The 144179-nt window shown below is 43.6% G+C and overlaps 2 protein-coding genes across 2 annotated transcripts; both read left to right on the top strand.

Annotated features, from left to right (window-relative positions):
* The first annotated feature begins 19885 nt into the window (after nucleotides 1–19885).
* Nucleotides 19886–22191, top strand: LOC147604015 (pentatricopeptide repeat-containing protein CRR2, chloroplastic-like). Its single transcript, XM_086795451.1, has 2 exons — nucleotides 19886–21868; nucleotides 21953–22191. Exons 1-2 carry the CDS (start codon nucleotides 20002–20004, stop codon nucleotides 21955–21957), a joined length of 1872 nt encoding a protein of 623 aa, XP_086651577.1. The 5' UTR covers nucleotides 19886–20001; the 3' UTR covers nucleotides 21958–22191.
* Nucleotides 22192–60435: 38244 nt separating this feature from the next.
* LOC147604014 (putative aldehyde oxidase 2) lies at nucleotides 60436–134778 on the top strand. The gene is made up of 10 exons (XM_086795217.1): nucleotides 60436–60711; nucleotides 60867–62768; nucleotides 62910–63169; nucleotides 63390–63599; nucleotides 63711–63929; nucleotides 64042–65010; nucleotides 96134–96229; nucleotides 96314–96412; nucleotides 133670–133859; nucleotides 134317–134778. Exons 1-10 carry the CDS (start codon nucleotides 60573–60575, stop codon nucleotides 134514–134516), a joined length of 4284 nt encoding a protein of 1427 aa, XP_086651343.1. The 5' UTR covers nucleotides 60436–60572; the 3' UTR covers nucleotides 134517–134778.
* The last annotated feature ends 9401 nt before the right edge of the window (nucleotides 134779–144179 follow it).

The following is a 144179-nucleotide window of genomic DNA, read 5'->3' as shown; positions in this document are numbered from 1 at the left end:
TTATAGTGATCTACTGAAAGTCTTGATTGTCTATGATCACTTGAATTTCTTTCCATTCATATTATCATAACTTATTCAACTCATCTACTTTCAACCAGAATTCAAAAATCATCATCCTTCAATTAGAATCAAAATCAATTCGTCCATTTTCAACCAGAATTCTAAAATCATATCAACCAGCATTCAAAATCATCATCTAGGATAACATTTTTGCTCATAACTTCAAGGTCTTAGATTTACTCGTATATATTGTCAGTAAAGAGCTGCAGTTATACCTAAAGAGCTGCAATTATACCTATGGTATATACGGATTTTCACGGCCCTTGGTGTTATCAGGCAAATGCCATCATATCTATGCCTCAAGCAAGTCAGGGATTCCACACAAACGAGGTACTTCCATCTAAAAAACCCAATTCCCAATCTATGAATTTTCATTCTAAATATCAACTCGTATGAATTTCAACACACAATTACAATCTTTTCAATTTCTTACTTCTTGGTTTATCAACTTCAACCAACCTAGCTCTGACACCAGCTGTGAGATCTCTACCTTCTCTTGCGCATCAAACTCTGGAGTGTTAGCAGCGGAAGTAGCAACCTCATGCGCAGGGCAGAACTTCCCACTCAGGGCCTCACCCGCCAATGTCCGAACAAGAGACTAATCCCTCAGTTCTTCCAAAACCGAACCCGAAAAAAATTTTCGTTGCCTAGAAGGCATAGGCGATTCCTCCCGAAAAATCTTCTAAACGTAGTCAAGAGTCTTAACTATCCTTTGTATTCCAATCAAACCCACGGGTCACATGGCCGGCGGATCAAAGGAGGAACTTGCACTTGGTTCATAGAGACCAACGCTTTTTTCCCAAAGAGGCACAGCCGTTGATTCTTTTCTATAGAACAAGGATTATCCTGTGACTTACTTCAACTATCACAACTTGAACAGAATTAAATTTTATTATAGGAATCCATCGATCCAGCCATCTAATCGCATGGCTTAGCCCCAACCGCCCAACCACTGTATTGATAGGAACCATTATAAAAATTTAAGGGAAAAGAGTTCCCAGGCCCCCTAGCCAGGCACTCATGCAAATTTTAAATAGACACACCACTTACGCACCCGATATGAAATTACCTTTTCTTAGATTCAACTATTCCCAAAATAGCATTGCAATAAAACCACAGTGTTTCCATCATAATCCTCAGTATTCCATTTCCAGGGTCCAATTTCCAACTTTTTCACTTTCCAACCATAAAATCCAAAAAGAAGGGGAGATCCCGCCACCACAGCCATCATCTCAGCGCGAGGAAGTTGACCCTCCGCCAAACCCTTTGAATTGATGTGATCCTCTGGACCATACGGAGTTCGAGTAGGCCATCGCCATCCTACTTGGTCAACAAAATAAAGGTAAAGAAACAGCTCTGATACCATGTTAAGAAGGAGATCTTAGGCATAGAATAGAGACGGATGGCCCCCACTACTAGGCTCCCCTTCCTCAAATCCCATGCGATCCACAATGGTTTGTGGAGGGATAGAGGGGACCAAAGGCTAATTTCCCCTTTATTCTATGCTCAAGGACCCTTAGCTTAGGAATATGGGATAAACCATTTCCACGTGGTAGCTATAGAGGACAACTCTTCCAAAAAACGAAGTGTCGATGGGGGATAGAGAAGAGACCAAGAAGAGGATGAGCAACAAGTGGCAGAAGGATACCAGACGTGTTTTCCTAGTTTAATGTGCATGATCACCTTCTTTGAAAGGTTTACTTTTGTGTCGATGTTACATGTCTGACTTTGGTTTTCTTTCGTAGAAGCAGTAGGTGGACAAAGACCAAGTGTGTTGGCTTGGTTCCCTGTACATGATTAGTTTGTGTTCATAGCAAGGGTTACTACATATTTGGTTCCTCCTATGCAAGCCTCATTTACTATAGTTCAACCTCTATTTAGACTAGGTTTACTGTGTAGGTACTAGTATGGAACGTGGTTTACTGTGTCATGGTTTACTACATTGAGCTTGTTTGTATCACGTAGTTTGGGTGCCACTTATATCGAGGTTCAAATGGAATATGGTAAGCTAGCTCGTTTTTGTGCATGTTTTGAAACAAGAAAGGATGCAACAACATTTGAGGCTAGAGCATGGCTATCCCTTTACCTATTGTATCCCCCTATGCAAGCTTGATTGCCCGTGCAAAGAAGATGCATTGGATTTCAATCCTAAGGATTCCTCATGGTGCTCCAAGGAATGGTTCCACGATGTGGAGCAGAAATTTAGCATCAATCGCAAGAAGTTTGAAAAGGCTTATTTTTTATGGGGCATCATGCCTATCGTGGAGCAACATGAGTCCTTGGATTTGTTTATAGGCAAGTATGTAAATAACGTAATGCTAAAATACATGTATGATAAGGCATTGTAAATAAAGAGAGTGGGCTATGACAAGCATGTGGGAATGGATTGCATCATATGTTTTATGTGGCATTATAGGATATGGAAAACACGTGCACACTCATTTTCTTGGTGGCGTGTTTTACTATTGCAGAAAAGAAAGTAAGGCTCACCTAAAGTGGAGGAGCATCTGCCAATAAAGCAACATTAAGGCACTAATAAGAAACATGTGGACGTGGAGAAGCGTTTGCCATTCAAGCTACAATGTAGCATAAAGAAGAAACATGTGGAAGTGGAGGAGCATCCACCAACAAATAAACAATGTGAACTCAAAGGATAGCATGTCACATGCACACTTATCCTAGCAATTTGCTTAAATATGTCATAGAGATAGAGAAAGCAAGCGTACACATCTTGCACAAGGGGAGTAACAATGTGATTGAAGATGACAAGGCTCCAAAATGCACACCGCAAGTGAGATGGTGCGCAATGAAGGGAAGGTAGCTAGTGTGCAGGTCTAGGTTTACTCTATATGAATGTCTAGGTTCTCTGCAATACCTAGGTTTGATATGTTTTAGGGTTGAAGAAGGTGGTGTTGTGTTGCTCAAGTCTAGTGATCAATTAAGCCTACGGGCGGAGGTTCAAGTTGACATGGAGGTCTTGCGTTTGATTTTAAAAGGAATGGCATCGACAAAAACAATGAACTTGTTTGCATTGTGAGTTTTCTCCATATTGCATCAATAGTTTGTGTACATGTGTATGTGTGTTGACAGTTGAGTGTGTTGTAGATGGATGATCAACACTCTAAAAGAAGAGGCCCTTTCAAGGGTATATTTTGTTGACACGTTATGGTACAACATTGTGAGCTTGGTGATGGTGAAAAAGGATCTAGATAGGCCTCTAGGGAACTTACTTCGAGGCATGGATCCCACTACCCTCGTGTTCATTTTCTTACTATGGTTGTGTGGGAGTAAGTACTATCACTTACTACTCCTTAAGAATATAGAATTGTAGTAGACATTTAATAACTTTGCTTGTTTCTGTGTAGTGGCCACTATTTGCTCTATTCACAAATGGATTCATGGAAGTGCCTAGGCTGCCAGAGAGGCTATGCTTGTTATTGTTTGACTCTATGGCCATGAAGAGCTTTAAAGAGTACTTGCAAACATTCAATGGTAAGTTAAGACTTCAATTTTACATCAATCGGTTAAGGTGACCTTTTTATTTCCTAACTTCTAATTATAATGCAATGCGATAAAATACCTGGCGAACAACATGACACATGCGATGCTATGTGATCAACTCCCTGATCCACAAACACAATTCGATGTGATGGTGGTGCATACACTGATACAATCTAACGGCACAGACTACAGATTCTATGTGATGGCATTCATGAAACACTTGGTTGAGGGGCCCGCAACCAAAAAGAAATGGGTAAGTGAGAGTAAAGTTAAACCTTCATTAACTTCTTGCTTCATACAGCACTTATGTTATGGAACTTGGTAAGTCTAGCTATGAAGTGTTTTCTTATATGTAGTTGTCAAACACCTAGTTTATGCAACAGGACGTGTGCACATTGAGAGAACAACTATATGAATTGTTGCAAGGTGTTCTGCGACAGTAATGACCTTGTCCTTAGAAGTGTTTTGTTAGTCCACTTACCTTGTTTGTTTTGGTGCCTTGGATAGCCTTATGTATTCTATTTAGAAATAATGACCAAGTTTTAGAATAGTGCCTTTCTGAATTTGTACCGACGAGGAAAGGCCTCCTATATGGTCAACTTTTTTGTACATGAAATTTTTTGAATGCGCTAAACCAGTACCGGTTCCCTTTCATAAATTTGTGCCTTATGTGTATGGTTTAATTTGCTGATGGCCGGGTTTACAAGTTGAGGTCCATCTATCTAGTGTAAAGTTAATTTGGTGGATGGGTTTATAGCTACGATTAACATCCAAAAGATATATGAAGGTTTTCTTTAATAAGAAGCTTGATTTGTTATGCCTGAAGGTTTCTTGATGCTTTAATATTTAATCAATGTAGGTTTAGAAGCTTTGTATTATAAGTTTTAAAACAAATTGCTCAAAAGTAAAAGCATGCATGGAATCCTCTTTCTCAAATAAAAGAAAAAGGACATGGAAGTAAACTTGCTCAAAAGTAAAAACATGCATTTAATCCTCTTTCTCAAAGAAAAAAGATAAAGGACATGGAAGTAAGAGTAGTTAACAATGGTTTTTTTGAACAAGTGAAGTGTGGTATGAGAGCTTCGTACCTCTTTCATTTTTGCTTTCCTTTCCATCATTGGTACCTTTTAAAATAAGTAACGTATAGCTATGTTATCTATTTTTTATGCCCCATTCTCTATTCACTTGTAATAGATAATTTTCTTTGTAAATGGAATCTTAGTTTATTATGATAGATAATGTTCTTTATAAATGGAATCTTAGTTTATTGTCTCAACCTCATCACTAAAATCCCAATATTGTGTGAAACAATTATCTAAATGCTACATATACACGTCAAAATGAATGAATTTATAGATATTATTTATAAAGCATTACCCAAAGACAAGCTAAATAACATGTGGGAATGATATCTATATTAAAGGTTTCAACCATATTGAAGATTTTATGAGTGTAGTGGTGTTTTTGCATGTAGTCTTAAGAGTGTTTTCTCTACAATGTGTTTTTAGTAGATGATGGTTTTTTCCACTACAAGATATGGAGTTCTTTTTAGTGTGATGCATTATAAAAAATAAGAAGCAAAGTTTTTTTTTAAATCTACAAGTGTAGAGGTTCATTTATGATGTGTGACAGCTTGTGTATAAGCAAAAGATAACTTTCTTTGTTGCCTGATGTAATTTGGTGCAAATAGGTGGTTGGGTTTACTATACAATAATGCATGGTGTACTTTGGCGGCCATGTAAAGAGTGGTTGAAAGCAAATGAAAATTGACTAGCTTGTGACATAATGTACTATATAATGGGCTCATTGGGTGTCCGGGTTAACTCTACAGTCACGTAATGTCAGTGTGCTCTTGGTCTACTATGTAGCCTTGTATGAGCAAAAATATATTTGATGTGTAGAGAGCCATGTAATGACGAGGCATAAAATAATGTAGCATGACAATGTGTCTACTACGGGCCAACAATGTGTATAAATACAACAAAATATAATGTTTGATGCCTTGGATTGTCTAGTATAGGCCATCATAATGTGTACAAAATAACAAACCAATGTTACGTGCACTAAAGTAGGGTCTAGAACAAAAGATTGGGGCATAACCAAGAAAAGTGCATGAAAAAAAAAAGCTCTAAACCTTTGCTATGTAAACTAGGACATTGTATACAAAACCAAGTTCCTATTAAAGTAAACCAGGTCAGAGAACAATGAATTGAGGTAGGCCCAAGTATCGAGCATATGAACAATGTTGATTGACAGATTGAGAAATATTTGGTACATGTACAAGGGGTGGTTAGTAGATACAATATTGGTACATGTACAAGGGGTGGTTAACAGATACGATATTATCATGAAACCTATACAAGGTAAGTAAACCAGGTCAAAGAATAGTGAATTGAGGTAGGCCCAAGTATTGAGCAGATGAATAGTGTTGATTGATAGATTGAGAAATATTTGGTACAAGTACAAGGGGTGGTTAGTAGATACACTATTGGTACATGTACAAGGGGTGGTTAACATATACAATATTGTCATGAAACCTATACAAGGTAAGTAAACCAAGTCAAGTTGAATCTCAAAATATGCGAGGTTGGTATGTCTATAAGAGGTGGTTAGAATAACAATATTCATCAATCCTCTGTGTAGTTATAAAGCAAGTCATCAATCCTACGTACATCACTCCCTATGCCAAGAAATCTATCCACAATATAGTAAACAAAGGCACCAGTAGAGTGACCATTGCAACAAAGTAGACCATTGCAAAAAAAACCTGAGCATTGTACATGGCATGGCTATGAAATAAACACGAGTTATTATTCAAAAATTATGGTCATTAGAGCATACAATTGCTTGGAACTTTTGGCACTCAATATAAGAAAGGCAAATCAAAATCGCTGTGAACTAGTATATAAGCATGATCATGTGCTTTGAAGCATACACTTTTTCAAGAACACAACCACCTCTCCAAAGCTCAAAGTAAAGCATCTCTCTTCCTTGTGTCGAGCCTCATAGATACAAGTAGTAATTGTTGCCACTCCCACGCTAGGCTGATCACACAATCTAACAAACCTCCCAAGAAGATTATTCCTATCTTCGGGGACATGCCTTTGTGAGAGAGTAAGCAGGGTGTGGCAAGAGGTTGTCTCCAAGGGGCCTAATATAAGTGTCCTTCTACAACAATGACTGCAGTAAATGCAAGGCCTTTTTTTTATCTAGCACAATTTCTCTCACATTAATGCTTGCATCGCAAAACACTAGTTAGCCTTCTAAGCCTAGTGGGTTGGTTTGATACTCCCTCTACATCCAATATTGCTTTGTTGGGTGGTCCCATACCCAAGCCTTGTCTGCATCACCTTAGCTTAAATCTACACAATGCCTCCCTCCATTGGCATGTCAATCTCCTTCGGTCCAAAGACACATGTTATAGTGTCCCTTGAAGCTTGCAAATAACTTTTTGCTAGGTGCTAAATGTGGGAGACTCCTACTCAATCTTTTGAAGGATCCTTAATCTATGTAGATATATCCATGTGGATGTCTCCATCCAGAACATTATCACAACTCCGCCATCCTAAAACTCAATATCCATGGTAGTGGCATTCTTTGACAATGGTAGGGTAGATGCCATTTCATGTGTATTGTCCACAATAGGTACAACGACATATAAATGGGAGAAACGGTCTTTGATAATAAGTCATAGCCCATATAGGTGTTTGCATTCACTTGTCCAATTACGAAAATCACAATAATTTGATTGCATGGACACATGGTACCATGCTCGTACCATGTAGATGGGTCACTTGCACTTTGCATTTTAAATTTTGTCCAACGGACAGTATAGTTGCCATGTAGCTTTGCTCTCACGAGAAAGCTCCCACAATCGGAGTTCATTTATCGGTGCCTCTCGACCGACAAGGGTGTAGTAGCTGACACAAAGGGGGAAGAGTAGATGAAGCTCTTACCCTCGTACCACTTCCTGTGCTTCTCTTACTTGCCACTCAGCCCCCTTAGCATGAACCAGGGTCTGATACCATGAAAAGATGTAGGGGAGGAGAGATCTTGAGCTCTTGCAAGCACACACACACTCACACAAACCCTAGAAGAGAACACACAAGGTGAGAGGCTGAAAATTCTTCTTCTTCTTCACACAACAAAAGAGGTCTACAAAGAAGATAAAGTGAATAACACACATAATAGAGTATATACAAGCGGTCCATAATATGAACATACTAAGTGGAGTGGGTAGGTGTGGACTAGTCAGTGTAGTCTAGCTGTAGAATCTCTGGCGAAGATATGTCAGTGCCAGCTACCAAACCCGCCAGTGATGTAAATGTCGAACGATCATGCAGACGCCTCACGAGTGTCAGCTCATGTTGAGCTTGACATCTCAACATGAATAAGTGCCAGATGTATAAAAGAAAATTTCTCATAATGGAAACACACAATTCCCCTTTGTGCTATGAGAGCTCTTGTTTTATCTTGGTTCCTCTTCTATGCATGTGTGTGGGAGAGTGAGAAGAAAATTGCCTTGCATTGTGGTGTGAGCGACTCCATGGTGACAGCGTGGAGGTCGAGATTAGAGGAGTGGAGCTTCCAAAAGCAAGCTTGGAGAGCCTCAAGCAACATGAGCTCTAAGCATTGGTAAGTACCTAATGATAGTTGTTGTCTATTGCTTCTTCCAACTATGGATGTGTGGAATTACCTCTTGGAGGATGTGGTAGCCCATAACATTTTTGGCATCGCTACCGAGGAAACAACCATTGTTTCTTCCATCCTCTTAGAGCTCCAATTCCCATTATGCAAGACTCACTATTGCCAAAGTTGCATTCTAAAGGTGCATTGTGAAAAACCATGTACATAAGATTTGTGTGGAAGAGAAGAAACTAGAGTAGTTGAGGAAAATTGTGTGTTTGGAAGCGTGGGTGAGTACTTGGTATTGCCTAGAGGAAAGATATGCTGGGAATTCCTTTCAATTTTACTATTTTCGTCACCAACCGTGAGCTAGTAGCGGTGACACACTTTATTCTATTTTTTCCAAAAAATCACAAAAATTATAAAAACAAGGAACCATTGGTTGTGTTGGTGACTTGCATTGCATTCCAATTGCTAGGGATAACCTTTTTGGATATTTTGGGTAGGGAAATCACACTCGAATTCAATCAAAACATCATTTTGTTGATTCGACGGCTAAACAAGTGAAAGTGCAGAAATGCAATTCACGGCATGAAACACAACTCACGACGTGAAACACTATCCGCCACCATCAGTGTCAAAAAATTCGAGATTACCTTACTAAAATTAGGGCGCCTTATCCTGACACATCTGACATAAAGAAATGGAAAATCTTATCTCATGAAAGAGCAGAGAAATAGTTCATGGCGTGAACTATATTCTAGTTCATAATGTGAAACATAGACTGCTACTTAACAACGTGAACTATAGTCTGCTAGTTCACAGAGACTTGCTAGTTCACGGATGAAGGATTGTCATACCAGAGTTAAGAGAGGACGAGAATTGCACGATAGGAGTCTCCAGGACTCGAGTTAATGCAATTCTAAACTAAAATTTCGAAGTGTGAAACAAAAAAAGTTTACAGCGTGAAACAGAGTTCATTGTTGTTGACATGAAACATAGACTACTAATTCTAGTTCATGACGTGAACTATAGTCTATTATTTCATAAAAATCTGCTAACGCTGACGAGAAGAGTCAGTTCAATAGAAAACCAAGCATAATGGTTGGAGAAGTGATTTAGCCTGTTGAATCATACTCTCATGCACTTGAGGTCAAGGAGACAACCTTGCCCCTGATGACAATGCATCAAATCACCCAAATTCTTCCTACCAAAGAAATGTTAGTTTAGAGCACTCAATTGAGTGTTGCAGCTTGGAGAAATCTGACCATACTCTCATGCACTTGAGGTCAAGGAGACAACCTTGCCCCCGATGACAATGCATCAAATCACCCAAATTCTTCCTACCAAAGAAATGTTAGTTTAGAGCACTCAATTGAGTGTTGCAGCTTGGAGAAATCTGACCACCATAAAAACTAGTAGTGAAGAATCCATGGAAGAAGGGATAAGATTCACTGGCTTTGGAGAAGAAAAACTAGCTTCTCCTGTGAAGTCCAACGGAATCTTTGATATGGCCAAGGGATTTTTTGGTCTCCAACATGGCAGAGAAGATGAAGCGCAATTTGTGGGTATGGAGCCATCAAAACAAGTGAAGGGCACGGTTTAAGACCGGATTTACCAACCCAAACTTCTGGCCCCAAGAATGCTAACACAGTGAGGATTGGTGGAATGTTAGAAGGGACAAGGAAAATGTTGCCCAGACAGGCCAAATCTTCTTTCCCACATCGGAGGAAGTGGGCATTGACATGAAACTAGCTAAAGCTAAGCACCAATTGGGCTTAAAAAGGCAAGGAGGGACAAGGAAAATGTTGCCTAGACGGGCCAAATCTTCTTTCCCACATCGGAGGAAGTGGGCATTGACATGAAACTAGCTAAAGCTAAGCACCAATTGGCGACTACTAGGCTTAAAAAGGCAAGAGCTCGATACGCAAAGAATGATGAAAGAACAGAGGAAAATTGATAATTTGAATCTGTTTCAAACCTATGGCAAGGAACCAGAAACATCTAGAAATGCCACTGATAACATGTGGGTGGGAATGATAGAAGGAGGAATACGAGCCTTAGAACCCATAAACAAGGAACCCAAGGCTGAGGAAGTCCTTGAAACACAAGAAGAAGTGGAAAATCTACCTAGGGCATTTGCAGGAGGAAGAGAGGATTGGCTCTACATGAGGGAGGATATACATGAAATGATCAATGATCCCACATTCTTGCAGAGCATGGAACTTCTAATTCAACAAAGGCAGGTTGAGGCCGCTAATGTGATGAGCCAAGTGATGAGGATGTGCTCGAACCCAGCCATAGACCCAAATTGAAGAGAAGCGCCTATGCAAGAAGAGGATGAGGTCTATGTAGGGGGGATAGCTCCTTGAGGGCCAATGGTGGATCCCAATGCAGATCTAAATGCGGTCACAAGGGCGGATCTATTGAATATGTCTGCAAAAATGGGCAAAGGCATGATTAGGGAACTAGGCAGCACTGCCCTTGAATCCAAACCATCTCAGATGAAGCCACACATCATTTCGAAGCTTGTTCAAAAGTTCTCAAGAGATAGGGAACCCGATCCAACACATGGAGATTTTTAAGTCAACCTACGAAACATATGGTTCAGTAAGTGATGTAACCATGATACATGCTTTTTCTCTAACCCTAGAAGGGAAGGCCTGCCAATGGTATCGAACCCTAAAGCCTGAGGATAAAGTTAATTTCACTCGGCTTAAGAATGTATTCATACCAAGCTTTGCTCAAAGTGGTGATGATAGATCGAGTCCTGTGGCACAGCTCCACAACATCAAGCACAACATCAAGCAAAAAAAAAATGAGACCATGTGAGATTATGTTTCTTGGCTCAAACACTTGAACTCAGGATGCAAATTGTGAGGGAAAGGCTAACTCATGATGATCAATTATTGCCCTGCTTCCGGAGAGGAGTCCGAGATCGTAAAATGCATGATTATCTAGTGTTAGCCGACCGACTATTCTAGATATGTGCTGTAAGTTGGCGATTGAATATGAGGATAACATTCTTGAGTTGCCACAGCTGGAAGATGCCAAGGCAACTTTGGTGGTAGCATCATCTCACGAGTCTCTAGTCACCAAGACGCGAGATCCAAGAACAAGAAAGTTAGCAACATGACAGTTGAGGAACTTAGTATTGTGATTTTGGAAAAGTTGAAAGTCAAGGATGGGAGGGAAGCATCAGGAAATGCCCATCTCTACCCCCCGGAGAGAATTGATTTGGTGCTCAATTTGTAGAGAAAATCATACAAGCACCGAACGCCCTCACCTAAGGCCAAGGCAGTATTGTGCTCATTGTCAGAGACTAGGGAACCATGGCACTACCATGTGTAGATATCTGAGGATCCAGCCTTTAGCACAATTTCTAACAGCCAGAGTGCCTCTAGCCTTACCAGCACCACTAATGCAACCCAATGTGGCTATAGGGCAGCCGAATACATCCTACTTACCAAGAGGAATGTTCAAAATGTAGGACATGTTGCCATTACCACCGCATGTTTTACCACCACAACCACCATAGGCCAAGGTCAACCAATCGTTGATTGAGGAACCCTTGGAAGAGGGAGAAGTCATGCGTGAAGTAGAAGTTAATAACAACTACTACGAGGAGCCAACGAAGATCACACCGGAGTACTATGTATTACAAGACAACATGCCAGTACCAGTGTTTTAAACCATGATACAGTGGAAGGGAAAAGACATAAACTCGACTATAAGAAGGAGACCCATACAGTTTTTTCATTGTAACGGACCATCGTGTAGTGGAGTGTCCTCTAAAAAATGTGACTAATCCTGGTCAAACTTAGCCAATAGTAGTGTAGACCAACCTCATGCCAACTCTTTCATGTGTTAAGTGTGGTGTTGATCATTTGATCAAGGACTGCTGCCCACATCATGCCAATAGCTCTACTTCTACTTCTACTTCTAACCATGCCACCATCAAGACTATAAGTGTGCAACCTGACAATATCATGCCACTGAATGTCCTGACACGTGTACAAGCGAAACGAGTGGACAAAGGGAAGAACCCTGGAGGTAGCACAACCTCTAAGACTGGGAGAATGCAAAGAGTGAAAAAGGTGGGCAGGGGTGATTCCATTGTCATAATTTAGGATGGATCCTATGAAGATACCATTGACATCGGATCCACCCAATCAAAGGAATGAGATGACCAAGTGCCAAAACCGGATGAACATGCAAAAGAGAGACCATCAACCCCCAAGGGTGTTGGAGAATATCCAAATGCTAAAGAGGAAATAAGGAAGCTTGACGAAGCTAAGGCCCTTGTTGAGGAGTGTCAACACAACCACAAAGCCAAATTGAGGGCTAACAAGGCTAGGGATACAATGTACCCACGAAATGAGTTGTTAGAAGAAAGGAAGTTAGATGTGCCTACTCCAATTCCAGAGGGGTCCGAAGAAGGAACTCATAGTGACTTGATGGTGGCAAGAATGTTTGAGGAGGCAGATCAAGGATTGTCGATCCATTCATTCCCTCTAGGATTGAATATGAGATAAACGCGTGGAAGGAGCCCTCACTTGCTAAAGAACCTAGAGACATAGGCAGTCTCTCAACAATATTATCTACAAACATCAAAATGCCACTAGGACCATTGCTACACAACACGCCGACATTGTGGGCAGATGTCAAGGACTAGGTAGAAGGAAGAATGAACCCAATGATCGCTAGAGAGGAGAATCAGTCACCTCTGGCAGAGAAAAACCTAGTGTCTGAGGAAGGGGGAACACCCAAATTCATCAAAATACATGTAGGTATTATGAGAGTGATGATACAAATGCTACAATTCCAATCCATCACACTGGGTACCAAGCACTTGCTATCCTGGATGGAGGGGCGGGTGTGAGCATTATCACCAATCGATGCTTGGATAACTAGGGGAAACCTGAGTTAGAAAGAGTAGACCTAATCATCAAGATGGCAGATGGACCATCCTCTAAACCAAAGGGACTATTGAAAAACGTTAGGCTTACGGTCTTTTTGTTCCGTTACCACCGTATATTTGTTGTAATGGACTTTTTGCACCAACCAGATTCATATGACACTATCTTGGGTAGACCCTTCATGAGGGAAGCCAAGGTGGTGCATGATTATACGTTATACCAAGTTTATATTCAAAAGGATTCACAAATTCTAAAATTTGATCTCCATACATGGAAGCCACATCCCATGGAATGGTAGTCATTTCGGAATGATTCAATCACCCCACTACATCCTTACAAGTCTGCCCCAACAACCAGTTAATGAACACTCATGGGAGAGGAAGAGAAGGAGATGTATGCATCACTTCCACCCCCAGACTTTAGTGATAACTGGATGCATGTACTTGCCACCATAGATGTGTTAACTGGATGCATCACTTCCACCCCCAGACTTTAGTAGTGATAACTGGATGCATGTACTTGCCACCATAGATGTGTTAACTGTATGCATCACTTCCACCCCCAGACTTTAGTGATAACTGGATGCATGTACTTGCCACCATAGATGTGTTACTGCCCAGAGGAACAAAGTATGTTGAATTGGGAATGATTCCCACAACCTCAGTGCATATGGATGTGATACCCAAAGAAGGGGAAACAAAGGATGAAGCCTCAAGCACAAAAGTGCATGGACCATATGATCGCAATAGCATCCAATGCCTCAAGATATGGTGAAAACAAAAGAGGTATATCGCTCGACATAATGCCCTATTGTTGCAAAGTAAACCCACGAATGCCCAGTGGCTAAGATATCTTGAGGTCACTAAGGTGCACGATGAGTTTTCTAAGAATTGGGGTGAGGAGTTGAGTAAGATAACCTTGGAAGGAAAATAGGAGGAGAAAACTATGATTTAAGAGCCTGATACACCTAAACTCATGAAGGTAGGACAAAGGAAGGCTCTGCCTGAAGCCAAGCGAGAGGCAAGAAAGGCAATGGCTCGAATAGAGGATGATGATGAATGAAAGGTCCAATTAACAGCCAAAAGAGTAAAGGAAAATAGCCAATCCACATCTTATGATGGGCCAGTAGAAGTTAAGGAGGTAGATATTGCAGAGCCAGGGAAGGATCCCAAACCTATCTACATTGCTAACTTAACGGTGGCTGAAGAAGAAGAACTCATTGCTCTTCTAAAAGAGTTAAAGGATTGTTTTGCTTAGAAATATATGGAAATGAAGAGTGCACCACCCGAGGTGGCTCAACACACTATCCCGATCATGGAAGGATCGAGACCATCCAAGCAACAAACCATACCAGATGAATCCTAAATATGTAGCTATAGTAAAGGAGGAAATTGATAAGCTCATTGGCTACAGATTTCATCTATGATATTGAGCACACAAATTGGCTTTTTCCAATTGTGATCGTGCCAAAGAAGATTTCATCTATGAGATTGAGCACACAAATTGGCTTTTTCCAATTGTGATCGTGCCAAAGAAGAATGAAAAGCTAAGAGTCTGTGTTGATCTCAAAAAGGTCAATTAGCTACCAACAAGGAGGGAAACAAAGGATGAATCCTCAAGCACAAAAGTGCCTGGACCACATGATCGCAATAGCACCCAATGCCTCAAGAAATGGCAAAAACAAAAGAGGTATATCGCTCGACGTAATGCCCTGTTGCAAAGTAAACCCGTGAATGCCCTATTGCAAAGTAAAAAAAAGAGGTATATCGCTCGACGTAATGCCCTATTGCAAAGTAAACCCACGAATGCCCAGTGGCTAAGATATCTTGAGGTCACTAAGGTGCACGATGAATTTTCTAAGAACTGGGGTAAGGAGTTGAGTAAGATAACCTTGGAAGGAAAATAGGAGGATAAAACTATGATTTAAGAGCCTAATATGCCTAAACTCACGAAGGCATGACAAAGGAAGGCTCTGCCTAAAACCGAGTGAGAGGCAAGAAAGGCAATGGCTTGAACAAAGAATGATGAGAACAACAAACCAGTTTCAGTGCCAAACCATTTCAGAACCTACACCATTGATGAATGAAAGGTCCAATTAATGGCCAAAAGAGTAAAGGAAAATGGCCAATTCACATCTTATGATGGGCCAGCAGAAGTTAAGGAGGTAGATATTGCAAAGCCACGGAGGATCCCAAACCTGTCTACATTGCTAAATGACTTAACAGTGTGGCTGAAGAAGAAGAACTCATTGCTCTTCTAAAAGAGTTCAAGGATTGTTTTGCTTAGAAATATATGGAAATGAAGGGTGTACCACCCGAGGTGGCTCAATACACTATCCCGATCATGGAAGGATCAAGACCATCCGGGCAAAAATCGTACCAAATGAATCCTAAATATGTAGCTATAATAAAGGAGGAAATTGATAAGCTCATCACTGCGGATTTCATGTATGAGATTGAGCACATAGATTGGCTTTTGCCAATTATGATTGTGCTAAAGAAGAATGGAAAGCTAACAACCTGTGTTGATCTCAAAAAGGTCAATCAGCTACTACCAAGAAGGACCACTACCCTTTACCATATACAGAGCATGTATTAGAGCGGGTAGCAGGGGAGGAAGCCTATAGCCTCTTAGCTTATCAAGCGTCCATTGCACCTAAAGACCAACATAAGACAACATTCAACACAATGTGGGGGACCTATGCACCTAAAGACCAACATAAGACAAGATTCAACACAATGTGGGGGACCTATGCTTATAAGGTTATGCCTTTTGGCCTCACTAATGCTGCAGCAACTTTCCAACGATTGATATACACGGCCTACTTTCCAACGATTGATATACACGGCCTACTTGAAAAAGTGGCTCGAGGTATTCATTAGTGATCTGTGTGCACACTCACGATGGATTGAACACCTGGCTTGCTTAAGGAAGGTGTTTGAGAGATATCCTTAAACCCTTTAAAGTGCCAATTTTGGATCAAACACGGCGTAATCTTAGGTCAAATTATATCTAAGAATGGCATTTCCACTGATGAGAGAAAAGTGAAGTTGATCTTGGAATTACCCCTACCAACAAACTACAAGGGTGTGCAATGGTTTATGGGACACGTTGTGTATTATCAGTGATTCATCATATTTTATGCTGAAATTGTCATGCCATTATATAGACCACTCATCGTCTTTGAGTGGACTGAAGAATGCCAAGAAGCATATGATAAGTTGAAGAAAGCACTGGCTAGTGCACTAATTTTACGACCACCTAGTTGGGGCCTCATATTCTATCATATGCCAAGAAGCATATGATAAGTTGAAGAAAGCACTGGCTAGTGCACTAATTTTGCGACCACCTAGTTGGGGCCTCATATTCTATATACACATTGATGCATCGAATTTTGCTATAGGATGCGTATTGGCACAACCTGGGGAATTCAAGTTGGATTACCTAGTTTGCTTTGCCAGTCGACAACTCAATGATGCAAAAATAAACTACACCACAACCGAGTGTGAAGGGTTGGCCATGGTTTATGCTATTAGAAAATATAGACATTACTTGTTAGAGCCAACAAGTTTGTATTCTTTGTTAATCACCAGGCCTTATTATATCTAGTGAATAAGCCATGTACCATGGGGAGAATCACACGATGGTTGCTTCTACTCTTAGAATTCAACTTTACAATCACAGTAAGAAAAGGAACACATGTTTTGGTAGACCATATGTCTAGAATCACAAACGGAGAACCTGCAACTGGCATTGATGATGATGTCCTCCCAGATGCATGTCTAATCAAAATTGATATGGTGCCTGATTGGAGCGAGGAAATATCAGAGTACCTAGCTCATGGTTTTCCACAAGATTGGCCCTTGAACAAAGATAAGATGAGTCAGCTTATTAAGCTGGCCCACACCATATCAATTAATTTTTTGCGGGAGAACTATATAAGCTATGTAAAGATGATATCCTCAGGAGATGTGTGCGGCGAGAAGATGAATTCTTCACGATATTAGAAGAAGCACACTCAGGAATAGCCAGAGAATATTTCATTGGAGAAGTTACCGCTTACAAAGTTCTCCAAGTAGGGCTATGGTGGCCTACATTATTCGAGGATGCCATAGAATTTGTGAAAAAATACGAGGAATGTCAATGATTTTCTATTCCACAATAGAAAATACGAGGAATGTCAACGATTTTCTATTCCACAATAGAAGGACAGAATGCCACTCACCCCTATAATTGTGAGACAACCCTTTGAGAAATGGGGTATTGGTTTTGTTGGACCCATTAGTCTAGTAGTGCATCCGTCTCAAGCTTGTTATGTGATCGTGGCCACGGATTATTTCACCAAGTAGGTAGAGGCGAGAGCCTCTAAAAAAGTTGATGCTCGTGCTACAGCAAGTTCTTGTATGAACAGATCATTTCCAAATTTGGCTGTCCTCTAGAATTAGTCAGTGAGATCGGGGTTCATATTTCATCAATGAGGTGATTAAACATTAATCACCCCTCAAGGGTCAGACCAAATTGAAACCATCGATGGGGTAGAAACGGAGGGATACATCAACGGAAGTAAACTCAAAAAATATTATGGACCCCTGACCCAGGAAATGCTTGAACAAGAGCATATTCTAAAACACAAGAAAGAGCTAGTCAAGGAAAAAATCAGACAAACGCAAGAGGAAGCCAAGGCAAAACAGAGACTCCAAGGGAGAACGTTACATGTAAACATGGCTTCAGTCACCTTGCTTGAAGAGGATGACCTGGATATTGAGCCAGCACACCTCAGTGTAAATGTCACTAAAGTGTAGTCACACAAAGAGAATTTCATTGATACGAGATTAAGTCATAAATTGATCTCCTATAAAACATGGGTAGCTCTAAACAAACCCCACCTAGAAGCCACTAGTGCACAAGTTCGCAGGTGCATTTATCAATTACGCAAACAATGGGATTTTTTAATGTTAACATCTCCATCAAAGATAATCCCTTGGTTGGAAAGTATTTTTTATGCATGTAAGAACCATGGAAGAGGAGATGATTCTTGGACAATCTTGGATTTGTGCTAATAATTGTCACATCCAATGGGAAAAACAGGCAGTGCAACTCAACGATGGCAATGACACCATCACCATCCCATTATGGAGTCCCTTGAATAAGGAAAAGGAGGCAATTATATATGACAAGGAGCATCCCATGCCAAGCAAAACAAAAGAATCAATAGATCAAGCGTCCACCTCAACCCAACATCGCCATTCAGAAGGACCACAAAAAAGGCAGTGAATGTATCCAGTCAGACAACAATGGGTTCCTAAATCTCAGCTTCAAGCCCAAGGATACTATGATAGTGACAAAACATCATGGGTATCACAACAACAACACAAAGCCAAATGCAAAAACCAAAGGAATCAAACTAGGGAGAGGAAGCGGCAACCCAAGCACACCCAAACACCAATTGGCATTCAAAAGAGGTGGGTAAGAAAAGACTTTACTAACTACACATGGCTACTATCAAGGAAATGCAAAAGTATGGGTACCAAAAACCAACACAAGATCCAATGTAGCATTTACCTCCATGGTTTACAGAGGAGACTACACAAGCAGAATCAAGGCCAGATAAGTCAAGTGTCAAGGCAGCACCAAAATGGTTCTGGAAGAAGAAAACCGATTAACCAAGTACACAAAGGAGTTTGACACCTCCAACGTCACCCACCAAAGATGTTAAACTGAGTCGCATTGTGGACCAGGGTAATGCAAATGTGCACCCACATGTGCATGAAACAAAACAGGTTCACTAGGATTTAGTAAATGTACTCCTCCATTGGATGGAAGGAAAAATCAAAAGTTTTCACTCAAAACTACAACGGCTCTACACATACCCACCAGCTCCCAAGTACAAACTTGGTTCCCGTGGCAATAAAAGGAAGGAGGATGACAAAGAGTACCTATCTCCAAACAAAAACTCCAAATGGGTATAAGGTAAAGGGGTATGCAATTCATGCCATGAAACATGTACAATTCTACTCTTCTAAATGTATATCGTGTGGCCTTGGAATGTTTGAGCATATAGGAATCCATAAGGTATCAACATTTGCACGCATCAGGGAACGTGACTGTTTCACGTGGTGAACCGCTTAGAGTTGTTTCATGCCATGAAACACCTCGAGATATTTCACGACATGAACCGTCTCATGACAGTTCACACCATGAAATTGTAACAAACCTTCCACGAATTGTCTGAAGACACGTGGCATGTCCAATAAAGGTGGCCGATGGCTAGAACATAAATTCATTGTCTTTCATCTTTCCTGCATTTTCATCATCAATTTTGAGCCGTCTTCTTTGCCACCGTTCACAAGCATCATGTGTTCTTCGTTTTATAAGCTTTTTGCCTACGCTTGCCACAGTTGTCTCAAGTAGGAGCTCGATGCCTTATGATTGCTTCAATCATCGATGATTAAAAAAATATGCATGAAATGCTTGAACTGTAATTGCATCTAAATCATTTCTCTCCCTTCCAATGTGCTTATTCCATGTGCTTAGTTCTTCCACTGACATTCACAACACGTGAAATAGCATTCTGCTATTTCACGGTATCAAAACACCATATTCACTTCATGCATATCAAACTGACTCAGACAATAGAACACAATAGAACACTTTACTAACACACATTACAAATTTTAAGCCATGAACTATAACCTGCTAGTTCACAGTTTAACACTTCACGAACGTGCTAGTTCACGGTTTCTTGGGTTCAAATCTCTCCCTCGATTGGTCTCTCCATATCAATAAAGTCGACGTTAAGCAACTCGTCTCTCATCAGGTTTGCCCAAAAGAGCTCTTCGAGCAAACCTCCATTACAGGACAGGAACGCAAGGCTATTCATGTGAGCCCAGGTTTGATGGCCGTTCTTTCTTTTCGACCGCGAAGCAACAGTCGTTCCGTACTGCTACCAAGGCGTGGATCATCATCACCATCATTAGCGCAACCACAACGTCAAAGCCAACAACAGAAGGAAAGGCTGGATGAGCTTTGGGAATCAAAGGCAATAGATGTCTGCCACCATCAAGCCTTCAAACAGTCCCGCTGGCTGTCGCACAATCAGCAAAAGACCTCGTCGGTGCATTCTGGGCAACCCAATGATGATGATGATCATCATGGCGACTCCAGTGGTGGTGATGGTGAAGGTGATAGTGACACTTCTGCTGCTCCACAACAGCCGCCGCCACCGATGCCGCCCACTTGTGATAATGATGATGGTGATGGTGATGGTGATGCCAATAGTAATGATGATGCCCCACAACAGCATCAGGAGAGAGGGAAGGGCTCTTCTTCTGGTTATCCCTTCAAGGACAGTGGGGGTTTAGATGATGGCGGTGATGATGAGCTTCAAATTTTCTGCGAGAGAGGGCAGCTGGACGGGGCCCTGCATGTCCTCTCTCGCATGGATAAAGCCCCCTCTAGCAAAACCTACCTGTCCCTCCTCAAAGTATGCAACAAGCAAAAGGCCCTGTATCAGGCCAAGCAAGTCCATGCCCATCTTGCTCTACATGGGGCTGAGCTGAGCAGCTTGCTGGGAGGCTACTTGGTGATGACACTCGCTAAGTGTGGTGCCATTGAAGATGCACGCCATATTTCCCATCGATTGCCTCATCGCACTGTCTTCCTTTGGACTGCCATGATCTCTGCTTATGCTGAGCATGGGCGTGGACAGGAAGCACTCAAAATGCATCAGTGCATGCAACAGGAAGGTGTAGAGCCAAATAGATATACTTTTGTGAGCCTCTTGAAAGCTTGTGGAAGCATACCAGACCTTGAACAGGGTAAGAAAATTCACGCGGATGCTCGTAGGAAAGGCTTCACATCTGATGTCTTTGTCGGTACCACACTCTTGAGTATGTATGGCAAGTGTGGAGCAGTTGCGGAAGCAGAGGATGTGTTTTGTGATTTGTTCCAGCGCAACATTGTATCGTGGAATGCCATGCTCTCAGCATATTTGAAGCAGGGTCAAGGAGTGAAGGCTTTAAAGTTGTACAGACAGATGCAAATGGAGCACGTGGCTATGGATGATGTCACAGTTATCTGTGTTCTGCAAGCCTCCAGTGAAACAGGCAGCTTGGAGATATGTGAACAGCTTCACTTTGACATTGTGTCTGCTGGCTTTGATCGAATTCCTTTGGTGGCAGCCACTCTAATTCATGCATATGGGAGTGGTGCAAGCATGGTAGCTGCACAGGTTGTCTTTGATAAACTTGACGAGCCTGATATTGTGTCATGGAATGCATGCATCGCTGGTCATGCTGGAGAAGGAAATTTTGTAGCAAGCCTTCACATGTTTGATAAATTGAAGGTGGCAGGTATTACGCCTGATGATGTCACGTTCATTTTAGTTCTCTCTGCTTGCAGTCACACTGGCCTCAGCACCAAAGGCCTTGAGTACTTTGAATCCATGAGCAGAGATTATGGGTTAACTCCAAACTTGAAGCATTATGGTATTATGGTAGACCTCCTTGGGCATTTGGGGGACTTCAAGGCAGTAGAGAACATGCTCGGGAGGATGCCGATGCATGCTGATCTGACCATGTGGTTATGCTTGTTGGGTTCATGCCGTAAATATGGACATTTAGAACTGGCAAAAGGGGCATTCGACCATGCAGTGAATCTGCAGCCCAAGCAGGCCACTGCATATGTTTTGATGTCAAACATTTATGCTGATGCTGGGCTTCACGAGTGCGCAGCCGAGGTGGAAAGGCGTAGACAAAAAGAAGGTGCGTGGCTGGATTGAGTATGAGCAGGATGCTGCACACTTTCTGGCAAGGGATATTTAGTTCCCCTGTTGTTTAACCTTTCAGATTAGATAAACGAAGAGTACAAGAAGAAAGGGAATCCTCCACGTTGAGGGCATCCTGGATGATGTGGTAGAAGAAGCGAAGGAATGGCCCTTGTTGCCATTCAGAGACGCTAGCCATAGCATTTTGGCAACTCAACTTATCACCTCGAAACACCCTGCCATGCAAAGGGCTTCTTGAGGCTGCCTTAGGGAAACAAATTTGACATGAAATTGTACAAAAGAGGCCACAAGGCTGATAACAATATCCAAAAACAGGGAAAACATGTGATGCAGAATTAAGATTGCGCTATCACGGGGAGATTACTTGTGAGTTGGCAAATGCTCAATCAGTGTGTATGGTTTGCAAGAGACCCCCTCTCACTGGTTACATCCTCTGGAATCTTGCGGAAGGTTCTATGCACTGTACTAATCTTTCTTTGGACATTTCTTTAAGTAGAATGTGCCCCTCTAGAGAGATTAATCCACCCATGCTACACAACTGTGCATTTCTTTAAGTAGAATGTGCCCCTCTGGAAGGATTAATCCAGTGTGGATGGTTTGCAAGGTGCACACAACGTGTTTGAATCTAGTTTCGCAGTGGGACATGAGAACTAAGGTTTTTTAGAGGCCAAAAGTTTGGTCTGCTTGCAATGTCTTAGTAATCTGCTGGCTGCTCTGAAAGACCCCCTCTCACTGGTTACATCGTCTGGAATCTTGCGGAAGGTTCTATGCAATGTACTAATCTTTCTTTGGACATTTCTTTAAGTAGAACGTGCCCCTTTGGAGAGATTAATCCAGCCATGCTACAAGGTGCACATGTACCTTGCTTGAGAGGATCTTGCATATCACCATGCGACAGGGAAAGCAGTTAGCAATGTGTTGCTGCTAGGTCAACATTGAGCACGAAGGTAATGTCCATTGTTTGCAACCTCAGGCTTTAACCTGTTCTTTATGGGGGATAAAAACCAAGGCTTGCAAGGAGCAGGACTAACCTGCATGAGTCAGCTTGTTCCTGTAAGTGATCTGCTTGGTCTTTGATGCCTCTCAAGATGCAACACCAAATCTAAATCGAGATGAGAGACGTGAATATATGAGAGGTTTCCATCTCATTTGTCTGTTGAGACGCTTGAATGATAAACTATCCTGACTTTGTGATCAATTCCAGCACAATTCAAACTTTTATTTTTAAGATAAAAAGTCCTGCTCATCAATCACCCACTTTCTTCCTAATCTCTCACACTGTGTTGTTCTTCATTGAAAATTGGAAACACAGCAGGTCTCTAGCCTGCAACCTTCAGCAATTGACAGACATTTAGAGAATATTTGTCTGTGCGTTTTATTTAATGCACAAAGAAGAAAACATCATCCCTGTATTTATGCAAGCAATGATCCTCTGTACACACCAATCCCACCCCTTCTGTAGTTCCTTTTGAGCCAAGGCATGTAGCACCAAGAAAATCTGCACAATTAAGGTCCTTTTGAGTTTTGTGCACAATGAAGGTGACATGGGCAAGGTTAGATTACACGTTACACATTTGAATCAAATTGCATATTGAGGAAACAACAGACAAGCAGGTTGTGGAACAAAAATGCAAACATCTGAAACTAGAGAATGTGTCAAGCATCACACAAGTGCTTATCCATTATGTGATTGGAAAATGACAAGCTAGTTGCAATGGTGCAATCTGTTGTTTAACCTAGACAGTGAGATATATGAACACCCTAAAAAGGAGGCCATTATTGTACTATTTGCATTGCAAAGGTCCTCATGGGGTAGCTGAATGTCCCATCAAAAGAATGCTCGCCAACGGAGCTCTTAATACAACTCCCTCAACTCCTTCATGTGGAGAGTGCAGATTACAACATGTACACGGATTGTTCTCTAAGGGCACAACCCTTGCTACCTCCTCACCAGACACTAAGCCAATGACAAGCTTAAATTTTGCTTAGTTTTCAAGTTCATACATACCATCCCCTTGAATGTTGTGACAAGAATGTAGACGAGGAGGAGGGTAGTTATGCAATAAACAACAGATGAGAAAAATGGCATCTTGAAAGAGTTAAATAATAGTGTTGAAGTGGAATTGGAGCTCTTTGTAGCAATTGAAGAGATTTTTGCAAAGGTGTCAACTACTTCATAAGTTAACATGGTTTCACCCCGCTAGGCCTATCGTAAGGCACTTTGCCATCTTATCCGCTCGAATGGACAATTATCTTTTGTAAGACGACGTTGGAACATTAAAGCAGCCTAACGTTGTACTTAATGTCAAATAGAGAAAGTCTAAGGACTTCATGTACATACTTACTTAAGACTAATAATAGAGACCGAGGCATTTTTAAGTTTGACCGGCCTAGTGTAAAAACCAGTCACTTGTATATGTCATTTTTTACATAATCAATCCCTTGCAATAGAATACTTGTGAGCTCCCCTTCCTCTCTACTCTTGCTTGCTTGTATGTTATTGAATTTTGCTTTCTTAATGGATGTATACTAGAAAGGTTTGTTTGTAAGTTTCTCTCTTGCATTCGCTTTATATTCTTTCCACATCTTAGAGAACCAATACGAAGACAAATCTCTTTGTACCTCCATCTAGGCATAGAGAGCTCTTCCTTCACTCCATTGGAAAGAAGCATTCCGGTCTGACAATGGAATAAGGATGCAATGAAAAGCTGCAGGGAGGAAGAGAGCTTGAGCTCTTGCAAGTACACATAGACACTCACACAAACCCTAGAAGAGAACACACAAGATGAGAGGTTGAAAAGTTGTTTTTCTTCTCAACAAAAAGGTCTACAAAAGAGAGAAGGAAAATACAACATAAGTACTAAATTACTATGTACATACAGTCCATAATGTGAACACGCTAAGTGAGTGAGCTGGCAAGAAGTGGCGAAAAACGGGCACCCAGGCATATCATAAGTGTTAGCTCGTGTTGCGCTTGACATCTCAACACTCCCCCTCAAGCTCAACTCCATCTCAAGGACTCCAAGCATAATCCGGAATCTATAAAGCTTCTATGCTCCCAGGGCTTTCGTGAAAATGTCAGCTACTTGCTCCTTTGTGCTAACATATATGAGATCAATGTCTCGTACTAAGACTCTCTCTCTCATGAAGTGATAGTGGACCTCTATGTGTTTGGTCCGCGCATGAAAAATTGGGTTCCTCGCCAACTGTATACTTCTAAGGTTGTTTCGCAATAGATGACAATTTGCCTATTAATCTGCAGTTTGCAAATCACCACCAAGTAGCTTGTGCAACCTAGCTACCTCACATGCTGCCATTGCAGCACCCCTATACTCTACCTCCGTACTCGACGAGGAAACTATTGGCTGCTTCTTGCTGCTCTAGGTCACAACACCACTCCTAAAGGAGAACATAAATCCGCTGGTAGATCTCCTATCTGTGATACTATAAGCCCAATCTACATCGGTGTACCCAAACATCGTACCAGTCTTATAAAAGAGACCATAGTCTAATGTGGACTTTACATAGCACAATGTGTGCCTCCCACCATCCAAATGTGGCTTCCGAGGAACTTGCATAAACTGATTCTCCAATCCAACTATATAGTTCAAATCTGGCCTAGTGATCGTCACGTAGATCAAGCTACCCACTATCTTCCTATACATAGTAGGGTTCTCCAAGATCTCACCCGCAAACTGCACTCAACTTGCCATTTGAATCTAATGGCATAGAAATTGGCTTACAACTAGCCATACCATATTTAGACAACATGTCCAAATGCATACTACCTCTATGACAGCCATATGCCCTTGGTCATCCTAATAACCTCAATGCCAAGAAAGTATCTCATTACACCCAAATCCTTCATGTCAAATTTCTACTTGAGGATACATTTCACACTCTCAACTTCCTCTTCACTGTCACCCCCGACAATTAAGTCATCCACATAGATTGTGATGACCACAAGGCCCTTATCACTCTTCCGCACATAGAGTGAATGATTAGCATCTACCACATGAAAGCCAATGGTGATAAGATATTGTGCTATCTTATCATGCCATGTTCTCAGTGCCTATTTCAAGCCATATAAGGCTTTACGTAACTTGCATACAAAATCAGGGTGACCCACATCGTCATAACCTGGTGGCTGATCCTTATACACTTCTTCTTGCAAATCACTATCCAAGAACGCATTCTTAACATCCATTTGATGTAAAACGCATCCTTTTGATGCAACCACACAGCAATAACAGCTCTCACAGTTACCATCTTAGCAGCAAGGCTGAATGTCTCCTCATAATCAATGCCATAAGTTTGAGCATAACCTTTGGCAACCAATAAACATATATTTTTTTGCTTTTGAATCCAGCTTCATATGCAACTCATCGAGCATATGCACATAGATAATGTATTCAAAAACTTTCAAGTAAGACAAATCAAATTTCTTACCATGGAATTTCTCGTCTAGTGTTACATCATGTATGGATGCAGTAGAAGTCATGTTCATAACATAAACTACTATAAAAACAACTTCAGCCCAATAGTTATGTGGCATATTCTTCTCTGTCATCATCAATGCTCGTGCTATCTCTACAATGTGCATGTTTTTCCGCTCTACAACTCCATTTTGCTGCAGAGTGTATCTACATGTAAACTGTCTCTGAATGCCATTCTTTCATAAAAAAATCAGAGAACTCATTGGAGAAGTACTCTCCCCCTCCATCTAACCTTAGACACTTCACATGCTTTCCTGTCTGCTTTTCAACCATCACTCTAAAATTTTGAAAATGAGTGAAAACTTCACTCTTCTCCTTCATGAATTACACCCACACTTTCCTCGTGTGGTCATCAATGAATGTTACATAATACTTACAACCATCCATAGACGTTGTTTTTTGTAGGATCCTATACATCTGAATGCACGCACATCATCTAGTACATTCTTGCTCGCATTTCTATCATGTGAAAATGCATGCTTTGTCTGCTTTCCAAATTGGCATGCTTCACATACTTTCTGCATACCATCAACCTTAAACTTAGGCAGCCTTGTCACAATTTCTTTGCACTTATCTTTAAAGTCTTTGACATAACAACCATCAAGGTTAAAGTGCACCTGTAAACCCTATTGCTCGATCATCTAGCCAACCAAAACCAAATTCTTTGTAATATTTATAATGGAAGTACATCTACAAGGTACTTCACCTTACCATCCTACATAGATAATGGCACATTTCCAACATGGGCAATTGGATGAGCACTATCATCCCTTGTTTCAACAAAACATGGCTTTTCAGGATTTTTCAACGACAACTGGATCCACATACCATACATCATCATTGTATGCGGATACATCATTTCTTGACACATTATTAAGCACATGCCGCATAACAAACAACCTTTCATTGTCCTCATTTCTTCTGCTAGAAGACACAGTTATTTTATTGCACTTTTCCATTTCTCATAGTTATTTTATTGCACTTTTCCATTTCTCATGTCATTTTGCTTCTTATAGCAATTTGCCTGTAAATGTCCAGCTTCGCCACATAAAAACAGCCTCGTGTATCATTTTGCTGCCTTTGCCAATTTTCACGATCTCTTTAACTCCCCCTGCCTGTGAACTGACCTCTTCCACTTGTGTGTTATTGTTGTGATTCATGGGACTGTTGTTAACCATAATTTTGATTACATGTTCAGACACCACCTTGGCCACCATGGCCTCGACCTCTACCTCATCCTTTACATACACTTGTGTAGAAAGTATATTTCTCCGAACTGCCTTTGTTTTGTGAAGACTGGTCTTCACCTAAACTCTTTTCTTCAATGATCAGCATTGACACCAAATCTGTAAAGTTGGGAATGTTTCCCCGAGTCTAAATAGACATTTTGAATGCCTTGTATTATGGCTTGAGACCACATAGACATACTTCCTCCTTATGAGACCATCATCAACAAAAACATCAATAAATGCAAGGAATTCCACAATGCCCTTGATCTTCAAGGCATAATCATTCACAGACATGTTTTTCTTCTCCACAGTATGAAGCTCATTCTTCAACTGAATCTTTCATGCCTTGGTGTTAGTTTCATACAACTTTACCAAGGTGTCCCATGCCTCCTTGGGTAACTTGGCATTCTGTATATGCCCAATTGTGATATCTTGTATACTAATAGAAAGCCAATACATGATTTTCCTTGCTTCTTGATTCCAATCCTTGTATTCTTTTATATCTATAGCAATTGGATAAATCTCAGGTATCTCTGGTGCCTCCTCATGTTCACCTCTGCAACAATCTAGTTAATTCCACCATAAGCTAACTTACCCACATAGCAAACAAATATTGTACTAATGAGCGTGATGGGATCTAGAATGTCGTGAAGGGAATAGAGAAAAGACCTAAAGGTACTCCTACATCGCTAACCATGCAAGCTTGGAATGACAAAAATGATCGAGCCTTGGCACATACATAAGGTCCTCAACTTTGAAAGGAGGTATAGAATAAGTTTGAGAATCTATTTGGGAATAAAAATTAACAATTCCAAAGTCTTTCTCAAACAAAAAAACTACAAGCTCAAAATGAAAGAACACCATCATTATCTTCAAGAGCTCTTCAAGAGAACCTGAGCACCGTAGGTTCTCTCTTGCAACTGGGTGCCCTAGAAGCCAACATTGATGAAGATGACAAAAGATTGTCCTCTTCTCCAGCCTAGAAGAAATTGGTGGATCTATTTCTTTGATGCCCCGCACCGTAGGTTCTCTCTTGCAACTGGGTGCCCTAAAAGCCAACATTGATGAAGATGACAAAAGATTGTCCTCTTCTCCAGCCTAGAAGAAATTGGTGGATCTATTTCTTTGATGCCCCATGTGGAAACATTGAATTTATGCATGCTCTATGTTTTCTCTACTATTTTCATAGTTTATATCCTTTGTAATTATTCTTGGCTCATATAAACATTATTTGACATCTATTGCTATGCCAAATGCCATGAAAATTGGTAAAATTTCAACAAAATTATCATACATGCTTTTTGGCCTTCCTCTCCATTGAGGTTTCAAACCTTTTTTATGAGGTTTTGGACTTGTCAGATGCACGTACTCAAACTACTTATAGGAATAAAAATTTGAAAACCTTCAAATTTTTGCATATTTTTGTCATATTATAATCATTCTCTAAAAAGTCGCTTTAATGCTAGTTCAAAACATTGAAAACTCGTATTACTTCTAGTGATTAGATTTCCTTTAGGATGCTTGTTTAATAACATTTTCTAAGTAAGGAACTCATCCCCACCATGGTCATCATGGGAAAAATGAAAAAGTGAGCCCCGTTAGGCAAGCCTAACAATTTGGCTTTTTATGACTATAAGCACTGAGTAGTCAAGTGGAATGAAAAGTAAGCCAAGAGTTATATGTAAGCATTGCTAGTAGTCAAGTGGAATGAAAAGTAAGCCAAGAGTTATATATAAGAAATACATCACAATTGTCTTTCAAAAGTTGAAGGTAGAGATTTGGAGAAACAAGCTCAAGCCCCCTCTAAAATATGTTTAAAGTTCAAAAGAAATTAGGATTATATTTTAAGTAAAACTATGATTCCAATCGCTCACCTATTTATTGAACCCAAGGAAATGCCTCTTAGGATAGGTTTCATGCTAAGAATTGAGTTCTTGATATCATTCCCAGATTTTTGGATGAAATCAAGTTTGGTGGGTGGAAAGAGACATCCAATAAGATTGATTGTATTGAGGCATTGAAGAAAAAAGGAAAAGACCAGTCTCTAGGGTGGGATTAGACCAAATTATTCCTTAAATATGGGACCAAATTGAGTCATCTACTTGGTTAACAAAAGGGTTTAAGCATCAAGTGCAAGAGTAGAGTATGAAAGAGAGTCTTATAATAAAGTCGATCCCTAAGAATGTTGCATGTGAGTATTTCTTAGGTTGGAGATCCACCACCATGGTTTCTTAGGTTGGAGATCCATCATCATGCTTTCTATTTTACATTAGATTCTTACCAAGGTGATTGTATTGAGAATTTCCCCCCTTTTTGTAAAATTTTATCTCACCTAAATAGGATAGGTTCATTAAGGGAAGTTAAATTGTGGATAATATTTAATCTATTTTGCTAGGGAAAGATCTTGTATGTGTGGTCTCCCAACTAGAGTTTGACAAGGTCTTGTATGTGTGGTCTTCCAACTAGAGTTGGAAAAGGCCAATGATAGAGTGCATTGGTCCTTTCTTAGCAGAGTCCATCTAAGTTAGGGTTTGGTGACCTTATTATCTCCATAGCTATGGGGCCAAAACTAACCTTATTCTTAATGGTCTTATGGTTGGTGGCTCCTTTGTACTCAAAAGATCAATGAGCCAAGGTTTCCTCTAGCCCCCTTTCTATTTGTTGTTATCTCACACCACTTAATACTAGATTTTTAAGTTAGTAGCTAAAGAGAATAAAATCAAAGGCCTTTAATTAATTGGGAGTGCCCAATTGTTGAGATTCATAGCTTTCCTGATGGTTCTCATACATGTCTTTGGGAATCCAATGAGAATGTCAAGATATCCCTTGGTATTTTTGATAGTTTTAAAAAGGTATCACAGTCAAAGTGTAACATCTTTAAGTCTATGCTAATCAGCTTGATAGAGAATGACTCTTCTAATATGACTAGGATGTCGAATGGGTGTCCATGTCTCCAAAAATTATACAATGAATTAAATAATAAAGAGGCTAAGTTCAAAAAGTGGGATACTAATACTAGGATTATGATTGTAAAGGTGGTGTTACAAGTCTATGTGCATTCCTACTCCCCCTAGTGGAATTTAAGGAAAACATTTGTAAAAGGCTAATATAAGTTTTATTATTAAAGCCTTTCCTTTAGAAGGGTAAGCAAGGAAAGAAGGCATGCTCCTTTATTAATCGTATTAAGTTTGTAGACCTAAAGCCAAGGGAGGCCAAAGGATTCTTGACATCATGAAGACTCATGCCAGCGCTAAAGTATCCAAATGGATGGGGGTAAAGGCAAACTTATGTAATTATTTTAAAAGAGCTCACTATGTTTATGGAGGCGAGAAGCCATGGCAATTTCGATTGACAAGGTCTTCTCCAATTCCCTTATGTTATGAATAACATACCCTTTCTAAGATTGGCATGAACTCTTCTGGATAGACAAGGTCTTCTCCAATTCCCTCTTGTTATGAAGAGCATTCCCTTTGTAAGATTTCTTATAGTGGGTGGCAAGGATCCCTATGGGATAGCCCCCTAATGGGCTAGAGAGATGTGGGCCAGATCACACTAATGTTCAAATAATCCTCAAAGTTTGACAAAGGGGTAAGGTTAAAAAATTTAGCCTTTTATCATGATATAAATAAAGATAAGTTGGCAATTTATACAAAATTATAGAATCCTTAGGTAAATCTTTTATCTTATGTGCTAACATGTAGTGTATTTTTAGCACGTTTGTCTTCATAACCCACCCAAATTCAATATTTTTGGGCAAGTTTTGTTTCTACAAAATTCCTCGTGCAATGCCTCTCTCTTTTTGGAAGACCTCATTAAAAAGTCACTGGCTAAAAAATATCCCATGTTTTTCCTTTATAAAGGGGGTTACAAAGGCCTTGAGTGTGACATAGAGCATCTTTTTTAACACTACCTTTTATGGTGAGGAGATGGTAGGATGATGATGCCCCCTTGGTTGGTATTGAAATTATACGGTTATATAAGCTGAAAGGGTGTGCCGTGACTTCTTTGAGTTCTACAAGCTAGGGAGATTATAGATGAACCCTTGGCTAGTGACTAGATGCATAGGTATTTGGTTTCAAAGTTTTATGTACATGAAACGACCTTTTTATGGAAGGCTTTGGTGGGGGTCATCCCCATGACCCCCATGGAAGGTTTTGGTGGGGGTCATCCCCATGACCCCAATGGAAGGTTTTGGTGGGGGTCATCCCCATGACATGCACATTGGTGGAGGCTAAAAATATGCATTCTAGAAAATTCTCAAGATACATATATTCCACAAAGGACTTCTAGCATGGTTTCTTGGAGTGTCTCACAATAAAGATCTTTTGAACTCTAATATCTAGATGGGGGAAGCATGTATTAAGAGTGCACCAGTCTTGGTTGCACTATCTTTTGGGTCAAAGTTTGGGTCCAACAAAAGAAGGCAATTGCGTAGTCTCCTTCATAAGGTTTACTTATTTATGTGAGGCTTGGATCCCTAGAAATGTGTTGGCCTTTGGAGAGCCCAAGGACTAGACAACAAAGAGGTGATATCTTAATTAAAACAAGTGCTCAAAGGTTTATATACGTAATTAGACTTCCAAAATCATCTCCATTCTCTTGCAAATGATTCTTTAGGGATCATTGTGATGGAAAATATGTGTCATTCCCAAGAGCATTATTTTAGGAATTTTGAGACAATGTCAAGTCTCATTTTTTCACAAAAAGATAATATTCTTGTTTTAAAGCCTTGTTTTTATGTTAGATGGTATTTTAATAACATTTAAAAAAGTATAACAGGTAGAGTAAGTGCGTAGTGTTTATAATATTTCCAAACAACAAACCTCTAAACTCTATGATATCAATTAAATTGTGCATTCTAAGATGGTAAAGCTCAATTCATAAAATCAATGTTGTGGTTGATTTAGATGTCCTACTTACTGGCCACTATATCATTTATCTTGCTTCTACATGGTTTAAATCCATTCAAAAAAGCACCTTTGGTGATTTTGGACTCATACTTACTAAAATTATGACCAAAAACATTCAAGATGATTGAATTCATAATGGCGATTTCAAGACTTTAATCTAAATGAGATGGTATACGCTACTCCATGTCTCTTTAAAAAAAGTTATTCAAATGACATTTTATAACATTTTAAAAGTGCTCAAAAATTTCATAGTGAAGGTAGAATACACATTAGATATTCATGATAATTTCAAGCAACCCATAAAAATATGTGACACCATTCAAAACACATGTGCTCCAAGATGCTGAAGCTTAATTCATGAAATTGACCTTCTTGTTGGTTTAGATTTCTAACTTACTGATTTTCTTGCTTCTACATTGTTAACCCACTTTGAGGTTAACAAGAGTTACCACAATAATTCTACAGTTTTGAGATATTAGATCTTGGTCTTTTGCACTACTATTTGGGTAGGCAATTTATACAGCAAGATGGTATAGTCATTAAGCAGTCCAAGTATATCAAAGCGACATTGTTAAAGAGATTGAACATGGAAAGTTGCAAACCAATTTCTATAGCAATGGAACCTAGTGTAAAACTTAGTCTCCATGATGGTAATGAACCATTTGACATAACCACTTATGATACCACCACCATTGAAGCTAGTAAACTTAGTCTAGATGATCTCATGTTGGATTTAATTGTGTAAAAATTCTATAAAAAGCATCCAATCCCCTCGACTAAATTTGATAATAGAGTAATAGGGGGGGATGAGTACCATTAGAGCAATTGCCTCGTCCAACCTATCTCTTGAAATCTCATCAATGTAAAGGTCAAATAGAGTGGGTGATTAAGAGAAGTCGTGCTTCATCCAATGGTGTTAGATGTCTTGTAACATACCTCCTGGGCTCTCACTCATTTTTTGATGGACTCATAAAAAGAGCCAAACCATGTCAAATAAGACCCTTATATCTTGAAGGGATTAGAGGAGACAAGCTCAAGTACAGTTTCAAAAGCTTTGTGGAAATTCTCAAAGTAGTAGTAAATCCTTTAATTATGTGCTCTTGCCTCCATGATGGCATAAAGGATAAAGATGTGTCAAGGGTGGAGCAAATAGATATCTTTCTCCATTCTCTATGTATTATTAAAGGGGGATGTTCTTGTCCACTTATATGATCTAGCAAAGCATCTTGGCATTTGTCTTGGGGGGAAGCCTCCACCTGTAACATATGCACCTTTGTGCATTTCTCCTCTTCTAGAGTCTCATGCATGATGCTTCATGCTTCTTCACCACCACCATCCAATTTTTCTTAGTGGTCTCCAATTCTTTCCATAACTTAGTACTCGTACTCTTTAGATGCTCCATGTCCGTTCTTAGATCCTCTTGTATATTTGATTTTCTTCCTCCACTGTATGGTTCTTGATTATGGCATTTAGGGCATCTGTTTCTGCCCAAAGTTATCATGTCATTGGGATAGCCTTTAGCATTGGCTACTGTTACATCTCAATCTCTTTCAATGTTCAAATCTCCTCTTCTTAATGGTTCATCTTTGCTTTTAGTTCTTCAATCTTATTATTCTTGAACTTTATCTCCTTTTCGCTTACCAGCTATTTTTTGTGTTGGTGAAGGAACTGTCCAACACTTTCTTTTGCTCGATCAATGCCTTCTTCAAGTTTTCCTCTATGTAGATCCAGAGAGAGATCCTAATATGGAGTGCTAGCTATGAAAAATACCAAGAATGGTAGATTCATAAAGATTTAATGCTAACAATAACATATAGGATTCCATGTATAAATATTCAATCTTCTTTCTTTCATAATAGCACATTGTATGTTTAAATTTACATTATACTCAATGTATGAGTATTGATTTTCATGGGATGTAGGAAGCTCAATTCATAACAAAGCCAAAGTGAGTTGTGAGAGTTCCAACTAGATCGAGGAAGGATGATGTCCAGTATATCCAAGCATATCCCTAAAAGATAAATGGTTTATTTTTTGCATATCTATAATCAAGTCAATTGTTTGTAATATCTTCACGGATTCCATTTTTAAATAGTCAACATTGATAAGGGAAATGTATGTGTCTTACTTGCTTCTACATATGTGTAAGAAATTATACGTTTACTTTCCTTATTTAAAAATTAGCATTGAGTCATATCTTCTATACGAAGGGCTCTTATAGTGATTTTCATGTCAAATAATGTAAAGCTTTCTTATACTTGTGTAAACATATTGGTAGAATAGATAAATGGCTTGGAGACTCTTCTTTTTGGTAGACATTGAAGTATTTATAGCAATTTAAGAGAGAGGCAATGGCATCAAAGCTTATGTGCTATTTGTTTTTATAGGTCGAGTATGTATAAATGTGAGAAAGAGACAGTAGCTCTAAAGCTTATGTGCTAAATTTTTTTGTAAATGAAGGAGAGATGAAGCGTTTACAATAATGTGAGAAAGAGGCAACAACTTTAGAGAAATCTGAGAAAGAGGCAAGGGCACTAATGCTTATGTGCTTTTTTTATAGGTCAAGTGTCTACAATAATCTGACAAAAGAGGAACTAGATCTTAAGCTTATGTGTTGTTTTGTTTTTATAGGTGAAGCATTTACAATGCATTAGCTCTAAATCTGATGAGGACAAGAATGATGTGGATATTATGTATAGGAAGTTGCCATACTATATTAAAAGTTCACAAAACAAAAGTTCCAAAGACTATCGTGCATTTTTTAAATAAGTCAATAATCATGAGATGCCAGAGTTAGTGAACGAGTGGGAATTCGCCATGAGAAGGTTATCTTGAAGAGAAGGGAAGGAAAGGAAAGTAGTCAAGAAGACATTAAGTTGTTGTAAAGCATTTTTTGGTAAACATGGTAGGTCATATAGTAAGATTTAACTTTCGTATGTGAATTTTAAAGTTTTGAAGCTTTGTATCAAATAATAGATAAATATTATTATATTATATATTTCTCATTATCTATTGACTTGTTGAGTTTTTATTTGTATTTTTTTAAGTAAGTATTATATAGAATTGAATGTGTTTATGTTTTTTCTTTTGTTTTAAGTTGAAAACTTATATGCGATCAAGATCATCTTTTTTTTAATCATGAATGAGCCTACATCAATTCTTGTGTGTGGACTATTATGTTCTTTTATTGAGCTAGCTTAGTTTTTATCGTGAATGAGCCTACATCAATGCTTGTGTGTGGACTATTATGTTCTTTTATTGAGCTAGTTTATAGCTTATGTTCTTTTTATTGAGCTAGTTTATAGCTTATGTCAATTATTATGTGTGGACTATTATGTTCTTTTATTGAACGAGTTTATAGCTTATGTTCTTTTATTGAGCTAGTTTATAGCTTATGTTCTTTTATTGAGCTAGTTTATAGCTTATGTTCTTTTATTGAGCTAGTTTATAGCTTATGTCGATTCTTATGTGTGAACTATTATGTTTTTTTATTGAACTAGTTTTCAGGTTATGTTTAGACTTTTCATTAAGAAAGAGTCTTATTCTTATTAGCTTACTCTTGTGTGGTCAAGCTTTCTTAATTTCATGATATGTGACATATAGTGTATTTGTCATTATTCTCAAAAAATATTTTTTAAAAACATGATCATTGCTTGTGGGTAATTTTTGTCATTTGAACTATATGTTTATAAAAATGTATTTTCAAATTTTCATTAGTGTGCTTATGGTTCTCATCTTATTAAAAAAATATCAGGAAGGGTGGGCTCTAGTACAAGAGAATATTGTTTTTAACATTTTCATATATGCAAGGATATGCAATTAATATGTCCCTTAGTTTAGTTGATTAGTATGTAAATGTGTTAATTTTTTTATGAATTCCATGTGAATGAGCATATTAACACGTGTGAAAGAGCATTTAACTCATGGAATTCCATGTGAATGAGCATATTAACACATGTGAAAGAGAATTTAACTCATGTGAAAGAGTATTAACACATTCCTAATAGTCGAAACTTTATCATGTATTAAATTTTCACACATGATACTTTTTAACTAGGTGTAAATTTAGACTCGGTTATAACCATGTGGGAAATTTCATAACGTGCTAAATTTTAACACGTGTTAAAGTTATTTTCACACATGATACTTTAAAACTAGGTGTAAATTTTCACACATCAAAGGGGCCTACATCTGCACCATCATCATGGGGCAGGGGAAATGTCCGCACGCAGGGCCATCATCAATAAAGGTGCACAAGAGGGGCAGGGGAACTGCCTATATGCATGGCCATCGTAGGATGCAATTGTTTTTTAGGAATCGCTAGACAAGAGAGGCGAATAGATAACTAGGAAGGGCTTCACTTGTTACATTGATATAGGTGAAGAAAGTGTGATTACATGGGGTGTCGTTTCATATCATGTGTGTGAATACACTTACAATTGCTACTAGTGAATAATCACCTTCTATTCATTTATTGAACTTCTTATAGAGTATCTTTTAAATAAATTAATGTTACTGCTAGCATCCTCCAATACCAAATTTACAAAAAATCAATATAAGGTTTTTCTATTCATCATTAGTAACGCTACCAATTTTGTTGTTGATGATCGTTTGTAATGTTTGTCTTTAAAGCACTTGGCAGTGTATTCCTAACAAATAGATTGTCTCATTAATCTTATTGATCACAGTTGTTGGCATCATTAATTTGAGTTTTATTTCTATCAATATTATTAACCCATCTAATTGTTATGATAAATGAAATTACTTGGCAATAATTTTATTCCCTCGAATATCCATCGTTTCCTTATGCACAGCAGCCAACTAAAAATCCCACTAAAGCTCACAAAACTCTTATAGCTTAGTTTCCTACATCCACTGATCACATCTATTGTCAAAGGTCTTTCACTGTGTGTCCATCCTTAATATTGAGCAATTTTACGAAGCTAGGGTTTGTCACAAAGAAATGGGTAGATGGCAGCAGGCGCGTTGGGTAATTATCTAATATCATTAATCCAAGGTAAATGGAGGTTTTCAAAAACCAAAGAAAGTCCCAAAAAGAACAAGATAACTGCAAGGCAGAAGCTAATAGGGAAGGAAGAAGTACTCCCGCTTCTTTTTTCGCCATGTGAATTTTATCATTTGAATAATCTAAACTTGATGTCTTGGGTTTTTTTGTAGGTTTATGTCTGATTTATCACTTCTACCTCTCCTACCCTATCCTCCTCAAGCTTAAGCAAGGTATGTCTTCTCTTTTCCTTCATCTCCTATGCAAACAAGCGTTTCATGAAATCTTTCTTGTGATTTATTTCCCTTCTCTTCCCTCTCTTTTAATTTTTTCTTTTTTCCTTCTCATTGAAGCTTAACCCTAACCCTAGCTTTTCCATAGAAACCTTAATAGAGATCTCCATTAAAGTTCTCTATTAGTATTTCTATATGTAGAAGTTAGGGTTAGGGTTAAACTTTAATGAGAAGGGGAAAAAAAGATTTAATAAGTTTTCTATATTATACAAAAGTTTTCATTAAGATTTCTATTAGGATTAGGATTAGGGTTAGGGTTACTAATACTTTTTTTTTCTTTATTTGGTCTAATTTTGTAGGTTATCCACACATACAAGCCTCATAAGGTAAGATATCTCTCTCTTTTATGTTTCCTCTCTTATGCTTTTACATATTATAGGGTATGTAAGCTTTAGGGTTTTTAAGGTTAGTATGTTATTTTTTCTTCCCTCTATAATAGCTTTTTGAGAGTTATGTATCTCTCAAGAGGTGGCCATATGACTTAGCATCATGCATGAGGCTAGTGCAAAAAGCTTACGAATTAGCCATATGCATAAGGCTAGTGCATGAGACTTATGCATTAGACATGCATAAGCATCATGCATGAGGCTTATACATAAGTTTTATGCACGAGGCTTATGTATAAGCCACATTTGTACATGAGACTTGTACACAAAGCCTCATGTATAAAACTTATGCATGAGGCTTATGCATTAGCCACCATAAGCCTCTATGTATAACCTTTAGAGAGCTATACATCTCTCAAGAGGTGGCCATATGCCTCATGCATATTATCCACGAATACATATTTCTTGGATTTGTTGAATGCATTCAAAACCCTCTTGCATGCCTAATGGCATGTGGTGTGTCAATTCTATCTCTAAAATAACCCTCACAATATCCCAAAAAAAAACTTCTTGTAGAGTACTTTTTTAACTTGTCTTTTGTTACTGCTAGCATCCTCCAATACCAAAAAATCAATATAAGGTTTTTCTGTTCATCATTAGTAGTGCTACCAATTTTGATGTTGATGATCGTTTATAACGCTTATTGTAGCACTTGGCTGTGTATTCCTAACAAATGGATTGTCTAATTATTCTTATTCATCAGAGTTGCTTGTATCATTAATTTGAGTTTTATTTCTATCAATATATTAACCCATCATCATGGTGGATTATCTTTTTGAAGATTATCCTCACGAGCACATATTTCTTGGATTTTTTGTATACGTTCAAAACCCGCCCCCTTCTCTCGCATGCCTAATGGCATGCGGTGTGTCAATTCCATCTCTAAATAACCCTCACAATACCCCAAAAAAATAGGAAACTTCTTATATAGTACATTTTTAAATAAATTAACCCGCTTGTCTTTTCTTCCTCTGCTAGCATCCTCCAATATCAAATTCGTAAAAATCACTATAAGGGTTTTCTGTTCGTCATTAGTAACGCTACCAATTTTGTTGTGGATGATCGTTTGTAACTCTTGTTGTAGAACTTGGACGTGTATTCCTAACAAATAGATTGTCTGATAAATCTTATTGCTCAGAGTTACTAGTATCATTAATTTGAGTTGCTAGTATCATTAATTTGAGTTTTATTTCTATCAATATTATTAACCCATCCAATTGTTGCGACGATAAGTGAAATTATTTTGCAATAATTTTATTCCCTCGAATCTCCGTTGTTCCCTCTTGCACACCAAATTTACACAGCTTCTGCAGCTAGCTAAAAATCCCACTAAAGGTCACAGAACTCTTATAGCTTAGTTTCTTGCATCCATTGATCATAACTATTGTCAAAGGTCTTACACTGTGTGTCCATCATTAATATTGAGCTGTTTTGCTAAGCTAGGGTGTCTCACAAAGAAATGGGAAGATGGGAAGCAACGTTGGGTAATTATCTAATATCATTAATCCAGGGTAAATGGCGATTTTCAGAAACCAAAGAAAGTCCCAAAAAGAACAAGATAGTTGCAAGGCAGAATGCATGCCAGTAACTATCAGCATGCACTACAAGCTACCTAAGGCATGCTGGGTGCTACCTAGGTATGTCGTGTGTGACCTTGGCATACTAGTAAGTACCAGCATACATCAGGAGCTCCCAATGCATGTCGGGAGCTACTTAGGCATGCTGGTACGTACCAGCATGCATCAGGAGATCGGCATACACTAGGAGCTACCTAGGCAAGTCGAGTGCTACCTAGGTGTGCCGGTAGCTACCGACATGCATCGAGAGCTTCTAATGCATGCCGATAACTACCGGCATGCATGAAGAGCCACCTAGGCATGCCTATAGTTACCAACATGCATCGGTAGCTCCCAATGCATGTCGGGTGCTATCTAGGCATGCCGGTAGTTACCGACATGCACTGGGAGCTCCCAATGCATGCCGATAACTAGTGGCATGAACTAGGAGCTACCTAGGCATGCTGGGTGCTACCTAAGCATGTCGAGTGCTACCAACATGCATCAGGAGCTCCCAATGCGGGTGTGCTACCTAGGCATGCCGATAACTACGAGGAGCTCCCAATGCATGTCAGTAACTATCAGCATGCACGAGGAGCTACTTAGGCATGCCGATAGCTTCCAATGCATGTCGCGTGCTTCCTAGGCATGCTACTAACTACCAATATGCACTGGTGTCATATGATGTGAAGCTCATGAAACGTTTCATGAATGCCATGCACGTAGATCTAGTATAAGTGCATGCATATGTATGCTTTATGCATGCATAAAAGTTTTAAGTATTTATGTCTAGGGGGCCATGCTTAGCAAGCGTGGCAGTAAGTACATTCCTAAAACCTTAACCTCTTTATTTTTTCAAAACTAATTTTCACTTATGTTAGTTTACTGTGTTTTAGGATCATCTTACTATAAACGGTGCAAATGTACAAGCGAGAAGTAATGGAAATGTGAGAGAAGAGTATGAAGCTCTACAAGGGACAATAATAATCGAAATGCGTGAGATGTGGACCCCCCGCGATGCAGTCCCTAACTCCATAGATTTTCATTATGCTTTATTTTGCACTGTGATCTTTTTGGACTGATACACTTATGTAATTTTGCCAAGTATTATAATTATGACATTTGCCAAGTATGAATTGCAATTGTCTTTTTTTTTGTATTTGTAAAGTTTTACATTATATAATCGATGATGATGAGTATGACGATGAAGATGAGGATGATGATTAGTCATCCCTTTAGCTTTATTTTGTATATGGCTAAAAGCCTTATCAATATTTTATTTTTGTTATAATTTGAACTCAGTGAATATATGTTTTTGTTAATGTTTTTGTCCGCTTCTTTCTACTATATTTTTTTTAAAGCTGGGACTGACAGCTTTTTTTTAAAGCTAGCGCATACTGAGGAGTTCTGTGAGGACTTCCCAATCTACCCCAGTGTTTTTTATACAGGTTTATTTTCGTTTAGTGAGTAGCGTTTATAGCAGTAAACGAAATTTTGCTACTAATAACACTGCTCAGCAGTGCTCCTGCAGGCGATATAGCAACAAAATGACCCTGAAATTTGCCAAGGCTTATAGTTATAATAACGACACTATACTATCATTCTATTGTAGTGCTTCCACCACCTCCCAAATCAGCCTAGCTCCCCCCTTTCTCTCTCTATCTATTACTCTCTCTCTCTCTCTCTCTCTCTCTCTCTCTCTCTCTCTCTCTCTCTCTCTCTCCTACCATATCTTTCTTTCTTCTCTCTCTCAGCCTCAAGATAGGCTGGCTTTCAAAGGAGCTACTCTACCCTTGACCACATCTTCACCCTCCATGCCATCGAGGAGGGTAGAGCACGACATCAGAGGATTTACTTCTCCTTTGTGGATTTCTGCAAAGTTTTTGATACTATGCCCCGAGCCCCCGCCTCCTACACTATCTACAGGAGATCGGAGTCCCATCTGACATGGTTTGGAGCATCATCACCCTCTATGGGTCTGTCTCACCGGACGAGTGAGAGCCCGAGGAGGTACATCACAGGAGATTTCCAGCACTATTGGGGTGAAACAGGGCTGCCCTCTATCACCCACTCTTTTCGGCCTCTACATTGATGAGATCTCGAGCTTCAATGATGGATTAGGCGGGGTTGGTCCCACACTGGCAGGCATATTGATCCCCATACTACTTTATACATATGACATCATCCTTCTCTCAAACTCAGCCGAAGGGCTTTAGAGACAGTTGGATGCCTTACATGACTTTTGCACTCAACGGGACCTCTCTGTTAACCTTGGTAAAACCAAGGTAATGGTATTCAATACCTCTCGCGCCTTCACATGCAGATTGAGCTTCACATATAGAGGGGATCCTGTGGAGATTGTCTCATCCTATGTCTACCTTGGTGTCACTTTCAGTGGCCCATGCTTTACCATGCTTCCCGCAGCACATACCAGAGTGACACAGGGATATGTAGCCTTGAGCTTTCTTGAGCGGCAGTGCTTCCAAGCACATTTCCAGGAGCCCAGGACAAAGGGATGCTTTCTAACACCCTTGTCACACCAGCCTTGATGTATGGAGCAGCTTTTTTGGGGCCAAATTTATCCGATGAGGATTGGCAAACGAGTTGAGAGGCCCCAGGTCATGATGTTCTCTCGTATAATCTGCAGTAAACCATCAGTCCCACACTAGATTATCCATGCAGAGTTTCTTGCAACCCTGATGGTAGTGGAGGCAGTCTTCCATATAGTCACATACCTCCATCGCATCAATCACATGGATCCCCATAGGTACCCGATGCTTGCCCTGGAGTCCTCCAAACATCTAGCACTTAAGGGGCACTCTGGAGTATGGTATGCACTAGTTTCCACTTGGTTCTCAATATATGGGGTTTACATGGACCGCCTACCCCCCCTTTAGTACAGTTTGGACTCCCCTTTTCTCCGGCTGTCTCACGAGGATACCAACCGGGTTATTCGATCAGATCTTCTCAGCCTCTACACACATTGCACATGGATCACACCTCTGGAGCTCCCCATGAAGATGCACTTTTACAGAGATCACTTCCTCGAGTCCTCCAAACATCTAGCACTTGAGGGGCACTCTGGAGTATGGTATGCACTAGTTTCCACTTGGTTCTCAATATATGGGGTTTGCATGGACCACCTACCCCCCCTTTAGTACAGTTTGGACTCCCCTTTTCTTCGGCTGTCTCATGAGGATACCAACCGGGATATTCGATCAGATCTTCTCAGCCTCTACACACATTGCACATGGATCACACCTCTGGAGCTCCCCATGAAGATGCACTTTTACAGAGATCACTTCCTCACACTCACTGAGGATGGATTAATCCAGCAACCAGGCTACTTGAGTGTTCACATGTCCCATGCCATGTGGATTGCGATTGGCCAAATACGGGTTTCATCCCACCGCCTCAGAGTGGAGACAGGTAGATCTGAGTGCATCTTCAGAGCTGGGAAGCTCATACGGAGACACAGAGAGGAGAGGATCTGCCAACAACTACTATGCCACACAGAGGTTGAGACACGGAGGAGCATTACATATGCCACTGCCCAGTATACTATGAGATCCGTGGGAGGTTTCACTATCTATTTCATGAGGGATTCGGTCCAGTCTCCAGAATCATTGACTTCCAGGACCAGCATTGCCTAGGCCTCTTCCTGCTTGAGCTCTGCAGACACAAGGACGCCTTCTTGAGAGAGCCTCGGCCCCAGACACCCCGGCCCCTCCCTCGCCAGCCAACCATCACTAGTTTCTTCCAGACCCAGGAGGTGGAGGACACCGACATAGTAGATCTTGTGGACCCATCTTGTGGACCCTCCACGAGCTGCTCTGGACCTACCTCACCCAAGAGGAGTTACCTCGGACCAACCCAAGCCTCTGCACTCCAGCATGCCCGATGCCCTTGACCCCCCCCCCCCCTGGTTCAGCCATGATCACCTCATCAACTCGAGTTCCAGGATATGGTCCACCACTATCGAGCTACCTTTCCATGTGACATAGCTAAGGGAGACCTCTCGGCCATACTCTTCAGCCCCATGTTTGATATTTTGGAGAGTGGTATACCATCTACTCGGAGCTGATGTTGCTCTCATGTTTCTATGTTCTTAGTACTCCATGATGAGTTTCCATGGACAGTTTTGTATCACCCCAGTGTGATAGCTATGTTTATGTTTTATTTTCCATTCCATGATGAGATATGCCATGGACATTATTGTATCACTTTGGTCTCATAGGCCCATTGGGGGTCTTTAGTAGACGCTTAATCTCTCTCTCTCTCTCTCTCTCTCTCTCTCTCTCTCTCTCTCTCTCTCCATATCTTTCTCTTTCTTCTCTCTCTATGTCTCTTCTAGCACACTCTCTTCTCTCTCTCTTCTAGCACACTCTCTTCTCTCCATCTCTTCTCCCTCTCCAACCATCTCATATATCTCCCTCTCCTCTCTCTTACCATCTCTCTTCTCTTCTCTCTCTCCTACCATATCTTTCTCTCCCTTCACTCTTTTTTCTCTCTCTCCATCTCTTTCTCTCCCTCTCCCACCCTCATCTGTCTCTACTACCATCTCTATATCTCTCCCTCTCTTCTCTCTCTCTCTCTCCTACTATTTATTTCTCTCTCTTCCTTGTCTCTCTTATCTCTTGTCTCACTCGCCCTTCTCTCTCTCTCTCTCTCTCTCTCTCTCTCTCTCTCTCTCTCTCTCTCTCTCTCTCTATATATATATATATATATATATATATATATATATATATATATATATATCTTCTATGATCTCTCTCTCTTCCCTACTCTCTCTCTCTCTCTCTCTCTCTCTCTCTCTCTCTCTCTCTCTCTCTCTCTCCCCCTTTACTCACTTTCTCTATCTACTACCATGAGACTACCATCTCTATATCCCTCCCTCTCTTTGCTCTATCCTACCATCTCTTTTTTTTGTCTCTCTTATACTCTTCTCTATTATCTCACTCTCCCTTACCTCTCTCTCTCTCTCTCTCTCTCTCTCTCTCTCTCTCTCTCTCTCTCTCTCTCTCTCTCTCCCCCTTGTCTCTTGTCCCCCTATCTCTCCCCCTTCTCCCTCTCTCTCCCCCTTCCTCCCTCCTTTTCTTCCTCACCCTTAACCCTCTCCCCTCCTCTATTTCATTAGTAGTCTATCATTGTATCTCCCTTTCTGACTCATTTTCACTCTTCTTTCTTGTCAGTCTTGCTCTCTTTAGATTGTTCTTATGGTGTTATAAGGGAGATAGCATCATCTCTCTCTTCATGTTCTCTATCTCTTATCTATGTTGTCACCTCTTGCACTTCTCTTGCTCTTCATGTTCTCTCTCTATTGTTCTTTTGATCATTTGAGCCCACAAACTTATCATTCATTTATTTATATAGTACACATAACCTTATTTAACTCCTACATATCCTTTTAGTCTATAAACTTAACACTTCCTTATTCATCTACACACAATACACACAATGTCAATAATTTATTAGTCTTTTTAACATGTTGAGCACAAACATTGTTGAAAATCTCTTTCTTATTTTATTTTAAACCCTAACACACATCTCTCTCTCTCTCTCTCTCTCTCTCTCTCTCTCTCTCTCTCTCTCTCTCTCTCTCTCTCTCTATTCATACGTAAAATAAGATCATGACATACTCATAAATAATTGTTAAACCTAATCACTTGAATATTTGTAAACAAATATGTTCATTAAACTATAGTGAACATCTTCTTCAAGACACTCTTCATAACCTCCTCTTCGAGATCAATACAAACTATTTTCATGCCTAATTTGTGGGATACCATAGGCCTTAAACCTTAAAGTGTGTGCACCCTTGCATCTTGCATAAGAATCATGCGATAAAGTACACAAAGTTTGCTTCATGCTTGTATCTCTCCAAAAGTACACATCGGCATCCCATCATCATACTCTTACCAAGCCTCTTGCAAAGTGCTATTGGTATCAAAAAGAAATTCTCCCTCAAGCACATGATCATCATCACTTTCCAAGCATTCACATTGGTATCAAAAAGAAATTCTCCCTCAAGCACATGATCATCATCACTTTCCAAGCATTCACATTGCAATCATCAAAAGTCTCATTATCATCTTCATGATCATCTTCAATGGCCTCAGATAAGACCATGACAATATAGCTTGCACCAACATGTATAGCAATATAGCACACATACACACGCACAATCTCCACATCCTACATAAAGCTCTACAATCAAGTGCCCTTTTTTTACATGGTGCTTCAAGAGGCTATCCTAAAACTCATTTCCATGTTGACATCCACCTGCAAAAAAAAACATTTATCTAAATTCTACATAATATGCAACACCCATAAATTTGGAGTACTCATATGTTTATGCCTTACCTCGCCATGCAGTTCCATTTGGGAATCTTCCCTAGTGCATACTGGTGCAAGAAGCACAATGACATAATTAGGTGAAAATAGTTATGCATGGTTTATTCAAACTATGCTCAAAATGGTAGCAGCAGCAACACAAGAGTATCAAAAGATTTATTATAATAGAAAGTCTTTTTCAATGGTAACCTTTTATGAGAACCATAAGCACCTCTAAGGTTAGTGTAATTATTAAGTTGTCCCATTCTCTTGTAGATTTAGAAGGATGGTACGTGCTTCTAGAATCAATGGTACAATTTAAGGTGTAGAGTCTACTATTCTAGATTTGAAGAGACAATGCACTTGTGAGTTCTTCCATGGTAGTCGTTTTCCTAGCTAAGCTTTGGATGATTCGAAGAAGTGCTATGTATTTAAAATGTTTACCACTGTTATGGCTCACCCTAACCCTCCTTGAAACACATCCAAAAAGAGATTACCTGGTGAATCGCAACTATCGTGAGGATCTTTCTAATGGCCAAGCTCGTAACCCTTGAGATCTCCAAGCTCTACAGCTCCTTGAGAAGCAATTCCACCGTGTCTCCCCTGCTTGTCAGACCGTCGTGTTGCACTACGGGTCCTCGTCCCTCTCTCACCTCACTTCACTCACACACACTCACTAGCATGTAATAGGGAGAGAGATTAGCAAGAATAAGACTCAATTGCACAATGGGAGAGTCTGTTGTATTATGAGAGAAATTCACTTATATACATAGCCATAAGTGTTCACACTCACTTAAACTGTGTGGCCGGCCGGGCAGTTTAGGCTCATAAGAGGCATAACGCTATTACAATGACTACTCTCATAATATATCCATGAAGTACATCACTTAGGACTTCATCCTAACTTGCTACCACACGCTCTTGAAGCGGGAATCGCCATAAATACTCTGTCACACCATTACGGGTGCCTGTCCAAGTTATAGCTTTGGACACTATTGCTTCATATGTTGAATGTATGACCCTTTGGTGGATTTATCATGACTCCTTGATGTAAGATAATGGTGGTACCTCTTGTTAATCCTAGAATTGGATTAACATTCCCCCCTTCCTGAGATGATGATCGCATCCGCGTGATTGCGTTGAAGACCTTTGTGTGGGGAGAATGAACAAGCTTTGTCGATGGCTTTGATATTGAATGATGTTTAATGGTCTTTGTTCCTCCGAAAGGAATAAGAAAAGCAGTTAATGAATGAAGAGGTTAGTGGTGTATTGGGAATTCCTAACGGGGTGGGGGGGCTTTTGCGAATGATTGCATTTTTATATTTGTGTGTGAGCCCTTTTTTCTTTTTTTTTTCTTTTTTTTTTTCTCTTTGGCTCAATTTGTTGTTGGCAAACATCAGCAAGGTTACATGTGATTTTTGTTAGTGGGGACACTAAGAGATGTTAATAATGGGAGAGGAGAGAGAAGGATCCGGAGGAACATAGACTTAATCATAAGAATGAGATGATGATTCTCAGTTCCTCATTTGATTCATTCAAATGACATTCATCATTTGAAGTGATTGGCTTGTGATGATGTCCCTTTGTGTGGCAGGATTCTTGTCAAATGTTGTTGAGTAGGACGGCCTGATCCTATCTTCTTCTGCCCTCATGCTTTTTATGTTTTTATGCATAACTAAGTGCTCTTAGAAGGAGATTTTCATGAAGTACAAGAATTGAGTCATATAGACTCTTATTGAACTGCTCTGTGGTATTGAAGTAGCAACTTGTTGGTGAGGATTGAAACAATTAGGTCAACTTGCGAGGCTAATATAGATATCTTCACTAAGGATTGAAGATCATTGATTTGTGAAGATGATGGGATCGTTTGGAGAGGTTTGTAATTTGAAGGAAAATTCCAGGTGATGGGTTGTACCATTGACAAGGCTTTCACCCACCATGGCCCCCCCATCTAGAGATGTACTTAGAAGTTGTCGATGGTGAGGCTTTGGTGCAAATGTTCTCCAGTGCATGAGTATGGATTTGTACTCATGGAGCAGCTGCTACATTAATTTGGCCAAAAGAATAGTAAGCAATAATATATAGTGGCTATTGTGTGATATGGCTTAATCCATTGATGAGGCTTAAATGTGAAAGTGCAGATTCTTAAGCCCTGAGATGGAACTCCTTCAATTGTAATTCCGTGAGATGGAATTCCATGAATTTGCAGATTTTGACCTCGAGGTTTTTTTTTAATGGGTCATTTAGGTCATGATTTGCAAACAACAGCTTCTTGTGCACTCATTTCTCACTTCCAGAGGGGTGACAAGAGCATTGTTATTTTTTTCTTAATGTGCTCCCAAGTCTCCGTATTTGATCTTGAATTTGTTGCTAAAATGATATCGATGCAGTAGGGAAGACTGCTGATTGTTTGCTTGAGCAGACAAGCTCTTATGTTGGTGCTGAATGCACGAGTGGTGGAGGGATTTTCTCGCTGTTGCTTGGGATTCATTCTTGTTGAACTATAGGTGAAGTTGTTGGGGTTGAAGTCGGTGGTGAGGTTTTCTTCACATTGTTCGATTTTGGCAACCATATGATGGAATTACCATCATAGTATCCTTGTTGTTGACGTGCATGCACATGCACATGCACACATCTTTGATGAACACTGTAATTTGGTTGCCGATGTGCTTGGTGTTGAGGCTTTCTTCTTTGTGCGAGCTTAGGGGACTTTGTGATGCGCTTAGGGACCCAAGCTTTGGTATTTCTTTGGTAGTACCCTTGTGCTTGCAGCAGTGTTTTTGGTACCCATACTTGTTGCATTGGTGGAGTTCTTTAAGGAACTCACATAGGCTTTTGTGGACGGTGTTGTGTGGAGTATTCTTCTTCCTTGGCTTTCGAGTGCTTCGTTGAGGAAGAGTTTTTGACTGTCCCAAATTTGATTGGCACCTTCATAGTAGCCTTAAGCTACAAGTAGCTGCTTTTCCACCCACATTTTGATACTATTAAGATATTGTGATTATGGGAATCTTGGTGGAGGTTTCTTTTGGGTTGATGTGAAAGGTTTGGGGCCCTCCGTGATGAGGTTAGAGTCTCTTGTGGAGTGGTTGATGACGAGGCCTTTGAGCATGTGGTTGTCTCCTTTGGTGAGGTTTGTTGATGAAGATGCATAGGAGCCAGGGCCTTTCCTTTGAGTTCCCTATTAGAGTTAGATGGTTGGGCTCTGTGAAATTCTTTAGGAATAGCTGCTGATTGCGAGGTTTTGGCATCGAACTTCGTAGAGGATGGGGTTGAAGGAGTAGAGGCTTGGTTCCTTTTGCAAGACTATTGCTTGTCGGGGTGAGTTTAGGTTGTCCCAATGACACCCAAGTGTCTGTTGTCACGATGTTATGACTTGCTCGAGGGCTAATCAATGCGCGTTTGCGTTGAAAATCATTGCCTATAGTGAAATCCAACCATACCATGATAGAATCTTCCAAAGGAACCATGGGTGTTTCGGTTATTATTTCAGCTTCAGATCCTGTGTCTGTTTCATATTCCCATTCACTTTCATCCTATTTGGGTCTCAGCTTTTTCAAGAACACCCAATGCGTACAATGGCACACTTAGCCCTCTGACAATTCTTAATGAGGGCTGTTTGGAAACTTGCGAATCCTGACATTCCTGTTTTATGTAGTTCGTTATGTCCTTGTATAACTCAGGTTGAGCCATTAAAGGTGCAAGTGTTGATGTGATGCTGGCTTTATCATGAGAGAAGAGCATTCCTCCGAATGAGGTTTTGAGAGACTGTTTTAATTTTGTAAGGGAATTATCGAATTCCTCACGTGCTTTCTCAAGCCTATAGTTCGCACAGTCTGTTTCAAATGACTCTTCTGTAGAGAGTATGTCTTCCTCTTGAAAGGGAAAGCGAGACACTTTTTACTATCATGGTCAAAGGTTTTACAATATATGCAGTATAGAAGAACAGGTGCCTTGTATGCACAATGAGGATTGGGATGGTCGTATTGATTACATTCAACACAAGGCATTTCGCTCCTCACTATTAGAGGCATTAAGGATATCTGGTTTTGAAGGTTTTCATCATGTCTTATAGATGTCTACTGTAATGTTTTAAGCAAGGCTCCATAAAATTCTAGGAATGCTAATTCCAAGATTGATCTTTCTTTTTCCATTGCTTCACATGGTTTAGATGAGGAACACCTCGTAGCAAGTTCATCTTCTAGCATGTTGTCATCTAAACGTATTGCTTCTTTACAACATTGATCGAATGTTTCCGGATTGGATACAATGATCAAGTTGTGTAAGCTGTTATTCTTCAAGCCCATCATGAAGAATCTCCTCAATTGAACATCATTTAATTTTTCCTATGACTCACAGCATGAGTCCAAGAGTTTTATCCGAAGAGGATAAAATCTCTAATGGATTCATTGGGTTGATACTCAATTGAATAGAGTTCTGTTACTGCACTCCATCGATCACCTTGTCTTGAAAAGCCATGTATAAAGGCTGATTTCAAGGTTTTGAAGTTGGTCTTGATTGTCGGTATCAATGCGATGAACCATCGACTAGCTTTTCCCTCTAAGCATAAGTTCAACGCATGTACCTTAGTGGGGCAGTTGGGATTTCCAAAGGCTTCACATCTATGTTCAAACATTTGAATGAATTGAACAGGGTTGGTTGTTCTGTCATATTTGCCCATAGTTTTAGAAATTTGAACAGTCGTATTTCTGTATGAGTTATTGAGGCCGTATGTGAGTGCTCTTATTGGAAGAGACTCACTAAGTCCTTGGACCACCCCCCTTCCTAGACTAGTTAGTATGTCCAAGGTGTAGGCATCTAGGAAAGAGTTAGTACTTGTAGGATTTGCGGGAATGTTAGGCAAGGGACCAAAGCTCGGTGGAATCGAAGTGACAAGGGGGTGTAAAACCCGATGACATGCTTGTTATAGGCATGGCCAATGGCATTGGGAGGTGAATTTGCGGCATAGATCTCAATGGCTCAAAGATGTCAGCCATTGGGTTCAGTCCTTGTGTAATCCCTGGCAATCCCTCTATTGTGGCCATGTTGGAGTGCATAAATGCTCCTTAATGAGCAATTACATTTTTTATTTTATTTTTTGCTTTTTATACTTTTTCACAGCTCGTTTTTACAGCCTCAAGAGGCTTGGCGTACTCTTCGTTGGATCAAATGGGTGTCCGTTTGCCCTAATTAGCTTAGGCACTATATGCACGTGAACCTTAGATATTTTTTCAGAAAAAACGTATGCTAGAAACTTCCCAAATGGAAGAGGAGGTCCTAAAACCTAATTTTTTATCACTGTCTTAAGACGAAAAAGATTTCCAAGAATTGTTTCCCTATTTCATAACACGTTTTTGAGGGTGTTCCAAAAAGAATTTTGAAAAACTCTATATGAGGAAGTTGTAGTATTTTTGGAGTACTACAACTTTTCTTCCCTGAGTCGTCCGTGATTTTGTCGTCTAGACCCTTAAAAAGTAGCCCGAACATGGCTCGCGTCGTCATTTTCGCGTTGTTTTTTTGTGATTTTTCATGTTTTTGGGCTGTTTTTAGCCTCGATTTCCAGGTCAAATTTTGAGGCTGCTGGTCAGAGGCCAAAATGGTCGATTTTGACTTCGAATGACTGAGTCCAAATTTGAAGAGCTCGATGTCAGCTTTCCGTCGATGAGCCCTAGAGCGCCTTCATTGGATATACGGTTTATGAGATACAGGCCTCCAAACAGGGGTGTTTTCTAGATGTTTTTTTCCCCACGTGTGGTATTTCACGCCGTGAAACGATTTTCACGTCGGACTTCTCGAAAAATTTAAAAAAAATTTGGCTGCGTAAACTGCTGGTGTTTCACGTCGTGGAAATTAAATTTTGATTTTTTTTATTTTTGTCGCGTGAACTAGTGTTTCACGCATGAACCGGACGGACTTCACGTGGAAATTTTTTTAAAAAAATTTGGCCGCTACTGAACTGGTGTTTCACGCCGTGAAATGGTTTTCACGCATGAACTGGACTTCACGTGAAAATTAAATTTTTATTTTTATTTTTTAATTCTTTTTTAAAGTCTAGTGAGAAATATGAATTTTTCTTTTGGAGAAAAATATTTTTTGAATTTAAAATGAAAAGGATATGGGCATTTTCTCAAAAAAGAGAAGTGGAATCAAAAAAGTCAACCTTTTAATGACACCCCTTATACCCTTCATAAATGACCCCCAAAATGGACAAATTGACAACTCATGAGCATCTACTCATTGAATGCTCATTAGCCTTAATTAGTTATGTAAAAAAGTGATTAAAGATTAATCTAAGATTAATTCTTTCACTAATCTTTCTCTTTTACAGTAATCAAGAACTCTAATTAACCTTTAATCCCTAATTAATTCACACAATTGAGCACATCATTGGATAGAGCAAGGGAATGCTAATCTTTGTGCACCAACAATTTTGTAAATTAATCTAAAATAGAAAATTAATTAGACTCTTAATTATGGTCTCCTCTTTTAAGGTAAAATTAAGCAAAGAGAGTCAAATTTCTCCAATTGATTAAACAATTGATGTGATTAGGTATTTTGATGCATCTAGATGCTCTCAAAACACTCAAAAATCCTAATTTCGACTACTCATATGATCAATTTAGATCCCAATTAACACATTTTCTAAATTTTTAGCCTCTTGAACAAGATTAATCACCCTTAATGACAAAAACGAGTCCATTAAGAGAATTTAGTCAAATTCAAGGGTTTTTTAATAGTTTTAATTTTTTTTTTGAAATATTAAGCTACTCCTAATGCTTGATAACACTCTAATCCAAACAATTTCAATAAAAAACACACAATTAAACTAAAATTAATGATCTTAGATCTATGTTTAAACTAAAGAGAGCTAACATTTACTAAAAATTGTATTCTATTGCATTGTTTGATGCAATGGATGCAAACTAAGCCTAATACAAACTATGTGCAAGCTCTAAGAACATGAAAAATCACCAAAACAATAACAAACATAATAAATTAATCTAAACATTAAGCAAAAAGCATTCTTTTCAAAAACAAAAAAGAGAGCTATTCTACATCAAATCTCACACGTCACCATCAAATCCACATCTTTTTCATGGGAAACCATTAATCAAGATAATGGGCAATGGGTTATGCGTAGATTAAGAGGCAAAACGATGGAAAAAGCCAAGGGATGGCTCCCCAGCAACAACGGCGCCAAAAATGTTATGGCTCACCCTAACCCTCCTTGAAACACATCCAAAAAGAGACTACCTAGTGAACCGCAACTGTCGTGAGGATCTTTCCAATGGTCAAGCTCGTAACTCTTGAGGTCTTCAAGCTCTACAACTCCTTGAGAAGGAATTCCACCGCGTCTCCCACGAGCGTTGTCACATCGCCGCATTGCACTATGGGTCCTCGTCCCTCTTCTCACCTCACTTCACTCACACACACTCACTAGCATACAATAGGGAGAGAGGATTAGCAAGAGCAAGACTCCAATTGCACAATGGGAGAGTTTGTTGTATTATGAGATAAATTCACTTATATACATGGCCATAAGTGTTCACACTCACTTAAACTATGGCCGACCGAGTAGTTTAAGCTCATAAGAGGCCTAATGCTATTACAATGACTACTCTCATAATATATCAATGAAGTACATCACTTAGGACTTCATCCTAACTTGCTGCCACACGCTCTTGAAGCGAGAATCGCCATAAATACTATGTCACACCATTACGGGCGCCCGTCCAAGTTGTAGCTTTGGACACTATTGCTTCATATCTTGAATGTATGACCCTTTGGTGCATCTACCATGACTCCTTGATGTAAGATAATGGCGGTAGCTCGTGTTAACCCTAGAATTAGATTAACAACCACAAGACCCATATCAGGTTTAAACTTAGTGAACCATATGCATCAAATAAAAGATAATGATTAAAAAAGTCTTGGGTTTACTTTGATCACATCGTGTGTGCAAGGATGGACAATAATGGCTATTCATGTGTATAATCCATGGTACACTATGGTCTTATAGAACTCCTAAAATTTACAATTGTTACAACTGTTATATGATGACATGTAGCTTGCAAGAACTTTTGCAATTGTTATATGATGACATGTAACTGCAAGAACTTTTGCAATTGCTTCTTGCAAAATGAAAGAAGAAGACACAATTTCACAAGTTCGATTGTGGGAGATGATCAATGATGTGGGGCACAAAAGCTTTTTCCAACCAGATTTTTATGGCTTTATGGCCGATGAGGCAAGAGCTATTGGACAACAGTAAGAGCAATCTATAACAATGGACCAAAAAATAAAATGGGAGATCATTGTGGAAGCTCCTCACGCTAACTAATCGGTGAAGGCTCAAACTAAGTGTCATGAGAGGAACATGCGTATGGATCCTAAGAGTACACAAGGGTTCCAGTCTCGGGACCTAATCTACTATAGGTATCACATAAAGAGTTAATGGGGTGTGGCACTCACCTCGTAAACACACTTGCATTTGGTCGATCCTTGTTGTAGACTCATAGGTAGCATTGGGAAGAAGCACACGAAAGGTTAGCCTCCGTGTCATCGTTGCAAATGCCTCATAGCTCAATCGCACTCACCGCGCTCGATCTCACCTCTCACACACAAACTCACACATGCAGAGATGATCATACAAGAGCTCAAGCCTACGCTAGGCAAGTAATCTACAAGAAGGTGAAAGACTAGAGAGAAAGAGATTACAATGTATTCACATAAGAGCATACAAGAGAATGAGGTGTGAGAGTTACAAATTAGCCTTTATACCTAGCCCATAGTGTTCATACATGGATCATTAACTAATCCCGTGGCATGCCTTTCATAGACAATTGACGATCGCACATGCTAAATATACAAAAAAGGGCTTATAAGAGTGAAAGGTGGCAATCCCGATGCCCATGGCCATAGGAGGTGAAAAGTGGTTTGGTGGCCAGCATCAACGTCTAAGAGGTCGCAAAAGAGAGGGTTAACATGCCCCCCTTTTTGATGCAAATTCCATCCTTGGAATATGTTGTTGAATAGCAAGTCGATGTCACGTGTAGGAAAGGTGTGTGACAAAAACTCAAAAGCACTTGTGCTTTGTTTTTTAGAAGTTATCTTTTTGAAAAGCAAGCTTTTTCTAATACATATAAATATGTGTGAATGGTACAAGAGCCACACTCATCTAGGGGAGATTCCACCCAATCTTGTGTCGATGGTAACCTCTACTCTATTCTCCATCTCTCTTTGTTTAGTTAATTTTGTTTATTAAGGTTGATGCTTTTAGTTTATGCAAGTATATGTTATGCTCTAATTTTATGATTGAGAATTAGAGTTCCTTCTCTAAGTGTCATAAAGGTTCTAATAGTGGTATTAGAGCTTTAAGAACCACTCAAGGAGAAGGATTTTGAAGAAAAAATAAAAAAAAACAAGGTTTACGCAATTACTTGGAGCAAAGAAGGCCAAAGTTTTGAAAAAAAATTCGAAATCACTAAAGCTTCGACAAATTAAAGGAGAATTCTCATAGGAAAAAGAAAGGTTTGCAAAAGCTTGTAGAGCAAGCGTACAAGTACTTTGGACAAAGAGATGAGCTCATAAAAACCCAAAGAGTAAAGAAAGCAAAGCAATCAATAAAAACCTTTGCGATTATGGAAACTTTGCGAACAATTGCATGGATATCTAGATCAAGGGCTACGAATCTTGGTCACCTTTCTTCAAAAACCACTTCCCACTTTCCAAATACCACCCTCAATAGAAAAACCACCTTTTGATATCTTCATCCTCTCCAAAATCCTACCGCGTTGATGGAATGAGCAGGTTCTTTGCTTAATCCTCCTAATTTTAGATTTTGCAGAGCTTCATTATCCAAACTGGGCCATCTTGTTTTCCCTTCCTTTCTCCCTAAATTTTGCTGACGCCATCGTATACACTGGTTGTAGTTTTCTCTCTCTTACCTTACCAGTCTTTCACCTATTTCTTCTCTTTCTATTGTGCGTCAATCGCCTTATTCCCCCTTGCTACACAAAGCTTTAAGCTTTGATTATTAAAGCTTTGTTTCTTTTCAAAGCTTTATCTTTTTAGCTTTTTTAAAAGCCTATAAGCTTTCTTAACAAAAACTTACATTATAAATCTTAGAAAAGCTTAAATCCTCTACTTCTACCTTATGTGTCCCTTTCTAAACTTCAAGCCTTAGTTTTTCTAAAAGCCTCGTCTCATTAAAAGGCCCTTTTAAATAACCAACCCTTACAAGCTTCAAAGGTTATTTTTTTAAATTCTTTAAGAGAGAACCAACATCAAGTGGGTTTCTTTTTTTTCTCAAAGATTGAGCACCAAGGTCGCATTCACAAGTAAATTTTCAAATATTTTCTCCAAGATTAATTCAAGGACTATAAACAAAAAGACAATCTCAAAGGTTTTAAATCAAGGGCTTTTCAAGGCACTCAAAGAATTGTCATACATCATGCTTCTTCGACGATTACTTCTCAAAGTTTTATACCACTTATACGGGCTTTGTGACACTTGAAGTTGGGATTCTTACTCCACAAAAATTGGGACAACATAGAATTTATCATTAAAACTGATCAACAAGGTATTAAACAATTACTTTCACATATTAAGTGTTGATAAACATATTAAGTGGGCATCTTTTATTTAAAGTTTTTAGCCAGCTATCCAATATACATCTGGTAGTGAAAATGTTATTGCTGAAACTTTGAGTAGGATACCTACCATTAATAATATCTTTACTATTGAATCCATTTCTTTTAATAACATGAAGGGAACATATGAAAATGATTCTGATTTTTTTGATGCATAAAACAAAATAAAAGATAACAATTGGTTACCTCATTCGGATTATTCATATAATGATGGTTTTCTTTTCTTCCAAAAGAGATTATGCAAGCTATTATTGAAGAATCTCATTAACCACCTTTCGTTGGTCACAGAGGAGCATCATCTCCTTTGCAAATAGTTGTCAGAGATTTCTTTTGGCATACTATGCGTAAAGATGTTAGTAAGTTTGTTTGTGAATGTGTTATTTGTCAAAAGCTTAAGAGTAATAAAGGAAAGAAATTTGGGCTGTTTATGCCTTTAATTAACAGTGGGAGCAAATAAGTATGAATTTTATTGGTTGTCCTTTCACTGTGCTAACAAGAATGATATGATTTGGACTATAGTCGATAGATTTAGCAAATATGCTTACTTTATTGCTTACAAAAAGACATTGATGCTTATCAAGCTGCACATGTTTTTATAAACAAATGTTTGTGCATCACGATTTACCAAAGATTATTGTTTCTGATAGAGATAGAAAGTATTGTAGTGATTTTTGGACTACTTTATTTGATAATCTTGGAAAAAAAAGTACTTCTTTTCATCCTGAATCTAATGGACAAACCAAAGTAACAAATAACACAATTCTTGATTTGCTTAGATCAATGTCTCATCTTAGCCTAAATAGTGGATAAGTATTTACAATTTGCATATAATAACTGTCCTCATACTGCTACTAAGAAAGCACCATTTGAGATAGTCTATCGTAAGGTTTTGCATACTCCTATTATGACTAGACTTTCACATTCTATAGAGGCTACAGATTCTTTTGTTAGAGACTTTGGCAAAATTCAGAATTGGTAAAATTGAATATTCAAAGAGCTCAAGACAAATACATGAAGTACGCAAATCGTAAATGCAAATATGTCATTTTCAATGAAGGTGATTATGTGCTTCTTTGTATTGAGAAAAGAAGGCTTAAATCTGTAGAGATCAATCCTATAGGCTTCTAGATTTTATGGACCTTTCAAGATAATTACAAAGATCAATGATAATGCAAACAAGTTGGAGCTACCTTGTAATTGGCATATTCATAACTCTTTTTATAATAGTCTTTTTTGAGACCTTTTAGAGGACCTCTACCTTCTCATCCTACAATAGAATAATCTCCTGAATTGGTAGATGAAGAAGAACATCTTGTGCCCGAGTCTAATATTGACCATGAGACCATCACTAGATGCACAAGCAACACTTATGTTAAGTATCTTTTGACTTTAAAAAACCATCCTAGTGAAGATACCAAATGGATGTTAGAAAAGTTTTTTCGTTCTTACCAAAATCTCATCCACTCTTGCGATCCACGCAATTAAGGTCAATTGCAACCTGAGCAAGAGGGAATGTTAGTCATAACCTCTATGGGAACGCTCATTATTTTATTTTCAGATATTTTATTTGGATGCACCTTTTATTTATATCACCTACTAAGATTAATGTGTTTAATCAGCTGTGCATTGGTATGATATGATCAGGATTAATATATTGAATCAGCTATGTACATTGACTAATATTATTTTGGATGTAGGCAATGATTGAGTGAAAGATTATATGTTAATCACGGGTGGAACACATGTGTTGAACCACTATGAGATATTTTGGATATAGGCGATTATTGAGTGGCAGATTATGTGTTAAGCACACAAGTGGAATATGTGTTGGACCACTATGAGATATTTTGGAAGACATGTGAACATATGTTGGACCACTATGAGATATTTTGAAAGACATGTGAACACCTTTTATGGTTTCATATTTAGGCATCAATATTTTTGTAAGGCTAAGGCCTCATACCTTTATACATACCACATAGTATTTTATGCTTTTGGTAGCTCCAAGACTTTATATTATTGTTTGCTATATTTTTGTAGAGCTTTTACTCTCAAAAACTCAAAAGCATTTGTGCTTTGTTGTTTGGAAGTTATCTTTTTGAAAAGCAAGCTTTTTCTAATACATATAAATATAGGTGAGTGGTACAAGGGACACACTTGTCCAGAGGAGATTCAACCCAATCTTGTGTCGACAATGACCTCTACTCTATTCTCCATCTCTCTTTGTTTATTTAATTTTATTTATATAAGGTTTATGCTTTTAATTTGTGCAAGTATATGTTATTCTTTATTTTTTTTGTTATGGAGAATTAGAGTTCCTTCTCCAAGTATCATCAAGGTCCAATCTACTAGGATTAATGTGTTTAATCAGTTGTGTGTGCTGGTATGATATGGTCAAGATTAATGTGTTTAATCAGTTATGTTGTGCACTGACTAATATTATTTTGGATATAGGCGATGATCTGAGTGGTAGATTCTATGTTAATCAATGGGTGGAATATATGCTGGACCACTATGAGATATTTTAGAAGACACGTGAATACCTTTTATGGTGTCATACTTAGGCATCAATGTTAATCGATGGGTGGAATATGTGTTGGACCACTATGAGATATTTTAGAAGACATCTGAATACCTTTTATGGTTTCATATTTATGCATCAATATTTTTTTAAGGCTACGACCTTATAACTTTGTACATACCAAATAGTATTTAATACTTTTGGTAGGGCCAAGAATTTATATTATTGCTTGCTATATTTATGTAGAGCTTTTACATTTAAAAACTCAAAAGCACTTGTGTTTTGTTTATTAGAAGTTATCTTTTTAAAAAGCAAGCTTTTTCAAATACATATAAATATGGGTGAGTGGTTTTTAGAATTTTGGAATTTGAAATGAAAGTATATAAAATTTTTTGGGACCAATATATATATATATATATATGTATTAATCAAAAAGCATTACACCTTATCATCATTACAACAACTAATTTATCATTTAAACTCTATTAAGCAAGTTGTAGATCAAATCCCATCTATCATCCTCAAGATATCTGATAATCGAGCTAAATATGGGACCAAAATTTTGTTTCGCATTAATTAATTAGCTGGTCCAACGTTTGAGGTGAAAGTTGATTAATTTCTTTTGATAAGGGCTCCAACCTTTCAGATGAAAGGCAGTGGAATTTTCCAGAGTTTTCGTGAAAGTTATTTTCTATGCGTAGCAGATCGTAGAGAGCCTGCTTTTTTTTTTCTGCTCTGTCTTCCTCTCGCGCCATTGTATCCCCGAGAGAGCAGGCTCTCTTTGTCTCTTTGGCATGTGCCATTTCATCAAGAGAGCAGGCTTTGTCTCTCTCGATGGCGCTCTCTCTCTCTCTCCTTTACCGTCAACGTCCCTCTTGCGAGGCCGCTTTTCTCTCCTGCGTGCGACTTCGTTTTTTTCCGGACTATCTACCCCGACTATCTCTCGACTCCACTATCTTGCAGTGTCTCGTGCCTAGCCTCTTACGCGGAGGGACGTAATATATTAATTAATTAATATAGAGCCCCATTAATTAATTAATACAATAAGAGTGAATATATATGTAGACTTGACAATTCACCGAGCTGCAGTAGTTGAATACATGCGTCAACACCAGTAGTTGAATACATACTAATTTTTAAAGCTTGGGGAAAGCATTTTTTGAATGTGCGTGGTTGACCAAGTCGACTACTAACATTCTTGACTACCCTGTAGAAACAGTGAACACTCCTCACTGAATCTTGACGAGGGACGTTTACGTGCAGAAACTGTGAACGCTCCTCGTTGCTCTCGTGCTGGTTGGCTATGGCCTCTTCTCGGCCCCTTCTCTTCGCCCTCAATGGCAATAGAGTGGAGCTCGCCTCTCCTGATCCCGCCATGACTCTCCTCACCTACATCAGGTCGCGCACTCGCTTCACCGGCACCAAGCTCAGCTGCGGTGAAGGTATATGTATATTCCTTCTTCCATCTCCTTTTCACGTGCAGAAATCGAGCACAAAGGCATATATGCTTGGTCTCTGCTAACCCTAATTGTTTTCCTGCATGCCGTTCAACTAAGTTGCTGTTTGTTGCTTGCCTTGGCCTTCTTTGTGTGAGCAGGTGGATGCGGTGCATGCCTTGTCTTCCTCTCCAAGTATGATGTCAAGACAAAGAAAGTTGAAGAGTTCAGCATCAACTCTTGCCTCACGCTCCTCTGCTCCATCGATGGCTGCTCCATCACCACCATTGAAGGCCTAGGTACGGCCCAGAATGGTCTCCATGCAATCCAAGAGAGGATCGCAGGGTTTCATGGCTCTCAGTGTGGCTTCTGCACCCCCGGCATGTGCATGTCCATGTACAGTTGCTTGCGGAACTCTCTACCTAAAGTACCCACCAGCAATTGTGGCGGTGATGATGATCACCATCATCCTCTGCAAACCCTGCCCACCCTCTCGCTTGAAGATGCCCAAATGGCCATTGTAGGAAACATCTGCAGATGCACAGGCTACAGACCCATTCTCGATGCTTGCAAAAGCTTCTCAGGAGATGTAGACATAGAAGACCTGGGTATCAACACCTTCTGGGCTTCAACCAAAGAAGCCGATGCAAGCCTCTTGCCTTCCTATTGGAGGGGAAGAGACCCAGGTTTCCCCGAGTTCCTGATCAAAGAGTTGAACTCTAGAGAACAGCTGGCTAGTGTGAGTCATGAAGGGGGGGCTGCTGATGCCAATATCCCGCTGCCAGCTGCTGCTCTGAATATCACATATGTAGATGGAAGCCCCAATGGTGTGGAAAGGCTTTGGATTGAGACAAGCACCTTAGAAGCTGTCTTTGAAGTTTTGCAATTGTATGAAGGGCAAAGGGATGTAAAACTAGTGGTTGGGAACACCAGCTCTGGTTACTACAAGGACCAAAAGCCTCGGGTGTTCATAGATATCAGCCATGTTCCAGAGTTGTTAACACTAAAAGAAATCTCCAATTCATTGGAAGTAGGCTCTGCTGTTACCATTGAAAAGCTCATACATGCACTGGAGGCCAAGTCAATCCTTGTTGATGCTGAAGACTCAGTGCCTCAAGGGCTTGTTTTCCATCTCAAAAGAGTGGCTAATGCTCATGTGCGAAATAGGGCAAGCATTGGAGGTAATCTGATCATGGCTCAAGAATTCTCATTTGACTCCGATGTAGCAACTTTGTTCCTAGCTGTAGGGGCAACCCTCAAAATAGTAGGTGCTAGTGGAAAGCTGTCCATCTTGAGTATGGAAGACTTTTTACAAAAGGATTCACTTGACCCTGGTATGATTTTGGAGTCCATTTCTATTCCATTATGGCTTATTGAGAAAAGTAATGAATGCAATGGAAGATTGCAAGAAATTCCTGGTGACCAAAAAGCAGACTCCATGCGACGTTGCTTCAAGAGTTACAGAGCAGCCCCACGCCAGTTGGGAAACTCATTGGCTTTCGTCAATGCAGCGTTCCTTGTAGACATTTCATGTCAATCTGGTACAAACAACTCTGTTAGTATCCTGGATGTAAGACTGGCATTTGGAGCATTTGGACAAGGGCACGCCATTAGAGCACAGACAGTTGAAAGCTTCCTAGTTGGTAAAACAGTGAGCCCAGGCATTCTTATCAAAGCCATTGAGATGTTGAAGGATGAGCTAGCAGCACCTTTGAGAGGCACAAAAAAGTCCAGCTATAAATCAAGTGTTGCCGTTGGCTTCTTGTTTGATTTCTTCCGCCCCTTTTTGCCTGACATGCCCATGTACCCTGGATCTGATGGCGCCATTTCAGCTTTCTGTGAGCACGAGGCAAAAACTCTTAACGGAATTGGTAATATGAGTGGTTGCATGGATGGTGGTGAAGGGTCAACTTGTGTTTCTGGAACCTCCATGGATTCTAAGCATCACAAAACATATGAAGATAGATTTCACATATCTGGAAAGCAGAGTGTTCCGGATTATCAGGATATTCATTTGTTGGGGAAACCAGCACAAAAGTATGAAGCAAAACTTCAAGCGGCAGGTTTGATCCCTCCTCTCTGTTACCCTTATATGAAGGATGAGGCCCTTGTTATGAAGTTAATTAAGACATGAAATGTATAACTAATGTTTTTCTTGTTAAAACAAGTATCATGATTGTTCTGCCTTGCAATGTCTTATCCAGGTGAGGCTGTCTATGTCGATGACATCCCTTCTCCAGACCACTGCCTCTTTGCCGCATTTGTTCTAAGCTCTAAGGCATTTGCAAAGGTCAAGTATGTTGATCCCATACTTGCACTTGCATCGCCTGGGGCAGTAGCATATATCTCTGCTGTTGACATTCCTAAAGGAGGGGCAAATCTCGGACCCGTGTCATTTGCTGGATCAGAAAATTTGTTTGCAACTGATCTGGTTGAGTATGTTGGCCATCCCCTAGGCGTCATGGTACACCCTTGGTGCCATCTTCTATGTCCAAAAGTTGTTGTGTGATCTTAGTCCTTGAGATAACCATGCTTCTTTTAAATCCTTTGATGTGTCAAAAAACCAGATTATAATCGTAGGACACACACTTCCCTACCTTCATGAAGATGTATTAGTGCTTTGAAAATGTGTGTTTTGACAACCATTACAATCTTGCTAAGGAGCACTATAATTTGTTTTGAAGGTTGCAGACTCACCTCAACATGCAAAAGATGCTGCATCAAAAGTCAGAGTGGAATATGCGGTGGAAAGCTTGGGCTTACCTTTGCTGTCTGTTGAAGATGCAGTAGCCAAGAACAGTTTTTTCTCAGTCCCACCTTCTTTGGCCACAGCGGTAGTGGGAGACATTGAAAAGGGCTTCTCTCAAGCACATCAGAAAATAATGGATGCTGAGGTGAACATTTGCACCATGGATTTGTATGCTGGCTACAGATAAGTTTAGTTTGTGTAATGAGGGCTGTGCAAGAATGGCTTGTCTGATTCTTGCAACACTTGGGTTCTGCAGGTGAAGACAGGGTCACAATATTATTTCTACATGGAGACCCAGACCGCACTTGCGATCCCAGATGAAGATGACTGTATGGTGGTTTACAATTCTTGTCAAGTTCCTGAATTCTTACAAAAATCCATATCTATTTGTCTTGGCATACCCCACCATAATGTGCGTGTAATAACAAGAAGGGTAGGAGGGGGTTTTGGAGGGAAAGGCTTCAGGAATGTAACGGTAAGATGTGTTTTCCATGCATCATTGATTGTTGATTTCTTTGAGATTCTTCTTGACAGGCAGTTGACTAGCTAGATAACTGGTTTAAAACCATGTTTGTCCTGACTCACAGCTGGCGGCAGCATGTGCAGTTGCTGCACATAAGTTAAGACATCCGGTGCGGATGTACCTAGATCGTAAAACGGACATGATCATGATGGGGGGACGTCATCCAACTAAAACAGTGTATTCAGTTGGTTTCACATCTGATGGGAAGGTGACCGGTCTTAAAGCGAAGGTTTTCCTTGATGCCGGTTGGTCAGAGGACTTCAGTCCATTGCTGCCAGGTGCAGTTGCTGGGGGATTGAAAAAATACAATTGGGGATCCATGGACGTTAATATCAAAGTATGTAAAACAAACCTATCCAGTAAAAGTGCAATGAGAGCTCCAGGCCATGTTCAAGGATCTTTCATTGCAGATACAGTGCTTGAGCATGTAGCAGCTGTGTTGGGTTTAGATGTACACACAGTGATCACAAGAAACATGCACACTCTTGATAGTATTCAATGCTTCCACGAACATGCTTTCACAGGTGGCATCGCAAGCTACACACTACCTTCGATTTGGGACACCATGTTAAAACGCATGGAGGTAAAAGAGAAAGATGTTTGCAGTTTCAACCGTGTTAATACATGGCGCAAAAGGGGCTTATCCATTGTACCATGCATTTATGATGTGCGACAGATGCCCCAACCTGCAAGAGTAAGCATCTTTCATGATGGCTCTATAGTTGTTGAGGTGGGAGGAATTGAGATAGGGCAAGGGCTATGGACCAAGGTCCAGCAAACAGCTGTTTATGGGCTGAGTCAGCTTTGGATGGCAAATGGTGCATCTTCAGAGTCATTAAGAGTACGAGTGGTGCAGGCAGACACCATTAGCTTGCCACATGGTGGAATCACTGGTGGTAGCACTACCTCGGAAGGAAGTTGTGAAGCAGTTAGACAAGCATGCCAACTTCTTGTAGACAGGCTTACGCCAGTAAAGACGAAGAAACAACAAGAGTCATCTGGTTGTGTTTCTTGGCAGGATCTCATCAATCTGGTATGACCAAAAGTTTTTGTTGAAGTCATCAACTTGATTTTAATTATCACAGCAACTCCGTGTGTGTCAGTGTGTGTGTGTGTGTGTGTGTGTGAGAGAGAGAGAGAGAGAGAGAGAGAGAGAGAGAGAGAGAGAGAGATTAACATCTTCATAAGATCTAGAGGCCACCACCCTTGTCTGCAAGTTTGTTGGCAGCAGACTGGTGTGCGGCCAGATCAGGGATCTCCTACAGTCAGCTCTTGTTGGGAGAGCATGTTCGGATTACTGATGTCCCCCTCTCCGTGGTCACCTCCGCTGGTATTCCTTCACTCTGGGTGCTTCTGTGGCCTCACCGGAGAACCTTCTCCAGGTGATGGGGATCCCCTGCATTGACTGGTCTTTTTTCCTACAGTGCATGGAGTTCTCTGGGCTTCCCGGTCAGTGTTTCATCTGCAGACAGATTGGCCACCTTGCTCGTGCTTGCCCTTGACATTGATCATTGAACCGCCTAGACCAGACATCAGGTGGCTGCGGCGCCCCTGCCTACACGTCGACAACCCCCCCCCCCCCCCCCCCCCCAAAAAAAAAGAAAAAAAGAAAAAAAGAAAAAAAAAGGCGCATGTGCGGCTGTGAATGCCCAGTATGAGTGAGGTGTGGGTGAGAGCCCAGCGAATGAGCTCGAGCAGATGGAGCAGGACCAGTGTTGCCAGGCGTTTCTGAAACGGCAGGTATGAAACGGGTTTCATACGTTTTGAAACCTTTCATAAAAGGTAAGAAACGGGTACAAAAAGGTTTCATACAAAATAGAAAAAGCATGTATATTTTTAACTTGAAATATACAAAAGAAAAAACTGTTGACATAACTTATAAGAGACCACATTGAATTCATTTCAATAAAAACAAAATACATGTAAGATATGATGATATCACAAATCACGTGGGTGATGACTAAACAGAAATCAAAAGGATCACCACGTGGGTGATGAGTCATGACTCAAAATCCAAGATCAATCATCAAAATAAATAACATGTCCAAAGTTCAAACTAAATAAAATGTCCGAATAAAATGATGCTGGCAGCTGCTAGCTGCTAGCTGCTATCTGCATCCTCATCCGTATCTGCATCCTCATGCTCATCTTCATCTGCATCTTCTGCCTCTGCAGCCTCACTCTCAGGGTCACTGTCGGTAGCCGAGTCCTCAAATGCCTCTTTAGGAGAACAAAACGTACTGCTTTGTGAGTTGTGCAGAGAAAACCAACATAAAGCAAAACATGACATTACCCCTTTAGAAGACCTCCACAGGATACCAAGGAGCAGGCGGGCTGACCCAAGCGTTGATTCAATGGCAAGCTAGTACACAAAACGGTGAAAAAGTATAGGCGGCTGCCACTGGGAAACGCGCACGGAAAAGGTATGAAACGATGTGATGTGACGGGCTGTAGGGTATTAAAATACTCAGGATGAATAAAAAATACGTTTCGTACAAGATGAAACGTTTTGTACGTTCCAAACCTGTACGAAACGTGTTTCTATGCAACATTGAGCAGGACCAAGACTGGCAGTGAGTCGGTAGCCGTTACCGCCAGCGGCCAGCATCAGTGTAAGCACCAACGAGATGATTGACGTGGTACTCTTACAGAGTACGGTTCTCACCCTGTGGCAACGGTTCCCACAGGCCAGTGCCAGCATCAACACCAGCATGATGATCGACGCGGTGCTCTTCCAGAGTAGGGTTCTCACCTTGTGGCAACTGTTCCTACAGAGAACCGTTATGAGCCATCAGAAACCTCCCCAGAGCAGGATTTGGACTCAGTGGCCTAAGCCGCGCAGGACCCAGTGGGCCCACGTTCTCCCTCTGAAGTGCTTGGAGCCCTCCCTTAGAGTCAACCCAGCAACAAGTTCCCCATGAGGAGCACGGCAGGGGGCCACCATTAAGTATAATGGTAAACTCGACTACAACCCTTTATTCTTGGTTGCATTAATTCGAAGCTTATTTTGTTGCTGGTAAGAAGAATGATATTGATAGAGTGATCTTGGCTAGTTGGTATTTAGAGGGCTAGGGCATCCCATGGTGGACTCAGTGGACTCATGCCCACATTAGATTCGGTATGGTAGCTTATGTCTGGGACAAATTCATCGTAGATCTTAAGCGGCGGTTTCTACCACCCCATTACCTTGAGTGACTCCAAGACGAGTTTAGAGGGGCGCGTCAAAACGTGCAACCGCACTAGTCTTGGAGTTTACCAACAAAATTTCTAACGTATGTTTGCAAATGGGCATTTCTAATAAAGACAAGAAAGAGCAGTTCCTCTATGGCCTTGACACGCAATTCCAGTGGGAAGTGCGTATGTCAAATGTTTCGGTCAGTCAGCTTGGAGGATGCACTCTCGCTTGCGTAGAGTGCTGAGATAAAGTACAATGGAGGAAAGCCCAAGACTTCCCAACCTTGCACTCCCAAGGCACTTGTCTGGGGGGGGGGGGGGGGGGGGGGGGGAAATGGGCCAGAACCAGACGGGGTCTTCTCTAGGACAGCGCACGGGAGCCTCTGGGTCCAAGAACTCGGCTAATGTACCCAAGCTTACTCTAGACCAGAAAGGTTAGGCAGGCAAGACCGGTGGTAAGTTGAGCCTAGAAGAAACAGCCCAATACAAGGAGGGTAGGTGTTTCTTTTGTTATACAAAAGGACACATTTCTAAGGATTGTCCAAAGAAGACTACCACTCCTCAGATTACCATCCCATCCTCCACGGCTTCCGGTGAGTCCCTCTGCCACACAGACTCCAACGGTTGTCTCTGACTCTCTAGTTCTTCAGAGCCCGGTTCTTTGGTTGGTGCAATCATTAGTTGGGAGCTCGAAAATAAGCAGAAGGGCGACTGAGACCAGGAGTATGAGTGCAATGAACTATGCAACACGTTTGGCTATATAGGTGGCCAGAGAGTAGTTGTCTTGTTTGACAATGGCACTACGGAGGATGTGGTCACGGAACAGGCCACTCGGTAAGCCTAGATGTAACTCGCTTGGGAAGCGCGGGAGTGGGCGTGCATCACTTGACCATGAGCATAATTAAACATTTCGGCATTTAATCACAGCCATTAAACAATCCACAAAGCTGAAAACAAAAATTGCACATGGGACACCACATAGAGGCCGGAATAGGCCGACCCCCCTCTTGGAGTATTTTATTACCCAAGGAGAATAATTTCATGTACAAGCTTTGAGGGCCTTACTCTCCCCACAGGAGATGCCGGATTATCCATATACGAATGCCACAATATAGCCCAACATGAGGCAACCAAGCCAGAACACAGGCTGTAGAAATGCCAAGCCAACAATACAATCCATATACCTCCGTATGGGTACTGATTCTTTCCCAAAAACCATGGGTCTTCATTCAATAGAGCTGGTACAACAGGTTCAGCTCTCTATTCAACCGGTACAACAAGTACAGTGGTTGGTACAACAGGTACAGTGGTTGGTATAACAGGTACAAGGGTTGGTATTGTAACCGCTCCCTACAGGAGGCCTGGCAAATCTGAAGATAGAATATACATATTTTAGATCACTTAACTAAGTCAAACAATGGATAACACTTGCTACATTAAAACTGAAAAATAACAAAGAACATTGCTAGCCCCCCCCCTCAATACTGTTGTAATTCTTGGAGTATTTATTTGTACAAGTGTTCATGGGCCCTAGGCCAGATTTCTCCATAACAAGGAGTGAATACAACTGGTAAACAATGAGATGTTGTCGGTGTAGACCAAGTCACAGGTAATCTCCCACCTTCATTGGGTGAACACTTGCCCTCACTGGTCTTCCGAGACCCTGCACCAACAGGCATGCCAGTACTAACACCTGATGCAAGGTGAAACACCGTGAAGGGAGCAATACCTGGTGCTCCTGAATCAGCTTTGCTCCCAGTTTTGCCTCATATCCCAAATGACCTTCATTGGCTCCTCCAAAATATGAGGGCGCGGTCAGGGTAATCATGGGAAAACGTCACCGTCTTGATGGCCTTACTTAACAGGGTGTGATTTTTTGCCTGACAAAACTTATTCAAACAACATTTAATTTTTATTATTACTGAATCTGAAAAAATACGAAGATAAGTACCTGACAAATATGCAAATTCAATTCCCAGGAGAGAAGCTCATCCCCTTTTTATTGCACTTTCAAATTGTAAGCAGATCTTGGCAATAGTAGATGTTGGGAAGCAGCTTACCAGCTAGTATAGATGCAGTCGGGTACAACAGGTGAGTACAACTGGTACAGATGCAGTCGGGTACAACAGGCGGGTAGAGCTGATAATAACAAGGTGGGTACTTTCCTTCAATCACACTCCCACCAACCATCCACGTGTGGGGGAAAAGGAATTACGTCATGCAATAATAACTATAATGTTATTAATAATGTTGGGCATCCACATGAGAGCAAATGTCCAACCAATGTTAAAATGTGTGTGAGCACCCAACCTTATAATTATTAAGGTTGACATTACTTAAAGGATTTTACCTTTGAAAAGGCCAGAAAAAGGGTAATACTTACCACCTGTTCACATGCCACACCAACAGCAAACAGCACACCCACGGTACACTGGGGGCGTCCTCGTCCAATGTACTGGCACGACATAGCAGGCAAACACATGAGAACAAGTCGTGCGAAAACAAGTTTATGCATGCAAACATAAATGCATGTGCAAATCTAATGGACGAAATCTCCCTTTCATGAAACTTGTACAAAGATTTCTTGTCCGGCACAAAACTGGCGCGACAGAAATGTGAAGTCTTGTCCCATAGGCGAAACATAAGTCCTGGCACGGGCCTATCTATGGAGTGACAATCCAATAGACAAGGTCAGCACAAATATCAGTCCTACCATGGAGTGACAGTCCCTGGATAAGACGCAATCCTGGTTATACACGGGTGGCAGCAAACAGGCTCCCGTCCATATGGCACAATACTGGTCACATACGGGTGGCACATAACTGGTTCCCGTCCATGTGACACCAAATGACTAACCCTTTCACATGGGGCACTGGCCTGGCCGCTCTATGGAGTGACAGTCCCATAGAAGTGGCTCCAAAAATGGAGATGGACCAAATGGTGACATCCCCCCCAGCTTCTAAACAGTTGACCTCAACTGAAAAGCCTCAAGATATGCCTGTAAAAGCTACGGGTAGTTAACAAAGTAATCCTCATCTACCTACTTTGCATCAATGGATAAGTAATTCTTAAATTTCACAAGGTATCTCTTGGAAAGCTTTCCATGTGGTAACTTTATTTCCTTGTGAAATACAATTTGCTCTGGCTAGAGAATCTCCTCAAGCTCATCAATCTCGGGCGGATCTTCTGTGCGGCTCTTGCGGGTCTGACTCCACATACTTTTGCAAAAGACTCACATGAAAAGCATTGTGATACTTCCAATGACTGGGTAAAGCAAGCATTGTGATACTTCCAATGACTGGGTAAAGCAAGCCTATAGGACACTTCATTGATCTTTTCAATCACTTTGAAGGGTCCATAATATCGAGTAGAAAGCTTTGGATATGATCCCTCTCGTCTTGGTCTCTTCCAAAGCCTAACTTTCTCAAATTTCAGCAATACCCAATCACCTTCCTTGACTTGTATGTCCCTTCTATGCTTGTCGGCAGCCCTCTTATGCTTGTCTTCTGACCTTGCAATGGTTGACCGTGTTAAAATAATGCATCTTTTAATATGCTGTCGTGGAGGTCCTGTCGGTCTGTTTCTACAGACCGACCTGGTTCATACACAAGTATATAAGAGTTGCTCTCTTTTATTCATTGAATCATCCAATAGTGCCCTATTTGCTGTGTACTCTGTAACCTCAAGCTAATAAAGGTCTTGTTCTTGCTTGCAATCTCTCTCTCTCATGTTTATTTGCTTCCGCTTGTGCACACTCTATCATGGTATCAGAGCTTAGGTTCAGGCTGTTGCACAAATCTGCTCTCTGCCTCTCTCCTCATTCAACTATGCCTTGCGTTTTTTGCTTCCCTAGATTCTCCAGGCTATAGATACTTCAACAGGGGCTGCGTTTTCTTCATTAGCTGCGTTTTTTTGATCTACAAGCCCTCCTACTGCTGTCGGCCACCCCCCAGGCTGCGTTTTCTTCTACGGAGGCAAGTGGAGGGGTTCTAGCTGCAAATTCAGTAAGGGCATCAATTTTTTGGAAGGTTCTTGAAGGGTATTTTGCCAGACAAGTGGCACATAAGCTCTTCTCCCTTCAAGATCCGCTCCCCTTCCGGTAGGAGGTTCCCGGTGGTGTGTTTTGGGTTTCTTTTGCTGCTATCCAGCCTGCATCTTCATAGGGGGCTACTAGTCCCTAGTTGGATCCTGTGGAAAGGTGCTTGAGAGAGCACGTGGATTGCTTCGCTACAGAGGTTGTTTGAGACATAGCTTCTTTGAGGCAAACATGGGTCCCCCCCTGCACGAACAAGGAGGACAAGCTCAGTGGTTCAAACTATGATCACTGGACGCTACAGATGAAGGTCTGGTTCACACACAAGGGACTCTGGAGATTGTTCAGGGCCACGAACGAATGCCCGAACGCCCTACCAGCTCTCGGAAGTGGACTCAGGACCAGGAGGATGCCTTTCTCGCAGAACTTTCAGCTTGGGAGGATCAAGACTCAAAAGCTCACTTTGCGCTTGTACGAGCTATCTCACCAGAGGTCTCCCCGACCGTGCAAACATTGGATTGTGTTGCTTATGTTTGGAGAAAGCTGACAGATCTATATGCACGGGACTCTACAATGCGGTCTGTCAACCTATTGGGTCAGCTCTTTTCTCTGGAGTTTACAGCAGGGACTTCCATGCAGTCGTTTGTGATGAAGGTTAAGGTAATCCATGACCAATTATTGGCAATGGGTACCTCCCTGACCTCTTCTCAGTTAACTACTCTCCTCCTCATCAGGCTTCTTGCAGATTATGACATGGTTTCTCGAGCTTTGCGGGTTCAAATCACAACACGTTCCCTCGAGTTTGATGATCTGTGTACTCTCCTCTTGGAAGAGGAATCCATTCTAGTTTCACAGGGGAAGTTGAAAGTTTCATCGTCTATTGGACCTGATCAGACACTCGCGACGGTGCAGAAGAAAGTTCGGAGTCGGTGTTACAAGTGTGGGAAGAAAGGCCACCTGTCAAAGGATTGTCAGTCAAAGGACAAAGGCAAAGCCAAGGACAAGGGCAAGTCTTCAAAGAAGGGCAAAGACAAGTCTCAGGACATTGACACAGACTCGTCTAGTGATAACCCCAGCTCTCCCAAGGCCTTACAAACTAGAGAGAACATGAATGGTGTCCTGCTCTGATCCTAAGGGCATCCCCCCGCATGTTGTCTTCCAGAAACGGCTTGTGGGCGGGAGAGGGGGCTTTCAAAAGCTCTCTTATATTAAAATCTGGAGCATGGGACCCGTGTGTCGGAGTTCCAAGTATAAAGACAGACAAGTTCAGTTGATGGTCCGGATGAGTTCCAGGATCAACCAAGTTTCCTTCATGGTTTGGATGAGTTCCAGAACTATTGGTTAGCAGAGACTATGGACAAGATGTGTTCCATGTTCATTTGTTCGAGGTTATTAGATGTGATGTGTTCATAGTTCTACTTGGAGTTTGGAGCCAAGCAGATTTTCTTTTGCTCTTTACAGTGGCATTATGTTTTCTGAAAAAAACAAGCTGACATGTGCATTTTCCGAGGTGTACTCAGTACTGGCCATACTGAGGTGTTCATGGTCGCATCTTCGTCATCAGTTTTCTTCTAACATTTTTTTTGCACACTTCAAGATGCAGGGGGGGGGGGGGGGGGTAAAATAATGCATCTTTTAATATGCTGTCGTGGAGGTCCTATCGGCCTGTTTCTACAGGCCGACTTGGTTCATACACAAGTATATAAGAGTTGCTCTCTTTTATTCATTGAATCATCCAATAGTGCCCTATTTGCTGGCTCTTGTACTCTGTAACCTCAAGCTAATAAAGGTCTTGTTCTTGCTTGTAATCTTTTGTCACGTGCATCCCGCACTTGGATGCCACGTAGACATTCTGTACAGAAGGTGCAGGACCTGGGATGGTGAACTGGTCCCATGTGAGCCCAGTCCGGGACGAGTCAGCCAGGGATCCATCTCAGTCGTCCGAGGTCAGGTGTGCATTGTCCTGCACATGAGTCCAAGGTCAGGTGTGCAATGTCCTGCACAAGAAGCAGTGCCAGTCCGCGCTGTGAGTCTCCCTCTAGAATGATGTCAGATGTGCTGTGTATCTGGTTTGCAACTGGATGCCAGACATCTGTAGGCATGAAGGTTGCATGTAGAGATGGGGCCAGCCCATAGGGCTACCCCAGTGTAGGGGTTTGCATGTGCATGCTTAGATGGGCATGGGGGAGGTGTAGAACCACCCCCAAGGGGCCAAGAGGGCCCAAGACCTTGCCCACCAGCCAAGGCAAGGGCTGGAGGGGCAGTCGGCCAGCTCCAGACCCTCTGGACAGGCAGCCGACAGGGGGTATAAGCCCTAGGCAGCAGTCGGCCAGGTGTGGGGGGCAGCCCCACACCTCTGCGTTGAATGCCCAGCAGCCAGAAGGCTGTCCCAGAGCCATGCGCAGGCTGGACAGCCATCAGACAAGTGTGAAAACACTTAATTATGGTGTGAATTGAATTATTGCACAAGACACAGTCGTGGGGCTGTTATAAACAGGCCGACTGCATGATTTGGGAAGTATAAAAGCCCAAGTCATAATTCATTCATAGCATCTCACAATTCACCAAGAGCTCCAAGCAACCAAGGGCCAGGACAGCCAAGAACAGTGCTAAAGCTAAGGGGTGAAGGACTGAAGGTCAAGGGCAGGTTTTCCAGCCAAGAAAAGGTCAAGTACTCTTGTATTTGTTTCAGATTCACATCATTCTAATAAAGCAAATACACCATCCGTGGTGGGGGCCCTACAGAGGGTATTTGGGACCCAATACTGTGTCCTCTCCATCTCCCCCTTCTCTCTCTATTTTTTCTGCACATCGTCTTTCAGTTTTGTGCGTTAATTCCGTCGCGAAAAGAGTGCTGTTTTCTGAGTTTTGAAGTACCGATCCTTCTCCGAAGCTTCCGCATATTACAGTGGTATCAGAGCCTACTTCAAGGACGAAGATTCAGCAAAGAAAACCAGAAAATTTTTCGCTCGTGTGGTTGGTTTTTAGACGCCGGTGGACTACCCCTTTCGGAGTGACTCCTGTCCCTCGAAGGACGGTTGGTTTTAGCCTCCGGAAGCCTCCGGAAGTCTCCCACACAGACAGTGGATGGTCAGATTGCGTTCCGGAAAGGAATTGCAGATTCCCGCTATGGCGAGCTTTGGCGACGAGAGAGAACCAGAACCATGGGACCAGAGTGCACCAGGCAGCCCAGCTAGGGCACCCGGCTTGAGTGTACAAGACATGTTCCAGCAGATGATGCGAGCAATCGCAGACCAGACAACCAAGTTGGACGAGCAGAAGGCGCGGATTTTGGCTCTGGAGGAGCGTTCTCGCTCTCCAGCGTCGCGTTTTCCATCTCCTCCTCCCTCTCCTTCCGTACCCCAGATACCAGATCCTCGTCACAGGGACCCTCTCGAGGGGTCACAGCCGCAGTCAAGCTCTTTGCTTGAGAGGCAGATACGGGCATTGGAGATTCGACAACGAGAAGACGAAGCCATGCGACGAGTGGAACACGAGCGTTACCTCCAAGCTTTGGACGCCAGATTGACACCGACGGCGCCCTCGAATCATTTTCCCGAGAAAATGAACTTCAGTAAGTATAATGGTAAACTCGATCCCACTACTCTGTATTCATGGTTACATCAATTTGAAGCTTACTTTGCCGCAGTTAGGAAAACAGATATTGACAAAGTGATCTTAGCCAGTTGGTATTTGGAAGGTGAGGCCATTCCTTGGTGGACTCAGTGGGCTCATGCCCACACCAGATCAGGTATGGCAGCTTATGGGTGGGACGAGTTCGTCCGTGACCTTAAGCAGCGGTTTTTACCGCCCCACTACCTTGAGCGACTCGAAGACGAGTTCAGGGGAGCGCGTCAGAACGCGCAACCAGTCCTTCAGTTTGCCAATAGAATTTCGACCTTGTGTCTACAATTAGGCTTATCTGATGCGGACAAGAAAGGGCAGTTTTTGTATGGCCTGGACACGCAAATCCAATGGGAGGTGCGTATGTTTAGACCAGCCACCTTTGAGGACGCACTCTCGCTTGCGCAGAGTGCAGAAATGAAACACAATGGTGGCAAGCCCAAGACTTCCCAGCCGGCTTCTCCCAAGGCTAACACCTCGGGGGGCAAAAGCCAGAACCAGACGGGGTCTTCCCCAGGACAGAGCCCGGGAGCCTCTGGCTCCAAGAACTCGAACAATGCGTCTAAGCTTACTCCAGACCAGAAAGCGGAGGCAGGCAAGACAGGTGGCAAGTTGAGTGCTGAGGAGCTTGCTCAGTACAGGAAGGAGGGTAGATGTTACTTTTGTCACACAAAAGGACATACTTCTCGGGATTGTCCGAAGAAGCCTCCAAAGCCCGCCGCCGCCTCCACAGCTTCCGTGGTGAGCACAGCTCCGCCACAGATCCCCGCGGCGACCCCTAGTTCTTCAAACCCCGGTGCTTCCGTTGGAGCAATTATTAGCCGGGAGCTCGAAGATAAGCAGAAGGGCGCCCATGACCAGGAGTATGAGCGCAACGAATTGCTCAAGTCCTTTGGCTACATAGGTGGCCAGAGAGTCGTTGTCTTGTTTGACAGCGGCAGCACGGAGGATGTGATCACGGAAGAGGCCGCTAGGCGTGCCCGCTTCGAGCTCACTCCGGTGGACAAACAAGTTGAGGGTTTTAGCACAGGTATGACTACGAGCGTCAAGTATGAAGCTCTCGGTGCTAAATTAGTCATTCAGGGCATAGAGTTTGTGCGTGATTTTATGGTTGCCCCTCTTGTAGGAGCAGACATAATTTTAGGGATCCAGTGGTTTCACAAGTTTCTCCCTGATGTCAAGTGGGACAAGCACACGTTCCAGATTGATCGGAATGTGTCAAACACCCCTGTGACCATTAAGTGTGAGCCAGGTATTCCAAACTTTCCGCTCATAAGCCACTTGCAGGCTAAGAGAGCAGTTAGGAAAGGCGCACATTGTGCGATGATTTACGTCCAGACAGCCCAGACGGTGGCCAGTGCTTCCGAGAAGTACTCGGCTCTCCATGAAAAGTTCCAGAAGATTTTTCTTCGGGACAGTCTCCCTCCCCAGCTTCCCCCGTCCAGACCGGAGGATCACAAAATTGATCTCCTCCCAGGCTCGGAACCCCCGAGCAAGTTTCCGTATCGCCTTTCTAAGGCAATGGAATCGGAGTTGGACCGCCAACTCCAAGAATTGTTGCAAGCTGGCTTCATCCGCCCCAGCGTGTCGCCGTTTGCAGCACCGATCTTATTTGTCAAGAAGAAAGATGGGTCTTCTCGGTTGTGTGTCGATTATCGTGCACTCAACAAGCTGACTATCAAGAGCAGATTCCCGATGCCTCGAATTGACTATATTCTCGAGAGGCTGAATGGAGCTAAGGTGTTCTCTAAATTGGATTTAAAGAGTGGGTACCACCAGGTTCGGATTGTTGAGGGGGACATCCCCAAGACAGCTTTCCGCACAGAACGGGCCCACTATGAATTTGTGGTCATGCCATTTGGTTTGACGAACGCCCCAGCTACATTTAACCGCATGATGATGCGTATTTTCCGGGAGTTGATTGGAGTGTGTGTGTTCATATTTTTGGACGACATACTCATATTTTCAGCTACAGTTGAGCAGCATGACATTGATGTGGAGAAAGTCCTTAAGTTGCTGGAAAGCAACGAGCTCTATATCAATGAAAAGAAGTCAGAATTTTATCTGTTCCAGGTACATTACTTGGGATATATAATTAGTGCCGAAGGCATTCGACTAGATCCGGCTAAAGTGGCCGAGATTGTGAACTGGGAAGTACCTCAGACTGCTTATGACATTAGATCATTTGTGGGTATATGCCAGGCATATTCCACCCACATTGACAGGTTTTCTGATCTCTCGGCAGACCTCACCGATCTGCTAAAGGGAGTGAAAACAAGGAGGCAAAAGATTCGAATGACTCCACGAGCGTTGGAGGCATTCCAGAACCTCAAGGTGGCTTTGTCTGAAGCGCCTTGTCTAGCCCTTGCCTCGTGGGACGAACCATTTCAGGTGATCACCGATGCGAGTAACATCGCAATTGGCGGTGTATTGCAACAGAATGGTCATCCAGTAGCTTACATGTCTCGTAAGTTACTGCCCGCCGAAAAAAATTACTCAGTCTACGATCGTGAACTCCTAGCAGTCATTCAGGCCTTGAAACATTGGAAACATTTCCTGTATGGCCGTGACTTTGAGGTTCGCACTGACCATCAGGCATTGCGCTGGATTCAGACGATGCCCAGTGCACAGTGGAGTGATCGACAGCACCGCTGGAGTCAGATATTCCAGCAGTTTGGTGGCATGATTGAGTACCTTCCAGGAAAGGCCAATCCAGTGGCCGATGCTTTGAGCAGGAAGGGACAAGTATCCGCGATTCAGACCACTAGACTGGACCTTGTTGGTACAGGACTAGAAGACATGAAGCACACGTACGCGGATTCCGAGGAATTCGGTACGCAGTGGGAACAGGCATTGGATGCCACAGGACCATGCCATTTTCTGATACGCGATGGTTGGCTTTACTACAAAGGCCGACTGTGTGTCATGAAATCATTCCGGGCAGCTCTTCTCCATGATGCCCATGACGCCATTACAGGAGGTCATAGGGGCATGAATTCGACTCTGGAGAAGTTAGAACGGCAATACTATTGGCCAAAGATGAGGCGTGATGTGTTTACTTATGTACAACGCTGTGACATTTGTCAAAAGGTGAAAGCTCCTCGTGGAAAGAAGATAGGGTTGTTACAGCCTTTGCCAATTCCTGAGGGTCCTTTCCAAGACATTTCGATGGACTTTGTCACAAATCTGCCTCCCAGTCCGAGTAAGCGTAATACACAGTGTTTGACTATTGTTGACAGGTTCAGCAAATTTGTGATGCTTATTCCTTGCAGGGCCAATGTGACCGCCGAGGATGTTGCCCAGCTTTTCATTCGGCATTGGTACCCGATTGGTGGGATTCCTAGAACCATAGTGTCAGACCGAGATGCCAAGTTTACCAGTCATTTTTGGAGGGCATTGTTTGATAATTTTGGTACTAAGTTGAATTTTTCCAGTGCATTCCACCCACAGACAGATGGCCAGACAGAGATATACAACCAGTTGGCCTTTGATGTGCTGAAGTGTTATGTCCACGATCAGCAAGGTAAGTGGGAATCGTTTTTGCCTTTAGTTCAAGCTGTTCTGAATGACTCTTTTTCTTCAGCTATTGGCAGGACTCCATATGAGGCAGCGTTTGGAAGGCCTTTCCAGTCGTTGTTAACCAGGACCTCGTCTTCAGTACCAGAGGCGAACAGAGTGACGGAGTCTTACCAGGAGATCCTAGAGTCCGTCAAAGACAGGTTGGCTAAAGCGCAAGAGGCCTACACTCGACAGGCCAATAAAGACCGAAGGGACATGAAGTTTTCGGAAGGAGATTGGGTATATCTTCGGATTATGAAGCAAAGATTAAAGCAAGTGGGCAAGCGATGCCCAAAGTTGTCTTTCAGGAGCTTCGGACCATTCCCCATCCGGAAAAAGATTAATGAGGTGTCTATGCAGTTAAAGCTACCTCCGAGTTGGACTATGCACGATGTATTTCATGTCAGTTGGTTAAAGCCATATGCAGGTCCACCCCCTTCAGAGGTCAAAGACGAAGCGGAACCAGACATCATTGATGAAGCCGAAGTAATGGTTCCAGAACAGATCCTTCTGCACCGTTTCAAGCATGGCTCAGGCCGAAGACTACGACAGTTCTTCACGAAGTTTCAGGACCGAGGAACTCATGAAGCGGTATGGCTCGACAAAGAATTTTTCGAAGACTATCCGGCTTTATTGACGGATTATTTGGAGGCTATGCAGCTTCCGTCAAGTTAAGCAGAAGGGGATGTCACGTGCATCCCGCACTTGGATGCCACGTAGACATTCTGTACAGAAGGTGCAGGACCTGGGATGGTGAACTGGTCCCATGTGAGCCCAGTCCGGGACGAGTCAGCCAGGGATCCATCTCAGTCGTCCGAGGTCAGGTGTGCATTGTCCTGCACATGAGTCCAAGGTCAGGTGTGCAATGTCCTGCACAAGAAGCAGTGCCAGTCCGCGCTGTGAGTCTCCCTCTAGAATGATGTCAGATGTGCTGTGTATCTGGTTTGCAACTGGATGCCAGACATCTGTAGGCATGAAGGTTGCATGTAGAGATGGGGCCAGCCCATAGGGCTACCCCAGTGTAGGGGTTTGCATGTGCATGCTTAGATGGGCATGGGGGAGGTGTAGAACCACCCCCAAGGGGCCAAGAGGGCCCAAGACCTTGCCCACCAGCCAAGGCAAGGGCTGGAGGGGCAGTCGGCCAGCTCCAGACCCTCTGGACAGGCAGCCGACAGGGGGTATAAGCCCTAGGCAGCAGTCGGCCAGGTGTGGGGGGCAGCCCCACACCTCTGCGTTGAATGCCCAGCAGCCAGAAGGCTGTCCCAGAGCCATGCGCAGGCTGGACAGCCATCAGACAAGTGTGAAAACACTTAATTATGGTGTGAATTGAATTATTGCACAAGACACAGTCGTGGGGCTGTTATAAACAGGCCGACTGCATGATTTGGGAAGTATAAAAGCCCAAGTCATAATTCATTCATAGCATCTCACAATTCACCAAGAGCTCCAAGCAACCAAGGGCCAGGACAGCCAAGAACAGTGCTAAAGCTAAGGGGTGAAGGACTGAAGGTCAAGGGCAGGTTTTCCAGCCAAGAAAAGGTCAAGTACTCTTGTATTTGTTTCAGATTCACATCATTCTAATAAAGCAAATACACCATCCGTGGTGGGGGCCCTACAGAGGGTATTTGGGACCCAATACTGTGTCCTCTCCATCTCCCCCTTCTCTCTCTATTTTTTCTGCACATCGTCTTTCAGTTTTGTGCGTTAATTCCGTCGCGAAAAGAGTGCTGTTTTCTGAGTTTTGAAGTACCGATCCTTCTCCGAAGCTTCCGCATATTACATCTTTCTCTCACTCATGTTTATTTGCTTCCGCTTGTGCATACTCTATCAGTCCGCACCTGAGCAAAGGCTACATCCAAGTCACGCACATACTCATCGGCTGCAAAAATCTCATCCTTTGTACAAAGGATGGATGGCAAGATCACTTTGCCATAAATAATCTCAAACGGGGCCTTTTCCGTGGAAGCATGTACTGTGTTATTGTAGGCAAACTCTACAAATGGAAGATACTTCTCCCAGGAACTCTTTGATCTACCACATAACACTTCAATAAATCCAACACAGCAGAATTTGTAGCCTCACTTTGACCATGAGTTTGGGAGTGATAAGTAGATGAGAACTCAAGCTTAGTGCCCATGTTATCAAATAAAACCCTCCAAAAGAGGCTCGTAGTCCTAGGATCTCTATCCCCAACAATGGACTTAGGCATACCATGATGCTTGAATATGTGAGCAAGGAAAAGCTTCACCATATGATCAACTTTAATGGTTTTCTTGACGGGCAAGAAGTGAGCTTGCTTGCTAAACCTGTCAACTATGGTCCAAATAGTATCATTCCCATGCTGGGATCTAGGCAAATCCATAATGAAGTCCATAGTAATGCTTTCCCATGGTTGCGAGGGAATAGGCAATGGCTGAAGCAAACCGGGAGGCTTTTGCCTATCAAATTTCACCTTTTGACAGGTAATACATATGCATACATAAGCCTCAATATCTTTATGCATGCTTGCCCAAAAGAAATATCTTTCTATCATGCGTGTGGTGGGTAAAATACCTCTATGACCAGCATAAGGTGGAGCGTGACATTCCTCCATAACCTTTGGACGCATATCCTTCACCTTCATAAGATAACCCTCTTTGATCACATAAGAGGTATGTGAGTGACCAGCCATCAAATCAGTCCATATATGGAAAAAATCAGCATCCAAATGATACAAATCACGCATGGCAAATAAGTCCCCATGAGAGGCCACTGAAATTGCAGCTATATAAGGCTTCCTGGACAAAGCATTTGCCACTAGATTCTTCTTTCCCGAAGTGTGTACAATCTGAAAATGAAACATGGAAAGAAAGTTTGCCATTCTCATTTGCTTCTCCGAGAGCTTTGTTTGAGATAGAAAATATCTCAAGCTTTGGTGATCTGTCTTGACTACAAATTCAGCCCCAAGAAGATAATGTTTCCATATTTTTAAGGCATGAATTACAACCAAGAGCTCATTTTCATAGATGTCTAGATGGATCTCAGCATCATGTAAGCGATGGCTCTCATAAGCAAATGCATGACCCTCTTGATTTAAGACAGCTCCTATACAATTCCCACATGCATCACATTCTACCGTGAATGGCTTTTGCAAGTCGGGAACAATCAAAACGAGTCCACAAATGATAGCATTTTTGAATTGTAAGAAAGCATCTTACTCATTTGAAGTCCATTGGAAAGTGGCTTTCTTCTTTGTAAGATCATGCAATGGCAAGGCAATCTTGGCGAGTCGCCTACAGTATGAACACAACCCAAGAAAGCTATGCACCTGGTGTACATTTGGCAACTCTAGCCGATTCCGAATGGTTTTAATTTTAGCAGGATCCATTCTTACACTCTCTTTGGATACAATGTGCCCCAAATAGTGTATCTCTGAGAAGAAGAACTCACTTTTCTTAGCATTTATGAAGAGTTTATGCTTTCGCAATTCTTCAAACACTGTAGCCAAATGAGTCTTATGCTCCTTCTCATTCTTGGAGAAAACCAAGATATCATCAAAGAATACACCTGTAAACTTACGATGGGGTCGAAATATCATGTCCATCATACGGTTGAATGTTGTCGGGGCATTGGTAAGGCCAAAAGGCATTACCAAGAATTCATACAATCCAAATGCTCTCCTGAAGGACATCCTGAGGTACCACACGAATCTGGTGGTAACCACTCTTCAAATCTATACGGTTGAAACAAGCCGAACCATCAAGCTTATCCAAGATGTCATCTATGCGTGGGATTGGAAACCTGTTCTTGATGGTGAGCTTGTTTAGAGCTCGATAATCCACGCACATGCGGAAAGATCCATCCTTCTTTTGCACAAGAAGCACAGGAGAACAAAAGGGTGAAGAGCTTGGCTGAACCAAATCCTTCTCTCTAAAAGCTCATTAACCTGCTTCATGATCTCCTCTTGTTGTGCGGCACTCGCACGATATGCGGGTTTGTTAGGTAGGGAACTACCTGGCACAAGATCTATACGATGATCCTCCGGTCTCTCCCGAAGTAGCTCTCCTAGCAATGCATCGGCAAAACAATCTTTATCAGCATTAAGAAAATTCAGCCTCTCTTGAGTCAATACATCCACATTCACATTATGTTGTTTAATTTTGTCATGAATAAAAACCAAGTACGTGGAAAGACTCTTTTTCATTGCCTTATTAATTTAGATGTGAGAGACAACTGGGATAGAATCCCCTTCCTTGCCAGCATCAATGACATGCATGCGGCCTCTATGCATAAAGGTGATCCTGTTGGTTTTATATTCTCTGCGGGGCTCAAGCCTATGATGCCAAGGCTTGCCAAGTAATACATCACATCCATTGAGTGGGGCGATCAAGAAATGCTCATGATTCAAATAACCGTGTATATGAATGCGCAACTTTCCAATAAGAGGAGTGACCTATAACTCTCTGCCAATAAAAGCCTGCCTCTGCCTCAATTTGGGGTCCCATGTCCCCAATCTCTATGCCCCAAGGCGGCTACCATCTGTGTAGAGATGAAGTTATCTCTTGCATAATCATCAAACATGAATAAGGCGGGCTGATCCTTGATTTGTCCCCCAAGCTTTGCATACCACTCTCTCTTTGCCATCATGCTCAGTGCTACCCTGCACATCGGGTATGGCATGCACATTTGCCTTGGGTGGCTTGTCTTCATGCTTTTGCTTGTGGGTAGGGCATTGCCTAAACATGTGCTCTTTACTACCACAAGAAAAGCATTTCCCCTCTTTGGCATATTGCTCCCTTTGCTCGGGGGTCAAGCCAAACTTATTCTTCTTTGGTGCAATGTCTTTGGATGGGGTACTTTCAGCTTTACCACCCTTTTGGGCTTCCCGAAAGCTCTTTTTAGGTGGCTATCCACCTTTTTGCAGGTTTGGGACAGCCCTCTCTTTGCCCTTAGAACTTCCCTGATCTTGCTTAATTTTAAGTACCAATTGCTCCGTAGCAAGAGCAGATTCTATGAGCTGCTGAAGAGTAAGTTTCGGGTGCAATTCGATGCCCGAACGATAAACTGGTTGCAAACCGGAGCAAAACTTCCTCTTCCTTTCATCTTCGGAGAGTTGCATAAAGGGAGTTACCTCAAGCAACACTTTCCAAAATTTGTTGACATATTGCTGTACACTTTCATTGTCTTGTTGCTCAAGTCTATCCCACTTTTGGGTGAGAGTTTGCTCCACATCGGGAGGCAAAAATTGTGCATAAAATCTGTCCTTGAACTCTTTCCAAGTGCAAATGGGATCTTTGGTGGTCTTTTCAGTGATCCACCAATGGGTAGCTGTCCCCTTTAAAAACATGCTTGCATGATGAATTTTAGACTTCTAAGTGAAGTCCTCATCACTAAAAGCAATGCCAAACTGTGCCACAAAAGCAAGCACCTTGGAGGCATCATACTCTCCATGAAAGGCATCAAATTTCACGAACTTGTCCCCTGCCTTGAACTCCTTGAGCTTTTTGGGATGTGATACATGTTCTTCTCTCTTTCTCTTCCTTTTATCCAACGGGGCAGCCCTCTCTCTGCATGGGCTTCATGGGCAACCAAAGATGTTTCACGAGGCACGATGGCATGTGCATTATGAATCTGTGGCCCAGATGCATGTGACCCTCCCAAATGATGCAATGTCTCACCACGAGACAACTCAATGGGCAGAGTCTTTTAGCTTCCATGCCGACCACTCTCTCCATGATATACATCCTTTGAATCCACAAGGCCATCATGTCGCCCACTAGCTTCAACATGCACATACTTGTTGCCTTCTGTCCCATGAGGAGTAGATGCATGGCGAGAAGTGACTGATACCTCTTCCTTGTGTGTAAAAGACCTCAACCATTGCTACAAGAAGAGCAAATCAGGAAGAATATGAATATGAACACAAGTGCTGAACAAGCATTTACTACAGGTCAAAAGGGGAAAGGCAAATCTCAGCCAAAGAGTTCAAATCAGAATTCAGGTGATGGTGGTTCATCTCAAGATACCAAGAAAGGTGATGGACAGCCCAAGAAGAAGGGCAAATGCCATTACTGTAAGAAGCCAAGTCACTACATCACAGAGTGTAGAAAGAGGATTGCCAAAGAGAAAGTAAAGGAATCTGGGATGTCTGTAAATGATGCCTCTAAAGCTCCTCCAGAGACTGCTTCTTTTGTTGAGGACAGGGATTACTGTTTCTATACATGCAGCTATGATGCCTCTTGGTCTTCACAGGCACTCAGTATGACAGAGCATGCATGTACTTGGTATTTTGATAGTGGTGCTTCAAAGCATATCACATCTCGCAGGGATTTGTTTTGTCATGTAGGCCCTGCCCCTGTTGGCAAAACTGTTCAGTGTGCCAACAATGCTTCATATCCAGTTCGTGGCATTGGGGAGATTCAGCTCACAGCCATTGATGGCTTTATTCTTCGCCTTACAGATGCCTTATATGTACCAAGGATAAAGGAGAATTTGTTGTCCATTTCTTCTTTAGCACATTGTGGTATGCAAGTCCACTTTGATGATGACAAATGCATGGTCAGAGACAAAGCTAATGCTTTGACCTTGATGCCTACTGGTACATTATGTCATGGACTTTATCAGTTGGATGCATTTTAGCCAGTGGATCAGTTTGCTTGTAATGCATTCACTCTTACTCCAGCTATGGTTGATGCGGAGTTATGGCATGCTCGCATGGGGCATGTAAATTTTGGTAGTCTTATGCTTATGCAGCGACATAACATGTTTACAGACCTACCTCTCATGGAGAGGCCTCCAGATCACATTTGTGAAGGATGTATTTTGGGAAAAATGCATCGGTTTTCCTTCCCACGTGATCAGGCTCTACGAGCAACTGCACAGTTGCAGCTTATACACAGTGATCTTTGTGGTCCCATGCAGACGAAGTCATTAGGAGGTTGCTTCTATTTTGCTACATTTATTGATGACTTCTCTCGTATATGCTGGGTCTATCCTTTGACACAGAAATCACAGGTATATGATGCATTTTTGGCCTTTGTAGCACTTGCTGAAACAGAGTCAGGATGCAAAGTTAAGACTCTCCGTTCTGACCGAGGGGGGGAATATATGTCACACATGTTGAATTCCTTTCTTGAGAGTAGAGTTATAAAACATCAGTATACTACTCCTTATACTCCACAGCAGAATGGGGTTGCAGAAAGGAAAAATCGGTCACTCATGGAGATGGCCAGATGTATGCTAAAGGCAAGGAAGCTACCACATATCTTTTGGGTGGAAGCTGTCATGTGTGCTTGTCATATTTTGAATCGATGTCCCACAAAGGCATTGGTTTCCATTACTCCTTTTGAGGCTTGGCATGGCCGCAAGCCTTCGGTATCACATTTTCGTACTTTTTGGTGTCTTGCATATGCACACATACTCAAAGAGTTGAGGAGGAAGTTGGATGATAAAGCCACAAAATGCATTTTTGTTGGGTATAGCCGTGAGAGCAAGGGCTACCGGTTATATGACCCACTATCCAAGAAGATATTCACTAGTCGGGATGTGATTTTTGATGAAAAATCAGAAATATCCATGGCTGGTTATGATGCAAATCAGGCTGAAAATGATGTGTTTGAAGGTCTACTACCTATGGAGTTTGATTCCACAGTTGGTGATCCAACTCATGAGGGTACAGGACAGCCAGCAAATCATGAAGGTGGTGCAGAAATTCAGCAGCAAATTGAGCCAGAAGCTGAACCAAATATGGGGCAGCAGGCACCACAGGTCAGACGCATACCTAGATGGTATTTGAGGACATTACAGGACAGCCATCTAGAGGGTCCACTTGCTGGTCGTACTCGTAGGGAGACACGGACCAATGAGCATGCACACATCATGGATTTGAATATGGTTATGGCAGCCAGTTTACAGGATGATGATGAGCCTGATTCATTTGTGGATGCACGAGACAATGTGCATTGGAACAAAGCCATGCAGGATGAGCTTGATTCTATTAAAAGGAATCAAACATGGGATTTGGTTGATCTGCCCAAAGGCAAGAAAGCAATTGGTACTAAGTGGGTCTATAAGTTGAAAAGACATGGAGATGGATCCATTGACAGGTACAAAGCCCGTCTAGTTGCAAAGGGCTGTGCACAGAAGAAGGGCATTGATTATGAGGAGACATTTGCTCCTACATCCCGTATGTCGACACTTAGGTGTGTCATTGCATTGGCTGCACATCGTGGTTGGGTTGTTCACCAGTTGGACATAAAGACTGCTTTCCTACATGGGGACCTCGAGGAGGAAGTTTATGTATATTAGCCCATAGGTTTTGCAGAACATGGTCATGAAGGGAAAGTATGCAGGCTGAAAAAGGCCTTGTATGGTTTGAAACAAGCTCCACGAGCTTGGTATGCAAAGATAGATGCTTTCCTACTCACTCAAGGATTTGTGAACGGTCCATCAGAAGCCACCTTGTATGTAAAGAAAGAAGAGAAAGATCTGTTGGTCATCAGTCTTTATGTAGATGATCTCTTGCTCATGGGATCAAATGATGAGAAAATTGCAGCTTTTAAAGAGATACTGCAACAGACATTTGACATGTCTGATTTGGGGCTTGTACACTACTATTTGGGCATACAGTTTATACAGGATAACAGAGGCATTGGGTTGTTGCAATCTCGGTATGTTGCTAAACTTCTGGAGAAGTTTAAATTTCAGGATTGCAAGCCTATTAGCACTCCTATGGAGCCTGGGATGAAACTGTCACTACAAGATGACAGTATTTCCTTTGATGCCACTACATATGCTCAGGCTGTTGGGTGCCTTATTTATTTGTGTACTACACGGCCAGATATTCAGTATGCCGTATCTCAGTTGAGCAGATTCATGCACAGCCCGCGGTTGTCACATTGGCAAGCTGTGGAGCGTGTATTCTGGTATTTGCAGGGTACCTTGTCTCTTGGATTGCTTTATCCTGAGGGGGGTGACATGCAGTTATACGCTTACAGTGATTCAGATTGGGCTGGTGATTTTGATACCAGACATTCCACTAGTGGAAATTGTTTCTTTCTTGGCTCTTCATGCATTTCTTGGCTAAGCAAGAAACAGACCACAGTGGCCACTTCGTCTTGTGAGGCAGAGTACATAGCAGCCTACACTACTACTGTTGAGTGTGTTTGACTGCGTCGTCTCATGACTGATATGGATATTTCAGTGGAGGAGCCTACACCTATCTATACTGATAGTCAGAGTGCCATTGCTGTGGCCAGGAATCCTGTGTTTCATGCTCGCACGAAACACATTGAGATTCACTATCATTTTGTTCGGGAGAGACTCCAGGTAGGTGATATCAGTCCGATCTACTGTCCTACAGATCAGAATGTGGCAGACATCTTCACCAAGGCATTACCACGTCCGAAATTCGAAGCATTCCGCACTGCTTTGAATTTGTTTCCTTTTGGTGGATGATGTACAGTGATCACATATCACTCTAGGGGGGTTTGTTGGGTTTTATGCTGTGTATGCACCCAGAGGAGTGCTAGTGATCATCCCTAGATTACTAGGGCACTTTTTACTTCAGTTAGTGGAGGTTTTTTCTCCCAGTTTAGCTTAGTTTCACTTATAAACAGTTTATAAGTGTTTTGGTCCACCCGGCACATTTTATGGCCGGACATGTGAACACATCTTTTAGGTCACTTTATTATGTGGCTATTCTACTTCACATTATCATACTGAATACACAAAGAGTCGTGTTCTCTCTCTTTGCTTCCCAACGTTTATGTTTGCAGTACCTTCAAACCCTAACCCTAACACCTGAAGACCTTCATCCCTACCTCGTGAACCAAGTGCATACTCGGCTATACCATGACTTGTAAAAAATAAGCTGCTAGTTGCTGGGAGGATTGTAGGGCGAGCCTCAAGGGGCCATGACACTGCCATGACAATATCATGTGGGACCGATGGTTTGCTGCGTATTATACGGGAGAGCATCATGACCTGAGACCTTTCTATCTTTGGCCATTTGGCAGCTGAGAGAGAGAAATGAAATGAAATGAAATGTTATATTAACGTCTTCAAAAGGCTATAATGACCTATGAGACCAAAAAGTTACATCATGGTGGATCTGATACAATGTCTGGATAAAAAACCAGAAAATGGAAAAGAAAAATTTAGATGATACTACTGGCACCTAGAAAATGAAACTAGAACTGGAAGGTAAACAGAAACCCTTATAGGGTGTGAATATAGTGAGGGGGGGCTACGCTATGGAGGTGAGTGGAGTATAGTGACATCGGACGCTGGCGGATCTCCTCAATATCCTCTGTGGTCAGCACCCTGACTGGGTGTCCCGCATGTCTCGCAAGAATAATCCGAATCCGCCGCTGCAACCTCCGTCTATGCTGGGATGCCCTCCTCCGTAGTCGTGGGCGTCTGGACCACCCAAGGTCAATCGCACGATCAATCAGTGTACCGCTGGTGTGGGCAGTATCCATGTCCTGCTGCTGCTGTGGTCCATCTGGCGCAGTGATGGCTGGACTAAAGAAGTCTGTAATGTGCCTCTGAGTCTGGCTCTCTGTGCGCCTAAGCAGGCTATCTCTATATCTCCGCAACTCAAGCAAGAACAATCCCAAACACCTCTGGTCCTGGTACCCCATGACTCTGGAAAGTGGTCCAAAACCCTCTCTGAATAAACAGTGGAAACGACCACGTATCTCATAGTATGCAGTACAATGGCATATATAATGCAGCTAACTGTCGGGAGGACTCAAGGGCGAGGCGTGCATATCTATCTCGGGGGGGATCCCACAAGCCATGTATGTAGGAGACTGATCTCGTAAGAGCCTCAATCACCAGAGGGGCAGCCGCCAGCTCTGCTCGAATAATCTCATGAGGTACCACGGCCTTGGCTCTAATAATCCTAGCAATCATAGATACCAAAGGCCTCTCCATACCTCTCCACCCGCTTGCGCTGTGATGGCCCACTGAAGGTCCCCATATCTGCACTCCATAAAGCATAGCTGATGTCACTAGAGAGTCAAAAAGCCAAAGTTTTGTTCGAGGTTCCTGAAACTGAACCTGCGAACACATCCTCTCCAAACCACCCAGGGCTGCATGTGCTCTAGTCAATCTAGTCTCTGCTGCTCTCCTCATCGAAAACACTGGCCCACTGAATACTACCCCAAGATATGTATATGCATCTGTATACTCCACAATCTCCTGGCCAGATGTAAATGCTGGAGCTAATTGCCTAACCCACTATGGCGTGGTGTTAAACACCATAACCTTGGTTTTGCCAAGGTTGACAGACAATCGACTATCATGTGCAAACTCATGTAAAGCATCCAGATGACGCTGCATACCCTCAGGGGAATCAGAGATCAACACAATATCATCAGCATATAACAATAGTGGGATCCATGTACCAGCTAGCTGGCCTCCTCTGTCCCCCAATCTCTCAATGTAGTCAGAAGCGTCATCCACATACATACCAAACAATGAAGGAGATAACGGGCAACCTTGCTTCGCTCTTATAGTGGAGTGAACCAAAGTAGAGACCCCCTCTGGGGTGCGTACCTGTCCTGCAACTGATCTATATAAAGCCATAATCTCCCATATGAGCTCTGTGGGTACCCCCATCTCCTGTAATCGCCTCATCAATCTGGCTCTGGGCACTGTATCAAATGCTTTGCGGAGAGAGAGAGAGAGAGAGAGAGAGATGAAATGATATATTAACGTCTTCAGAAGGCCAAAATGACCTATGAGACCAAAAAGGTTACAACAATTGGTGGATCTGATACAATGTCTGTGTAAGAAAAGCTAAAAACAACTAAACAACTAACTGAAACTGAAACAACTATGAGGAAAAGTACGGTACTAGGAGCTCCTAATGGATAACATCTGGGAGGAAAACTCCAGCAACAAAGGTAAGCATCATACACATCACTATCCAAAGATGTCTCTCATCGGTCGATGGCGGATATCCTCAATGTCCTCCATGGTGAGTACTCTGACTGGACGTCTCCCATGCCGTGCTAGTATGGTCCTGATCCTCTGTTGTAGTCTCCGCCGGTGTCGAGATGGGCCTCTCATCTTGGGGCGCCTGGACCGCCCCAGCTCTATAGCCCGATCAATCAGTGTACCTCTGGTGCGGCTATACTCTGGGGCTAGCTGCAATGCCTGGTGGCCTGACTGCTCAATCTCTGGTCGAAAGAAGTCTGTAATCTGCCTCTGTAGGTGTCTCTCCCTCTCTGATCCCCTCCCTCTCAAGAGAGAGAGAGAGTACTTTACTGGCCTTCAAAAACCCATGACACATCCATATTAACCTCCACAGAAGGCCAAATATGGCCTATGGGACCAGCACATTGCATTGACCATAATAGGTCTTGTCATAGGCTGAGAAACAAAAAGGGTCCTATTGGTCTAAAGGCTTGTTGGAGCCAAATTTACAATCCCCTGGAGGATAAAGGTCCACAAGCTTGCCAATGGCGTTGTAGCATAGTGGTACAGTGTTCACCCAAGAAGGGGGATCCTGGATTCGAACCCCCGCAAGCTCCGTAGTAGGTGGCACTCACTCCATGTAGATGCAGGTCCACTTCTGAAGGATGTACTCAGGGGAGGGGGGGGGGGTGGGGGGGATGATCCACAAGCTTTGGTTTCTTGAACTCCCAGATGAGGGCTTGCCCCTAGGTGAAACACTGCTCATTTTCTTGCGTTCAGTGCCACCTTGACCTTGTTTAGTTCCGATCCTCTCTGCCTGAACTCTGCCCAAGTTCCTCCGAAATCCAAAGGGTGGACTTCAGATTTTTAAAGTTACTGAGGATTGCTTTTCTTTTTTCTAGAGAATCTTATGACTGCATGGCCATCATGTTGTTCAATGGCATTGATGGCATCTACAATCTGGGAGATGAAATGGCGAGTGCCTTTTGGAGTTCGTCTGGCTTAATTTTCCTTAAATTATCCCTCAGCTGATTTGCTCCTCTGATATTGTGTGCCAAGGCCCCTCTGCATTTTGGTGATGTCAACTCCAGGCTTCTCACGCTTGTCCTCTTTGGTCATGTGCTCTCCAAGGATGTTGAGCCTTGCCTTGAATGCCTGATTCTCAAGACGTGGTCTTCCAAACTCTTGCTGAAGTATGCTGCCCGTTCTATTTGTCTGGTAATTGTTAGTTTTGTTGGTGAGGAAAGCCTCCCTGCAAAAAGAGCTTAGGCCCTTCAATATTCTTCTTAGCTCCCTGTGACCCAACACAAGCCACAAGTGAACCCCCTTCAGAAATCTTTACCTTTAGAGCAAAGGTCCCACTGAAGAGATCCCCATTAGGCACCCAACAGCCTATTCCTTTTTACCATCTGTCAAAAGCCACTTTCAATGGAGCCAGTCCACAACTGCTGCCCTTATGGAGACCTTGCTGCCGCCCTTGCTAAGTCCATCCCACAACAGGATTGTAGTTCTTCAGCCGGCTTTCATGGCAATGTCTTCTGTGATTTCTTGAATCGGCACTGTGGCAGCCTGATCATTCTTCACAGGTCAGTTTTAGTTTGATTACAGCAAACCAGCTGCCACATCAGAGGACCTACAATGGGAGGGCAGTCACCCTATCAGGTCTTTGCTCTCTCTCTCTCTCTCTCTCTCTCCGACCTCGACCCCCACATCCCACTTGATGAGCTTACTACACACTTATCAGCCACCCTCCATACGTCCGCTGCAGCTGCCTTCCCACACTCCAGAGCCACCCCTACATCACCAGGAGGGACTGTCCCACAGAATAACTGGTACGACGAGGAATGTCGTGATACCCGAGCCCGTCTACATCGGGAGATGGCACTAGGATCACCACCAGCAAGTGCGAGTGATCTTTCGACGTCTCACATGGAGAAAGAAGAGAGCCTACCTAGCAAGGCTTGAGTAGGAGCTATACCAGCTATTTCTTGGAAGGGATTGTAAGGAGGCATGGAGGATCTTCTAGGATCATCGCCTTCCAACTCTGATTACTTCACCTAGCACCTGGCACACCTATGCCACCTCTCTCTACCATGTCCCCGAGCAGCCACCTCTCCCAAATCCACCCGAACCTCGTCCCCCACACTCTTCCTTCTTTCACCTCAGCATGGTGAGAGATGCTATTGACAGGATGCAGACTGGGAGAGCACTGGATCATGATGGACTCCTCACCGAGCATTTTTCCCATAATAGAGACACGCTAGCCCCTTTACTGGTTCACATGTTTAACAGGGCTTTATGTGAGGGCTTCCCCGTCAGCTGGTCATCGAATACTATTGCACCTATCTTGAAAGCAGGTGACCCCATGGACCCCAACAACTATAGGACTATCATGATTGGTCACACCTTGGCCAAGATTTATGGTTTGATTTTGGAGCATGAGCTTAGTAGATGGTCTGAGGAGCAGAGACTCAGAGCACCGGGGCAGGCAGGCTTTAGGAGAGGGCACTCCACACTAGATCATATCTTTACACTACGGGGGATCATTGAGGAGGGGAGAGCTCACAGGCAATGGATATACTGCTGCTTTGTGGATTTCCGCAAAGCTTTTGATACTGTCCCACGGGCCAGACTGATGAGGAGACTGCAGGATATGGGAGTGCCAACAGAGATGCTATGGGGGATCATTACACTCTATGAGTCAGTCACAAGCAGAGTACGGGCTCCAGGAGGTGACTCAGAGATCATACACAGCACTATCGGGGTGAAGCAGGGTTGCCCCTTGTCTCCTACTCTATTTGGTCTATACATTGACGAGATCTCGGATTACATAGACAGACAGGGAGGACCAGGAGCACATTTGGCAGGAGTCCTGATACCGATCCTCTTGTATGCAGATGATATTGTTCTTATTTCTGATTCACCAGAGGGGCTGCAAAGGCATTTGGATGCATTACAGGCCTTTTGCGAGGACCGGGACCTTACTGTGAACCTTGGAAAGACCAAGGTCATGATCTTTAACACCTCCTCAAAGTGGATAAGTAGATGTGCAGTACAGTTTACATACAGTGGAGAGCCTGTGGAGTATGTTACCTCGTATGTATACCTTGGGATCACTTTTGCTGGACCTCAGTTCTCGATGGGGAAGGTGGCCGACGCTAGATTGATGAGGGGATATGCAGCCCTTGGCTCGCTAGAGAGGCAATGCTCACAGATACAGTTTCAGGAGCCGAGGACGAAGCTTTGGCTATTTGATACTCTAGTTACACCTGCACTACTGTATGGTGCCCCCATCTGGGGTCCTAGCTTATACCATAGGAGGAGACTGAGGAGAGAGCCGGCCGAGACAGATACAGAGGAGGTATATGATGGGTGGAAGCCGATGGAGATTAGGAGTAAACCATCAGTGCCACATGAGATTGTGCGGGCAGAGATGGGGGCTGCACCGATAGTGACAGAGGCTCTATTCCAGACAGTGACATATTGGCATAGGCTATGGGAGCTTCCACTTGATAGATACCCCCGGCTAGCCCTGAAGTCCTCGAGACAGTTGACACTTGAGGGAGATACAGAGTGTTGGTATGCACACGTAGGCACCTGGTTTGGCATGCACGGTATGCAGATGGAGGCACTCCTCTCCTTCCAGTCCAGCATAGAGGCCCCGTCATTTGCTCTCAGCCGCACAGAGCGGAACAAGGTTATCAGGAAGGACATTGTCAGACTCGATACTCAGAGGACATGGAGTTCACCTAGACGTCCACTGGGGACAAAGATGGCCTTCTACAGAGATCACCTCCTATGCCTGACAGAGGATGGGTTCATTATCCGTCCATGCTACATGGACATACACCTATCCTTTGGGGTGAGATGTGCGATTGGCCAGATCCGCACCTTGTCCCACCAGCTGAGAGTGGAGACTGCCAGATATGGGCCTAGGGCGGCCGCACCAGAGGATAGGATATGCCAGCTCTGTCACACAAAGCCTGAGACAGAGGACCATTACATATGCCGATGCCCCGTGTACTATGAGATTCGGGGGAGCTTCCACTGCCTCTTCCGAGCTGGGTTCGGACCACTTTCCAGGATCATGGACTTCCCGGATCAGAGATGCCTGGGACTTTTTCTTCTAGAGGTCCGTAGACACAGGGAGTCCTTAGTGAGATCCAGATCAGCTGTACTTGCTCGAGGACCAGCACAGAGAGCTCTCATTGACTTCTTCCATACCAGCACTCTGAGGGCCGATCCACCCATCATACCCAGACCACAGGCTGGTGTAGGAGCTCGGCCGAGAGGTGTGACACTCAATAGAGCCACTGAGTTATGCAGAGCTCGATACCCCATGGCCCTCGCCCACGGCCACGCCACAACAAGAAGATCCGGGCCATCATCTTGTTAGAATGCGCAGCGGAAGACTAACGCAGGTAGCAGACGCATCACCATCGAGCTCCACGAACACCCCCAACGGGCACTGCAACATCCCATCGGGCTCCCATCTCCCGGAGAGCTGCCTCCCAAAACACTGGCCGGAGGAGATGACCATGACAAGGTGCCACTCGAGCCTATATATGGCTCTTCAACTTCCCATGCTTCCACTTATGGGATAATCCAAGGCACCTTCTAGCCATAGATCACACGCTCGAAATTGCCAACCTTCCAACACCCTCCCTCGATTCGAGCTCCGCAAGCCACCGAGGCGCGAGGGGGTCGCCCCCAGGACCACACACGCCCGGGCTCTGATACCATGTCAGAATGCGCAGTGGAAGACTAATGCACGTAGGAGACGCATCACCATCGAGCTCCACGAACACCCCCAACAACGGGTACTGCAGCATCCCTCCACCGGGCTCCCATCTCCCGGTGAGCTACCTCCCAAAACACCGGCCGGAGGAGATGACTATGACAAGGTGCCACTCTAGCCTATATCTGGCTCTTCAACTTCCCATGCTTCCACTTATGGGATAATCCAAGGCACCTTCTAGCCATAGATCACACGCTCGAAATCGCCAGCCTTCCAACACATCTCCCATCATCGCAGGACCTTCTCGCGCCAGTTCAGTTTTACCACCTTGAGCACCATGTCACAGTGGTCCATGAGGGATGTATCAGGGTGATATGAGAGCTCTCTGCTCATGTACCTAGATCAGATTTTAAAGTTCTAGATTTTTGTTATGTTTCTTTATTACTATTTTGTACCCAGGATTATGTACCTCATGGATATGATGTAACCTTTTGGTCTCATAGGTCATTTTGGCCTTTTGAAGACGTTAATACAACTTTCTTTCTTTCTTTCTTTCTCTCTCTCTAGTAGACGTTAATACAGCTTTCTTTCTTTCTTTCTTTCTCTCCTCTTTTGAGTCCTCTGTTGCTTTTATCTTGTCCCCACCCCCCACTTTGGGCAGTCTGCATGTTTGTAGTGATGAAGGGAGTTTCCATTGTTGCATTTCAAAAGTTTCTTGTAGTGTAATTCTAGAAAAGTGAAACACATCCATTGGCTTGAAGTACTGCTAGTAGATGTCCCTGTGCACATTCGAGTTCAGATTTCAACTGTGCGCGCGCGCATGTGTGCTTGCGTGAGTGTGCGTGTATGTGTTCATAAAGTAACTTGCAAGGCGCTTAGGGGGTGGTACACATGTGGGTCACGGTCACAAAGGAGGATCTTCTCTTGGCCTTTAAAATTACCCTTTAGTGTGCAGACTTGTTCTTAATGTCTTTTGTAGAATGATGCATGTGTGACGCTTGAGGGTTCATTTATTCAAGGTTTTGTTCATGAGTTGTAAATATGAACTTCTAATTTTGAGCAAACTGGTGTCTGGTCCTCTGCATTTCAGAAGCTTGACAAGCTTTTGATGTTATAATACCGTAGGCACAACACGCTGAGGTGAATCTCTCAGCTCAGGTTCATTGGTTTCCAGAGCAAAGCACAAAGGAATACCTCAACTATGGTGTAGCAGCAACTGAGGTAAGGCACAAGAACATATTGGGAACATCATTTTGCAATCTCTAGTTATCCATACTGAAAATGCAACATCATTTTTTATTACAGGTTGAGATGAACATCCTCACAGGAGCAGTAACAATCCTCCAAGCAGATCTTCTTTATGACTGTGGAAAAAGCTTGAATCCTGCAGTGGATATTGGGCAGGTCAGATTATATCTCCAACTCTTTGGTTAGTTAGATTTGCAATTTATAAATGTTGCCACTGTTTCAATCATAGACTCGGTAATATCACTAAGTATTATTTCCAATGCTAGCACTGCACAATCTACACGAGGATGAACCTTCAGTTCTGTTGTGATGTGTGGCAACCATTGGTGAATGCTTTGACCCTTTCTCACACATTTAACAAAACGTCAATGCAACAACCAAGAACAACCCATTAGGCCAAGGAAGAATTCTGTGTCATGTATCTAACACCAATTTTTAACCAGAAAAGTGTACCCTTCATGTTGCCAAATGGGTAAGTACCCATGATGGTGGAAATCAAAGGGGAGGCTTTTTCTTTTCTTTACTTTTTTCAGGGAAAGGGGGGGCAGTGTTTTTGTTGGGACCAGGGGCACCAACTGCAGATTTACAGCTTCAAATCTGTCCATCCTGCTCTGCCTCTTCTTGGTGTGGATGCCCTCAGCTATGAGGTGTCCAATGTAAGACCGCTGTATTAACCTCTACGACAAAGTATGACTTATCCAACGCAGGCCATAGTGCAGTCTGCAGCACTATTGAGAAGTGAAATGACTAGATATATGGGTTGGAGGCTGGAGATGGCTGGACAGAGGGATAAACACAATTGTGCTTACTAACTGCTGCAATAGCCACCACTTGGTAGATTCCTAGTATTGATCCACGTGAACGGCCTAACCAGTGGCTCCCCGAGGCACAACTGGCTAGTGAGGTAATACCAGCAATGTGCCCTAGAACCCTAACTCATTTTTTTTTCTTTTTTCGATCTCAATTTGCTCTAAGGGGAATTCAAAATTCCCAATCAAACAGTCGAAGAGTCTCATTTGGAAATTTCATCCTCTGTGTCTTTTCAGAAAGCACCCATATCATTCGGGTCCACCCTACTGCTTGCTTTTCTTTTTAAGATTTAGACACCTGGTTTTTCAAGTATGCACACACCCTTTTCCTTTTGCTTCCACTCACACATGCCACTTAATTTTTTACACATGCACCCCTAACTTTTTTATAAAAACCATCACAATAACAGCACTCCATGACTTTATTTCATAATAGACTTCATGTACAATGAAAACTTATTTATTTATGCCAAAATCCATCTCCCGACCATGCAAGACATGCTGGACATAATATGTTCACCTGCCGAACTCATTGGCCAAGGAATGCTCCTGACTAATCAGGACTACCCAACCCCCCATGCTTTTCTCATAAATTCACCTCGCTCTAAAGCCATGTTTGGATCTACCAGCGAGCCCCATGCACCTAGGGATCGCTTTGCCTTGGTTAGCCTACCAGCGAGCCTGATGCATTGCTGAGGTGGCTTTGCCTGGACTCACCTGGGTGCACCCAGGAGCACACCTGCAACTCTAAACCAGGGTTGGTCAAAGCCTTGTCCATCGCCTAATAAGGATGGTCACGTGGATCCATCCCACAAACAGTAGGCCTGCTCGAAGAATTTTCCTCGTAACATCCAACAACAGGGTTCTTTTCATATCCATGTGCAGAAAAAGGGTGACTGCCGCCATTGTCACTCTCTGCATATCATTCCATACAAAACTTCAATTGAAATTCACATGTATACGGTCGCAAGCATCCATGCAATCAAATCTTTAACATATCAACCATAATTCCATAATTCAAGGAAAACGATCTTCTTTTACTCAATTTCCATATTTCATTAATTCCCAATCACTTAGGGTGCAAGAGAGATTTCCCACTCAAACTTCTATCTTTCCAAACCTTAATTAGGGTTAACTTTCTTAACCTTTACCAAATGGTCCAATCTATGCTAATGAGCCTCTAATTACATGATAAAGCAAAACAGTATTTTTTAATCTTTTAAAGATTACACTTTATGACTACAATATCTATTTGCATCATTACTCTCATGTATGACATTCCTACGATGGATAGCTTAGGACTTTCAGGTCTGTAACTTGTAACTGTAATGAGTAGCCCTACTTTGGGGCATAGTTCCAAACATTCGTTTTGGCATTTGTCAAATGTCTGGGAGAATGAAAAGTATGAAAACGTTTGACTGAAGTCTCTGTGGAGTATCATACGTGGCCTCCCAAATACCTCCAGTTTGAATGGTCAAGCCATAGGCATGCTGTAATTAATACATGGCACATGCTGAAATTCATACATGCAATTCATAAAAACCTCACATGTTGGAATTTGGATTTCATACATGCTGAAAATTGAAATTCATAAAAACCTCATGAGTCATCACACCAGACATGAAAAGCTGTAACTTAAAACTTAAAACCTCTGGGAAACTGGAGGTCATGAGTCATGACACCAGACATGAAAAGCTGTAACTTAAAAATTAAAACCTCTGGGAAACTAGAGGTCATGAGTCATGACTTGAGAGTTGAAGTCATGACTTAAGAGTTGAAGTCATGACTTACCAGTCGTGGGAGTGCGTGGCGAGTTGCAGCCAGCAGTGGGCACGAAAAAACAAGTGCAAAAAAATGTACTTCAAAGTCCAAAAAAAATACGATTAACTTATCCAAAAAAAAAAGTCACGAATGAAACGTTAGTTTCATATGCGTTTTTGTCAAACATTTGCAAATGCCTGGTTCATGAAGCATTTGTGAATGTTTGGAACTATGCTTTGGGGTCCATAGCTCCAATTTCTAGTTACAATTTACAAGTGATCCTAAAAGAAAAGTTTTTTTTAGATAACGTGTCCACAATTTTGATCCTCTTGAAGGTCTGTAACATGCGGAAGCTTACAGACAGGGTTTTACTTTGATAAGGAATATTCAACACCTTGGTTCTTGACGATTGCACAATGTAGAGAGAGAGAGAGAGAGAGAGAGAGAGAGAAATGAAATGAAATGAAATGTTATATTAACGTCTTCAAAAGGCCATAATGACCTATGAGACCAAAAGTTACATCATGGTGGATCTGATACAATGTCTGGATAAAAAAACCCAGAAAATGAAAAATAAAGATGATACTACTGGCACCTAGAAAATGAAACTAGAACTGGAATATAGTGAGGGGAGGGTACGCTATGGAGGTGAGTGGAATATAGTGAGGGGATACAATATCATGTGGGACGGAGGGGTACACTATGGAGGTGCCTCCATCTCATAAATTGTGCCGCATCGGACACTGGCGGATCTCCTCAATATCCTCTGTGGTCAAACCCTGACTGGGTGTCCGGCATGCCTCGCAAGAATAATCCGAATCTGCCGCTGCAACCTTCGTCTATGCTGGGATGCCCTCCTCCGTAGTCGTGGGCGTCTGAACCACCCAAGCTCAGTCGCACTAAAGAGAGAGAAAGATATATTAAGCGTCTACTAAAGACCCAATGGGCCTATGAGACCAAAGTGATACAATAATGTCCATGGCATATCTCATCATGGAATGGAAAATAAAACAGAAAGAAAACATAAACATAGCTATCTCACTGGGGTGATACAAAACTATCCATGGAAACTCATCATGGAATACTAAGAACATAGAAACATGAGAGCAACATCAGCTCCGAGTAGATGGTATACCACTCTCCAAAAAATCAAGCATGGGGCTGATGAGTATGGCCGAGAGGTCTCCCTTAGCTGTCACGTGGAAAGGTAGCTCGATGGCAGTGGACCATGTCCTGGATTTGGAGCTGATGAGGTGATCGTGGTCGATGGGGGGGTCGAGGGCGTCGGGCATGCTGGATTGTAGAGGCTCGGTCCGAGGTAACTCCTCTCGGGTGAGGTAGGTCCAGAGCAGCTCGTGGAGGGTTTACAAGATCCACTATGTCGGTGTCCTCCACCTCCTGGGTCCGGAAGAAACTAGTGATGGTTGGCTGGCGAGGGGGCGGGGCGGGGTGGCTGGGGCCGAGGCTCTCTCAAGAAGGTGTCCCTGTGTCTGCGGAGCTCAAGCAGGAAGAGGCCCAGGAAACGCTGGTCCTGGAAGTCAATGATCCTAGAGAGTGGACCGAATCCCTAACGAAATAGACAGCGAAACCTCCCGCGGATCTCATAGTATACTGGGCAGCGGCATATGTAACGCTCCTCCGTCTCAACCTCTGTGTGGCATAGTCGGGAGATCCTCTCCTCTCTGGGTCTCCGTATAAGCTCCCCGGCTGTGAAGATGTGCTCAACTCTACCTGTCTCACTCTGAGGCGGTGGGATGAAACCCGTATCTAGCCAATCGCAATCCACATGGCATGGGACATGTGAACACTCAAGTAGCCCGACTGCTGGATGTATCCATCCTCAGTGAGTGTGAGGAAGTGATCTCTGTAGAAGTGCATCTTCGTGGGGAGCTCAGGAGGTGTGATCCATGTGCAATGTGTGTAGAGGCTGAGAAGATCTAACCGGATAACCCGGTTGGTATCCTCGTGAGACATCTGGAGAAAAGGGGAGTACAAACTGTATTGAAGGGGGGGTAGGCGGTCCATGCAAAGCCCATATACTGAGAACCAAGTGGAAACTAGTGCATACCATACTCCAGAGTGGCCCTCAAGTGCTAGCTGTTTGGAGTACTCTAGGGCAAGCCTCGGGTACCTGTGGGGATCCATGTGACTGATGCGATGGAGGTATGTGACTATTTGGAAGAGTGCATCCACTACCATCGGGGCTGCAACAAACTCTGCTTGGATAATCTGGTGTGGGACTAATGGTTTGCTGTGGATCATACGAGAGAACATCATGACCTGGGGACTCTCAGCTCGCTGCCAATCCTCATCGAATAAATCTGGCCCCCAGAAGGCTGCTCCATACATCAAGGCTGGTGTGACAAGGGTGTCAAAAAGCCAGCCCTTCGTCCTAGGCTCCTGGAAATGTGCCTGGAAGCACTGCTGCTCAAGTAAGCTCAAGGCTGCATATCCCCGCGTCACTCTGGCATGTGCTGCGGGAACCATGGTAAATCTTGCTTTGTACTTGGGCTTAGCATCCCCTGGAGTGATCTTCAACCTATAAACCCACTTGCATGGTAGGACTTTCTGTCCTGCAGGCAACTGCACTAGATTCCATGTCTGATTCTTCTCAAGAGATTGCATCTCTGAAACCATGGCTTTCTGCCAATTCTTTGCATCCTCCCTCTTCATGGCTTCTTTAAAGCACGAGGGTTCACCACAATCTGTCACCATGATGTAATCATCAAGTGCATTCACCCCTGGAACAAACCTGTCAGGCATCCGGGACACCCTGGTGCTCCGCCTAATCCAACCATCTTGATTAGGTGGCTGATTTCTGTTCCTGCGTATTTTGGGGCTGTACAGCCTGCTCTGGAAGCACATCTTGCTGAATTTTAGGCTGCATTTGTGGCTCTTCCTGTGGAGGATAATATGGGGCATTAAAAGCCGGAGGTGGCTGCTGATTTTGACCATTTTGGACAGCATTTTGATTGGCATTTTGTGGTTGTCCTGGAGGTTCTTCCTCCTCAAAAATGACTCTTCTCACTCCAATGGTATTGATAGGCTGTTTTTGCATCCTATCTTCTCGAAAAATCACATCATTGCTCCTCACAATCTTGTGAGATTCAGGGTCCCACAACCTGTAACCCATCTCTCCATTGTCACCATACCCAAGAAAGATACACTTGCGTGACTTTGGGTCTAATTTGCTGCGTATTTCCCTTCTGACATGCATAAAGGCCTCGCAGCCAAACACCCTAAGATGTTTGTAAGAGGGTGGCTTTCCTGACCACACCTCCTCAGGCACCTTCAAATCCAAGGCCCTGTTGGGTGACCTATTGATGAGATGTACTGCTGTCTTAACAGCTTCTGCCCAAAAATTATGGGTCAATCCTGCTTGTGAGAGCATGCTAAGAGTCCTCTCCTGAATGGTCCTATTTGCCCTTTCAGCCACGCCATTTTGTGGAGGATTGTAGGGAGCGGGCAACTCCCTCTTTATCCCCTTCTCCTCACAAAATGTAGTAAATTCCCTTGAGAGGTATTCCCCTCCATTATCAGACCTGAGGCATTTAAGCTTCTTTCTTGTCTGATTCTCAACAAGTGCCAACCAAGTCTTGAAGACTTTGAACACATCACTCTTATACTTAATGGGATAGACCCATATCTTCCTGGATGCATCATCAATAAAAGTGACAAAATACTTGGCACCGCCCAAAGAAAGGTTGGGCATTTCACACACATCGGTATGTACCAAAGTTAGGACTTCCTGCCTAACATTTGCAGCCTTTTTATGGGCTGATTGCTTATGTTTGCCATAAATACAATGATCACATGCTGAAAAATCAGAAAAATTAAGTCTCGGCAAGTAACCCAAAAAAGACAATACTTTCATTCCTTTCTGGCTCATATGGGCCAACCGGCTATGCCACAATGAAGTGTGTGGCTGCTCGGTCACATGGATTACATTAGCATCAACACCCTCAACATACAATGGATACAAGGTGCCTGATTTGCAGCCCTTGGCCACAACCATATTTCCCTTGAGCACCTTCCACATGGAATGACCAAATTGGGTGAGATACCCTGCATCATCAAGCTGCCCAGTGGATATCAAGCTCTTCCTGAGCTGTGGCACATGTCTCACAGTGTGCAAGACAAATTCAGAACCATTTGGGAATTTTAGATGCACATCCCCAATGCCAACAATGTCACAGGCAGAATCATTCCCAAGTTTCACGCATCCTCTCTTTCCTGCATCATACGAAGCAAACCACTGCTCATGAGGAGTAACATGATAGGATGCACCTGAGTCCAATAGCCAATCGTGTGCATACGAGCCATCATTGGCCACAAGAAAAGAACTATCACCAGAGGAGGCAACAAGTATGACATCGTCATTATCTTCATCACTGCTAATCACTGCATTGAGCTCCTCAATTTTAGCCTTGCCCTTGGTGTCTTTGGCATCTCTTTTAGCATCTTTGTCCTCTTCTTTTCCTTCCTTACCCTTGCCTTTGTTTTTCAGCTGAAAACAGTCCTTTTTGATATGCCCCTTCTTATGGCAATAGTGGCATTCAAGGTCCTTCCTAGGACGGGACTTACTGCGAGATTTCCCTTTATTTTGATTTTCCCCTCTATTTTGCTGCCTACCTCTGCCCACAGCCAATGCACTTGCATTCTTATTTTCACTGCTATTCTTACGCCTTACCTCTTCCTGCAGAAGAGCGCTCTCCACATCTTGGCATGACAATCCTGTGAAGGCAGGGGCTGAATTGCTTATGGCTGTAGCAAAAGTATCCCAACTGTCAGGGAGGGTACTCAAGAGGAAAATGGCCTTCACCTCATCATCAAAATTCATTTTCTGATTTGTGAGTTGGCTGAATATAGAGTGAAACTCATTGAGGTGAAGTGAGAGGGCTGTCCCCTCTTTCATGCTTAGTTTCATGAGCCTCTTCAACCAAAACACTTTACTAGCTGCACTGTGACTCTCGAAAACGGACTCAAGTTTTTACTATATGCTGTAAGCGGTGGCTTCATTCTCTACATTGAAGTAGATCTTCTTAGAGATGGTCAAAAGAATGGTACTCTTGGCCTTCTCATCCATGGTTTCCCACTGAAAGTCACTCACCTTATCTGGCTTGACCCCTTTATACTTGATAGGCATATTTTGATCTTTCTGGACCAACACATTGTATATTTGCTTCTTCCAATAGGAGAAATTTGCATTCCCCTCCAACTTCTTGATGTTCCAATAGTTGCCTTCGTTGCTTGAAGACATGATGATAAGCCCAAATAGAAGCAAATAAATACACCTAAGGCACAGAGAGCCTCAAAGTCACGTGCTGTGACTAAATGCAATGTTGTCCACTCTCCAAAACTGTCAAAAAACAGTAAAAAACAACACTCTAAAAGTGCCCAAATCTCTTCCAAAATTGTGCTTGCACTTGTACAAAACTGTCACAAAGGTCCCCGAGCCTTGACAAGTGACCAAATGTCACTCTAGAATGAGAAATACAGTTCTGTAATTAGTTTCCAGCAAGCAATAAATGCTCCAAATGTCACTCTAGCGGAATGATCAAGTGACACAACAATCCCAGATTGTTTAGCAGGTGTTTGGGCAAACTCTCCCACCTCAAATAGGCATATGAACACTGTCACAAGGCTAAACTCAGAACTGAACTGAGTTTTCACACTCTCCAAGAGTGTACAAATGCGCTGTCCACAACAAGGAGCATTTACCCAAAACTGACCTGATTGCAAAATCTCCTCTTTTGTCAATGCATTTGACACATAGACAAACTGCTCGAGTACAATCCACTCCTACCCGAGAGTAGTGTGGCTGTCAACGTCTCCCACCTGAACCAAACGCGTCCAAATGTAGAGGGACAACTGCAAGATGCTCTCTAGCTGCGTACTAGCTCAACCGAGCATCCAATGCACAAACGGATTTTATAGAAAATCCGGCAGAGTCTCCCTTGTATGTAGAAGAAACCCCCAAATCATCTACACGACGAACTGGATGCAAGCGTGCATCCAACAATGCCAAAACGGCTCCAACAAAGTTCTCACACTTCGTTTACATGTACAGGGTATCACACTTTGTTTACATGCAAGAGGCGGTCATGCATCCAACACTGCATACATGGCATCCACGAAATGCCCACGCTGTAACTGAGCTCAAGCACGAGCTAACCTGTCACAAACCTGCCTTAATTGCATACAAAAGTGCATCAACCACTACCTGCCATGTCATCCACTGGGCGTACAAAACGCATCCAACTGGGCATCCAAGTGTAGACATCAACAAGAGGATCGCATACCTCTCATAACAATCTACACAAACGGACTCTGATACCAGTTGAAGGATCAAGAAGCGAGTGGAAGAGAGCAAGAACAAGAACACAAGAGTGGTGGGTGTTAAGAAGAAGAGAGGGCACACCACAACCCTCAAGAATATATTAGGATAGACACTTGGGTGGAGCCGGTTCGGAGTGAACCGTGTTCACACTGTAACTGTAACATAACGTGTACATGAGGTGGCACAGGGCCTTAACCCCAACATTCAAGGCCTGGTGGTTTGTCTTCATAGTAGATTCCCTTCCATAAAGAAAAGGTTTCCATTGTTTCAAGGCTGTGATAATCCCTGGCAACTCTTTGTAATATACAGAATATTTTTTTTTTGCATCATTTAACTTTTTGTTGTAATACGCCATGGGTCTTCCTTGTTGCAATACTGCTCCTATGGCGAGATTACTGGCATCAATGATCACCTCGAAGGCATCATTCCATGATGCGAGTTTAAGGACTAGTGCTTCGGAAGCCGCCTTTTGCAGAGAAAAGAATGCCTCTAAAGCCTTACCTGTGAGACTGAAACTTTTTGTCTTCTAGTTTCACTCCCTTGAGCAAATCTATCAATGGTGTTGCAAGGTTAGAAAACCGATCCATATGTGAGCTATACGCTTGGGACAAGCCTACGAAGGATCTTATCTCTTGGGCTGTCTGCAGAACATCCCAATCGAGGTTTGCCTTTATCTTCTCAAGGTCAAGGCAAATTCCGTCGGAACCGATCATGTATCCTAGGTACTCTTGAAATATGCTCTTCTTTGCATTGATGTAGAGTTCGTTGTCTCGCAAAATTTGCAAAACCTTTTGCACATCCTTCTCATGCTGTTTTGTAGTGGCAAAAAAAGAAAGAAAGAATGTTATCCAAAAAAATGAATAGACATATACCGATGAATACGGCGAAGACTCGAGACATCATCTTGTTGAATGTCGTGAGTGCATTGGTCAAACCAAAAGGCATTACCACGAACTCGTAATGACCTCGTTCTGTTCGAAAGGCTATCTTGGGGATATCGGCTTCAAAAATTCTGACTTGATGATAGCCACTTTTGAGGTCAATCTTGGTGAAGTACTTTTGAGGTCGATTTTGAGTCTTTCAAGGATGTACTATATCCTTGGCATGGGAAGCTTATTCTTGATTGTCAACTTGTTCAAGGCTCGCTAATCCACACAGAGATGTGTGGTCTTACCTTTCTTCTGCACAAAAAGAATCGGTGCAGCAAATGGAGAGAATGAAGGCCTGATGAAACCAGACCTAAGCAAATGCGCTAGTTGCGTCTCGAACTCAACTTCCAACACCTTGGAAAGATGATACGGAAACTTATTGAGTGGTTGAGCTCCAGGTACCAAATCGATACGATGGTCTTCAGGACAAGAGGATGGGGGCCTGGGTGGAAGATCATCCCTCAACATGATGCCCTGAAATTGTTGGAGGAGGCATGTCATCTGTGGCTCTAATGGAGTCGCGGTGGATGTCGCTATCTGCTATGGGCGGACATAGATCATCGCACATTCAACTCCTTTTCTAATAGCTCTACTGGCCTGGAGGTGGGAAATGAGTGGAATACCCTGAATGCTCCAATCCCCGCGAATGATAGTAGGCTTAGGCAAATCTTCGACGATCGTGAAGGTGTCCTGCCCATAGTAGCAGGGGAACCCCGTTTCCCCCCATTGGGAACGGTGGAACGCGTTCCCCCATCGCGTGGACCAGTGGAACGTTGGAAACGAATGGTGGAACGTTGAGGTGGTCGAAAAAAGGTGGAACGGCAGGGAACGTTGGTCGAACGGGAGATGGAACGGGCGAGGGAACGCTAGCCTGCCGTTCCCCCACGTGGGAACGTGCAGATGACGTGGGACGAGGTTGAAAGGCTAGAAAGGTATTCATCTAAGGGAGGTGCAACACGATGGAAATGCAAGCAATGTAACAAAGAGAAGTCAGGAGGAGCAAACCGTGTGAGAGCACATCTATGCCATGTGAACAATGAAAAAGCACAAGTGAACAAATGCCTAGGGACAACACCTGAAATGCGTAGAGAGCTTTTGGCAAAGTACCCAAGTGAAGAGGAGAAAGCATGTGCACGAAAGAAACCGGCAACTGATGCATGTTACTTCAGTAGACAAGGGGGAGATGTACACTGGGGAGATGGACAACAGTATGGAGGACTTGGGAGCTTTGCATTTTCCCAAGATTCGCAGTCTATGGGTGCAAGTTCCGGCAAGCAGCAAACCTTGGGAGCAGCTTGGGATCTCCGCAAGAAAGAGAGGGTAGATGCAGCTGTTGCAAGGTTCTTTTATCATGATCATGTAGCATTCAATGTTGCCAGGTCTCCATATTTCATTGAAATGGTCCAGGAGATTGCACGGTATGGCCCAACATACAAGCCTCCTTCATATGAGACCATACGCACCACCTTGTTGCAAAAGGAGAAAGCTGCTATTGAATGTGCTTTAGAGTTTGTGCATGAAAGTTGGGCAAAGAATGGTGTGTCACTTATTGCAGATGGTTGGAGTGACACTCGAAAAAGATCCATTCATGGCATGGTTGCTTATTCTCGAGGAAGAATGCAATTCATTTCCTCACATGATGCTTCTGGGACTGGAAAAGCTGCAGATCAGCTTGTGGAAGAGTGGGCCGAAGGTATTGAGAAAGTTGGACCAGAGAATGTTATTCAGTTCTTAGCTGATGGTGAGGCAACAAATAGAGCAGCTGGTCTTAAGCTTGAAGACAGGTATCCGCATATCACATTCAGTCCATGCTTTGCTCATTGTTTGAGCAACTTATTGAAGGATATTGGCAGCTTGCCATGGGTTGATCCACACATTCAAAAAGGCAAGGAGATAATAAGCTTCATTCAAAACCATCAGTTTATTTTGAATGAATTCCGCAAGAGATCGGCCAAAAAGGATCTCTTGAAGTACTCAGAGACACGCTTTGGTTATAACTTTCTCATGATGAAGAGGTTATCCAAAGTGCAATTGCCTTTGAAGCAGTTGGTTGTATGCAATGAGTGGATGGGATGGGCACTTTCTCGCTCAAGAGCCGGCATAGAGGTTGCAAGAACCATACAAGACTTCACATTTTGGGATGAAGTCAATACTATCAATGCTATGATGAAGCCGATCATGCGCTTGATGCGGATTGCAGATGGACGGGAGCCATGCATTGGCAAGGTTTATGAGGGGGCTGACCGAATGATCGAGAAAATAGGGGAAATGGGCTTGTCTGATGAGAAATATGCAGAGGTTCGAGAATTATGTGAAGCATGATGGAATGGTTATCATTCTCCTATGCATGTTGCAGCGTATGTCTTGGATCCCGAGTTCTAAGGATGTGGACAAGAGGCCGACGATGAGGTGATGGATGGTTGGGAGACAGTGCTTTCTAGGCAGGTTCGTGATGCAGATAAACGAAGGTTGGTGAAAGACCAACTTGGATTTTATCGCAGCAAGTTGGGAAGGTTTGGATCGGCTGATGCACAGAGAGATAGGTTTAAGATAGGGGCTGCTTTATGGTGGGAGGATTATGGGGCTCGTACACCACAGCTTCAATCATTGGCAGTAAGGATCTTGTCTCAAGGTGCAAGCTCCTCTCCGATTGAGCAGCTATGGAGTGTGTTCGGCCATGTTGCATCCAAGAAGAGGAACAAATTTGGGACAAAACAAGTCAATGACTTGATTTTTGTAAGTGCTAATTTGCGCTTGCTTGGTGATATGGCATCTCCCAAACCAGAGAAGTTTATATTGCTTGATGAGGAGTCCTCGGATGATGAGGAGACACATGGACTTGCAAATCCTGGTCAGGATGGGATTGAAGATTTGGATGCTGCAGATGTTGGTCTTGATGATATGGCTTTCTTGGATGACATAGATGATAGTCTCCTTGATGGTATCACTGGCAGTAGCCATGCATGATATCTCCTTACTATTTGCAATGTGCATGTCACCTTGAGGCTTGGACTTTGGACTTGGATTGTTTCTTTTATCTAGGCTGTGCCATGTGGGCCACATTTTGTGCTTTTTGTCACTTATGTCATGTATTATGTGGGCTAATTTATTTTGACTTGTGAGATCTATTCAGTGTTAGTATCTAGCCATGCAAATTATGGTGCACTAGACTTTAGTGTGTCTCTGATTTGGTTATATAAATGAGCATTGTATGTTAAGATTTATCGTCATTTCTAGGAATTATCTAGGTCGTTCCCTGTTTCCGTTCCCCCTCGTTCCCGTTCCCCCTTTTTCTCGTTCCCGTTCCCCTGGTGGTGCTTTCGTTCCATTCCCGTTCCCGTTCCGTTGCTACTATGGTCCTGCCTCCAATCAAGAATTGGTGCATATTGGCACAGAACCGCTGAATCCCAAGGATCATGTCGCACCCAAGGAGGGATGTGACAATGAAATCCCTCTGAAATTGAGCCTTCTGGATTGTGAAGGCAAACTGTTGAGCTTTCTAGGTGATATGGGTACGTAGGCCGGGAGTGAACCCATCCAGGTCTAAATGATACGACACTAGTGTTAGCACTTTCATCCCCATTTTCTGCTCTGTATGGTGCCCATTTGGTCCCCTTTTGCATGGCCCTTGTTTGTGGGCTGGCCACCCCTTTTTTAGTATTTTTCTGGGATTTTTCCCAGCCTTTCTGGCATTTTTCTAGGGAGCCATGTCCAACAGCTCCAGTCGGCCTGTTTCCATGCTCCAGTCGGCCAGCTCTTCCCCACTATAAATAGTGGGTGCTGGCCTCTCATTTTTCATAGAGTCTTGTAGTTATTTGCTCCCTCACTTATGAGACTATCACTGTCTCTTGCTTGGGACTGTTTTGGTTCAGTATATTCAGCATAGTTTGCTCCATATCTCTCTCTCTCTTGCACTCTCTGTTCAGCACATTCTAGTGCCACTCTGCTTCCGCTCTGTGCACTCTTTCATGGTATCATCGCTCTAGGTTAGCAACCTTTCTGCTGCCCCAGTTCAGCCCTGTTTTCAGCACTTCTCCTCTGCGTTTTCTTCCAGATCCATAGCTTTTTGCTGCTGCGTTTTCTGGACAGCACTCTGCTGGTCGGTTCCTCTTCAGATTGGCTTCACCGATTCAGCCGTCTGGCTCTTGGAGATCAGTGTTTCATTGCCCACTTGGAGATTGGACTGCAGGCGGCCTGTTTTCTACAGGACAGCACTTCTTCATTGCTGCGTTTTTCCTCTCCAGTGGTTCTTTCCCTTTGCAGAGGGGGCTTGTGGTGTTGCAGGCTTTGGTGGCACACTTGGTACCTGTGGAGGACACTTTTTTCAGAGATTGTGCATTTCTTGAGATTGAGCCCAAGCTCTTGTGATGGCTGCTCCCACTTCTCTTCATATGTTTGCAGAGTCTGCCAAGTTGGATGGTTCCAACTACACCCTATGGAAGGTGAAGGTGAAATCGGCCTTGCGTGGCGTGGATCTCTGGGATTGGCTTGTTACACCAGCCAATGCCACCCCTCCCACCCTTGCTTCCGGTGGTGTGACTCAGGCACATATTGATATTTGGCAGTCGAATGATCGACGTGTTTTTTCCTTTCTGATGTTGAACTGTCAGGATGCTGTTCTCTCTCATGTGCGTACAGCTGATGCTGCACATGAAGTTTGGAAGGCTTTTGCAGATCTCTATGAGATTAAGTCTCCGGGTCGGATTTTGGCATTGGAAAAGCAACTTATGAACTTATCAGTTTCTGCGTTTCCATCTTTATCTGCTTTCATCTCGAAGATGAAAGATCTCCGGGACGAGCTTGCTGTTTGTGGCAAGGACATCTCCACAGAGGATATGGCTATTCGGCTGCTCTCCAAACTTCCAGAGAGGTTTGATGCATACTTTCAGTCTCTGGTTTCTTCTCCTCGTCCTGTTCCAGTTACTTGGGAGGATGTTCTCCCCTCCATTATGCAGATAGAGTCTCGCTTTGAGGAGCGGACTGGCACCTCCGGTGGCCCTGATGGAGCTTTGGCAGCACGAGATAAAGGGAAGTCTCAACAAAAGAAAGGTAAAGGGGGTTCTGACAAGAACTCCAAGGATTCCGATAAGGATAAAGACAACAAATCTTCAAAGAATAAAGACATTGAATGTCACTATTGTGGCAAGAAGGGTCACAAGTCACCCCAATGTCACAAGAAGAAGCGTGATGAAGCAGCAAAGAACTCTTCCTCAACGGCGGTGTCTCAACCCAAGAAGGATGATGGAATACTTCTCTTAGCAGGTACTCGGCGTATACTTGCTCTTGTGACTTCTCAGTCACGGTCTTGGATTGTTGATAGCGGTGCTACTGCTCATATGACACCCCATCGAGATTGGTTCGAGGACTTCACTGCCAGATCAGGCGAGATCACTCTGGGTGATTCTTCTTCTGTGCCAGTGCATGGTCATGGCACTATCCCCATCTTCCGTTCTGAAGAGGACAAGAGGTACTTCTCTGACGTTCTGTATATTCCAGATTTGGCTTTTAACCTTTTGTCAGTGAGTGCTCTTACAGCTCAGGGTGCGGAGGTGATCTTTTCTCGTTATGAGATTACCATTCGTGATAAAGCGACTGGTAGCATCTTGGCTCAGGGAGTCCAAGATAGTGGTCTCTACAAACTGACCGCTCTGCTTTCTTCTGGTGCTTCTTCTGCTCTTTGGCATGCTCGGTTTGGCCATTTGAGCTATCAGCTTCTGCAGCGAGCTTCGAAGGATGGGTTGGTTGATGGATTACCAACCATCAAGGCTCCGTCTTCTCCTTGTTCCTCTTGTTTGCAGGGGAAGCAGCACCGAGCCGCCTTTCCGAAGGAGGCGACACACAGATCTTCGACATCACTTGCTCTCATTCATGCAGACTTGTGTGGTCCTATGAGTACCGCGTCTTTGAGTAAGGCGTTGTACATGCTCGTGATGGTGGATGATTTTACCAGATATACTTGGGTTTTCTTTCTGAAGACCAAGGATGAGACTTTTCATCACTTCTGTGATTGGAAAGCCGAGGTGGAAAAAGAGACCGGTCACTCGGTCAAGGCTCTCAGGACCGATGGAGGGGGTGAGTTTACATCCCAGGAGTTTAAGCAATATTGCAAGACACATGGCATTCGGAGACAGCTTACTACAGCATATACTCCATCTCAGAATGGAGTTGCCGAGAGGAAGAATAGGACCATTATGGAGATGGCCCGTGCTATGCTTGAGCATTCTTCATTACCTCGACGTTTCTGGGCTGAGGCGGCTTCCACTGCTGTCTACATTCAGAATAGGTCTCCTACTGCTGCTCTTCCCGACAAAACTCCATATGAGGCTTTCCATGGTGAGAAGCCCTCTGTTGTTCATTTCCGGATATTTGGATGTACCGCGTATGTTCATGTGCCTAAGGAGCACCGCTCCAAGTTGGACTCGAAGTCTCAGCGCATGACTTTTCTCGGATACAGCACTGTGTCCAAGGCATATCGTCTTTATGATCCTCAAGCCGGTAAAGTTATTGTGAGCCGTGATGTGGTGTTCGACGAGACTCCTACATCTTCAGAGGGGGGTGGTGAGCTTGGTGAGCTTCTTCTTCCTGCACCTCCTTCTCCTCCTCCTGCTCATCCTCCTGCTCCCGCTGTTACTGTCACACCTCCAGCTGAGGATTCTCAGTCAGATGATGATGACCCTGCTCCTCCTCCGGCGAGTTCGAGCAGATCTGTACCTGGTTGGTATTATCAGACAGTTCGTGACTCTGGGTTACGTGAGCTTCCTTCTGCTCCTCCGCCTGGTTCTCTTCGGCGTTCTTCCAGAGTTACAGGGAAACAAATTCATGAGGGCAACATGTTTGTTAATTATGCTCTTATGTCTACAATCATTAATGGTCCTTCTGATCCCACTTCTGTAGACGAGGCTCTTTCACATGAGTCTTGGCGTCATGCTATGCAGACAGAGCTGGATGCTATCGAACGGAATGGCACTTGGATTTTGGTGCCTCGGCCTCTGCAGCGTAAGGTGATTGGTGTGCGTTGGATTTTCAAATCAAAGTTCCGAGCTGATGGCAGCTTGGACAAGCACAAGGCGAGGTTGGTTGCCAAGGGTTATGCTCAGCGCCCCGGTGTCGACTTCGATGAGACTTTCGCTCCAACGGCCCGAATGACTACCATTCGTACCGTTCTTGCACTTGCAGGACATCATAGATGGCCCGTTTTCCAGATGGACGTCAAGTCGGCTTTCTTGAATGGAGAGCTTACACAGGAGGTTTATGTTGATCAGCCGCCAGGATTTGTTGTTCCGGGCAAACAGGATCATGTGTACCGGCTGAAGAAGGCTTTATATGGTCTAAAGCAGGCTCCGCGGGCTTGGTACCAGCGGATTGATGAGTTCTTTCAGAAGCTCGGCCTGCGCCGCTCTCATGCAGATTCGAACCTTTATATCCTCCTTGAGAGGGGGTTGATTGTTATCATTGTGGTCTATGTTGATGACCTCATCTTTACAGGTTCTTATTCTGTGCGGATCCGTTCTGTTATGGATGCTTTGGAGACAGAGTTTGAGATGACGGATCTGGGCCTCTTGCACTATTTTCTTGGCTTTGAGATTTGGCAGACCTCGAAGGGCATTTTCTTCTCTCAGCAGAAGTACACTCGGGAGATTCTCGACAGATTTCAGATGACTGGGTGCAAACCAGTATCTTCTCCTTTGGATATTGGTGAGAAGCTTTCTTCACTTGATGCTTCTCCAGGGACTGATCAGGGACAGTATCGGGTTCTCGTCGGTTGTTTGGTATGGTTGACCTACTCCCGATTGGACATATGCTTCGCAGTCAGTTTATTGAGTTCCTTCTCATCCAAACCCCGTCAGCAGCATTGGCGGTGTGCTCTCAGAGTTCTTCGGTACTTACGTGGCACTCTGGATTTTGGCATCTTTTATGGCCAAGGACGCACTCTTGTTGGATGGTCTGACTCAGACTGGGCTGGAGATCCAGATACACGGCGTTCGACCACTGGTTGTGTTTTTTCACTTGGGTCTGGAGCCATTTCTTGGAGCAGTAAAAAGCAGCCTACTGTGGCGCTTTCTTCTACCGAGGCGGAGTACCGTGCAGTTTGCTATGCTGCCTGTGAGGCGATATGGTTGCGGAGATTATTGGAGGAGCTTGGCTGTCCTCCTACCGGATCTACTCTTCTTTGGTGTGACAATCAGAGTTGCATCGCCATCGCCAAGAACCCTGTGTTTCATGCTCGTACGAAACACATTGAGATTCAGTATCACTATGTTCGTGAACGGGTTCTTGCTGGAGATTTGTGTTTGGAGTATTGTCCTTCCGCGGAGAATGCTGCAGATTTGTTCACCAAGCCGGTTTCTCAGGCTTCCTTGGCTCCTCATCTTCGGATTCTCGGAGTTTGTTCAGCATCTGGTGCTGAGAGGGGGTGTTAGCACTTTCATCCCCATTTTCTGCTCTGTATGGTGCCCATTTGGTCCCCTTTTGCATGGCCCTTGTTTGTGGGCTGGCCACCCCTTTTTTAGTATTTTTCTGGGATTTTTCCCAGCCTTTCTGGCATTTTTCTAGGGAGCCATGTCCAACAGCTCCAGTCGGCCTGTTTCCATGCTCCAGTCGGCCAGCTCTTCCCCACTATAAATAGTGGGTGCTGGCCTCTCATTTTTCATAGAGTCTTGTAGTTATTTGCTCCCTCACTTATGAGACTATCACTGTCTCTTGCTTGGGACTGTTTTGGTTCAGTATATTCAGCATAGTTTGCTCCATATCTCTCTCTCTCTTGCACTCTCTGTTCAGCACATTCTAGTGCCACTCTGCTTCCGCTCTGTGCACTCTTTCAACTAGGGCACATTTCATCTTGGTCACGAACTGCGGAGAGATGGCATCTTCTGAACTGCCCATGTCGAAGAGAACAAAAAATTTGTTGTGCCATAAGTTCGGATAAGACCTTTTTGAAGCTCCTCAACTCCGTTCTGCTGCATATTATTGAATATGACTGCGGGTACCACATTCAAAGCGAGCAAAAGCTGAACAGCATTGGTGGTTGAGGGCAGGGGTGGAGGGGGTGGTACAACTGTAGAGGTTGGTTGTTTGCCTTTTTCTGCTTGCCATTGGGTACAACAATCCTTCTTTGCATGTCCCATGTGGTGGCAGAAAAAACAACGATTCTCTTTGAAGTACTGCTCCTTCTCATCTGACTTTAAGAATTCTCCGGTAAGGTCCTCCTTGATCTTTCCTTCAGGGTCTTCTTAGGTCCATCTCGTCGCTCCTTCCCAGTAGAAGAGCTATTCTGGGCCTTCTTCTTTTGGTCTTTGTTGTTGGGATCCCCCTTACCTGATTGTTGGTTAGACGCTTGCTTCTATTGGGTGGTATGCGTCTACTGTTGCTGAGGTTTGGGACATAGTTTTTTTCATACTCGTATGGAAAATAATGGGACATAGTTTTTTTCATACTCGTATGGAAAATAATCCATACTTCCATACCTGTATGCGTATGGTCACGTATTGAAAAACTTTTCATACTCCAGCCAAAAAAGAAAATGTTTTGCATCTTCTCTAGACATAGAGATTAGTTATCAATGTGTGAAAGTCATGACGGATGAAACATGGTCAATTTGTGAAAACTATGATAGACCATCTATCATGGCTTTCACATACTTTAAGTCTCTCATGGTTCACTTCTTTGAAAATGGCATGTCTACCCTTTAATTTAAGAATCAAGTATGAAATCCCACGTATGGAATTTCTCCAAGGTTTGAACCATACTTATTTCATTGTTCCAAACTCATACACGTATGTCGTATGGTTGTCGTATGAAATAACTATGCCTACAAGTGACAGGTTTTGGAATTTGCCCACTCCAGACTCCCTAGTCCCTACTTATGTAACATGTTACATGATACATCATTGATCATACATGTATGATGTAAACAAGTTACAGTAATATAAAGTCCGGAGTTTGGATTCTGGCTCTACATCATTTATGTTTTTTCTAATCCCAAAATCTTTGCAGTTTCAAGTTTCTTTGGTTTTTTGTGTCATATGTAGCATGTTTTTCCTTAAATTTAGGGTGCCGTATGGTATCCAACGTATGGAATTTCTTGGGAGTGAACCGTACTTTTTTCGTACTTCCATACTCGTATGCATTTGCGGTATGGTTGCCGTATGGAAAAACTATGGTTTGGGGGTGACTGGAGCGGTCTTGGGCTTGCCTCCATTGAGCATCATCTCATGGTTCTGCGCAAGAGTCAAAGTCCTATGATAAGCCTCGGGTTCAAAATTTTGAACGAGGAACCGAATGTTTGGATCCAATCCCCAAATGAACTGCCTCAACTTCTCCTCCTCGAACTTCCCCAATTGCTGAGCTGATGTGAGTAGGTGAGCACAGGGGAACCGTTCTATGGGTGAGTTTGTAGAACTCGTCTTCAAGATTCGTCATATACAATGGAGGGAGGAACCTGGTCTTTATAGATCGAACACAAAGGTGTCCCACTCATAGTCTGGTAACCCTATGTAAGAATTTGTGTGCAAACGGGACCAATGTTGCCACCAAGTGACTGCATCACCTGGGAGGTGTGGAGCCGCCAGATGGACTTTGTCTTGGGTATCTGTGATCTTGGAGAGTGGAAAGTCAGCAACAAACTGGTGAATAAACTCGGTGACAACTTGGTCACACTTGCCATCGTACTTGGTGAAGTTTGGTGAGGCACTGTAACACGCGGAAGCTCTGGGGGTCTTCTTTCAGCCCTAAACACCACTCAGAACATGCTGATGCAAAACGCAGACAGAAGGGAGAGTAGAGAGAGAGAGATAGCTGGAAATTCAATATATTCATATGGTACAAAAAGGTTCCCTACATCTACAGCCATAGGCTGCCTTCCATAAAAGGTGGAATACACCCAAAATCATCCTAGTCTAGACCCACATCCAAAGGGGGAGTGAATGAATACATCAATGAGCAAACATGCCTTTATATAGGCTCTTGGACACTTGAAGTGCTGGCCGACTGCTGGTTGGCCAGCCGACTGGTCATTTTTCTCCACAAACGCAGCCACGACCTATTCCCTTGTAGCCGACAGTCAATTGGTGCAGCCGACAGTTCCCTTGTGCATCCAACAGGTCAACCAAGTCCTCCAAGTCCAACACTAGCCAGATCTGCACTGGATGCTCCAAAAACCCTGGTTCTAGTCTCTTTTTTTGGCTGCCCCTTCAGAATTAGCTCTAGAAAATGTCCATGGCAATTCTTGCACATGAACCTATTCTTGGATGATTGTCATCATCCCATTCTATTCCCGAAGTCCCTCTGTCATCCATCCATCTCTGGCAACCCTTTGCTCTGAAAACCCGGCCCGGTCTCCAAAACCACTCTGACTCTAAATAAGATCTATGCATCTCTTCCATCCAGTCCCCAATCCGTTCTTGCCCTGACTCTGAACACTATCTTGGTCTTCATTCCTGATAAATGAGTCTGGCACTCTCACATCACCCCTTGGAGGATAATCCTCCCTTGGGACCGTTGCCCGAGAACCTATCTGGCTCGCAGGACTACCATCCCCTCTGGCTTTGTGGAACACCACCAACAAATCTCCTTGGAGCTCTTCGCGATCTTGTGTTCCTTGCCTTGGGCTTCGTATCCGTGCACTTTTCTGTACCTTGGACCTATAAACCATCATATGGGATTGAATCAGTGTTTAGCTTTGCTGAGCCTGATGCTCTAATACCAATGTAACACACGGAAGCTCTGGGGGTCTTCTTTCAGCCCTAAACACCACTTAGAACATGCTGATGCAAAACGCAGACAGAAGGGAGAGTAGAGAGAGAGAAAGTTGGAAATTCAATATATTCATATGGTACAAAAAGGTACCCTACATCTACAGCCATAGGTTGCCTTCCATAAAAGGTGGAATACACCCAAAATCATCCTAGTCTAGACCCACACCCAAAGGGGGAGTGAATGAATACATCAATGAGCAAACATGCCTTTATATAGGCTCTAGGACACTTGAAGTGCTGGCCGACTGCTGGTCGGCCAGCCGACTGGTCATTTTTCTCCACAAACGCAGCTACGACATGTTCCCTTGTAGCCGACAGTCAATTGGTGCAGCCGACAGTTCCCTTGTGCATCCGACGGGTCAACCAAGTCCTCCAAGTCCAACACTAGCCAGATCTGCACTGGATGCTCCAAAAACCCTGGTTCTAGTCTCTTTTTCTGGCTGCCCCTTCAGAATTAGCTCTAGAAAATGTCCATGGCAATTCTTGCACATGACATCCCCCTCTGCTAAACTTGATGACAGGATTCCAACCTGTTCTTGGATGACTGTCATCATCCCATTCTATTCCCGAAGTCCCTCTGTCATCCATCCATCTCTGGCAACCCTTTTCTCTGAAAACCTGGCCTGGTCTCTAAAACCACTCTGACTCTAAATAAGATCTATGCATCTGTTCCATCCAGTCCCCAATCCGTTCCTGCCCGGACTCTAAACACTGTCTTGGTCTTCATTCCTGAGAAATGAGTCTGGCACTCTCACATCACCCCTTGGAGGATAATCCTCCCTTGGGACCGTTGCTCGAGAACCTATCTGGCTCCCATCCCCTCTGGCTTTGTGGAACACCACCAACAAACCTCCTGGGAGCTCTTCCCGATCTTGTGTTCCTTGCCTTGAGCTTCATATCCATGCACTTTCGTGTACCTTGGACCTGTACACCATCATATAGGATTGAATCAATGTTTAGCTTTGTTGAGCCTGATGCTCTGATACAATGCAACACGCGGAAGCTCTGGGGGTCTTCTTTCAGCCCTAAACACCACTTAGAACATGCTGATGCAAAACGCAGAGAGAAGGGAGAGTAGAGAGAGAGAGATAGCTGGAAATTCAATATATTCATATGGTACAAAAAGGTACCCTACATCTACAGCCATAGGCTGCCTTCCATAAAAGGTGGAATACACCCAAAATCATCCTAGTCTAGACCCACACCCAAAGGGGGAGTGAATGAATATATCAATGAGCAAACATGCCTTTATATAGGCTCTTGGACACTTGAAGTGCTGGCCGACTGCTGGTCGGCCAGCCGACTGGTCATTTTTCTCCACAAACGCAGCTACGACCTGTTCCCTTGTAGCCGACAGTCAATTGGTGCAGCCGACAGTTCCCTTGTGCATCCGATAGGTCAAGCAAGTCCTCCAAGTCCAACACTAGCCAGATCTGCATTGGATGCTCCAAAAACCCTGGTTCTAGTCTCTTTTTCTGGCTGCCCCTTTAGAATTAGCTCTAGAAATGTCCATGGCAATTCTTGCACATGACAGGCACGGATAACTATTGTTGAGGCTACTGTTGGGACTGTGGAGGACTAAGAGAAGGGTGGAAAGAAGTTACCAGAGTCCGGAGTGCATGTTGGAATTGGTCCCTCAAGTCCTCTCGGGCCTGTTGCTCGTGGTTCACCTTCACTTCGAGGTTTGCCCGTAGTCGCTCCTCTTTGGCCTTGCGTTTGGCTTTCTCTGTTAGCTGTTCGGCTAGTCTTGCTTCACGGTCTCGCTCTTCTTTTTCAGTCATCCATCGACACCACTGTTCCATTGAAGAACTTTGTTCTTTGGGTGTCTCCAGTTGGGCCAAGGTTGCTTGTAATTTTGCCCCCTTTTTTTCCATATGGACTCTTTCGAGTTGAATCTAGAGTTGCCTTATCTGCTCCTTTAACTTCTGGTTGTCTTCGTCTTCTTTTTGCGGAAGCATTCTTTGAATGGTTCTTCTTCTTTAGTGATGTCTTCGAAGCTTGATGCCATAGTGGATGGGTGAGTGGTTTTTCCCGATTACCATCAACAGGATGCTCTCACCCTAGGTTGCCTGATTGAGTCACGTCCCAAGCTCTGATACCAATGTAGCATGCGCCAAGCTAGGACCGTGTGAAACAACGAGGCCTTCTTTAAACCTGAGTTTAGTGAGTCTTTAGTGATCCTTTAAAACAGCATACACGATTCCGAAAGATGTGGTCCCAAATTACCCACTGAAGGGCCCCCCTACAAGCAGGAGAGTTTGTTTTATTTCTTCTTCTGGAGAACTGAATACAAGCTGAAACTGTGTCCACAAGACAGAGCTGATCGCTAAACGCAAGGACAAAGCGACCAAACGCTAGGCAGAACTATGCATAAGCTGTAGGTGACTATGAAGCTATCTTCAAAGAGGTTACACTGGCCCAAGACGGAGGGTTGGTGTGTTGAGATCTCTTGAAGAGGTTGAGCTTTGTTTGCCTTGGGCTGAAAGCACAAGAGTGGCTGTAAGTATGCAAAGGCTGGAGCCTAAGCACACATGCTTGACTGAATTTGCTTGATAACTTTGGATTTATCTGACGATTTTTTGGGACTGATGATGGCTTGCCTTTTTATATGGGTTCAGGGGCTGGTCGGCTGCCAGAGGGTGTTGTCAGCCTGTTGTTAATTGCCACGAGCAGAATTAATAGCATTTAATGCTACCCTTCGCTGCGTGACTGGTTGGGCTGCTGGCTGACCGCAGCAATACCTGGCCAACAGAAGTCTGCCACCCACTGGTCGACTGCTGTCCATGCCATCTAGGTCCTGGCCGACTACATGCCTAAGCCCATAAGGGCTGCCGGCTGATGGCTAGGGGTATTCCCTACCCCTTACAAGGTTCTTGGGGCTGGCCCGTACTATGAGGTGTACTAATATGCCTATGATGCATACTATTGCTAAGGTTGACATCTGCATGCACCTATATGATGAACACTTGCTGAATTCTCCAAATTGGGTTAAGAGGACTGACCTAACACTGACCTCTAGGGCTGGATGACTGACCTACGTAGCTCATGCCTGACATGTTCTGGATTGGGGTCACAGCATACGACAAAATATCCTAAAAGGTACTACTTCTGTACATGATTCTTGCACTATTGATGAGCCAGTTTGTCACCGTGTACCAAAGTGCATGGGTGCATGTGACAAGGGGCCAGTTATTACCATTCCAAGTCGTACACTTGCCATACATATATGTCCACGTGGCATCCAAGTGCGGGATGCACGTGACATCCTCTTTTGCTTAACTTGACGGAAGCTCCATAGCCTCCAAAGAGTCCTACAATAATGCCGGATAATCTATTCTTGTCAAGCCATACCGCTTCATGTGTCTCTCGGTCCCGGAACTTCGTGGACAACGGAGAGAGACGACGTCTTGGTCAAGAAAGACTGGAACAGTCTTTCAAATGTTCTCATATGTAGTCGTGCCAATAGCTAAAGAATACAAGTCATTCAAAACAACTTGAACTAAGGAAAAAACTGGTTCCACTTACCTTGTTGATCGTGGACATAACACTTGAGTATGTCGAACACCAATGGATTATAAATCTGTCTTGCCATCCGTTTGTGGATGAAATGCACTAGAGAAATTCAACTTAGTACCAAAGTTATCAAATAATGCTCTCCATAAATGACTGGTAGATTTGGCATCACGATCTGACACAATGGTCCTAGGTATGCCACCTATGGGGTCCTGTACCAACGAGATCCATCCGTGTGGATTGGATAAGGGGCACGTTTCTTCCCAGCTCAAAGGCGTCAACTTCTGGGTTGGCTTTGCCTGGAAGGTATTCAATCATTCCACTAAATTCTTGGAAAATTTGACTCCAACGGTGTTGTCGATCACTCCAATTCGTGTTTGGCATCATTTGAAGCCAATGCAAAGCCTGGTGATCTATGCGAACCTCAAAGTCGCGTCCATAGAGGAAATGCTTCCAATGCTTTAGGGCCTATATCATCGTGAGGAGCTTCCAATCATAGTGTTACATGCACGGAAGCTCTGTGTCTTCTTTCAGCCCTAAACACCTTTCATTGGAACGCATAGACGCAGCCATGTAGAAGCAATGGAGAGAAGAGCGAGAAAAATGCAAAGTTCTCACCTAAATCTACAGTATATTAATACATCTGTCCTAGTCTATGGTCTTCTTTTCGACTTGTGATTTTTGCAATTGTAAAGCCAAGTGAGTGACTATTGGCAAACTGGAGGACTAGTTGCACGTTTTGGCGCAATCCTCGATACTCACCTCGAGCCGCTCAAGTAGTAGAAACTGAGAAATTGGTCCCATTGGTAGGCAGCAACCCCAAAGTTGGAATTTGCCTAGGCTCAATGTGTCCACCAAGAGATGGCTTCTACTTCTATGTAGCAGCTAGCTAACACAACCTTTTCTATATCTGACTTCCTACTAGCAACAAAATAAGCCTCAAACTAATGAATCTAGTTGTGGGGTTAAGTTTACTGTTATACGTACTGAAATTCACACTTTCGTGAAGGTGAATCGAAGAAGTGGCCGGCGCCTTCCTTGCGTTGAGAGCTACAAGGAATCACTCGTGCTCCACGTGTCGTTGTTGATCCTCCTGTGTGGTAGCGCGAGGTGTCACTTGTGTTCAAAGCTCTAATTCGCGTAAGTGTAAATCATGTAAAGCATGGGATTGTTGTGTTAACTCCACAATGGAGGTAGCTGAAGGAGATATCTAGGAAGGGGTCTGGGAAGGGATCTCGGTGATGACTGGCGGAAGAGAGGATATCATGAAGAGGTATCCGTTTCTCCGAGGCCTGTATAGAAGCCTTGCACTTCAGCATCTGTTCGCCTTGGTGCGCGATGATGCGCATAAATTCCTGGAACATGGCGTTTATATCACGCAACTTGGCTTCTCGATGGAGTTGTAGTAGAAGAAATGGTTTCTTTAGGGGTGTGGTGTTCTCTGAGCTCTCTCATCGTTAGATTTTGCCATAATGGGAGTGATCATGTTTTTCCTTGACTGCAATAGAACTATCCACTGTGTGTGTGGGAGACGTTTTCGGTCACTTCCGGAGGCTATAAACGAACTGTCCTTCGAGAGAGAAGAGTCACACCGGAATGAGAGTGCTACCGGCATCTAAAAACAAACCACACAGTCATTTCCTCCCACCCCCTCTTTACCAAAAGACAGAGCTCTGATACAACTGTAACATGCAAAAGCTTACATACAGGATTATACTTTGATAAGGAATATTTTGTAACCGCTTCCTACGGAGACCTACAAATCGAAAGATAAAATACACATTATTAGATCACTTAACCAATACAAACAATGAAACAATAGTTGCAACATTAAAACTGGAAATGATAAAGAACACTTGACACTATCATTGGGGCCGGAAAGGGCTCGTCCCCTCCTCCCCCCTCCCTCAATACAGTTTGTATTTCTTGGAGTATTTATATGTACAAGTGTTCAAGGATCCCAAGGCCAGATTTCTCATAACATGGAGTGAATACAATTGAAACAATATGATTTCTGTCAATGAAGAAACGGTTGTCGGAGTAGACCAAATCATAGGCAGTCTCCCACCTTCATTGGGTGAACACCCGCCCCTTACTGGTCTTTCGGGACCGTGCACCAACAGGCACGCCCGTACTAACACCTGGCAGGGTGAAGCACCGCGGAGAGAGTGATACCTAGTGCTCCCAAAGTAAGCTTTGATTCTAGTTTCCCTGAAATCCCATTGACCTTCACTGGCTCCTTTGAATGTGATGGCGCGGTCAGGGTACTCAAGGGGAAAGATCACCATCCCAGTGGCCTTCCATGGCGAGGAAAACTGGTGGTGATGATTGCCTACACAAGACTTGGAGAAACAACATTTAAATTTAATCTTATCTTAATTTGAATTACAGAAACAAGTACTTGATTGAGATTCAAATTAGGATCTAAGGGAGAGGAGACTGTCTCCCTTTAATGCGGTCCTGGTTGGTGCAGACAGCAACAGGAGGACAATCGGAAGACGAGGCGGGGGGGCTGTAGCAGCAACCAGTCCTGATGACGGGTACAAGTGCAGCAGCCGACAGACTTGATGGTGGGTACAAGTGCAGCAACAACAGCCGACAAACTTGATGGCGAGTACAGGAGCAGCAACAGTTGGCAGGTGCTGATGGCGGGTATAGGAGCAACAGCCGGTAGACCTGATGGCGGGTACAAGTGCAGGAGTCGGCAGACCTTGATGGCGAGTACAGGAGCAGCAGCAGCCGGCAGGTGCTGATGGCAGGTACAGGAGCAGCAGTCGGTAGGTGTGAGGGCGGGTACAGGAGCAGCAGTCAGTAGGTGTGAGGGTGGGTACAAGAGCAGTAGTAGTCGACAGGTTTGATGGCGGGTATAGGAGCAGCAGCAACCGACAGGTTTGATGACAGGTACAAGAGTAGCAGCCGCCAGGTTTGATAGCGGGTACCCTCTTTTCATCAACCACTCCCATACAACCATCCACGTGCTGGATGGAATTTTTCCCCATGCAATCCTTAGTCTAAATATTATTAGGCCTTAAGTAATGGTTAATCCTTCGGCACCCACATTGAAAAGTGTCCGATCATAATTTTAAATATGTGTGAATACCCAACCTTATAAATATTAAGGTTTATACTACTTTATAGATTTTAAATTTGAAAAAGGCAAAAAGGCAACACTTACCACCTGTTCACATGCCACAGCAACTCGTCAGCAAACAGCACACCCACGGTACACTGGGGGCGTCCCCGTCCAATGTACAGGCACCTCATGGCGGGAGCAGCAGCCGGCAAGTGTGAGGGTGGATACAGGAGCAACAACAGCCGGCAGGTTTGATGGCGGGTACAAGAGCAGCAACAACCAGCAGGTTTGACGGCGGGTATAGGAGCAACAACCGCCAGGTTTGATGGCGGGTACTCTCTTTTCATCAAATGAAACTTGTACAAGAATTTTTTTCGGGCACAAAACTGGCGCGACAGAAATGTGAAGTCCTGATCTTCTTATGGAGTGACAGTCCCATTGGCAAAACAGAAATCTTGGCACGGGCCTTTCTATGGAGTGACAATCCCATAGACAAAGCTCGGCACAAATATCAATCCTACCATGGAGTGACAATCCCATGGGTAAGACGCAATACTAGTCACACACGGGTGGCACAAAACTGGTTCCAGTCCATGTGACACAAGATGACTGACACTTTCACATGGGACACTGGCCTGGCCACATGTGAACATGGTACAAATCTAGCCGCTCTATGGAGTGACAATCCCATAGAAGTGGCTCCCGAAATGGAGATGGACCAAATGGTGACATATTCAGCACCTTGGTTCTTGACGATTGCACACTGTAGCAGAGAGAAAGTTCTTGAACTGCGTCGCTGCTAGCGTCCTCCCCCCCTTGCGCTTGCTCCCTCTTCCCCCTGTTTTGCCCCTGTGCCTGCCCCTTGTCCTGCCTAACTGCAGCAACCCCCCCTCCCCTTCCTACGCCGGCCCTCCCTCCATTCGCCACATGTGACCCCCCCCCCCCCTTCCCTTCCTTTCTGCGCCCCCTTTTTTCCTTTCTCCGCCCGCCCCCCCTCCCTTAACCGCTTGTGACCCCCCCCCCCTCCTTTTGCCGCATGTGATCCCCCCCTCCCCCTTTTCCAGTGGCCTGTTTCTGGCTTTTTTCTTTTTCCAGCCTCGCCTCCCCCTCCCCTTCGCTCTCTAGTGCTTCCGCTTCCCCTTCTTCGTCTCATCCTTGTTCCTCTGGCAGCGCTCTCTGGTTGTGGGCAGTTCTTTGGCAAGTTTCAGCCTCATCTGGTCTTTGCCCCCAAGAGGACTCCATGTCAACCGCTCCGTCTCCCCCGACTGAGGCCACCATTACATGCCTTCGGTTTTCTGAAGCAGACCTGCAACTTCTCACTACGACTGTCGCATCCCTAGAGGCCTCCACTCTAGTATGCAAGATTGTTGGTAGCCGGCCTGTGCGTGGCCAACTCAAAGATCTTCTTCAGGCTAGCCTTCTATGTGCGCCTGCAAAGATCGCAAATATTCATCCTTTGGGACACGGCTACTACCAGGTTGAGTTCGACTCACCAGCGGCGTCTGATCTTGTCATGTAATCGAGCCCCGTTGCACTGCGTACAGCCCAGGCCTTCTTTGCACGGTGGTAGCACGGCTTTGACCCGACATCTGACCCATTAGCTGGGAGTTTCAGGCTTTCCCATGACAGTCTGCTTTCCAGGCCTCAGGAAGGAATACCTTCCTCTTCTCTCGGTGATTGGTGGCCATCGGGAGAGTGATGGAATCCCCCCCACCGTTGCCTCAGCCCTCACACGAGCAGCCGGGATTCCATCTCTCCGCATCTGTGTTGCCTCGCCGGATTTTGTGCCTCACATGATATCTATTCCCAGTCTTCGGGGCGACCCCATTATGCAGCGAGTGGAGTATTCCGGCCTTCTAGGCCAATGCTTCATTTGCAGACAGATGGGTCATCTGGCCAGAGCTTGCCCTTGACGTCAGACTGGGAGACTGCCCCCGGTGATTTCCCCTCTTACTTCCTGTTCAGATCCTCAACAGGGGGCCGAGGGAGGAGCAGGTTCCCAAGCCGCAGAGCACCAGGTTCCGACTATGGATGACCCATCAGTCGGAGAGTGGCGGACGGTTGGCCCCCGCCCCGGTTGCCGGCTGAGCACCAGAACTGAGCGTCAACTGAGCGTCGCCGCCGCCGTGTGCACCAGACTGGCAGCATGTAGGAGGATTCGGTTCTGTCAGAGAACCATTTGAAGCACTTATCACAGCACGTGCCCGCAGATAGTAGGTCCCCCTCCAGTCACGGAGAGGGTCCCTCCACCCCCTCCCCCTTCCCGATGTGGCGGCCGATTCCTTGTCGCGACTTCTCCTCTGGCCTTGAGTGCCCAGTGGGGTAGGTTGACCCCACCCCCTCTTCATCGAGCCTTCCCTAGCAGCCTTCCTCTCTGATGGATACCTCTCAGCAATGTCCCTCTCCAGCCTCTCCACCTTCCCGCTGCCCTTCGCCTACTCTCCGGCCTCCTCCCCTACCCTCACCTCCGACTCTACCCGCAGTTGCTCCATTTGCCCCTTCCTCTTCCTTCATGCTTGCCATCCCCCCCCCCCGGCCAAGGCTCTCCAGGGCATTCTTGTCGGCCCCCTGCAACCCTTGATTCGGAGAGGAGACATCCGACGAATTCCATTCGTCACTTGATTCATCGTTTCTCAGAGCCAGTGGAGATGACCATTGCGGCCTCACCAGTGAGGGCTCTCCCACCTGAGTCTCCATGTGGGGTCCCCAAGATCTTGGGGCAACCTATGGATTATAGTTTCTTCCGATGTCCTCCAACGTAAGGGACAGACAGGTTCGAGGAGACCGTAGCTCCTATTCGGATATGTGTGGTTTTCCACCACTCTAGACCATCTACGCTAGAGAATGGCACGATGATCTTTCCCCTTGGGCACAGCCCCCGAGATAGAGTGGGATCCAGAGTCGGTGCCCGCTACCATTTAGGATCAGGCAGTTGAGCTATTGCATCATCTGCAGGATCTCCACATCACCGACGTTCTTACTCATCTATGGCCTCTGGCCCAGATGGAGCTTGGTGGATCAGCCCACAGAGACCAGGGAGGGGAGATGGTGACTTCCAGCCTGGAGGTGCTACTTTTTGTGTTCATGCATACCTCTCTCGCAGTACCTCTCCCCCCTTCTTACAGATATCTCCATTGTGATCGATGGAGCTCAGAGTATGCATACTCTCACGCTCGGGCAGAGTGGCAATACATGGAGGGCAGGATCCACCTCCACTTGGCGCGACTTTGCACCACGGCAGATTGTGACTATTCCCTGTCTAAGCCCGCGCCCAAGACTCTTTGAGTGGAGGGTAGTTCCGGTAGTTCTGCCTCACACAGAGATTGATATGAGGATTGTCTCATGGAACATTCAGGGCTTAGGGAGGCCTCAATGCTTTCAGGGACAAGGCGTCCTTAGAGGAGAGCTGCAACAAGCTATGGTGGGGGGACCTTTTGACATTCTTTTCCTCCAAGACCACCATCTTACTAAGGGGCGTACCTGCCGCTACAGGAAGATTCTACCATGCAATTTGTTCTCCATCCTTCGGCCCTTCAAGGACGCAAGGAGGAGTGTGTCTCTCTGTCAGTAAGCAGCTTTTGCCGTCTGTGAGACAAGATTGGGAGTAGTTCCAAGACGTGCTCATTGGGTTACCATTCCGATCGGAGAGAATAGCATTGGCTTCCTCAACATTTATGCCCGGAATGCGGCCGCAAGTAGAGCTATCTTTTGGAGCATTGTCCGACAGGCCCTACCCCAGGTTGGTTTTTGGTGCATGGGCGATGACTTCAACATGATAGAGGTAGTAGAGGACAGACTTGGAGGTGGCACGACCACAATCTCAAGAGCGGAGTACTCTGCTTGGGAGGAGATTCTTAGGGGACAGGACCCTTGGCATCTTCCTCCAGAGTTTAGGCGTAGCCTTGGGAGTCTTAGCTTCTCTCGATCGGATAGGCAGAGCACTGGCCCCAACCTCTCTCAGCTGGATAGGTTTTATGTCGACGAGTGGGCATGCAGCCGCAGAGGCATGGTTGGTATTTTGGCAAGCACTACATTTTCAGATCATGCCCTAGTTATTCTGTCCCTAGAGGACACATTGAGGCATGACAGACATGCGAGCTCTAGGATTCTAGACAGCCTCATTTAGGACCCCAAGATCTGTAGGCCGGATCGAGTAGATATGGGCGGGGCTGGACTTTTCCTCGGGCTCTACAACGTGCACTTTGGATGATGGCATTGGGGCAATCAATATTTTGAATTTTCTTACAGGAGGCAGTCCGGAGTAGAATGGAGGGATTTCGGGAGCAGGAGAGGAGTCTAGCCTCTTTACAGCGTCTTCAAGAGAGTTCCCCAGACGTCCGTGGATTGAGAGTTAGATCACTATCGTCCACACGGAGATTCGGTCCATTGAGGAGAGGAGGGTGGAGTATAGATACCATGCCAAGGCTTCATTCTAGACTCAGGGTGGTGACACAGTTACTGGAGACTTCTTTGAGATAGTTGGCCCACATAGGAGGAGAGACGGTATTCGCAAGTTGTGTAGCCAAGATGGAGCTATTGTTTCTGATCCCCCGCATGTGAGAGCCATCGCCATGGATTTCTTCCGATCTCTTCTCATTGGTGCCCGATTATCCCCCCAGGTGATGGATGCGCACAAGAGAGTCTGGAGGCACACGAGAGAGGTGGTTCCCCCCTCCCTTTGGTCCTTCTTATTGACCCCTTTCACTCCAAAGGAGCTGGCGGAGGCGGTGAAGGCATTACCCAGGGGCAAATGCCCGGGGGTGGGCGTCCTGTGTCTTTCTTTCTTCGCCATTGGGACCTTATGGAAGGTGGCCTTCGCGCTGCCTTTAATGAGATTATGCTCACAGGTGCCATGCCAGAGAGGCTCACAGAGGGCTTGATAGATTTGATTCCCAAGGAGACTGGTGATAGACTGGAGATCCAGTAGTGGAGACCCATCACCCTTCTAGGGGCGGCCTATAAGATTTTGGCCAAGGCCATCAGCAGGCGACTTCAGCCCTCTCTCCCAGACTTGATCCACGACACTGAGACTGGTTTTGTTTAGGATTGGAGCATTTTGGACATCATCTTTACCTTTTGGGAGGCGACAACTTCGGCTAGGATATGATAGCAAGACCTCATTGTGCTACTCCTAGACTTTGAGAAAGCTTATGATGTGGTGGTGGCGAACCAAGTATTGCTTGCCACCATGTGGTACATCACCTTGTGCAAGGCCTTTTCTCAGGCTTGTATTGGCCATGTATAGCGTTTGATCCGGAACTTCTTGTGGGTTGGAAGTGATGGGAGGCCAACCAAGGCCAAGGTGGCATGGAGAGTGATCATTCAGCCATATAGTAGGGGGGGGGGGGGGCTTGGCCTCATCGATCCAGCTATACAGAGCCGTGCCTTGCTGGGCAAGTTGATTGTCAGAGGACTCCTACCCGGTGGTGAAGTCTTGGAAGGATTTCCTCTTGGCCCTGATTTCAGCCCGCACTCCGAGCCTTGGAGGCTCGTGGCCGCAGAGTACTAAATGGATCTTCACAGAGGTGCGAGCCCGTGGTTTTAGTCCTGCCTTTGAGGACAGATTTGCAGTCAGCCTACTTCGTGCTTGGGATCATCTCAAGCTAGCCTTCAAACAGATTGTTCTAGTGGCCTTAGAGGAGTAGCTTCGGCAACCTTTGATCTAGAACCCCCTGATCCATGGGAAACAACCGCACATATCCTGGGGCGCCTTGAGCATGGGACCAACAGGGTCTCTCGGAGATTGGATTGCACATAGGCAGTTACCTCAGGCGGAGCAGGAGAGAGGCCTGACAGGGATCCGGGGTAGAGACGGGCTCAGCATTGACATTGACTCAACTATTCCTCAGAAGTGACCGACTCCTATTCCAGACCCCCCCCCCCCCCCCCCCCCCCCCCCCCCCCCCCCGATGTGGCTAGGCGTGTTCACCAGACACGATATCCTCGTGGCGGTCCATGGAGCAGATGAGGACAGTGGTCAGCTCACTTTTTCTATTGGATTACATGGCAGATTAGAGAAATCAGAGCACCCCTTGGAGGATTTCAAAGGCTGCACCTTGCAGAGGGTGAGGGTGATTGGTTTTCGGGCATGGGCATGGCACATAGATCCAGCACCGGCTAAGGTGGCTAGGGAGACTTTGGCGGTTATGGATTTGGGAGTGCCGACCTCTCACGCGGTTGCAGTGGGACCCTGGAGAGTGGACTTGGCATGATCCCACAGATCGGGTGGAGACTCTGGAGGCCCCTTTCTTTGCATATACAGCACGGCTCAGCCGCAGGATTCAGATGTCGGAGATAGATGGCACACCGGCAGCAGCAACACACTGGCAGCCTCAGGACCTATTACAGTGCTTCCTTTTAGATTTCTGGAAGAGGCTTTGGGACAACTTTCGGCTAAGGAAGATCACTCTTTTCCTTTGGCTGACGGCACACACGAGTCTGGCGGTTGGTACTTGGCTGGCAGTTGGAGGTCGGTTAGCAACTTGCCTGAGGTGCGGCCACCCCCAGGAGTCTCATCGTCATTGCCTTTGGGATTGCCTGAAGGCTCAGCAGATTTGGCAGTGGATTCTCCGCATCTTCGCTATGGACACGGCATTGACCCGGATCATCACTTGGGGTATTGTCGCTTGGGCCACCAAGGCTAGAGTGGTCAGGACTTACGAGGAGGATGGGGGAGGACTAGCCCTTCAGGTCTCCCACCATCGTATTGCAGAAGTACCAGTCACAGCCCCACTAGCAGGTGTCTGGCGACCAGGCGCATTCTAGCAATGGGACCAGAGAGATTTACAGTAGCATAGGAGCCTGGTAAATAATGAGATACTTTGACCCTTGCCAAGCCTATGCTTATATAGGTCCAAAAGATGCTGGTCGGTTTGCATAAAAGCCTGTCGGCCTGCTGAATTAAGCCCCACAACTTGTTTTACCGCCATAAAGGTGGCGCCTTTTCACACCCGGCCCAATAGGGCTGCTGCCTGCCTACTGGTTGCTGGCCAACTAGTGTTGAATGCCCAGATGATGGCTGACTGAGGTCTAGCTGCTCTGAAGCTGGCCGACTATCCCCTAAGCCCTTCCTTAGGCTGGGCCGACTATGGCCCATGGCCCTTAATGGGCCCAAACCTTGGCCCATGGGCTGCCCAAAGGTATCCCAAGTGTAGTGCACACAAAGACAGTCTATGGACCTGCACTTCCTACTTCCTAAATGCAACTTCAGTGCCCTTGCATTTGACTAGAAGCCTATCAATGCTTGGAACACGGTACACCACCATCGTTCCAGAGGGTCACCACTCACAGTATGGACTGGCACTGTTGCATGTGTGGAACATGCACACCTAACCGTGACCATGTTTGGGACTTATACACTTGGCCCTGGATGCTTGGTCCCTAGCCGACTCGTCTTGGACTAGGGCTCACAAGGGGCCAGTTACCACTCCAGGTGTTGCACTTGCCGTACAGATATGTCCGCGTGGCATCCAAGTGCAGGTTGCACGTGACAAGGTCTCTAGAAAATGACTAAAACTGGCCTCTTAAATAGGAAAAATTCACAAAATTGCTCAAAACTGTCACAAATGGAGACAGCCGGCACGGAGAGAGGAGAGGAGGGTGGAGTTCAGGTACCACGCCTTTTGCATCCTTCTGGACCCAGGCAGGCGATAGGGTCATGCGGGCAAATGAACCAACAGCCATATTAGGGCTACAATATCTTACAATCCAAGCAAAATTTGGAAGGGCTTGTGAGAGGTCTTGTTGTAGATCTTAGAAAGATCTACAGCTTGCTTTTTATGGTTTTGTGGAATTCCTTCTCTTAGAGGTTACACAGTCCCACAGGTGGGCTGTCAACAAGGTTGGAGGACTGGCGATAAATTTTTCTCCTAATTTTGCTAATCCATAAATTAAGGTTTCTAAGCCATTATAATCAAGTTTGATCATGGAGGCCCTTGCATTGTGCTAAAACAGGTTATCAAACTCTTGAGTAGAGGTATTAAACTAATTAAGCCATATCTAAGGCCTAATCAAGCTTAATCACCCATTAATCAAAGAGATTAATTTCAACAAAATTAAAACAAAAAGACAAGGAAAATGGGTCTACCCCTTTGATTTGCAGTTGGGAATACTTGAAATGAGTGCCTGCTTGGAAATTTCTGGGGAATCTCCCTCTTCTTCAAGGAGTTGCTGCTTGCTTCTTCTCTCCCAGAGTGATTGCGATGGCATAATGATGGTGATTAATGTCTTCTAAATGCTTGGTTTAAGACACTTAATATAGGCATGAGGAGGTATGGGGCTAAAGATGGCAAGGAATGGAGATGGACTAAAGAGGAGTGGAAATAAAAGAAAAAGGAGCAACGAGGCCTTCCACCCCTGCAAGCTTCTATTATTGATTATTATATATATTTCTCCCTTATAACCTTATAATCCTTGTAATTTCGCTTTTCTTAGAAGAATGCCTTGTAGACATGGTGGTTAGTTCAATATTTCCCAAGTTTTTAATGCCAATCTACCAGGTTTAATTCCTCTCAACTACACCTTCATCTTTATTTTTATTACTTAATCATTTTTTTAAACTTTTGCAACGGTCAAACCTCATTTATTTGGACTGAGCTCGTGGAAACGAGTGGTTGCATGACCCCTTTTGGAGTTCGAATCCCCAATGTTTGCTTGCTCGGCCAAGTCACTCATTAGCTATGGAAAGTTGTCAAATCTTCGTTTATGAGCATGGTGATCCTATCGCGTTTATATGATTCATGGTCAACTTATTTGAAAGCTTGGTGAAAGAAGACTAGGAAAGTATAAGATGAGGGCTGTCCTGGACTGATTTTTTTGCATAGCGACTGTGAAACCAATCCTCTCTAGGTGACATGTGTCAGTATCTTGGAGAGTTATTTCATATGCACAAGGGGGGGGGGTGTGGTTCATGTGGGAAGGTATATGGGCTAATGCGGCTTTGAGGTATCCATGTGCATGTTTTGGGCGCCTCAGGCTCCAGGGCGACTGGGGGTGAGGTCATTGATTGGTGCACGGACCCTTTCATCTCCAAACAGAAATCAGGCATTTCTTTCACCAAGGTCAATTTCTTCTTTTTTGGTCTTATCAGCCACCTTTGTATGTGCACCTTCTCTCCGATGGCATTTGCCCCTATGCAATTTGAGTTTTACTGTTGAAAGACAATGTAGATTACTTTATATTTTCTTCAATACTTTATATTTTCTTCAAGGTTTTTCTGTTGGACCATATTGTGCAGATTGAAGGGGCATTTGTGCAAGGAATTGGCTTTTTCTTGACAGAGGAGCATGAGGTAGATAGTCATGGAACACTAGTTTCAGATGGCACTTGGAATTACAAGCCTCCTACTCTAGATAACATACCACGACAATTTTTTGTGGAGATGACTAATGGTGTGGGTCGTCAAAATCGCATTCTCTCATCCAAAGGTTTTCCTCAGACCCTCACAAATCTCTCTCTCTCTCTCTTTTGATAAAATGACCACCAGCTACATGTATGGGGTGCACACAGACATGCATGGATTATACCCTCATTCATGTGTATGCATGCTCATGAATGCATACATGCATGACGTTCATAAGCAAGCACACTAATAATAACAATGGTACACCTGCACCACATGATTTGGGGTGACTAAGGAAACACATTAGCAGCTGGATTGTAAGCCCGAATAGGACCAAGCTCTTCAGGTCACTGAGTAAGGACACTGTACACAGACATGACTTCTTACTTTTTGAGTAACTAAGGAAACATATTAGTACAGCAAACAGTGCTTGTTTCAAGCACGAACACTTGCTTTGTATACTGCACGAGAAATGCTTTACTGGTGTTGTCTGTCGCTTACCTTTTTTTCTTCTGGGCTTGATCGGCCTTGTATGTTATCAGCATCTGGAGAACCACCTGTGCTGCTCGCTGGATCAGTTCACTCTGCTGTGAGGCACGCCATAGAAGCCGCAAGGAAAGATCATGGGTACAGTGGAAGGTATTTCAGGCTGGATACACCAGCGACCATGGAACGAGTGAAGAGTCTTTGCGGGTTCGATGTTGTGGAAGAGTATTTGAAAAATCAGGCAAGCACTATGTAGCCAGCACACACACACACATGTCTAGGGTTACCTTAATGTACCTGATACAATTTCATCTGCACGTGAAGACTAGTGAAGACTAGGATTGGAAAGGGTACCTGCTGATGCAATGCCATCTGCAGATAAAGACTAGGTTTGGCGTGGGAACACAATCTATACGAATGTATATTGTACATATTGTACAATATAGGTTTGGCGTGGGAACACAATCTATACGAATGTATATTGTACATATTGTTATATATAAATTTAAATAACAAAAGAGCCTCACCTTTTTGCTTCGTTATTATTTTTACCCAAAAAAAACCTTTCCGTAGTCTATTGTTCATATGAACAGATATCCACCCACGTAGTGTAGACACTACACATGTCCATGTCCATGTCCAAGAAGTCTTTTTACACACACGTTTGGCAAGGATCTATACATGCTCATATTGTTCATATGAACAATTAAATGTTCCTTTAAAATACAACCCCCTTAAAAATTAAAGCAGGACACATGGTCATTTTTTAAAAAGAAATGGTGTTGTTGGTCCTTTGTTGTTGCCTGCTAGTTCCATCTACTCCACCATGTTGCATAGGAGCAAGAGATTGCGAACACAAAATTGATTGCTAGTTCCATCTACTCCACCATGTTGCATGGGAACAAGAGATTGCGAACACAAAATTGATTGTATATTACTTTTGATTAATTAACACATTTGATATTGGCATTGGAGTTCATAGGGTGTTAGATTACTGTAACACCACTACGGGTGTTACCACAGGAGGGGATGGCCTCTGCTCACCACCCAGCCACATAGAGAAAGAATGAGGATTGCCCCTCATCCCCCAGGCTATATAGTGTGTGGCCTGTCGTCCACACTAGCCGGGCCGCCCATGACTCCGCATGGGCGTCCTCTCCCACTAAACCCCGGATGGCCACGTCCTTGGCCATCCGGTCTGCCGTCCGTCATAGGCGTTGCAACTTACGTGACATTACCCCCCCTTCAGAAGAGTTTTCGTCCTCGAAAACAAACTGGGGAAACCTCTTGGAAATTGCACTACGGCGTTCCCAAGTAGCTGCCTCCTCATCCCTGTCTGTCCATTTAACAAGTACCTCCTGGTACACTTTATGTCGGGTTTGTCTGTCTCGATACTCTAGAATCTTTTCACGTTCATGTGGTATCTTTGGTGGCTCTATCAAGTCTACCAAAATCTCTGGAGAAACTGCGTTCTCTAACCCGTGAACTGATTTCTTCAGTTTACTGACATGGAAAACAGGATAGACATGAGAACTCTCCGGTAACTCGAGTTTATATGCTACATCCCCAATCTTCTTAAGGATTTTAAAAGGATCACAATATCTCGGAGAAAGTTTATCACATTTTCCCGTTTTCAAGGTTTCTGACTGCGCGCAGGAACCGTAAGGAATACAAAGTCACCTTCTGCAAAGGTCACCTTTCTACGTCCTTTATCCGCATAAGTTTTAGTGCGATCCTGAGCGTTACGAATGCTCTCACGTGCAGCTCTGAGCATATCATTCATATCTTCAAGGAAATCCTTGACAGATCGAATCTTCTCCTTTTCTAGGCCTACAGCCACCCATCGGAGATCTCGACTGGAATCCATACATTAACATGAATGGTGTAAATCCAGTCGCTGAGTGTTTGGAGCTGTTATAGGTAAACTCCAATAAGGGCAAGTACTCTTCCCAATTAGATTGCTTCTTTTACTAACATAAGAACACAACATATCCTTTAGAATTTGGTTAACTCTTTCAGTTTGACCATCAGACTCCGGATGATCTGCCGTACTCATACTCAGAGTAGTATCCAACTTTTTGAAGACTTCCCTCCAAAAATGACTGTTGAACTTTCTATCTCTATCCGACACTATATCTGCGGGCAAGCCATATAGCCTGTAGAGATATTCAATAAAGAGTTTTGCCAACTCTGGCATTTTAACAGTTTTCTTCGTGGCGATAAACTTTGCCATTTTAGTTAACCTGTCCACTACCACCCACACCGAGTCATTCCCTCGACTCGTCTTGGGTAAACCGGTAATGAAATCCATGGAAATGCTTTCCCATTTCCCTTGAGGAATATCTCCATCGGATGGAGTAGTCCTCCAACCTTAAGACGTTCGTGTTTATTGACCTGGCACTTACTGCATTTCAGCACATAAGTCTGGACGTCCTTAAACAAACTAGGCCAATAAAACTGTCTTTTTACTAGTGCATAGGTCTTCTGAATCCCGGGATGACCCGCACTTGGACTATCATGACTTTCTTTAAGAATTTGGGCCCGAAAGTCACCAATAGTTGGTACACATACTCTACCCTTGTAGAGTAAGTACCCGTCGTCAATGGAGTAATTAGCATATTTCTCCCCCCGACGAAGTTTATCACTCCCCTTTGAAGCCGTGGCAGTCAAAGGTGATGAAGGGCCTACGTCAGAGCTATCCGGCTCCAAACTATACCCAGAAGACACGGCTAGTCTCTCTGGACTAACTCTCGCTTCCCTTCCCGTTGCACCTTCGGCCAGTCTCTCCGGACTAGCAATCCGTGCCAACGAGGGAGGTGGTCGTGTCTGTGAAGAAGTGCGTACGCGTACAGCGTGTCAAACCTCTGTAAAAGATGGATCGTGCTCACATAAACCACGTAGTGACTCCAAGAAATCATTCTTGAAGACTGTGAAACTAAGTTCATTAATCTGTGGCATGCGACTAAGTGCATCTGCCACCACGTTATACTTACCTTTTTGGTAACGTATGCAAACTCCTGTAGAATCTCCGCCCACCGAGCTTTTCTACCCTTCAGTTCACTTTGACTTAAAGCCATTTCAGACTTTCATGGTCCGTTCGGACCTCAAAAGTAGCACCATATAAATAGTGTCTCCACTTTTTCAGTGCATGAACTATCGCTAGTAACTCTCGCTCGTAAGCCGAGTAGTTACGTTGCGCACAATCTAACATTTTACTCTCAAATGCAATTGGGCGTCCCCTTTGCATAGGTACGGTCCCAATGGCCTCATTACTAGCGTTTGTTTCCAAGACAAACAACTCATTTGGATCGACAATAGTCAAAACAGGTGCAGCTGCTACGGTCACCTTGAGCTTATCAAAGCTCTTTTGTTGGGCTTCCCCCCAACTAATGTTTTTAGTTTTTGATCGTAACTGATCAGTCTCAACGGGACTGCGATCTTCGCGTAGTCCTTCACATACTGTCGGTAGAACCCCGACATGCCAAGAAAAATCTGCAGTTCCTCGAGATTCTTCGGCGCTAGGCATTTAAGAATAGCCTCTACTTTTTCTGGCTCCATCCGCGTACCATCGGCGGATATAATATGGCCAAGGTAGTGAATTTTTGTTTCAAAAAATTCACATTTGTTCTTCTTCGCAAATAGTTTGTGCTCTCGCAACAACTCGAACACTAGACGCAGATGCTCTATGTATTCTTTCTGTGTCTTACTGTACACAAGAATATCATCTAGGAAAACTACTACGAATTTTCCCAGATATGGATGTAAAGTGCTGTCCATCAGCGTCATAAACGTCACTGAAGCATTGGTTAGCCCAAATGGCATAACCAAAAACTCAAAATGCCCGAAACGGGTCCTAAATGCTGTCTTCGCAACATCTTGTGCTTTAATTCTAACCTATAGTCTATGCACATCCGCATAGATCTGTCTTTCTTCTTTATCAGAAGAATAGGCGATGCCCACGGACTTGAACTAGGCCGAATGAAGCCTTTGTTCAAATATTCCGTCAATTGTTTTTCCACCTCCTGTGCCTCTGAGTGGCTTAATCTATAAGCAGGTTTGCTTATAGGTTTTGATCCTGGCATAACTTCGATGCCATGGTCTACTTCTCTAGATGGTGGTAAGCCATCTGGCAAATCATCAGGAAAAACATCCTGAAATTCCTCTAATAAATTCATTAAAGTATCTACGTACTTCTTCTTTAATGTCTCTTTCACTTGGATTTTTTCTTGTTTGAATCGCATGCATGCCAAACAGGGTTTTCAAACAGTGGGTCTCGTCCAAGGCTATTTTGTTTTCCTTGTTTGTCTACGCAAACATCATTTACAGTTTCATCTACGGAAACAGAATTTAACAGAGAGTAACAACCATATACCTCTGCTATCTGGTCTCTCCAGACCGCTGTGCACAGCTCCATGGAGGAAATAAGTGGTGTGGCGTGGACAGTACGGTCGCCCTGTAGGGTAATGACTCTACCTCCATGCTCAAAACGTAGCATATTATGTAGGTAATTCTGAGCTAGACTAGAGCCCAAGCCATACAGCCACTCCCTGCCTAGATATACGTCTGCTCTGGCTTAGTGCATGACCTTAAAGTCAAGCGGAGCCTCGTAGTCCTGCATAGATAATGGGACCCCCAATACTACGGTATTCCATACCGTTTTGTCATATCCGTTGGCTAGGCCAACAGTATACTCATGATCACTCCGGGTCTCAGTCAACCCCAACTTCTTGACTAACGAGTAGTTTAAGAAGTTGTGGCTAGCTCCATCATCAATAAAAACTGTGACTCTACAGCCACCTATGGTGCCATACATGCGCACCATGTCATGCGGACCTTCAGTAGGCTGCCACATCGCTGGTGTCACTGAACAAGCGTGATGCTCATCACAATGACACACTGTCACCTCTCTGAACTCTGCGGAACTGAGAGGGAGTCTCTGCAGTGTATGCAGAGGATTTACCATCTCTTTTGGGCTCGTTGCCACTCATGCTAGCTTTAGGCTTTAGACACTCAGCCTTCGTGTGCCCTACCTCGTTGCAATTGAAGCAGCGATTTTCCTTTCGCGCTTTAATATACTGCTCTTTCTTTTGGACTTCGCTGTCTCTTTTCTTCCTAGATGGTCGCGGTTTTTTAGACCAATGACCACCCTGTCCTTCCTGGTCCATCCTATCCCCTTGCTTATCACTGTGGAACCCTTTTCTTTTAAGACCTGACCTCCTCTTCTCACTACCCTCAACCCTGCTCGAACCACCACGCGCACTACGGTGCTTGATGTCATCGAATATCTGCGCATACTTAATTGCCTCTGCTAAGTCTTTAGGCTGTAAGGGCTCTACGTACTCAAGGTAATCATCTTTGAGGCCTCTTTTAAAGCCTCGTAATGTCTGGAATGCATCGATCCCCTTTAGCTTGAGTACTATCTCCCTATAGTCTGAGATGTATTGAGTCAGGGATTTGTTCTCCATCGAGCACTTGTCCCATAACTCCCAGCTTCTCTCCGCCTCATTAATAAGTAAAAACTCTTTTCGAAATATCGTTTCAAACTCCGTCCAAGTGGCAGGGCGAGTTGTCAAACTCATCCACCACTTGTACGCTTTGCCAGTTAATGAGAGGCTAGCCACGGGCTGCATCCGGCTAGGCTGCTGTCACAACGTGTGCAATTCTGACCACTTCGCTAGAAACATGTCGACCGAGTCCTTGTTTCTCTCCTTCTCCTCGCCACCAAAACTAGGCTAGCCTTTACGGGTCCGTCTGTGTCAGGACGTCAGCAGGGTCCAATAGGTCATAATCGTCGTCTCGTCATATTCCAAGAGGTCCTCCTCGGTCCCCTCGGCGACGTCGGTGTTCATGTCATCTGGCTCATCGGCCAGAAAGGGGTCATCTGCTACTGCAGCAGTCGCTGCGGGCTCGCTGGGTCCTAAGGCGGGGTCAACAGACGAGGAGGGCGCTGGCGGATCACGCGTGATCGACGAGCGCACTCCGGACCGGCGGACAACGGTCGGGCGTATACGGCCTGACAATTCGATCGGGGTCAACAAACCCGCGACCGAGGACAAGAGACCTGAAAACCCTAGAGAAGTAGAAGGCGGTGGGGACACACTACGCCTAGCAGACATCTTTAATTCTTGCACAAAGACAATGCGAGAACTCGGAAATTACAAAAAAAAACGCTAATAAAATGAGCGGTGGTGGAGAGAGAATAGTCACTCCCCTTACGCTCGCCTGCGAACTGTCGTCGACTGTCGATTTGTGTTGCGCTGCGAGCCTCTACAAGCGTCGCTATCCGGGATCCTCCGATCCGAGAGAAAGGTGCCTGCAACTCATAAAAAAAATTAATCTCCTCGGGAAGCTGTGCCTGAAACACCCTGGATTATCCCTCGCCACCGCTGGGATTATCCCTCCAACTGTCGGGAGAGAGGTGTTCGTTTGAATTTTTTTTTAAAAAAATAAAAAAATAAAAATAAAAAATAAAGGCTGGCCGCCGCCTGTGGGACAGGCAGGCCACCCGCGTGGCCAGGTCGACCGTCCGCTGGGCAGGCCGACCGCCCATCAGGGCTGGTCGCCAGCTGCTGTGGCTGCGTGGCCTGGCTGGCCGCCTATGGGATGGCCGTCGCTGCGTGGTCTGGCTGGCCGGGTTGGCCGCCGGCAGCACCAGGCATACTAGCGTCGGTTCCCTCCACCCAGCAAACAGCACCAGACCTCCTCTCTCTTCGCATTTGATGTATCTCTCTTCGTGGCTAGCCGCCTGGTCGTGTCTGACCATCGATCGTGGCTTGGCTGGCCATCGGCAATACCAGGCAGCAGCCGCTGCTTTTCTTCACAACCGACCTCACCAGACGCGTAGCTCCAGTCGCCTCTCTTAAACAGCCATTCTCTCTCTACACACCAGACGACCTCTCTCTCTACACCAGACGAAAACCTTTTTTTTCGCAGACAAGCTTCAAAGCAAAAAAAACGATTATCGCTTTGGTGTGTGCGACGGAGAGAGAGAGAGAGAGAGAGAGAGAGAGAGAGAGAGAGAGAGAGAGAGAGAGAGAATTCTTCCTTCCCATTCTGGCCGCCTCACTCCACACAATCCATTATTGTGGAGATAAGGATAAGAGTTTTTTGAATGGTTGAAAACCATTGAGTGGGCTTCGGTCCCCGGTCACGCACGAACCCTGACCCAATCGAAACTCACGCTCTAATACCAGATTTAGATTACTGTAACACCACTACGGGCATTACCACAGGAGGGGATGGCCTCTGGCTGTCACCACCCAGCCATAGAGGAAGAATGAGGATTATCCCTCATCCCCCAGGCTATATAGTGTGTGGCCTGTCGTCCACACTAGCCTGGGGGATTGTCCCTCATCCCCCAGGATATATAGTGTGTGGCCTGCCGTCCACACTAGCCTGGCCGCCCATGACTCCGCATGGGCGTCCTCTCCCACTGAACCCCGGATGGCCACGTCCTTGGCCATCCGGTCTGCCATCCGTTCACAGGCGTTACAGCCTACGTGACATAGGGTCATACCTTTTAAGGGTTGCATCCTTTTGATTAACCTTAATATATTATTAGGTATTTACTTCATCTTCGCATTCCACTTCTTTTGGAAAAAAAAAACTTCATTGTGTTTGTCTTATTCTTATTATTATTTATAAACATAAATAGATATAAATAAATTTCTAGTGTAGCCATGGTTTGGAATATCTTGATTGTGGATCATGATCTTGTACGAGGGGTACATTCTATGTGTCCCAAGGACGTAGTCTTGATCATTATTGCTTGCATGACACGTTTGCTTCTACAAGGGATCTCCACACTTTCATAACTATGGTTTATGCACCTGAAGGAATTAGCCTTGATCTCTCTTGCTTACATGAAATGTAATATAAAAAAGTTATAGGGAGGTTGTTGATATTCATCATCTTTGGGTTCGAATTCCTCATCTTCTTTCTTCTCCTTTTCTAGATCACTGGCCATATAGTTTGCTTGCATTATTCTATTCTCACAATATGCCTTTTTTCAATAGTCAAATGCATATTGACCTAGCCTCGAGTAATAATTGCATCTTAGTTTCATCAGACCCGTGAGGGTAGAACACACCCCGAGTGAGATGTTAATGAATTTCTTTTCGAAATCTTATTATAAAAGTAGAGATGGTTTTAGATTATTTTCCTAAATGTCTAAGTAGAAGCATCAATATGAGATGTAAATATTTCTTCACTTTTTCTAATTTGATCTATAATTTGCTACGGTTTACTGTTTAGGTATTTATATAGTAGAAATGGTAAAATAAATACAAAAACAAATGTGAATTGTTTGTGAAATGAAATGAATACATACCTCCATTATTTGATAGTGTACTGATGATGATACCCTCTTGCTTGAGATGTTTGTCATCGGTTGTGGGTGTAGATAAGAACTCATTCTTCTTTTTCATCGGACAGTCTTAAGCATAATGTCCTTCTTGACGACATTTGTAACATGTAAAAACAGATTTCTTGGACTTTTTGTATTATTAGTTGAGCTATAAGTGTCTGTTTTCTTGATGCCGTTGACTTTCCTTCTTTCTTTCTTATACTCCTACTTAGTCGTTTCAAAAGTTTCTCTTGAAATTCCTCTCGAAGTTCCCATTATTTATATAAGAACTTGCGAAGAGAGTCAATCTATTCTTGTATTGTGGGGCATGATCGTGTACTTGTGTTAGTGGAGTTCCATGCAAACTCACATGTACACAAAGAGGGCAGGATAATCATTTCTAGCACATCTACTATTATTTCCAATACAAACTAGGTCAAAAGGAGATAAACTTTGTACATGTTATAAACTTTGAGACATCACTAACTCATTCTTGAATAGTTCTCACGAGGATTGTCCTCCCTATAATTTAACTTGCGTGAAACTAGACTAGTGTCAAATTAAGAATTATTCTTTCTGGCAATGGATAAAATCTATGGGATAATTCCTTTAAATCTTGTAAAAGTACCTTCACAAGGTATATATAGGGCATGTGTCCCTCAAACTTTCCACCATCTCTTGGTTTTAGTAGGTCTTAACTTATGCTTTTATAAGCAAAATAAAAGTATATATCTACATAAGCTATTTAACACCCTTGCATAAGAATTTTGCTTGAGGTTTTTGGCCACTTGAATTTTGATTCCACAAGCTTTAAATTTGAGCATGATTAAAAGCTTTGGAGTGATTTAAATAACAAGGCTTTTAAGACTTATAACTCTAGAAGCTAGGCTTAATAGATTGGAATAGCTATATTATTAGCTATTAGCTTTTATAGCTATTACATGAAGGTTAGCTAATTTTAGCTTGCTTTAACAAAGATAAAACGTGAGTGGCAAGTCAAAGTGTAGACGAAAAATATTGAAAAGAAGAAGAAGAAGAAGATGCGACTGAAAATATGATGTTGTCTCTCTTTTGTGAACACGGCTGTAGTGGAGTGGAGTGGTTAAAGCGTGCGAAGTCCCAGCCGGTGGTGCGGGCTCGATCCGTGCTCTCCACAGTGTTGCGCGTCCTTGTAACCGGAGTTGGGTGTGAGTAATGCATATAAACCGGTGTTTCTCGCCAAAATTTATTTTAAAGAAAAGATGTTTGTCTCTCTTTTAAAAATAGAAATAAAATATTTGGCTAAAGCTTAATGCTAAGCTTTAAGTAAAGCTTTGAACCAAAACTTTAAAAAAAAAAGCTTTTAGACAAAACTTTGCTTCTCCACAACTGTAGCAAATAGCCCAGCCCGCTATGTAGAGAGTATGAAGCTCTTTTTCCTTTAAAAAGACACTATAAATTAAAGCTTTTTAAAGATTTTTTAAAAAAAAAGCTTTAAGGTGAGGTTTTAAAGGCTTAAAATGAAACCACGACAGCGCGCGCTAGAAGGAAGGAAGGAAGGAAGAAAAAGAATCGCCAATCCCCCTCACGAATTTG

Source organism: Cibotium barometz, chromosome 62 (assembly GCF_041138505.1).
Source record: "Cibotium barometz isolate CiBa-2024 chromosome 62, ASM4113850v1, whole genome shotgun sequence".
Taxonomy (NCBI): Eukaryota; Viridiplantae; Streptophyta; class Polypodiopsida; order Cyatheales; family Cibotiaceae; genus Cibotium; species Cibotium barometz.
The sequence above is the reverse complement of the archived record's forward strand: the minus strand, read 5'-3'. Positions and strand labels throughout refer to the sequence as shown.

Coding starts and splice junctions, on each gene's coding strand:
- LOC147604015 (XM_086795451.1), top strand. CDS start 20,002: ATGGCCGTTCTTTCTTTTCGACCGCGAAGCAACAGTCGTTCCGTACTG.
- LOC147604014 (XM_086795217.1), top strand. CDS start 60,573: ATGGCCTCTTCTCGGCCCCTTCTCTTCGCCCTCAATGGCAATAGAGTG. Junction 63,930..64,041: donor AAGGCTTCAGGAATGTAACG/GTAAGATGTGTT, acceptor CCTGACTCACAG/CTGGCGGCAGCATGTGCAGT. Junction 96,230..96,313: donor ATGGTGTAGCAGCAACTGAG/GTAAGGCACAAG, acceptor TTTTTATTACAG/GTTGAGATGAACATCCTCAC.